This window comes from Pygocentrus nattereri, chromosome 14 (genome assembly GCF_015220715.1).
Source record: "Pygocentrus nattereri isolate fPygNat1 chromosome 14, fPygNat1.pri, whole genome shotgun sequence".
NCBI lineage: Eukaryota > Metazoa > Chordata > Actinopteri > Characiformes > Serrasalmidae > Pygocentrus > Pygocentrus nattereri.
Genome location: NC_051224.1, coordinates 31,377,791 through 31,500,000, shown reverse-complemented (window position 1 = coordinate 31,500,000; position 122,210 = coordinate 31,377,791). Strand labels below are relative to the sequence as shown.

Below are 122,210 nucleotides of genomic sequence, written 5' to 3'. Positions count from 1 at the left end.
GATCAAAGGTCAGTGGCATTCAACGTTTTTCACGCTCCCTGCCATTTATGCTCAGAGATTTCTCTGGTTTCTCTTGATCTTTTGATGACATTCTGGACCAAAGAGGGTGAAATACCTTAAACGCTAGTTGAAGAGCACTCAATTGTTGATGCTTTTCTTGTGCAATATACGGGAATTCTTGCTCATAAAGGACTATTTCTTTCCTGGATTCACTTTTAAAGCCTTCATCTGAATAGCTGATAGTTTAATAGCTACTGCTGTTAAATTGTTCAAGCTTTACAGACCATCAGCAAAAATTCCATCCGATCAAATGAGAAAGTCTGGGGCGAAACCCAGTCTTTTATCAAAAAAAACACATTTAAAGTGCTTTCCCCATTTTGCATGTGAGAAAGCGTAAACTATGAGGATAAACATAACAGATTTTTGTGGGTCACATAATCTCACTGCGCAAGCATCCATGACCGAATCACTCATTAACATGACCTTGAGTGCCTTATTACTTTTCATTGAAATCTGAACAGCATAGGGTCATCACTTAGTAATACACACAGTAACAGTTACTTTAGAGAAAAGAGAAAAGTCACAGAGAAGCACACATTATTTCCGCAGTAAAGCAAATATGTTTATTAAGCATTTTAATATGTCAGAAAAACAAAACAAAAAAAATTTGTCTTAATATAATACAAGAAACAAACCAAAACATTAAAAATGTGAGGTTTAAATGTACATGGTAAGCTATTTACAATCAAACCTCTCTCAAATTTCTCTCAATGAATCCCAAGGCGTAGGTATTACAGAGACAGACAGACGACATGCAGAGTGGTGACAAAAAAAAAAAAAAAAAGCAACATGGCAGGTCAACAGATGGCTTGACTTTTCTGAATACTGTCCAGAATTCATTTTCAAAGGCTCTCTCTCTCTCTCTCTCTCTCTCTCTCTCTCTCTCTCTCTCACTCTCTCATTCTCTGTTCAAAAGAGAGCTCTTGTTAAGACATCCTGAGCTTTCACTAGTCTTTGTAAGGCCTGTTTTTTTTTTTGTACTGAAAGGCCTTTCTTTTTATTTCACTCTTCTTTTCACTGCCAGCAGCACAAAATGGATCACTACACACAATCAGCTTGTACAGATTCACTCCTTTGCCTACTCGGGAACAGATGTCTAAAATCCCTCGACAGCATCCACGACCCCTCCTCCACCGTTTTCTGCTACACTGCAAAAGACGATATCCTCCAAATGTAGGCAATAAATCTTTCTCATTATGAGATTGTTAAAGTAATATTATGATTACGATGATCTTATCCAGTGAGACTTTCTAACTGCATGGTCAGATCATTTTAATACAAGTACACAAGGTGCAATTACTATTTATTCAACTCTAACATAATGGAAAAATGAGAAAATGTGTGCAAACGTTATGGCACAGCTTACATTTTATGTTTACAATTAAAATGTATAGAAAAGTGGACGTGTTAACTTATTTTCACTTGGAAAATCAGCAAAATATGTCATTTAATCAGGGGCTATTTAACATTTTGCAAATACCAGTGTATGGAATCACTGTTCACTCAGTAATATGTTGACGATGCAGTTATAAAATGATTGTAACACTACTTGTTTACTTTACAGTTGTCTGTAAAGATGTGTCCAGAATTCCAGAATGATAAATGAGTTGTAATAGATTCCATAATAACAAAGAAAGCTATATAATGTTGAAATTGAGGCTATAATAAAGTAAACATTCAGAATGATACACATTTGGAGGGGGGGGGGATGATATCTTTGCAATGCAGATGTGACTATATGTTATGCACATTACATATTACAGTGTTATTTATAATTAAAACTTTTAAAACATTTAATTGCTTTCTGGTGTCAAACTTATAATTTTGAAATGTACGCACTGTATAAATAAGTCCTGGATATTGTAGAAGTGAAACAAATAATTCCAAACATTTGAACTGGAGTGTGTGTATATCTATCTATCTATCTATCTATCTATCTATCTATCTATCTATCTATCTATCTGTCTGTCTGTCTGTCTGTCTGTCTGTCTGTCTGTTCATCTATCGATTTATCTATCTATCTATCTAGATAGATAGATAATTGCCTACATTTAAGATGCTTTCCTTTTTTGCAGTGTGCAATTGTTTTTACTGAGCCCTCACCAACCATTTCAACTTTGGCTTGACAATTATACATTTTATACTTATGCCCTGAAACCTAATTATTACTTGCATCTGATGTCTACAGATAGACATTAGAGATAGACATTATATAGGGTTACACTTGTGAAGACTTTGCCATGACAGCTCTTTCATTGCTGATATATCTTAATATACTATAATATAAGGATACTGTAAAAAAGTATATCTTGCCAAGTGAAAGCTTCTTAAATGTATGCAGTATCAATTTTTCATTGTGAGACTGTATAGATCTTATAAAACGGTTCCAACGTATTTCTAAACATTTGACTTATTTTATGCGAAACTTTGTGAAGTTATTTTTGATGTCATCAAGAAATAATACTTAAAAAAAAATAAAAATAAATAAATAATACCTGCCAGTGCAGTAAGATAATTGCTTTCACTTGCAAGATATGTTTTTTTGCAGAGTAGAGCCGCAAGCCTTCGTGCACTGAAACATAGGGTGGGTTTTCACCGCACAAAAAGGTTCATCCTAGACTGAAAATAGAGCTCAGTTCAAGATTAAGCTTAATATGCATCTTGAGAAACTCACCCACAGTCAATTTACAAATGTTTTTTTTTTTCGAAATGCACTTAAATCATTGAGAACTTTTTTTGCATATAGCACCAATCTCTGTTAATGATACACCATCACGTGTTTAAATATGTATGTAAATAATTAAACACAACAATAAATGGATTTAAAAAAAAAATTGAGTCCCACAGGGACTAAATAAAAAAGTGAGGTGGGGTCAAAGAAGCCCCTTCCCTCAGGGCACCAATAATACTACAATACACACGATATGAAGTTAAAATAAGACTGTCATACGATGTAGGCAACGGAGGTGAAAAATAACCAGAATGGCAGGCAAAAATCTGCACACAGCACCATGATACAGCATAAAATACAACTGAAAGTGGCTTTTTTTCCAAAATAAATATGGTTGATTACACTGAAAAGGAGTAACTTGTGGCTGCTATTGACGTTACACGGTTACTGATGCTGCTGAATATGCTTTCTACTTTGAAGGCTGACAGAAGTTGGGATCTTTCAGTGAATGTTCACGAGACTCAGAAGAGAGATGTAGTGGATTGTTGCTTTTTTTTTCCCCCGGATATTATTGTTTTTTTTTTTCTTCTCCAGAAAAGAGAGCAACATACTTGACTGTTACACTGCTGTCCTATTTGCACATTTTATACAGGCAGCGAATTAACACATGGACGCTGAAACAATCATAAACACGAAATGTACATTTTGAATAATTACTTTGATTTTAAAAAATAAAACCTAAAACAAGCACCAAAAATAAGAAAAAAAGAAAGTGAACACAAGTGATTTGGATTTGTTTTCTCTTATTCAAAATAAAAAGTGCATACACTGCATATTAAATATCAATACATTAAATTAAAATGACGGTGTGCATGAATATGAGTAGGCTGTAACATCGGTAGGCACATAGATATTCAGTTCATATTAGCCTTTCTGCTGCAGTCGACATTCTTCCCTTGGGTTTTCACTTTTTTCCCCTCCCTCGTTCTTTTTATTTCCTCTGAGGAGTTCCACTTAGGGCGGTGGAGCAATGACTTCTGGGAGCGTATGTATAATGTTCAGAATGTATGTGCTGATCTACGAGCAGTTCCTCTCTGGAGGTCTAACTGTATTTATGTTATATTTAACTGTATTCAACTGTGTTGGGACACGAAAAGCTAGATCCTAGATCAAGCACTACTGGTCTGAGAAAATTCATACATACAAGCCCAGATCTTTTTGCGGATGAAAATAGTTGCTTTGGCACATTCTCCATAACGTCAGGATGATGGATTCAGTTCAAGATGCCTGCAACACCAACAAAATGTTTTGGGTCAGGATTTGGTTGGAAATGTTTTCCCGACATACATACCTTTTCACAGAAAATACATGAATAATTCTATTACAGTCACTTTAATGACAGCATTACTGACTATGGCAATAGAACATTTAGGAAACGAAAGACCAATTACCCTCTAAATGTAACATTTACTGTGGCTCAGAGCCATGTGATGTCATAACTCCAAATCTGAAGAGCAAAATTACAGCTTTATGTAAAGAACTACACATATTTCAAACTTGCACTATAATCTCAATCACAGAGTGGACACCAGTCACAAATCTACATTTAGCTGCGGAATAAGCCCCATGCCAACTTGTATGTAAGTAGTCATAAATTAAACAGGGTTTAAGTTAAGCACAGTCAGCCACTTACCAGTTATAATGGCGTCTCTTTTTTGTAGTTAAACCCAGGGTCTGATCCTTCAATCTGCAGTTTCAGAGCTTGTTTAAGGCTTAATTCTGTCTCCCCTATTGGATAACTGTCAAGAACTTCCTGATGTCCCCTGTTGGTCACAGTTCTGGGGACTGAGACTCTCCCTAAAAAGACTTGATTTCCCTGCAGGTGGTAGTTGGGGTTGGTCATGATCCCATTTCTCTTCTTCTCTGCACAACTCTGCTGTTGGATGTAAAACGCCTCCTGTGACTGGCCAGAATCGAGAGGGTTTGAGCCTCCCAACACTATCTTACAGTGTGGATCCTTTACTGCAATGTTTGACACTGGCTTGTTGAGAGCAATCCTTTTATCAAACTGAGTCATCTCATACTCCAAAACCTGACTCTGTGGAGGAGCATTACTGTTCTTTGATTTCTTCTTGTCTCCAACCCCTTCCTTTTTTGAACTATTGTTTGTCCCATTCCCACTCTTTCCTCCTTTAGAAGACTTTAGCCCTGGTTTCACCTGACTCCAGTCAAATTCACTGGTAGGAGATCCAGGCTGCGGGCCAATGGATTTGGTTGTCGAAGAAGGAGAGACTATAGATTGCCTGCTGCGACTGCGAGGCAGAGAGTGTTGCTGGATCTGTTCTGTAAAGCTAAGCCCATGGAAACTGTCTATGGGTACTGTCTGGGCTGTTGAGGTGGATGAAGTTGTCCTCAGTGAAGAGTTCTTTGAGCTTTTGAGGGAGTTGTTGGAGAGCGAGGACTTCTGTCTGTCCACTGTGGAATCTGGCGACTCTGAAGGAGAGCTGAAAGCGTGAACAGGTCCGTTTGATAAACCTCGACCTGTTGACTGAATATCTCCTGCTCCCGTGCTGCCGGAACTGCTGGATTTGATAGTGAGTGACTGCATCTTTCCTGTGACTGACAGTGGAGTTTTCTGCTCCATGGTGTGTATAGGTGAAGGATTGCACCCATTGAGACTTGTGGCACCATATTTCTCTAAGAGTTTGATAATCATTGAGTGTCCTCCTTTTGCTGCAACTCTCATGGCTGTACGGCCAAACTGGTCTGCATGATTAGGATCTGCACCGTGTTCTAGTAGAATCCTGACGACATCAATGTGCCCTTCCTGAGCAGCAATGCCAAGTGCAGTGGCACCTTGATTACATGTGTGGTCAACATGAGTGCCATTGTCAATCAAGAACTGGACGACTTTCGAGTGGCCTTGCCACGCGGCAGACTGAAGTGCAGATCGCTTTTCATTGTCACAAGAGTTTACATCTGCATGGTAGCTGATCAGCAACCTCACCATTTCCACGTGGCCCTGCCAACATGAAACATGGAGCGCTGTTCTGCCTTCTGTATCACTTGCCTCTACATTCGCTCCATTCTCTAAGAAATACTCTGCCATGGCTAGCTGATTTTCAAGTGCCAGTATGTACAAAGTTGGGCGGCCATCTGCATCCTTGTAGTCTATGTCAGCACCATGGCTCAGCAACAGTTCAACAATATCTCTGTGTCCTTCCAGGGCTGCCACCCTTAGAGAATTTCTCCCATCATACCCTCTCTGATCAATGCAAGATTTGTTCTCAAGAAGGATGTGTACGCAATCATAATGACCCTCTTGAGCAGCTAGGATCAAGGGTATTCGTCCATCGTTGTCCACCTCTGAGCATCGAGCACCTTGCTCAAGGAGGGCATCACACACCTGCCTGTGTCCCTCAAACGCAGCCATGTGTAAGGGTGTCCAGCCCGCATCATCTCTGTGGTTCTCATCCAGGCCCCTGTCCAGCAGAGTTCTGACCACTTCCACATTCCCTTGAGCGGATGCAATGCTAAGCACTGTCCTTCCTTCACTATCAATACTGTCCACAGCAGCACCCCAGAAAAGTAACGTATTGACCACAGAAGCATGTCCCATGGATGCTGCAGCAAGCAGGGGAGTTCGCCCATTATTGTCCGTGTGGTCAACATCTGCTCCTCCTTCTAGAAGCAAGTCCACCACATCCACGTGTCCTTCATAGGCAGCAACCAGAAGAGGGGTCATGCAATCTTTATCACAGTGGTCCACTTCAGCTCCACGGTCAATAAGGAGGCTCACCACTGAAGCATGACCTTTGCTAGCAGGCACACAAAGAGCTGCAACGGACAGTGCAGTCCTTCCATCGACATCCTCATGGTTTACCTCAGCGCCATGGTCCAGCAGGTGCTCGACAATTTCTCGGTGCCCCATGTAGGCTGCAGCAATGAGTGCAGTCCTTCCTTCATTGTCTGCCTTGTTGACCTCTGCACCATGCTGGAGGAGGTTAAGGACAATATCCTCATGACCTCCCCATGCAGCTGCCCTAAGGGCAGTTCTACTGTCTGCATCTGCACAGTCAACCTTGGCACCTGCATAGAGGAGAGCTGAGACCACTTCAGAGTGACCGCCCCAAGCTGCAGACCTTAAGGCAGTCCATCCATCATGATCTGTGTGGTTGATGTTAGCATCGCAGCCGATCAGGCAGTTGACGACCTTGGTGTGGCCTTGCCTAGCAGCAAGTGTGAGGGGTGTCTGCCCGTGGTTGTCCTCAAGCTCCATGTTGGCTCCCCTAGAGATGAGCAGATTCACTACATCTAGGTTGCCACTGTATGCAGCATTAGCTAGCAGGGTTCGTCCACTGGAGTCACTTTGGTTGACAGAGGCCCCATTATCCAGCAAAGTGCGAATGGAATCCTCTCGTTCCAGTGCTTGCTGTACAATGCACGAAGCATGATCATCCTCATTGCTGATATGGGCTCCGGCTTTGACCAGCAGTTGCAAGACCTCTTGTTCTTTGGGTATGGATGTGGAAAGGGAGTCTTTTGCAGGTGTGCCATTCCACACCATCCACAAGGCCAAGTTAAAGGGTTCTATTTGGAGGTTGGAGTTAATCAAGTGAAGGGCAAATTCCTGCACCTCCAGAGGTTTGAGCTGTTTGGCTCTACAAGTGTAGCTCATGGCCATCATTCGGTGGCCTTCGGCAGCATTGCACAAATATTTCTGAGTGCAGTGCTTAACGTCCAGAAGCCACTCAGCAAAACTGTAGTGAAAGAGCATCTTAGTACCTCCAAGTCCATCCACAAGTAACTTTGAGAGGATATCCATCTTTTTCTGAAACTCCTCCATGGTCAGGGTCATGTTTTTAGTCCAGACAGCATGGTAAAGCTCCTTCACTGTCAGAGGCCTGCAGGCAGCCAGAATTACATTAAGGATGGGCTGCACTTTGGCAAATTGTTTCCTGACAAACAGTCTTTGGCAGAGCCACAGGTAGAGTCCATTCAGTGTCCCTGGGATGTCACGGATCTCACGGAGCATGATAAAATTCTCAACCACGCCATCGAGGACGCGCTCTAGGTACAAGAAGCATCCACTACTCTTTATGTGGAGTTGGTTCAGCATTTCTGCAGTCTCCTTGGTGAGGTGCTGCCGTAGTGCCTCCTCCTGGTCCAGCCTGTGGAGGATGTATTGCTGAACATCCTTAACAATGTATGCCTTGCGCAGGTCATCCAGACTGATCTTGCGGAAACCTGTCGGGGAAGAGAAATGAATACAATTAGTTTAAATTCATGTAACACACAATGGCACAATCAGTAAATCTATATGAGAAAGGCAATATCAATAAACACAGAAATTTCCCAAACTATGCTATACTTTTGGGAACATATCTGAACATGGCAACATTTGAAAAGGTCACAAGGACATAGTTCCAATAAAGTTGGTGATCCAATAACTTAATATGATTAAGCTGACCTCAATTTTATGGAGATCATCTCTTTTCAACTCAAACATACTCACTCACCCCTTAGATTTAACCTGAGATAAATTGCCTTGTAACAGCTCCCAGATGTGTTCTCTCAAAAGCAGAACAAAGTAGACTAGCAGAGGAAAGACACATGTTGGACTGAAAAAATGTAAAGAGCCTGCACTGAGGAGGTGGACTTTCCAGGGCAGACAACATAGTCATGGTCATGCACAATATACAAAACAATGTTCCAGTTCACCCATAAAGGATGAAAGGACTATTTCTGCAACAGGGACACATGGAATGTCTTTCCGCCTTATATAAAATAAACAGGTAAAAAGCTGTAACAATTCCTGGAGACCAACCAGGAAACATAAACAAGCTTCTCATGCCGGTGATGCACTAAGAATTACTGACAGCACTCTAAAGAGGCAAATAACTATCAGGGTGACCTTTATTAAGAGGTATTTGTGCCAACAAATTATCCATGCTAAGGCAGTTTATTTCCAGATAAGTGCAAATTCCACACTTTTATCTCAGCCATGGCAAAAGGGAGAACCATTCCCCTGTGGATGCACATCTCAGCACGTCTGGAGGCCTGAGGGCAGTAGAGGCATTTATGCATGGATTTTATTTACTGTTCCCATGGACTTACACTAGATTTGGTGGGTGAGGGGTTCCATGCACACTTCCATGTACACTCCTACAGCATTGGTAACATATTTCTGTGCTCTTTTAGGCTGGTGTGAAAGCAATGACTCTTTCTGCTTTGCTTAACTGCCTGCTCAAAATTCCTATCAGGAAGCCAGAATTTGATTCTGCAAACAAGAACCAGTTTTTTGCTAATCAAGGTCCTATATAGAGTGTCACTGATAAAAGCTTTTGTTTGGGCGTTATATAACAGCATATTTTATATGCTGTGCTCTAGGTTATTTACATTCAATGCCCAGGGCGGTCACTGATAATAAAGGTCAAACTGTGTGGAATTCAATCTGCAATGGGAAACATAGGAGGAGCTCTTCCTCTATCTGTCTGCCTGTCCTTTTTGTCCATATCTCTTTCTCTTGTTTTCTTCTGTTCCCTGTCTTTGTATTACCTAATAAGAGCAAGCTAATTTATCACCTACCAAAAATGGGTGCACAAAAAAATAATTGAAAATGACTGCTAAATTATGCATGCTTACTAATGGTCTTGCACAACCTACAACCTCTTATATTACTGAAATTACAGCTATTCTCATAAAAGGTCTTGAAAGTGCTCATAAAGCCAGTACTTTCTGTTGGACAGGCCATCTTAGCTGTGCTCACAGATGCAGAATCCTTGTAGCCTGTGTAGGGTCTGTCCTGCTAGCAGTTGTTTTCACCATTAGAGGGGTATTTTCCATGACTTATCCCATAGGATTGCATTCATTTCCAGCCTGACTGACCTAGCCCTCCACCTCAACCCGACTACACATTACACCATCCGTGAGAGAGTCTGTGTGTGTGTGTGCGTCTCCAGGAAATAGACAGGCCGAAAGAGGAAGAGGCCTTGAAGGGGTAAAGAAGGAGGTGATGGGGGACAGATGACCCAGAACTCTAGTTTTGCAAGCAGGCTTGTTTGTAACCATTCCCTGGATGTTTGTGGAGGTTGCCTGGATGTTTGATTTGGAAACCTGCCATGAGTTAGAGGGTTCACATAACACATAACACAGAGGATTACAAATAAGTGGTCTTCTAGTAAATATTGGAAACATCTGAGACTTTAATTTCTTAAAATGCACTGGAGAATCAAGCATAATGTTGTCCTCCAGTGCTCTTTCTGTAAGCAGCGTTTCCAAACCAGCTCTATCTTTGACTGCATTACAATATGTCAGATTTTACCTTGTGCATTTTGAATGAATCCCCAAGCTTTGAAAACACAGTATACGTATCGTTGAGACTAAAGCTTTGAAACAACACTAGTTAGCGAGTTTCAATCCCTAAATTTCCCAAAGGATGAAACAGAGAAAAATAAAGATTGAAAAAGAAAACGGAAAGGAAAAAAAAGAAACACTGCAACAATGACAAAATACATGGTGCCACTTTATATTAAGTGTCTCTAATAACCGTGTAGTTACTTGTGAACAACAAATGCAACAACAATGTGACTACTAATGATTTAATCATGGTTACAGAGGGATTGCAGAAGTACACCTTATGTAATTACACAAGTGTATCTTAATAGTTGTACCAACCTATTCATTCTCATGTAATCACACAAATGTAATAACACAAATGTAATTACCTTTGTATTCAGACTAGATCAGCATTTGTTTAGATTTTTTTTTCCCAGTAGAAAAAAGAAGTATCTAATGTACGGCATTAAGGCATTACTTACACTGTATCTGCCAGCTTTCCTAACAATTAGCTATTTATGTTGCTAATGCTGTGTATATTCTGTATGTATATGTGACAGTACAGCAGATGCCCCCTTATCTTAAAATGTATCTGTAACATTGACTAAATCATCAGCGGTTACCGTGTTGCTGCATATGTTATTCATGTATAACTGCACAGTTATTAGAGACACTTAATATAAAGTGGGACCAAATACATTCTTCATTGAAAACACCCAGTTAGAACAAGAATGGTGTGAATGGACACCATAAACGGAGGATGGTGACGTACATTTTCCACTTGACTCATCTCCCGTGCCGCACTACTTCATGGAGGAAAGAAAAATAATACTGAATAATATGGAATACATCCATGCTTATCTCAAAAATCATACTTTTTTCTCTCAAAAACAGACAAATAAAAATGATCAACATGACCCATGATTATAAAACATTCCTCTAGCCTGCACAAAACACTGCACATTTAAACCGCATGTTTATGTTGAAAAAACGTAGACTTTTGTACTGAGTGCGACAAAAAAACCACCATAATCTATCCACAGATGAATGATTTAGTTACTCATCCAACATGGAGAAAACATTAGAACACCTGAAGCACAAAGATTACCACACTCTCAATATGACAAAACTCTTTCTATTTATCATTAGGAACACCCCGAAGTTCAAGCCACCAAACATGTTCAGCCAAGTTTTTGACCATTTTAGGACAAGAGATTTCAGATTTTCAGGCTAAAATTTTGACCAATAAATCAATCAATCAATCAAATAGACTTCACAAACCATTTTATGCATAACGAAATTCCAAAATGGTGATTAAATACACTGTTCCTTTCACATGCCACAAAGCCGGCACCTTCTTATCCAAAATTTTAAGTTCACCATCTTTAGCCTCAGCTAAACAGCTTGAGCCGCAGCAGATCAACACTGAAAATATAAGCTATATTTCACAGTTTCTACAAGGTAGAAAGTAGTCTTGTAGTCTTCGTAATCACTGTTCGTGTTGAGAGAAGGTACAATAAGAGGGACAACTTCTCTAATTTAGGTCTGATTTCACTTTAAAACACATCAAAACAACAAAACAACAGGAGCAGAAAGATTAACTGTGAGCACGCAAACATCTGTAACCTCAGTTTTTGAAATGATGAAAAACGACAAAGTACAAATTACAACCTAAAAAAACTGAACTGAATAGACATTGAACTTTTTTGTGACATACTGTAGCCTACATACTATAAGAATCTTAGTAAGTTTTAATTTATTGTCAGCTGTTTTGGTTTCAGTTAACATCCCAGTGTGTCCTGAAACTCATCCCCTCACTCACCCCCATGGAAACCACCCCTATGCTAGAGCATTTAACTTAGGGGAACATCCTCAGTAATGTTCAATCCATCCACTGAACTTCCCCCTAAATATTCTTAGAATGCTGCAAGCTCTTAGCAATGCATGAACTGTTTGAAAAAGCAGGTGGTCCAGGTGTGAGACTTCATTGTAATGTCCATCTCACCAAATCAAAAGCTCCAGTGTACTGCAGCACCTCAAGCTACAGCTGACTAACATGATCTTCACCTGAGAAAAGCCACATTGAGACAGGTGGATCCAACCTGTCAGCAAAACAACCTCTGACTCACCTGCTCACAACTCACTGGCACAAGACGAGGAACAACAATTGCTACTCATCGTACATGTCAGGACATCTTTGTCCATATCCAGACAGACTTTGTTTCTCACAGAGGATAAAAGCAACACCGACATTGACTCACCAGTAAAATACTTCTCAAGATGAGAGGCCTTGCACTGAGAAATGATCAACTGTAGATATTATTTGTCTTGACTCAGGCTTTTGACGGTCACGGACTTGACAAGTCACGCATTCTTCAATAAAGACACGAACACAGTGGGACTGGGCTCTGCTACACTGCAGTCCATTCATTTCAAGTTAAATCCTCCTTTTTTCTGGTGATCCTATGTAACTTGTCTACAAAGCTACAAATGGTTAGGATCTATCTGGTGACGTTCAGTGGAGTATCTAGCACTTAAGCATTAGGGGTAGAATCACGACCATGGATATGGTTAGAATTAGACATAAGGTTAAAGTTAACATTAGAGTGTTAGATTTAGGGTTTAGGACTAGATTCTGGGTTGAGGTTAAGGTTAGTATCAGAATGTTAGATTTGGGGTTTAGGTTTAGATTCTGGGTTGAGGTTAAGGTTAGCCTTAGAATGCCAGATTTAGGGTTTAGATCTACATTCTGGGTTGAGGTTAAGGTTAGTATTATAATGTCAGATTTGGTGTTTAGATTTAGATTCTGGGTTGAGGTTAAGGTTAGCATTAGAATGTTAGATTTGGAGTTTAGGTCTAGATTCTGGGTTGAGGTTAAGGTTAGCATTAGAATGTTAGATTTGGAGTTTAGGTCTAGATTCTGGGTTGAGGTTAAGGTCAGCATTAGACTATTAGATTTAGGGTTTAGGTCTAGATTCTGGGTTGAGGTTAAGGTTAGCATTAGAATGTTAGATTTGGAGTTTAGGTCTAGATTCTGGGTTGAGGTTAAGGTCAGCATTAGACTATCATATTTAGGGTTTAGGTCTAGATTCTGGGTTGAGGTTAAGGTCAGCATTAGACTATCATATTTAGGGTTTAGGTCTAGATTCTGGGTTGAGGTTGAGGTTAGTATTAGAATGTTAGTTTTAGGATTTAGGTTTTGACTTTCAGTTGAAGTTATGCTTAAGGCCAGCATTAGAGTGTTAGGTTTAAGGTTAGGTTTAAGATTTGGTTTAAAGTTAGGGGTTGCATTAGAGTGTTAGGTTTAAAGGAAGTGTTCATTTTAGGTTTTGAGGTTAAGGTTTGTATTAGAATGATAGATTTAGGGTTTAGGTCTAGATTCTGGATTGAGGTTAGGTTTAAGATTCGGGTTAGGACTTGCATTAGAGTGGTAGGTTTAAGGGAAGGATTCATTTTAAGTTTCAAGGTTAAGGTTAGCACTAGTGTGAGTGTTAGGTTTAGATTTTGGGCTGAGGTTTATGCTTGATACAGGCACGTGTTGTGAACTCTCTGGGCCAGTAGGGTTTGCTGGCAGCTGTTGCACTGATTGGAATGAGAGATGTACACTCTTCTGCTCAGCCACACCTGCTGTTGTTTAGGCAAATGGATACTGGGCCATGTGCTACACACAGGGAGTCTTCAGCCATCGCACTGAGCAGCAGATCAGATGACAAACTATAGACAGAAGGAGTGTGTGTGTCTGTTTGAGGAGTAAACTATGGCTGAGTGTCTCTTTGCATTCATGTAGAGTGGTGGTGAGATTCTCTTACTACACATTTACATTTACAGCATTTGGCTGACGCTCTTATCCAGAGCGACTTACAATTTGATCATTTTTACACAGGAAGGTGAAGGCAGTGTTAGGAGTCTTGCCCAAGGACTCTTATTGGTATAGTGTAGGGTGTTTACCCAGGTGGGGATTGAACCCCAGTCTACAGCGTAGAAGGCAGAGGTGTTACCCACTACACCATCCAACCACTGATTGTTGTACTTCCTCTAAGGATTATTTGCCAGTGCAGCAAGAAAATTCTGGCCCAAAAATAGGATTTAATGTTATTTGTCATGTTAGGAAGTATTCTGCAGCAAAGCATTGCATCCTTTTGTTCATTTTCATCTATCAATGCTCTCTCACTACAATATTCTGCATGCGTTACATCTGTATAAATGCCCTTCATGCATTGAGAATCCTCCCTTGAAATAAAGACCTCTGACTGCTAGCGTAGCCACTGATCTAGAAGTTAAACACAAATATTAAATTTACTGTAACATTAGCTACGTGGCTTCCTTCTGCATTTACAGTGGAAGATCTGGAAGGGTCCCTAAGAGACCTTTTAAGATTTAACTTGTCAAAATACCATTTATTTTGTAGTGTAGGGTGGGTATGTGTGTGGTATGCATGTGAGGGAACCCCACGGCTGTCAGTGGCACATTGCACACAAGCATCTGCGTCTCAAATGGAGCATGTTCTTCTCACTCTCAGGTCATCAGATCCAAAATGAAAACAGAAACACTATCTGCTGCAGTCTCAACTTCACCTCTGTTTCTCTTTTCTCTCCTCCCTTTCCTACATAATAAGACTGCCTGCCTAATAACTGCAATAATCCTGGTCTGTTAAACCCTTGGGCTTCAAGTTTATTGTCTCCATTTATTTATCTCTAAATCTTCTTCACTAATTACCATACATAAATTAATTAACTACTATGAAAATATAGTGTAAGCTATGTAGTTATGAGGGTGACTAATCGGAAGGTGAACATTTAATCTTATGGACCCTTCCATTAGTAGTGCGTATTAAATTAAATGAAAGCCAGCACCTGTCAAACACAGTGTTGCTAATATACTACAAAGAACTCTGCCTACTTTGAGCAGTTGACCAGTCACAGTCAGTTGGAGGTCTCAGAAGAATGACATGGTGGTTAGGACCAATCAGAGCTTGAGGGAGGTCCTAGAACCTAAGGTTAAGGGGAGGTCTTAGAACAAATAACACAGTGATTAGAACCAATCACAGTTAAGGGGAGGTCTCAAAACAAATGGCAGTGATTGTGAAATGCTGAAATGAAATGTTTATACAGAATATTATATATGTGCAATTACGTTCATGATCTTTTATCACCAATTGTTTTTTTTATTTTATTTCTACATATAGTTTGCACTGAATAACACTGAGGGAAACGTTTCTTCCTGAAATATCTCCTAATATATCTAATAAAAGACCTCCTCTTCTACCCCACATGTGGTATGAACTGAAAGTCTTTAATCTTCACTTTCAACAAAATGTCTAAGCTTGTTTCAAAGAGTGAAAAGTAATTAAAATAAATTGCATGTAAAATTACACCAAGCTTCTGTTACTGGCAGTAATAATTTCTACTTCTGTGGTTGAAGGGTTAAGCAAAGCCTGTTTCAATATCAGACAGAACATATGGAGAAACAAGTCCAGTCCTGGAGAACTCACACCGGTGGAGTCATTTGTAAAGCCGTCAGGTCAATATGCTCTCGTGCTGTTTCTGGCACCTCAGCAGTCCCAATCCTCAGTTCTGAATTAGTAATTCTGGAATAACTGTTATACACTTGAGAATGTAATGGGATACTCCTGACAGTACCTACAAGAGGAACAAAAGAAAACTGCAAAACCACATGTGCTGGATAGAAACATGAATTTATTTTGCTGCTGATGGCTTATATATAGCAAAACTGAACTGTCATTGATGTTTGTTTTTTAGTCTGAGTCAGATTTTATGAACACTGTCAATGCCCCTGGTCCATAGAGTCTATACATGAAAACTGCATTAATCATGATTGTGATGTCATAATAATGAATACTTTCATATCGCTGCCCAATTGTGTTGACCATTTTACACTGAAGTGATACAGAGTGTTGTTCCTGCAGACAACAGTTAGTGAAGTTGAAGATCAATGATTAAACATTGTGCTGTTTCTCGCTATCGGGAAGCAGATGAATCATTGCAGCTTTCCAACGACAGATATTTTAAAGGAGCTTATTATGTTGGTTTTTTGACCTTTTGAAAGGTCATAGTGTTTGAGCTAGGAGCACAAAATTTTGAAGGATTGTAGTGACTATATGTGACTAATGCTTTTGGGGCTGACTGCATGCACAGTTTCCATACAGTCTTCATTCAAACATAATTTCTTTTCCACAGGAAACGCACGGTGGTATACTGAGATAATGCTTTATATCACAGAGGACATTTCTCACTCAGCCCCTCATAGACATCATATACAGACTCCTTTGCATCCACCAAAGATACCATAGCAATGGCCTAGCAACACCTTATCAACCATCTGGGACACCAAAGCAACGGCACAGCTACATTTGAGTAACCACCTGAGATGCCTTGTAGTGGCCTAGCAACAACATAGCAACCACCTGGAATACCACAGCAACACCTTAGCAACCAACCTTGATACCATAGCAATGGCCTAGCAACACATTTTCAACCACTTGGGGTACCAAAGCAATTGCCCATCAACACCTTAGCAACCACCTGAGATTACAGAGCAACATCATAGCTATATTTTAGTAATCACCTGGGATTTCATAGCAATGGCCTTGTATTATCTTAGCAACCATCTAGGATAACAACACCCTAGTAACCACCTGGGACACCACAGTATTGCCCTAGCAGCACCTTAACAACCATCTGGCATTTCATAGCAACAATTTTGTTAAGCCAACTTTCACAAACTTTCCCTTTCTAGTTCTTTCTAATATCCCTGATGGTTTTTGCCTAACAGTTTGTTCAACATTCAGCCAGACTGCTTTTCCAAATGATGCAGAATCGCCCAGTCACAACAGAAGCGCCCAATCATAACAGAGATCATTTACATATCAGTCTGTAAGCCAGCCTGGTTTAATTTTACAGGATAAAGGGAGGTCATGGAAAAATTAATTATGGCCTTTTTGGTACATAAACCCACATAAACAATGTGATCCTATTTCAGTGAGATCCTATTTTTTATAATGAGCTTTTATTTTGGTGACTAAAATAACAAACCATTACCATTCAGCCAGCCAGCATATGCCATGCAGTCCATTTATAATTAAGAGTTAAGCCTTCAGCAAAAAGAGAGAGGCTCACTAAAAATAAACATATTTCCACACCGCCTAATTAAAAACTCAAGGCTAGATGTGCTTTGATATTATGGGCCTGGCTCTAAGGCAACTCTCAATGAAACTTCATCCACGGAAAAACAAGAGCAACAAAAAAAAAAAAACAAAAACAAATGTAGAGGTTTCCTGAATGGACTTGGTGAGCTAACTGGTCCTGCTGTTGCCACGGCTGCTACCGCGTCTGATGCTCGCCGAGTCAGATGTTTGGCTGCAGCTGGACAGTGAAGACAGAAGCATTTTTAATCATTTTACACAAAGAAGCCATTGCAGTCAACAGCAGGCAATCATGTTTGGACATGTCTTCCACTGATAGACATGGGGAGAGAGTGAGAGAGAGAGAGACTTCCTTTGTCCTTTTAGAGTATTAAGTTGTTTCATCTTTTTCCCCCCGTTGCTGATGCAAGCACTGTGAAACTGGACAGATTTTTCCAGATAACCACAACCTCTGTCAGAAAATTCTGTTTGCCTTCACGACGGAGCAATTTTTCAAACCACATCTCTTTTGCTGTCACTTACGCGCACACATACACATACGTCTATTAAAGGAATATTCTTTTTCACCCGATTGCTGCATCTGTAGCATTTGGGCCGATTACCACGGACAATGGTTTCTCTGCACTCAGAAATAAAACAGAAAACCTGTTAGCTCGAAACTCACTTATAGCAGAAGCATCTGTGCACTGGCTACAACTGTGTGTTTTAAGTCAATGTTATAGTCTGTCGTAATCGACTGAATGCTACAGCTTAAGTTAAGAAATGCTGGAGTATTCTTTTAGCTGATCTCACTCTTTATCTCCTGGGATGGAGTAATGCAGAGGGATCCCACTCTGCTTATTTATTACTACTGTCTAGCCAGTTTAATCCAGACTTTTCCAGCCAAGAAGAGAACACACAAGGGACGACCATTTACGTGGCAGAGGGACCATTTAGGAAAAGCATCTTGCGAAAAGAAATCTAATGATGTCTGTCACAATAATAAGGCCTCTCTTTCTTCAGAGCCAAAAATGTCCACACATTTCGCCGCATCTCCAATGTAGTCAATCAGTCAAGATGTGTTTCACTTCTTTAGTTTAGCACTGGAGCTATAAGGCTAATGAAGCTCACAAGTAACAGAAATGTATACTCCATCAGCAGGGTACAGTTTACAGGCCTTGCCAGACATTTGCCTCAACTTCAACTTCAGGATGCTTTTAGGTATATGACTGTTTTAGGCATCCAGACCTTCCAATTCAGCACTGCTGCCACAGGTGTTCCAGGTGCACAAGAACAGCTTCATAATCTCCATAGAAAAGCAGTGCTAATAGAATGTGAAAACTATAGAAGCCTATGCCCAATGTCAAGCGTCGGCGAAGGGGGTATAAAGCCCTCCAGCATTGGGCTGCGGAGCAGTGGAACTGCATTCTCTGAAGTGGTGGAGCTCGATCCAGTACTGCTGAGATGAGTTGGAATGGTGTTTGTGACTGTAGCTGGATACAATCAAATCCTCACAGCAAGATTCGAACATCCAGTGTAAAGACTTCCCTGAAAATCTCGGAAGGTACTTGCAGGAAAGAAGGGAAAACTTCCCTAATTTAGAAGATACACTGGAGGAATAGATGGCTACAAACCTTTGGGCATAAAGTATAACAGCAAGTCTTCTTCACAACTTAATGTTGCCCGCGGCAAGTACTTGATGATTTATGCAGTTATAACATTATATACAACATTGCTTGTTAGCTGCATTAGCATCAATGTAAAACCAGAGAAGCAAACATCAGACATTTGATGACTGGCTACATATGGAGTAAGGGGAACATTCTGTACAGTAGAAGATTCAGATTATACAGTAGTTGCCCGTGTGTGTTGGTTCCGTGTTTATTGATAAAAAATTGATTGACATTTTGGCAGAGGTGTCAAATCCAGGTTCAGAAAGTAAAAATCCTTCCCAGGATTTTGTTCCAACAGGCTGGACAGCTCTGCTGGTGGTGTGATCTAACTAGAGAAGCCAGCCTGTTGGAACAAAATCCTGGGAAGGACTTTTACTTTCTGGACCTGAATTTGACACCTCTGCATTTTGGTACCTGGGGTGTTTATGTAAGAAGTACTTACCATATTGTGCTGGGCATGTCCCATGTGCATGGGTATGCCATTATGTTTTAACAGGGTTTTAGGGTGTTTTCACACTTGGGGTGGACTCGCTGAGTCATGGTTTCTTTTGCATATGTGAACACACCAAACAAACTCAGGCCTCTTTTAACGGCCCCTTTAAAGGGGGTTCATTTTGTGGTTCGATTCATTTGTGCATTTGAAAACAAAACGGCCCCAGTTTGCTTTAGCTTTGCTTTACGGTGAAGACCTCGAGGCTCATCGTGCACACAGCCACAGTCTTTAGCACTTCAGCAGGTAAAACAGACCAAGGACCATTTATAAGGTTCTACTCAGGATGAAGTCTGTCCGTGATCTGTGACTGACAGCAGCGCTGACATATTAAAGCGATAAAATGCAAGAGCCCGTGTGATTTTACTGTGTTAAAGGCTCAAGCTGCTTTTACACTGAATGCTGAACCATATTGTCAACCCCAGTGCTATGGCAGTAAACTATTACAGTATTGTATTATGCTGTTTGTAGTTGTAAGCTGTTACTTATGTTAGCTCACCAACAGGTGCAGAAGCCTAAAGGCAAATGTAACCTCCCTGACACACACCTGTAGCGCAAAAGGTACCAGAGCACCTTTTGTATGTCTTTACCAGGCCATTAGTTACCATGTCTGTAGATCTCATTTTCTTTCATAAGCACACACCCCCACACAGCCTACGTCGTTTCAGGTTACTGCTTTCACAGAAACGTGGGTTATTTGGTGAAGCATGCAATGGCGAAAATACTCAATCAAGCCAAACAGAACATGAGACCGCAGCACATGCTAAACTACATAAACCTGATGATCTTTGGGGAGCCATGCGAGACACACACTTTTGCTTAATCGCTTGTTCTTCAGGTGGTTTAGCGTAGAGCGAGAGCCCCTCCTAAAAGCGCCCTCTTTATGTATGTGCAGAGTGGATTCCAGACGCTTTTCTAAGCTGCTGAAAAACCTGCACCTCTTAGTGCAGGTCTAGTAGTGCTGCTAGCTGGCTGACATTCCGGCTCAGTTTAAGATATATCTTTCTTTCTCTCGGCTGTGACACACTTCACTGACCCCGGGTTAACCTCTCCTGGCTGCGGCCTCCTGTTTCACCCTCCATGCTTGAGGGAGGGTGGGGGTGGTCCAGCAATGTCTGTGTTCCACAGCCAAGTGAAAGAAATCTACCCTCTGGTACTTCTTAGGCAACCGCACATTGACACCAACCAGATCCTAGAGCTGAGTTTAGAAGCCTGTTTCAAACAGGGGTACTGAAAAGTCTACTCAAGACTTAGTAAGAGACTGTTTACACCTGGTTATTTCATGGGACGTGTATTTTATTTTAACCACATGCATTTACACTTGGTAACCAACTTCATTTCCAGACTGAAATCTGCTGTATGGTGTGTAATATGCAAATCAGTTCAATTACAATAAGCTTGTTCTGTATTTTTCCTCTTCTGTTCGCAATCATAATTTTGTGTAGCTAAACAGATTTAGTGATATTTAGCTGTTCAAGTTTAGAATAATTAGCTTCCCAAAGTAGTCATTGCAGTCATAGACTATGTGCTTTAAACCATAATGTATTATAGCAAGATTAACTATATTTGAAGGCTACTGGGTTCAATATAATACATATAACTCATGTTACTGATATTTATAACTGGAATGAAGGAGCAGTCCAGTTGCGATCTCTTCTCCATAAGCAGAGCAGCACAGGGAGTATTGGGAGCAGTTTGGTTTGTCGAATGTGGCTTGAAGAGATGGATGCATTTGCTCTTGTACAATCCATCCATCCATCCATTTTCTAAGCCGCTTCTCCGTCAGGGTCACGGGGGGGTGCTGGAGCCTATCCCAGCAGTCTTCGGGCGGAAGGCAGGATACACCCTGGATGGGTCGCCAGTCCATCGCAGGGCAGACAGACAGACACAGACAGTCACTCACACCTAGGGGCAATTTTAGCACGTCCAATTGGCCTGACTGCATGTCTTTGGACTGTGGGAGGAAACCGGAGAACCCGGAGGAAACCCACGCAGACACGGGGAGAACATGCAAACTCCACACAGAGAGGACCCCGGTCACCCGGCCAGGGAATCGAACCCAGGCCCTCCTCGCTGTGAGGCGACAGCGCTACCCACCACGCCACCGTGCCGCCCTCTTGTACAATATCTGTCTAAAATTTGTTTCAGACCTCAAGTCTGAGTGGTTAGGTTTAGTTTTGGGTGCATTTTTATGTGGATAATCTTTATCCAGATATAACTCTGATACTCAAGACACTTGAAATGACCAGGTGTAAACCTTATGTATACATTTCTAAGTCACTTTTTCACCCACCTTGCTGGTGTCCATTTAGAGACTGTTGTACAAACTGTGCTACTCCTCCTCTAGCCCATCATCAATGGTCAGTTTCTGACCAAAGAGTCTACCATGACACCACCACTGCTATGTTGGGCATGCCCATGCCACCGCTGCCATGTTGAGAATGGTCCACCATTCAAATAACTGCTCAATCTAAATCTTTGGTTTTCTCTGAAATTGTAGACATACAGACTTAACATTAAGACTTAAGTCTTAATTCTAATTCTAATTTCAATCCCATTCATGTAGGCCCTAAGAAGAATATTTCGGACTTTCTGGAAGCTGCCATAAAGCTGCTCGCTTCTGCAGACTTTGCTTATGGAGTTAGCCAAAATTCATAGTGAAATGCATATGATGGCATAACATTAAAACATTATGACACTGAAATAATACATAGGGTAATTCAGTGACAGAGAAGTGGTAATAAAATCCCAACTTCCATTTTTGATGCCTCAAAAGTAGCCCCACTTTGTCTTGGTGCAGCTTTACTCTACATCTAGCAGCTTCATGGGAAGCCACCTAGGATGCTTTTCCAACAAGGCTGAAGAATATATATATATATATATATATATATATATATATATATATATATATATATATATATATATATATATATATATATATATCTGCTTAAACACTTGGCTGCTACAGAACACTACTTTTGTTTGTTTGTTTTTTTTTTCTATTTTTTCCCCAGTTAAGTCATGGCCAGTTCCACCCACTACTTTCCTTATCACACAATTTAACTAAGCCAGAAGGGAGGTGTACACTAGGGAAGGATGAGTCACATGAAGTACCACTGCATCTTCTACAAATTGCCGCTAACATAACATCAATGGACAGCTCACGTTTCTATGTCAACAGATATCCACATCCACCCATGCAAAGAAAGTGAGGATGATTTTACTTTTAGCTAAGATTACGAAAAATGCTATGAAAAAGTGCATTAAAACATTCATACTGGCAGCGTAGATCTTTCATGTTTTGTGATGGTACAAAAATTGTTGCTCTTGTAACAAAACGTTCTATACCCAACGTGGTAACATTTTCAGTTTTTGACAATTTGAAAGTGCTTGTTGCCATTTACATTGTGTGTTAATTTCAGAATGAATGGACAAAAAGAAATGGTCCAGAATGACTTGGAAAAAAGTCTGGTTTCATTGACTTACATTAAAAGTAAAGTAAGTTTTTACCTTCTCCTGTAAAGTTACCATTTTGGAGATATGAAATTTTGTTAAGTCAATGTAATGTTAAGGGTTACATGAAGATCAATGGGCATCTTCAGCTGAGGTTGCGAGAGTGTGTGTGGGGGCATGCATCTGTGGAATGTGTCTGCAGGTTTAAGAGTCACCTGTAAATACGTATTCGGGACTCGAGGTGAGAGTTTGAGGTGGTTTAAAATAGCACCTTCTCTTTAACACATTCACATGGGCAATCATCACGGCAGTGAAATCTCGCGCCCTACCAATCGACTTTTATTCCATGCCAGCCGTTAACTGAAGCATATTTGAGAACCTGCTATTAGGACCAGCACTGGCATGCCTTCGTGAGGAAAAGTGTTAAAATGATCTCTCAGTCTGGACAGTAAAACACCTCTGGCTTAGATTGTGCATATCAAATAGCCCAAACTATTTACAGAGGAGACCACAGGCCTGCAGTTAAACTTTACTGTTGTAATTAATGAACCTGTCAATCATATGTTTTTTTTGTTTTTTGTTTTTTTTTAATAATGTTTGGCCTTGTGGTGCTCATCAAATCAGCAGCCTTTTCTTGTGTGTGTATTTGGGCCTTCAAGATGGCTCTTAGTACTGTTTTAAGCTATGTGATGTACTTTTATCCCTGTTTACAGATGATAATGTGTCACAAAGTGCCAGAAACTACATAAAAGAGTCTATTTGAGATTACTTAAAGCCAACCTGAAATCAAAATGAACCTTAGTTCATGTTTCTGGTCAAACTAAACATGATTGGTCCTACCATACCATTTAAAGAGAACAGCCAAGATCATATTTTTCTTCAAAATGTCTGCATAACTCATACCCACTCTGATATCCTTACAGTTGTGGTGGTAGGAAACATTTACAATGTAAATATAACCATTTTATTCATAACCGGTAGATGTCCAAGAGACTTCTTCTGTATATAATGTTGGTAACAGTGAAACAGGTAAATCTGTAAAAAGGTTTTCTTTTGTTTTTTTTTCTGATAATAAGTATTAGACTAAAGCCTTGTCTCAGAACTTTCATAAAACAATGCCAAGCCAATGTATTTGTAGAAATTTAATTTAGTTTAGAAGTTTAATGATATAACTTTTCAGACGTTTGGTTCCTATCACCATCACTGTGAACAATTTTGACTTACTAAGTTTCTCTATAATAGTGCATTTCACATCAAATCACTCTGAATAACTTGGTTTACCATGGAACTATTAAACTATGCAAGAACGTCAACAGCATTTCTCCTTTTAAAGACATAATTCTTGTTTTCACACTATAATAACAACAAAATAACTTTGTTTGCCTGCTTTGGGACAGTCTTTTAAGTTTTAATTAGGTCACTGTGCACAAATGGGCAGGAAAAATAATATTAACCAGTAATTTCACGACTTTCCCACAATCCCCACCTATCGCTGAGCAGAATGCTGAACTAACTCAGAGACCCTCCCTGATACTGTGCTCCACTCATAAATACATCATTTTACTACCGGAAAATGTGTTATGATTCGGAATTAACATTGACTTGTCACGGTTTGAAGCAAATGTGTAATGACTTGGGCAGTTTGCACTATGCCGAATACTTGTTAGCTACATTAGCTTCATAGTTACAGTGCAAATCTGTAAGGAAAAAGGAAAAAAATGGGGAAATTGTGTTTATTAGATTTTTCAAATTCATTAATTCCTTTAAGCTCTTATAAGAGCCAGTTGACCCAGAAACTGTCCGTATGTATTAGTTTCCTTTTTGGTATTATTTTGCCAACTGGGCTGTGAGTCAATATAAAGTCTCTGTGCAAAGTTTCCAAGTTTCCAGTGAACGAGTGTATATTACAGACAGATGGGCTAGTTACGAGGGCCTAATGGAGCTCAGATCCTTCAAAGCTAAAATACTGTCTTTGAGTTTTGTTTGTCAACAGTTTGCCAATAAAAAGTGTTTGTAAAACCATCTGCTCATGCTTTTATGGAGTCCACCCTGTAACAGAGAATTCTTCACTTGCTGCATAGTCATCCAACATAGCCTTACATTCGCCCACACCATACATTATTTCTTCTGTTATTTAGTGAAAACGCGTCAATAAAATTCCCTAAAATGTTAAGATCTTTCCTATTATTTTAGCATTTTAGCCTTTTTTTTCTGCATGCAACCTTCTAAACAAGGCTATTCCCAGCTGTTCTGCAAGTGGACAGATACTAACTAGCACAAATTAGGATTATAGCTATGGCAAGGACAGACTCAAAACAACAGCATACTTCTTTAACTCCTTACTGCATGACGTTGCCAGAAAGCAACAATTATTTTTCTTTCTTTCTTTTTTGCCTGACTTTCTAAGTAACATACTGTTATCTGATCACATTCCATCTTGTTGAATTCTGTAGGAGATTACAAATTATTTTCCATAAATTAAACCTGTTTAGACTTTGAGTTTTATACAAAATGATAAAACATAATTGTTGCCATATGGCAACAGCATGCGACAATGAAACTGCAATCTTGCATTGCGTGTATACAAACAGAGCGAATGAATACATCGCCATTGGATACAATGGACTTTTCACTTTTACCTTACAAATTGATTGCTTTATCAGTCAAATTAATATATAAGTCATAATTTGGCTGTTATGCATGTTTTTCTTATGCCTGAATGAGGTCCTTTGGCAGTATACTGGTGTACTCCCACTGTATGCACTGCAGTTTGAAGTACCATTGTTGCAGACTGTTGCCATAAGGCAACTAAAATCCCCTAAAATGTTTTTTTTTTTTTTTTGTATAATTTCTTATAAAACAAAACATTTATTTTCATGTGAATTTCATAATTCATTGAAGGTTGAATGTTTCTGAAGTGTGGTTTGTTTTGGAACAAAATTACACGTCAAATGGTTAAATGCTTGTATTTGTTTATTTTTTGTTGTGTGTTTGTCTTTTTTTGTGTGCATAGGCAACTATCACAGCTAGCATCTAACATTTAAGCTAGCATACCCGATCTGTCCACCCTGCTTGTGCTCACTGTGTTGTTTTAATCACCCTGTCTGGCTCTGGGGAGCTGTTTTTCCTAAGCTCTGGCAACACTACACTTGAAGTGCTCATTTTAGCTTTGCAAAGTGAATGAAACACATTAAACTGCTCGAGCATTTGGAGGACTTTGAGGATTTGTTTTGATTTTCTCTCTCAAAACAGTAATTTAGCTGTTGTGCATTGTGTGTCGTGTGCCGTCGTCCAATTAACCAACTCACCGCCTATGAAAATTATTCTATTAAAGACAACAACAAATGGCAGATATAAAAACTGTCTGACTTACAGCTATGCTGACTTTATTTTGAGTCTCTATCAAACAGCTCATATTTTTAAGCCACACTATTTATATTTATTTCATCATTTGTTTTTGATGTTTGATAAACAAAACTTTGACACCTTCATTATACACAGTCAATAGTGGAAATGAGTACTGAGACTATGTGTGCGTGTGTTTGTACACTCCTGTAATTTACGTGGTCCTAAAGAGACTCATTCTCAATAACAGTACTCAGGTATTAGTTTTGTATACAGGCACACGTAGCCCTGCCACTCACACAGATGTAGGTATTTTTAAGATGTTTGTCATCACAGATTCAAGGTTATAGCACAAAAGAGCATAACAGGATATGAGGGCCCTATTGGCAATGTCACATATCACTATCTCAGAATAAACACACACAGTAGAGGTCTGCTAATTGATGAAGCCCAAGAATTTTAGGTTTCAGGCCGGTGGTTGTCAGAATTTTATGTTTCAGGCTGATGCTCGACAGAATTTTATGTTTCAGGCTGATGCTCGACAGAATTTTATGTTTCAGGCTGATGCTCGACAAAATTTCAGGTTTCAGGTCAGTGCTCAACAGAATTTCAGGTTTCAGGTCAGTGCTCAACAGAATTTCAGGTTTCAGGTCAGTGCTCGACAGAATTTCAGGTTTCAGGTCAGTGCTCGACAGAATTTCAGGTTTCAGGTCAGTGCTCAACAGAATTTCAGGTTTCAGGTCAGTGCTCAACAGAATTTCAGGCTTCAGGTCAGTGCTCGACAGAATTTTATGTTTCAGGCTGGTGCTCGACAGAATTTTAAGTTTCAGGTCGGTGCTTGACAGAATTTCAGGCTTCAGGCCAGTGCTCGACAGAATTTCAGGCTTCAGGCCGGTGCTCGACAGAATTTCAGGCTTCAGGTCAGTGCTCGACAGAATTTTATGTTTCAGGCTGGTGCTCGACAGAATTTTAAGTTTCAGGTCGGTGCTTGACAGAATTTCAGGCTTCAGGCCAGTGCTCGACAGAATTTCAGGCTTCAGGCCAGTGCTCGACAGAATTTCAGGCTTCAGGCCGGTGCTCGACAGAATTTCAGGTTGCAGGCCAGTGTCTGACAGAATATAGGCTTACAGCCAGAGGCTGAAAAAAAAGAAAAACATCAGCCTAGGCTTGGTTTTATTTGAAAGAATATGCCTATGTGAACTTCATGCACCCTCAGACCTTCTCTCTCTCTTACTCTCTCTTTAGCATAGGGGGGTGTAATCGATAAAAGTGGATCCTTTTCTCTGCTAAGAATGATCAGCAATTCCATAAAAAATGAACATTATAAGTACCTTACAGGTATCCAGTTTACCCAGGAATGACATTTCTTGTTGATCAACGTGCTTAGTAATGAAGTAAAGTACTGTAAAATTGTGTGAAATCCACCTCTGTTACTGCATGTATCAAACTTAGCAGCACCAGTCGGGCTGGGTTGGGTTTCAGTCACTTGTACAGGTTAGAGCTGGGTTTTAATTTCATACCCGTGCAGACGAACAGAAAGTGATGACTCTATGAAGCTCGGTGATCTCTCTCTGTGTGTGTGTGTGTGTGTGTGTGTGTGTGTGTGTGTGTGTGTGTGTGTGTGTGTTTTATGAGTGTGAGAAGAGTGAAGTTAATACAAAGCTGCTATTTGCATTTCTGCTCAGTGGAAGTAAATCAGACTTTTTACAAGCAAATAACAGGAGAAAGAACCATTCATGAACGAGAGAGAGAGAGAGAGAGAGAGAGAGAGAGAGAGAGAGAGAGAGAGAGAGACAGAGAGAGACAGCGAGAGAGAGAAGAAATCAGAAGAAAAGAAATGAGGACAAGAAAACAGGAAGATTCATGAAAGAAACAAAGACAGAGAGAGAGAGAGAGGCGGGCACCGATTGAGAGACACAGCAAGAGAGAAATAAAGGAAGAATAGAATGGGAAACTACCATTTTAAAACAGAGAAAAAGAAAGAGAGAGACAGAAAAGGAGAAGGGGTAAAGAGAGAGAGGCAAAACAGAATACAGAAAAACATTAATAAGATTAAGTGACCCTTATTATTCCCACAACGGGGAATTTAAACCTTCAAATTTCACCTGCGCATTTGACCCATCCATGAAGTGAAACACCACATACACTCTAGTGAGCACACACACACTAGGGGGCAGTGGACACACTTGCCCGGAGTGGTGGGCAGCCCAACGTGCAGCGCCCAGGGAGCAGTTGGGGGTTAGGTGTCTTGCTCAAGGACACCTCAGTCATGTGCTGTCAGCACTGGGGAGCGAACCGGCGACCTTCCAGTCATGAGGTGGGTTCCCTAACCTCCAGCCCATGACTGCCCCAAATAAAGAAAGAAAAAGAAAGAAAAGAAAAAAAACCAGACAAAAGAAAGAGAAGAAGAGTGTGATGAGAACAAGAAGACAAACAAGAAAGGAGAGGCGAGAAAAAGGAGAGAAGAAAAAAATAAGAAAAAGAAGAAAACAATTTATGAAAAAGAGGGGGGAGGAGAAAAAGAGGACAGAACCATGTGAGAGAGGGAGCAAGAGGGAGGAGAAAAGACAAAGAAGGGGTAGTGACAGAGAGAAGAAAAGAAGAGAAGGAGGACAACCAGACGTAGCATGAGAGAGAGAGACACAGAGAGAGAGCGACAGAGACAGAGAAAGAGACAGAGAGAGAGAAAGAGAGAGACAGAGAGAGAGAGAGAGAGAGAGAGAGAGAGAGAGAGAGAGAGAGAGAGAGAGAGAGAGAGAGAGAAAGAGAGAGAGAGCGAGAGAGAGAGAGAGAGAGAGAGATGTCAGGGGAATTAGTTATTAGTCTATCGATGACTGAGATAACAGTGAAGAGGAGTAACAGCGTTCAGACACTAAATGGATGGATGGATGAAATGGATGACATTCAGAAACAACAGAATCTTTTCTAACATTAAAATGTGGATCAGTGTGGAGTGGATAAAATATTCGAATGTGCTTCGCTGGCGGCGGTTAGCTTTTTACGAGAACACTCCAGCCAGCGCCCGAAATACTTCATACATAATTGTAGTGTCTCATCTCACATAACTCTCTAAGTGCCCTCTGTGTGTGTGTGTGTGTGTGTGCGTTGCATAACAGTTTGTGTGTCAGCTATGTGTATAGCCCTATTTAACACATTTTAAGGCAGACGGGTCTGCTTGTGTATTTTATAACTATTCGGTCAGAACTGAAAACTGCAGAATCTGCATTCTGAGATCATTTCTGTACTGACAATGTGGATAATATCTTTTCAAACATGCTCACCAGAAGCTGCAGACTCTGACAATAAACAGTAGAAAGAGAGAGAGAGAGAGAGAGAGAGAGAGAGAGAGAGAGAGAGAGAGAGAGAGAGAGATGATGCTTCTTTTCAGGAGACTTGCTTTCAGAAATCTGTATGGATGTTTTTCCACACCTCCAAAGTTCAGTCTTGGAAGTTAGTTGCATTTTCTCCTTCTCTTGATGCAAATAATCACACACACACACATGCACGCACACACGCACACACACACACACACACACACACACACACACACACACACACTGCTGTTGGAACACAAAACTTCCTATCTCCATTTTTGTTGTTTTTCAGTTTTTGACATAATTTGAAAATACTTGTTACTCTTTACATTGTGTGTAAATTTCATGAAGAATGGTCCATGAGAAATGGCTCAAACTGACTTGGAAAAAAGGTTTTGTTGAGACAGCAGTGACTGGTATATATATATATATATATATATATATATATATATACACTGCTCAAAAAAATAAAGGGAACACTTAAACAACACAATATAACTCCAAGTGAATCAAACTTCTGTGAAATCAAACTGTCCACTTAGGAAGCAACACTGATTGACAATCAATTTCACATGCTGTGTGCAAATGGAACAGACAACAGGTGGAGATTATTGGCAATTAGCAAGACACACTCAATAAAGGAGTGGTTCTGCAGGTGGGGACCACAGACCACTTCTCAGTACCTTTCTGCTTTCTGGCTGATGTTTTGGTCACTTTTGAATGGTGGTGGTGCTTTCACACTCGTGGTAGCATGAGATGGACTCTACAACCCACACAAGTGGCTCAGGTAGTGCAGCTCATCCAGGATGGCACATCAATGTGAGCTGTGGCAAGAAGGTTTGCTGTGTCTGTCAGCGTAGTGTCAAGAGGCTGGAGGCACTACCAGGGGACAGGCCAGTGCACCAGGAGACGTGGAGGAGGCCCTAGGAGGGCAACAACCTAGCAGCAGGACCGCTACCTCTGCCTTTGTGCAAGGAGGAACAGGAGGAGCACTGCCAGAGCCCTGCAAAATGACCTCCAGCAGGCCACAAATGTGCATGTGTCTGCACAAACGGTTAGAAACCGACTTCGTGAGGATGGTATGAGGGCCCGATGTCCACAGATGGGGGTTGTGCTCACAGCCCAACACCGTGCAGGACGCTTGGCATTTGCCAGAGAACACCAGGATTGGCAAATTCACCACTGGCGCCCTGTGCTCTTCACAGATGAAAGCAGGTTCACACTGAGCACATGTGACAGACATGACAGAGTCTGGAGACGCCGTGGAGAGCGATCTGCTGCCTGCAACATCCTTCAGCATGACCGGTTTGGCAGTGGGTCAGTAATGGTGTGGGGTGGCATTTCTTTGGAGGGCCGCACAGCCCTCCATGTGCTCGCCAGAGGTAGCCTGACTGCCATTAGGTACCGAGATGAGATCCTCAGACCCCTTGTGAGACCATATGCTGGTGTGGTTGGCCCTGGGTTCCTCCTAATGCAGGACAATGCTAGATCTCATGTGGCTGGAGTGTGTCAGCAGTTCCTGCAAGATGAAGGCATTGAAGCTATGGACTGGCCCACCCGTTCCCCAGACCCGAATCCGATTGAGCACATCTGGGACATCATGTCTCGCTCCATCCACCAACGCCACGTTGCACCACAGACTGTCCAGGAGTTGGCGGATGCTTTATTCCAGGTCTGGGAGGAGATCCCTCAGGAGACCATCCGCCACTTCATCAGGAGCATGCCCAGGCGTTTTAAGGAGGTCATACAGGCACATGGAGGCCACACATAATAATGAGCCTCATTTTGACTTGTTTTAAGGACATTACATCAAAGTTGGATCAGCCTGTCGCGTGTTTTTCCACTTTAATTTTGTGTGTGACTCCAAATCCAGGCCTCCATTGGTTAATAAATTTGATTTCCATTGATGATTTTTGTGCGATTTTGTTTTCAGCACATTCAACTTTGTACAGAACAAAGTATTCAATGAGAATATTTCATTCATTCAGATCTAGGATGTGTTATTTGAGTGTTCCCTTTATTTTTTTGAGCAGTGTATATATATATATATATATATATATATATACACACACACACATATACATAGCCTGCAGGCTCTGATCTGTGTACCAGGCCACTGGCCCCTCTACACACACACGCATATGCCTAAGGGGTCTGCTCTCTCTTTCTCTTTATTTTCTGACTCTCCCTCTTTACTTTCTCTGTAACTCTCTCTCTGTCTCTCTGTCTCAGACTCTCTGACTTTTTATGTCTCTCTCTCTCTCTCTCTCTCTCTCTCTCTCTCTCTCTCTCTCTCTCTCTCCGTCTTTATTACTCTCGCTTACTTTCTCAGTGACTTTCTTTTCCTCTCTCTCTGATTCTTTCTTTACATGCCTCTCTCTGATCTTCTCTGACTCTCTCTCTCTCTCTCTCTCTCTCTCTCTCTCTCTCTCTCTCTCTGACTCTCTCTTTATGACTCTCACTCTCTCTCTATCTCGTTCTCTGTTATTACTGTAGGCTTGGTCAAACTGAAACAGAGAACAGAATCGCTGTCTAAGTGTTTCCACCTCAGCTCTTCTGTATCACACTTACCCGAGAGAGAGAAAGAGAGAGTGAAAGATCTGTCTCGTTCCTGAATGGTCCCAGAGGTCTCTCGGCTTCCCTGAGCAGCACATTCCTCATCAATACAGAAATAGACGGAAAAACATGAAAGAGAGAGAGAGAGAGAGAGAGAGAGAGAGAGAGAGAGAGAGACATGGGGAGGGGAACGGAGGGAGAGATATCCAAATATATCCCACAGCTGAAACCCAGTAACTACGCCAGAAATTCCCCTGATGTTGATATTAGCCAAGGCTAGCATAGCCGGCCCTGTGGTAACAGATTTTTGCCGTTACAATGTCCAGTATTTCTGTGTACAGTGTAAAAGAAACCTGCACTTCGTTTTCAGCAGTTGGAGTGGATATCTGGATTCAGAAATTGGTCAGCTCATGACTTAAACACTTGCAAAGTTCAGGAGGTAAATTACAGTGAAAAACAGTTACTTCATAAAAATGAAAAAGTTTTTTTTGGCAACTGAAGTTCTAATGTGCTTCAGACATGTAGTCAATTCAAATCAACATACACTAAATGGCCAAAAGTATGTAGACAACCCTCCTTATTATTAAGTTCAGGTGTTTCAGCTACACTCATTGCTATCAAGCGTATAACAAGAAGCACATAGGCATGCAATGTCCACAGACAAATACTGGCAGCAAACCAAAGAGCTCAGTGACTTTAAAAGTGGCGCTATCACTTCTGCCACCAGTCAGTTCCGCCCTGCTAGGTCTGCCCCAGTCAACTGTAAGGGCTGTTAATGTGAAATGAGAGCATCTAGGAGTAACAGCAGCTCAACCAAGAAATGGGAGACCACGTAAACTCACAGAGTGGGATGCTGAGCACTGAAGTGTATAGTGCATAAAATCATGTATCCTTTATTGCATCGCTCACTACAGAATTCAAGACTGCCTCTGGAACCAACATAAGCATAAGAACTGTTCAACAGAAGCTTCATGAAATGGTTGTCCATGACAAGCAGCTGCACACAAACCTAAATGTACAATACCGAGTGTTGGCTGAAGTGGCGTAAAGCACGTACGTCACCACTGGACTCTGGAGCAATGCAAACATGTTCTCTGGAGTGATGACTCAATATCTAGCAGTCTGATGGATGAATCTGGGTTTGGCAGAAGCCAGTAGAATACTACCTTATGGAATGTATTGTGCCAACAGTAAAGTTTAAACCCTGTTTTTCAGGGTTTGGGCTAAGCCCATTAGTTTCAGTGAAGGGTAATGTTAATGGTATAACATGCAAAGACATTTTATACAATTATATGCTTTCAATGCAGCAACCATTTGGGAAAGAACCTTTCCTGTTCCAGTATGACTGTGCTCTGGACGTTGTCTGGTGTATGGTAACACTTTGCAAGAACCCTGCTGCATAACACTGAAATAACCATGCCATAAACATGTAATAGCAGACAGCACATCAGGAGAGATTCTGTACTATAACAGTGTAATGTTTTCATTACTGGTAACTGTCAGGATAGATATCACAAGATTTGATGCCATAATGGCTAACTAGAGTACTAAGTTAAAATTAGCATGTGACATAAGCTATCATGACCTGGTTATGACATGTTTAGGTCAACGTTGTGTTGCAAGATTCAAATAAAGCTGCTATATTATAAGGTCCTAGAAATCATTAGAGCTTTACTGTAGGCAATGTGGGTTCCCTATTGCATTCTTTATGTATCACATAAATGCAACAGCACTCAGACATAGCCACTTATTGTGTTAACCTTAAAGGGTTAAAGCAAACTTTTATAACTGATATTTGGAACATATAGTGGTACAACAATGTACCATTCTCAAGGCTAAGATTATCAGCTATCGGGCCTCTGCTGAGTTTCCTGTTGACCTTTTAGGAAGAGGCATATTTGTTGACTGTAATCTCTCAATAAACCAACAACATTTTGATGTCTACTGCATAGTAAGAATGTCCCATGTGCACATATACACCTACACGACCCCATATTTGAAGGCCAGGTATGATAGCCAAGCCAGCAACTGACAAATTCAAGCACATGGTCAAGTGGCCTGATTCCCACATGAAGCGGGTCTCTGGACCTGATGCAAAGTTCATGGCCAAGAGAGAGAAAATGACCAAGTACACAATGCAGTGTTTTTTCTTTTTTTTTTTTTTGCAGTGAGTATTTTTAGGTTGAGCTTGACCTCGATTCCTCCTCCCTCTTGCTCTAGCACTCTGCAACCAGAAGCTTTCCCACATAACATATAATTACTGGGTCTATCGAATCAGTGTTTCTAAGTATAGTTCAGAGCCGAGTCGCTGTTAATATAAAGGCAGACAGGAACAGATAAAAACCCGAAAACTAGAACTGTAACTGTACGGTTACGTTCTGCTCTGAATTCAGCTCTATGACAGCATGTGATTTCTGGACTTCCCCATTTAGAGGCACCACACACACACTGTGACACAATAACTCGTTTTTTCCTCATCCAATATCTGATACAGCATTTTCTGCTGATACTGGCCTTGTACTGATACCTCGCATTGCATCAATCAATCAATCAATCAATGCTTTATTTACACTTGGAGCACATTGAGAGTGACACTCATTTACAATGTTGTTGACCATTAGGGTCATCTCTATACAACACTGTAAAAGAGCAGTTCATTAACCATCTAAAGTTGAGCATGCAGCTCACAACATGTTCATGACACACTTAGTAGTCATAGTTATTGCCACTGAAAACAAAAGCATGTCATTTTAAATCAATAATTTCTCATTCATAGCTCATAAGAATCTGAGAAACAGTTTCTAAACTTTCAGTCCATATTGAAAGGCCAATGTGTATGAAATTTGGTAAACATTTTCTTTTGAGAGCTTATATCTATTGTAAATCGAGGCCATCCTAAAAACCTTGCCCTCCTGCGTTCTATTGGCTCTATACGGTATGCTGTGCTTGGATCCCTATGATTGCCACTTGCAATGTAATGTTCTACATCAAATTCGGATGAAAAACTAAAAGAAAGCTGTCTTCTTTGCTACAAATCATAACAGACATTTTTCATCCAGTATTCAAAAATGTACTGAAAAAAGAAATCCACATATGCAAGAAATAACTTAATTGCTCATAGAATATGGCGCTTTGTTCGCTTTTTGGTAGCATTCTCTTAGTTCTGATTGGCCAATAAAAATTCAATTCAATTTCAAGCTTGACTAAATAATGACTGTGATCTACAGCTGTGCTGTATATTCACAGAAGAGGAGAAAACTCTCCCTCAGTATTCTCTGTTGGCAACAGACCGCCCGCACCCATGACCTTCCTAAAATTAAAATTCATAAAATCTACAAGACTCAAACGGATGGCATGTTGATCTTTCAAAGGGCAACACGTTTGCTTGTACAAGAAAAAAGCAATATAATATTAGAGAAGTGCATTCTGAGTGATTCCTACATTTAAGTATCCATAAGAGAACAGATATTCAGCAAATTGCGGGGAAGAAAAAAACTTCTTGCCTGATACAAGCAAGGCAAACTGATGCACTGGTGCTAGCAGGCTAAACAATTAATAAACAACAATGTAGTAGATCACAGAGGTGCACATTTGAAAAAAAAAGGTCTGATTATTTAAAAAATGACACTATGACTGAGTAAAAGAGGCTGCCTTAAATGAGCTAATGCTAGAGGTAACTGGTGCAGTGGCAGATGGTGACCATCCACTTAGTTTGTTGAGGTAACTATTTAGCCTAGCATGCTTACATTACCATCCATCCATTTTCTAAGCTGCTTCTCCGTCAGGGTCACGGGGGATGCTAGAGCCTATCCCAGCAGTTTTTGGGCGGAAGGCAGGATACACCCTGGACAGGTCGCCAGTCCATCGTAGGGGAGACAGATAGACACAGACAGTCACTCACACCTAGCATGTCCAATTGGCCTGACTGCATGTCTTTGGACTGTGGGAGGAAACCGGAGAACCCGGAGGAAACCCACGCAGACATGGGGAGAACATGCAAACTCCACACAGAGAGGACCCTGGCCGCCCGGCCGGGGAATCGAACCCAGGCCATCCTCGCTGTGAAGCTACAGCGTTACCCACCACGCCACCGTGCCGCCCCTGCTTGCATTACAAATTTATTTTATAACATAGTATATCTGGAGTGGAGCAAACCTGTCGCACAATACAGGCCATCAAAAACCACTGTTTCACTCTATTCTTTCCTTCCTAGGTTTCTATGATGCAATACCAAACTTGTGATTTCAGCATTGCAATACTGACACCAATGGTTAACCCTGTATGTGGACTAGTTCTAATGTTTACGCATGCCCTTTTCAAACATGACCTATTCAAATTTTAGACCAAATGTAACCCTCGCAAGTCTCACACAATGCCACAGTGGTGTCTGTAAGCAGATGAGGTTGTGTGTGCAGTCATATTTTTTGTCCTTTTTTATACTGAAAGAGAAAAAGGTTAGAAGTGTACAGAATGTATTTTAAGTAAATGTAATTAATTATGTAAATAACTCATTGACAGGTGGATGATGCTGTAAATATACTGTCTCACAAAATATGACCGATATTACAATATTCTGCACTGACAAAATGCCCTACAGTGTGGTCAGTGTATAATGGGTACTTTTTTTTTAACACGTCTCACACTGTGCTACCCTAAATCCAATTAAACATAATCTTGTAACAGGGCTAGCTGAAAGTAATCGAAATCGACATTCAGAACCTCTAACTTCTGCTAATCCTTTCCTCGCTATGTGTGTTCATGTACTGTCCCCTAAAAAACGTACTACTGCACGTCATCACATGTCTCCGCCATGTCAAGTCTGTGACATGGATAAGGCTATCTTCCCATAGCAGATAAAAGTAGACCAAATCTGATTTTCTCACCAAATTGTTTTTTTTTGGTTTGGATGTTCACATTACCTTTTAAATGTGATCTGTATGCGACATCAGTCTGAACAGATCAGCTCCTAAATAGACCAACATGCGCAAAACATTGCTTCACGTGGCTCATCCAGAGCTAAACAATCATGACTATGAACGCATGCCAGTCGCTCCTGGAGCTTTCAGCTTCGTCTTTGCCAGCGAGACAGGAGCTACCATGAAGCTTCACTGCCTGGCAGCTGGGCTCATCACCTAGAATGTGTTCAAGTTTGCCTTAAAGAGGGCACAGTCATTTCCCTGGTTTCAATTTTGCTTTCAGGCTTTTAACTGTTCTTTGACGCTGCAGCCTCGCTCTCCTATACAGCTGCATTCAGCCATTTCTTTTGTAATCTCTTCAAGCACAGAGGTGTGTTGGCTAAGTGCCCTCTAATTTTTGTACAGATATATCACTCCAAATGTTTATTAGGTCTCAGCAGCGTTAAATTATGACAAATGTCAAGCTGGACCGACGTAAAAGTCGTGTAAATTCTGATCTGGCTGTTGAGATCATTTACATTAAAAAAACATTTACATACATTTATAATGTAACATGCAAAACAACTACTGGAATCATCTACTCTCTGACTAGGCCTTTCCTGTGTGTGAACCCTAGGACTACAAACCATGCTTTAATTCTTCAAAACTTATTGAACATTGATGCATTTGTGCAAAATACTATGACTGTTTGGACTATTAAACCTCAAATGCAAATGCTGTCTTGGCACCACACATCCATCATGAGAAAAACAGCCAGAGTCATCAGTCAGGCTTTGGGTCTTGTGCTACTTTTGTGCCGTTTACTGTGGTGAGTGGATGTACCCGAACAGCCCACTAAAACTTAACCACACACATACACACACAATGGCTCTCTTTCACAGACACACACACACACACTGGCTCCAACAGCAGCAAGTAGCACTACTAATGCTACATGCATGACTGCTAGATGTTCAGCCTTAGGTATCTTTAAATAAATCAAATTTAAAATGAAAAAAAAAGTTCAAGCTCAGTTCCATATCCACTTTAGGTTGAACAGGCTCACTCTGCGACTCGCTATCAAAGGCATTCAGTCAAAGTTAGCAAAACATTCGCAGCGTTGTAAGAACTGTAATTCTAGAACTGTAATGCTGGACTACATGTTGATATTAACTGCTTGACTTCATGTTATGTTGTGGTCCAGAAACAGTAAAAAGATATTCCTCTGACGAACTAAGATGTTGGCACTTCATCCACAGAGGAGGAAAGACGAGTCCTCATCAGCATCCGGTGTCTTATCGGTTAAATCTGTTAGCTCTTTAGCATATCTGATTAGCATAACATTATCATAGCCTCTGCTCACCCAACATGAACACCTACTGATGGCCCTCAGCTGTTTTTGAATAATAAAACAATATGATTAAATGCATTACTTTTGCATGTAAGTGCAACACCAGTGCTGACAAATTAAAAATGTAAGCCTACAGTTCGGCCTATTATTCTGGTCACTACCTTTCACGGGTATTCAGATATAAAAATTAGTCAAAATGCACATCCTTAGATCAAACACACCTACACTGAGGGTAGGACTGCTAGACACTCAACCCAACATGCAGTGTATCAGACCAGCAAACTCGTGAAATATTTTGCCAGAAGTGGACTCTAAACACTGTTACACACAAAATGAGAATTTTTTTGGGAATTCTTTTAAGACAAAAATGAAAAAAAAAAATAGCCAGAATGTCTTCAAGTGGCCACGCTCTTCACAAAACTGGCAAAGGATGACACTAGGTTGGCTAATTTCTATTCTGGAAAAATGGAAGTAATCTGGAGAGCTTCATCGCTTCATTCCACAGCTGAAACTCTGAAACTGAGTGCTTTCACATACAATCTGGAAGTTTGAAGTGCAATTTGTTTTGCCTTTGGAGGTTGTAATCCTTTTGCAACCTCATGTGATAACATAGTAATGGCTTAGCAACACTTTAACAACCACCTGGGATAACACAACAACAGGCGTGCAACTTATCAGAATGTGGGATAACACAGCATCGGAGTTCTACTTGCTGGGACACAGCCAATCCATCATCTTGGTTGTTGCCATGTCAACGCAAGGATTGCTCAGAGTTCATGTCACATTCTGTCTGCTACATATTATAAATATTAATTAACTGACTGTCATGTTGAATAATTCGCGCAAACATGTGACACCCTCAGCAGCTTTTAAACCAAAAACAAACCTGCAACCCAACACTTTCTCATAGTGTGATGCTAACAGAGAGCCCAACACCACTTCATCACTTTACATCAACACCAGACATTCGTCCCAACAGCTTAGTCAGCGTTTCCTACCAGCACCAAAAATCCAACACTGGCACATTTGTACCATGAGGACACATCAAGGAACCCACATGAAGCCCCCTCATGCTGCAGGATGGGTTTTTATACAACTGCAGAGAACCTAGACTCTTATGTAAGCAGGAAGCTGAGAGGTGTATGTTATTGTGTAGGTGTTTGGAGTGATACTTGAGGTGAAATTCCCACACATTTGCTGACAGGAGAGAGAGAAAGAGAGAGAGACAGAAGGAGTGGGGGCTGATGTCTGTTACAAAGCAAGTAGATATGCAGAATGTTGTAAGCTATGTATTATAATGCTTTCAACAAACAAGCTAGCTGTACCAATTTTCTGCATACTGAAAATAATGGTTTGTTAAATGCACATGATTAAAAAGACACATTTGAATTAGGAATCAGTGGCATTCAGTAATTTCTAGGGCTGCAGCTATTGAGTATTTTCATTTTTTAATACTCTTAATAATAATCACTTAATAATAATAATAATAATAATAATAATAATAATAATAATAACACCTTAGCAACCACCTGACAATTCACAGCAATGGCTTTGTCAAGTCAACTTAAAGCTCATTCACTAAATTTCCCCTTTGAGTTTTTACTATTATTATTACTATAAATAGTGCTCACTTATTAATATTGTTCTGTACTATTGCATATATTGTGTTTATTTATCTAGGATTTTAAGCTGCTCAAAACTACCACAGCCTGCACTAAAATTGCATCGTCTGATACTGAGTACCAACTGATACTAACTCTGTCTAACCTAACTCACCTATTAGTCCTGACATTTATACAATTACACTTTAAAAATATTTTATTTTGTTAAAATCACAAATAAAACATTTACTTGTTGGATTGTATTTATTTGATACTGAAGAAAACTTATTAAAACAGAGCTGGATGTTTCACTCAAGTCATTAGTCTCATACATGCGTCTTCACTCTTGCTGCATCTCTGAGCGTCTGATCAGTAAATATTACCGTCATGATAACTGTGACTGCAAAGGGTTAACAAGTTAATGAATTAAATTAGGTGCATTAGAGCAGGACAGGTGTCTCCTCGACCCAAATGCACTGAGCTAGAAGAAAGTGCCTGGCCTGTATCTGAAACATGCTCCACAGCTGTCGTGTTTGTTTTTTTTCAGGTGACATTTTCAACTGGAAATGCTTTTAGCAGCTGGCAATCTTGAAGCTGCGCTCCATCACTCGCACAACATGCGAATTGATGATACTGTACTATATAGTCAAGACACAAAAGCACCACTTTCAGTTTAAACGTACCTAAAAGGAGGAATCTGTTTGTCTGGCGTTGATATATTGTGGTTCACCCCTTAAACTACTACGATAGAATAGATATCGTAGATATCTGCTAGCTGGTGTCGGAATACTGTGAAATGCTCTGACATGGATGTGGTAGGACGGATGGCACTAAGACGGTGTGATCCATCACAGACCTACTCAGCCAGCTAATGTTTGCTGTTTGTTGACACTGTTGAGAAACTAAACAGTTTAGCGCTGTCGTTGGCCACTTGTTTAGCATTTGTAACGGGATAGCCTAGAATTCGTCGCCAGACAGCTAAAAATAATCTTTTCTTTCTTAAATTATGGCTATTACAAAAACTGCGGCTGTGCTTTTCCAGCTGGTAAAAACAGCTCACCAGACAGTTTTTTTTGTTCAACTGTTTGGTGAGTGTTTGTCACGTTCTGACCATAAAGGACAGTTTAAAACAGCAATTAATCAACCATGAGCAAAAATCAGCCTTCAAACTTGAAAGAAATAATGATTTGACATTTATCGTGATATGTATCAATTATCGTGATAACATTTTTGGCCATATCGCCCGGCTCTAACTGTACTTAAATAAAAAAAAATTAGTATGGGCTGAACCGTGTGAATAGAAGTGGCTTATTTTGTCCAGCTCTGATACTTTGGTGACCACTGCTTTCGACGACAGAAGCATGGGCCTTCTGACTGGCCTGTGGCTACATAGTCCCTAACACAGCAATGTGCAATGCACCATGTGTTGTGACACTTTTCTCCCACAAGCATCATTAAACATTTTGAAGGCATGTGCCACAGTAGCCCTTCTGTCAGTTCAGACAAGACGGGTAGCCTTTATTGCCTTCAGGCATTGATGAGCCCCAACACCCTTGACGGTTCAAGATCTGTCTCGTCAGAACACTGTCGGTAAGTTTTCACCACTGAACAGGACCATCCTAGAAGCCAGGCCGCTTTTCAGATGCTCTGACCCATGTCAGAGTTGCTCAGTGTTCATGCCTGTCCTTTCTTCCCACAACGGACTGTCGCTTTCTGTCTAATACATCCCACACTTTGACGTGAGATAATGTACATTATTCATTTCATCTGTGATGAATAATGTTTTGGCTCATCAACCCTAAATACTATTACACAACAGAAATGCTAAAACTGATCGCCCTTTGATTCTAAGGCCTTGTTATGACTGCTAAAGGATGTGGATTAATTATTTCTACAAGCATCCAGCAGGAGGAGATCTTGCTGGTTTTAGTCGTCAATAAAACAGCAAAGATGAAATAGTTTCACTTTTTTATTATTCCCAAAACTGCCTGCAACTAATATTTTGTACTGTTTTTTTTTTTTTTATGAAATCCTGTGGTTAAAACATACTGTGACCAAATGCTAGAAGACTATGTTGCTCCTTTGGCACAAACCAGCCTTTGTCACAGCCTGATCATATCCACACTCCACACTGTACGTGGGATCTGAATCTTCAAATCTGAAAACAAATGATCGAAAACAATTTTAAAAAATTGTTTGCCCAAAATTGAGCAAAATACCACATACAAATCTTGTGACCACTGATCATATGATGTGCAGCAAAAGATGAGCTACTGTCTCTGACCTTGCATCTACAAATTGGGCCAACAACGTAAGAGTGTCTAACAGAGCACTGCCGTATCTGATGCACTCACATGTTAACACACCACAATCACATGTCACTGCATTGCCGAGAATGACCATCCACCCAAACAATAGTTTCCCTTGTTCATTATTCCCAAAACAAAATAATCCTGTAGTTAAAGCCTACAGTGACCATATGCTGCAAGACTATGCTGCTCCTTTGGCACAAACCAGCTCACCTCTGTCACATACTGATCACACCCACACTGTATGTGGAATCTGAATCTTTACATTTGAAAATAGACTATCCAAAAATATTTGAAAATGCCCAAACTTGAGCAAACGCCACACAAAAACTGGACGTCAGCCTGCCAGTTGCATCCTAATGTCTGTACCTCATCCGAGGTATGTGAGTTTGCGATTACACAGAATGGAAGATGAATGTAGAACACAAGTTACAAAAGTATGTAAACAAAAAACAGGCAGTGAAGAAAAAGACAGGAAGACAGTAGAAAGACAGAAAAAGAGACTGAATATAATTTTCCGAAGGGCGCATGAAACAGCATGGCTTTTGAAAGGCTCCAAGCAGAAATGTTATTGTCACTGGCAAGCTCACAGGCAATAGAGCAAATCGGCCTGGATGGAGCTAATATCAAAAAGAGCTTTGTTCCGTTTTACTCACAGACTGAAAACATTCAGCCAAATCAAATACAAGTGCTTATTCATCCTTGGATAACAGAGAAAAAGAGAAAGAGGGTCAGAAAGAGACGGGAGAGAGATGCTTCTTCATCTCTGAAAGTCACATCTGGTATTTATTTATTTATTTACAGTTAAATTGAGAAAATGTCCTCCAGTGAGTGTGGGGCATGAAATTAGAATCATCATATTCTTTCACTTAAATCACTCTTTTTAAAGCTTGTACAATTTCCTGTCTTACCCCGAATGTGGCCGCTGATGTGGTCGTGGCCTGTTAGAGTGTGTTGAGCTGGTGTGAGTAGATCAGATACAGCGGTTCTGCTGGAGCTTTTAAACACCTCAGTGTCGCTGCTGGACTGAGAATGGTCCACCAACCAAAAACAACCAGCCAACAGTGTCTTGAGGGCAGCATCCTGTGACCACTGAAAACAAGATGAGCTACAGTCTCTAACTTTACATCTACAAGGTAAGTGGACAGTAAGTGGACAATATGTTTAAAAACTCCAACAGCACTGCTGTTGACGTACTTGACGCAAGTGTACCAGCACAGCACACACGAACACCATCACCATGTCAGTGTCACTGCAGTGCTGAGAATGATTGACCCAAATACTACCTGCTCTGTGGTGGTCCTGACCATTAAAGAACAGGGTGAAAGCGGGCTAACAAAGCACAGAGAAACAGATGGACTACAGTCTGTAACAATAGAACGTCAAAGTGCATCAATTTCGTAAAAGGTGCTGATAAAATGAACAATGAGCGCAGAGACAGATCAACTTGGACACCGCCGGCTCTCTGTGTGTGAAATATTATAACCTGGTGTTGAGCTGCTAGAGAGCAATGAGGGGGTGAAACGGAAAAGGTCACAACCCCCTGCTGCAAAATCAATTCACACCTCAGCAAGGCTGCCATGTAGAAATAAAATGGACAGCATAAGTGATGCTTTCTTGATTTCAAAAAGTGTGTACAACAAATCATACACATTTCCACTGAAATACATGCCATCAATGTTACTGAACAACAAAAATCCCTCATAGTACGAAAGAGAGACATTCAACTCAGGCGGAAATGCATGAAAAATGGTTAAGATTCACGTTTTCGAATCAATCAGACAGAAAGTCGCACAGTCAGTCAATCAGACAGACAGACCAATGACCTCGTTATCATATGGTTGTGCATGGACTCACCCGTAAAGAGCTTGGTGATGTTCTTGTTCTGTCTGCGTCCAGAGCAGATGAGCAGGAGCCAGGGTGGTAGGAGCTCATGGTGGGCGGCCAGCAGCTCTCCGATGCTCCGGGGGCTGGACGAGCTGGACCTGGATTCTCCATCCCCAGCCTTCACCCCCTCATCCACAGAGTCCACCAGCAGAAACAAGGCCTGAGCGGGGGGCTTACAGCTAAGCAGCGGCAACAGCACACACCTTGGAGAGAAGGACAATGGCACTATTACTAATAATACTACTACAATTATCATTATGGCAGTTATTACTATGGATATTGCTTATTTGTATGACTTGCAACTCTACCTAACCACTTCGACTCCTAATGGTCACTTCAGTTCAACACTGTCATTTCTACCCGATGATGTATTTATTTACTGGTTGTTATAGTGAATAATAAATGTTGAGTGAGAACCATAGTCTGATTGAGGGATAAAAGTTTGAGGGATAAAAGCAGTTATGGTTATATGCAAACACTGATCTATGGATGGATGGATGGATGGATGGATGGATAGATAGATAGATAAAATCCTTTTCCTAAATTTTTGCATAATTCAAGTACTGAGCCATTCTGAATTGTACGATGTTCATTACGTTGAAATGCACGACTCATATTTCTTCACAGCAGGGATAGGAGCAAGAGGTCAGAATGCATGACCATTTCATTTACTATGCGAAATAACCGGTGATGCTACAGATGTCTTCTGAGTTTTTATATGTAATGATGACATAGGTAAAATAGTGGTAAATCTGATGAAAGGCAACACCCTACATGTATCTCTCCACCATGAATGTCTTTTAAGTAGTAGGTTTTGGGCCAAAATCTGATCTCAGAACTATTATAAAACTATGTCTCAGGCATGATGGAGTGTATTTGTAATCATTTCATTTAAGGGAGCTTTTAGAGGATTTAAACTCAGATGTCTGGTTCCTATCACCATCACTAACAACAATACTGACTCAGTAAGTTTCTCTACAATGGAGCATTTTACATCAAAGTTGCTGAAATTACTTGCTCATATCTTAGCCAGTTACTCATAAGGACATTTTGGAGCTCCCCTTTAAATGCGCCTCTCTCTGCCTCTCTCTCTCAGCTAGATCAATAGGAAAGAGCAGAGAGAAAACCGCTGACTCAGGAACATGCAGGAAGGAAAAAGCATATCTCTCTCTCTCTCTCTCTCCTGCTGTAATAACAGAATTATAGAATTACATACCTGATCCCTGTAAAAATCTTGGTCATAAGCCAGAGGTCAGCAACATGCGACACTTTTAATGCCCTGTTGTGGCTCCACAGCAGAATTAGATTTTTAGGTAAAAATAAATTAATCCTCCTTAAAAGTAAAATAAAGCTCAGTTGATCGGGCTAACACAGTTTTAACAATAAATGGCCTTAACGGCTGGAGTTAATACAGCCTAAAACTGCTAACTCACCAACCTTTAACCCTGTAGACTGCTGATCACCATAGCAATGCAGACAACACCTAGATCACCAAGCTAAGAGCTAATGAAAAGATAAAGAGAAAGATTTAAGATGAACATCAATAATTTGGAGATGGACTTGTTTACATTTGTAAGCACTTTTATGTTTAATCTGCAACAAGAATCTGTCAAACACAAAGTTGCAAAGCTGAAATCACCTTCTCGTTCTCCAGCTTCTTGTTCAAATTTTCCTGTTCCACCTTAAATGGTTACATTCTGTTACATCCTGGAACGGGAAAATCTGAACTGGAAGCCGGCAAATGAGAAGCTGACTTCAGCCACGTACAAAATTGAACCCTGACAGACATTTCACAAGAAACTATTCTACTTTTGTGGAAAAGTTTCCTGCCAGAGATGCGAGAAAAGTTGCTATAGCTGAAATAAAGCTTAAAGCATAATGGACTTAATACCGATATAGGATCGTATCGGTTCTGTCTCTGTGCAATAAAAAGATCTCCTATTCATGATGTGTTCTTAAACCACAGAATTGTTCTCACCTTTGTGCTCTTGAGTGACTGTAGATTCTGTTCTTACCCAAGTCCCAAAGAACAAATCCCAAATGAGAAATCAATGGTGAATGTCAGAATCTTCGTGAAAACTGCGTAAGTGGGTTTTAAGAAAAAAATTGTTCTTAAGAACTATTAGTGAATGAGGCCCAATATGTAACACTAAATCATAAAATGCCTTGATATGGCTTAACTTTGGCTACCATACATAGCCAGTCATGCATCTAGCTAACACTGAATAATCCACATGAGCTGGTTTATAATTTCGCAAAAAATAAAACACTGCAAATGTATACATTAGCTGATTTGAATTTGGACTGCAGTAATCATTTTAAACTCTTGCTCTCACTTGTATTACCTATGGCCCCTTTAAATAAACCGATTTCTTGGTAGTTTTGTCTGGGACTCGAAGCAACGGCAGAGCAGTCAATTTATATGAGGCAGAGGAATATGAGTAGCTGATGAGTAGTAATATATATTGCTAACTTTGATTGGTACTTTGCCAGATCTGATGTCACCTACACCATATGTAGTCCTGCCCAACTGTCGAACAGAATGAAACAGAACGAAACAGCAGAAAAAGTAATCTATAGAGAATCACTGAACAGAAAACACCAAGAGCCTTTTTTCTCTGCCAGTTCATTTAAAGACATCAGAAAAATAACATGAAAATGAGCAGACAGGGCCTTTAAGACATTTGTGTGAATATGGCCCTCATTCTGGATCAGGTCTTTTCACTATAAGCCTGATTGAGTCTGGATTCAGTCCGTTGCTAATGGCTAATCCACGGCAAGCTGGGTTCCTCATTACCTCCAGCAGAGCTGCCCCTGTTAATGCTCACTAAAAACACTAAGCTGCCACCTCAGGGGGGTGAGTGCCATGGCTGAAACACATCCAGCCCGAGAGAGAGAGAGAGCGAGAGAGAGAGAGAGAGAGAAATTAAGCAAAATGTGACAGTTAGTAAAGATGTTCAGAGCAGTAGGCAGAGCTGGGCATTGTGCCCATGTCTTACAGATTTACAGATTTACTGAGATACACTTGCTCACTGCGCTAACACTGTGTGTGTGTGGGGAGGAGTGTGTGTGGTCACCGTGTGGGCATCTAGCCTGAGGTCCCCCAGCATGCACTAGTGCAGCTGAACCCTGGCGACTGGCCAGCCAGCAGCCAATCAGAAGAGCTGAACAGCAGGTGAGGGAAACACGCTCAGTTGTTTACTGTGTAGCGGCCCCAGAAGCCAAAAGAAAGAGTATGTGTGCTGGGCCTGGCACAGGTTTACACAACTGCCCGATCACAGTTATTCTGTGTTCCTAAGCTTGAGCCAATTAGCAATATACCCTGTAAGTGTACGTTTAAATGACAGGAATCGTCCATGGCTTTAAGATGGACAACAGTAATCATAATCTGTCTCGTAATCTAAGCTCATGAATTAGCTCTGATATGTTTAGTGGCTTCAGACCAGGAGTAGTAGTGCATAGCGTGAGGCAGAATCAAACTTGCTAAACAGATTAAAAAAATTGAAAGAAACAAAGCTTTTTTCACTATATCTCAATTTTCTTACCATTCATATAATGTGCAGAGTCTTAAATTTTGAGACTTTTATTTTTTGTAGTACCTAAAATGTCAGTGCATCGATAATCATGATAGTTCAAGACATTTTCACCTTCATCTTCTGAGGTTTATGTGAAATATGTTAAAAATATATAATAAAAAACTATGATTCATTTGTTTTATTCAATATGCAGCACTTCAACAGCATTATGTGTGTTTTTGGGACTGATGGCTTGTATGGTTTTTGCGTAGCGTTGCGTAGCTTTTTCTCCATAGGGAATGAATGACAGAATGTTGAGAAACTTTAAATCTAAATGCCACAAATAATGTGACAAAACATTTCTCTCACAGTGTTCTCACAGACTTCACATACATACTACCACATACTAATGGCCTAGTAGCACCACTGCAATAATCTAGGACAACGCAGCAATGACCAAACAACAGCAACCACCTGGGCTGAGCAACACCTTAGCAACCACCGGGAATGGCATATCAAAGCCTTAGTAACACTTTAGTAACCATCATGGCATAGCCTAGCAGCACCTTTGCAACCACTTGGTGATAACACAGAAATGGCCTAGTATCACCTTAGCAACCACCGGCTATACCGGACTTACAACACCTTAGCAACCCATGACCAATGGCTAAACAACACAGCAACCACCTGGGACTCTACAGCGATGGCCGAGCAAGACTTAAGAAACCATCTGGAATGCCATATCAAAGCCTTAGTAACACTTTAGCAACCACCTGGGACACTATGGCATAGCCTAGCAGTGCCTTAGCAACCACTTGATGATAACATAGAAATGGCCTAGTATCACCTTAGCAACTACCTGCTACACCACAGTAACAGACTTACAACACCTCAGCAACCCCTGCCCAACCCCTAGCCAAACACAGCAACCAACTGGGATGCCTCAGCAATGGCTCAGCAAGACCTTAGCAAACACCTGGGATGCCATATTAAAGCCCTAGTAACACTTTAGCAACCACCTGGTATTCCACAGCCAAGGCGTGGCAATACCTAAGCATTTTCCACAGCACTGGCCTAATAACACCTTGGCAAATACTTGGAGTTCTGTAGCAACACCTTAAAAACCACCTAAGATACCATAGCACTGACCTACCAACACCTTAAAAACCACCTAAGATACCATATCACTGACCTACCAACACCTTAGCAACCACCTGGACTTTCATAGCAAAAGCTTACTGAGACTGACCACCACCACCACCCCTAGACTGAATTGTCTCTTAAAGAAAAGTAATTGAATGGAATCATTGAGATTGACACCCTTAGTGTGTGTGTGTGTGAGTGTGTGTGTGTGTGTGTGTGTGTGTGTGTGTGTGTGTATGTGTCAAAATGTCTCAATAGAAAAGTCAATCATACTGTGTGAGCGTTTCTTAACCCAGAGGTGAGCTGGAGTTTTGCCAGCACTGCAGAGACAAACAATCAGATTACTTCAGACAGACCGCAACCCAGGACACATGCACACACACACACACACACCCGCCTAAACACACACATGATGAAAAGAAGGAGACAGTTCTCTCAGGCAGTGGATAATGTCACTGGCTATCTCACTGCAACAAAGACAGAAAACATCAACGTCCTCAAATACTCACTGCAAGACAACTAACAGCAGCATCACCGTCTGAAGAGTCCTCAGAGGACAAACTCAGCCACATCCACTTTCTGTTATTAAGAATATAGGTTCTTCTTTCTCTCTTAATCCATGCATATTCCTAAGGAACTCGGGGGGGGGGGGGGGGTTGTCTCCTCCCTCACCCAATGTATTCTGTTTCTCTGTAGTTTCTATTATTCCTGTCTTCCTGTCCTGTCTCCCCCCCTTGTCATATTGTATGTGCTCGGACGGGTTGATCGCTATTTCGCTGGTTACTCTGGTGACTATGTGACAATAAAGGCTTTTCATCATCATCATCATCATTCGTGACTGGCAAACTAGGTCTCACTAGATTTAAACTAACTAAAATAATCCTGGTTAGATTTTTCTATATATAATGAGGTTCACAGCATTTGGCTTCTGGTTCTCCTCATGTGTCATATATATATAGTTGAGAAGTGTTCACAATACAGTGTTCGTGAAAAAAATGTGTTGTTATGGCGATATAACACCTTGTATTTTCACAAACTGTGTTTGTGAAATGACTTTTGACAGCTGTAGGAGACGCTCAAGCCATTTGAACATATCTACTTCTTACTTTGCCACAAACAGAAAACGGACACTTTTAAGATCACATTTGACCGACAGCTGATTTGATCAGACTCTGAAGATGAGACTACGCTAACATCCCAAACTGTCATCACCACTGAGCAGCTTTTCAGTCAGCAGCTGTGTCAGAAGAACACCTAAACAACCTGGAATGAACCGAATACCATTCGTCAAACAAAATAGCCTGTAAAGAGCTTTACAGACAGGCTGGAACAATACAACATCAATACTGATCTAGCAAGAATTGACAAAACTGAGCTAAACTTGATATTGCGGCAGTTTTATGGGTCAGTCTGATTTGGTTAGACTCTGAAACTCTGGTCAGACTACATGTTTGGCGAATGGTATTCAGTTCATTTCTGGCTGATTCCAGGTTGTTTAGTTGTTTTTCTGTCACAGCTGACAGAAAAGCTTGCTACGTGGTTAAAAACATTTCGGAATTTAGTGTAAGGAGCTGGAGAATGAACTGCCGACTGTTCACCAAGTGTGCAGAGTTAATTACTCTGAAGTAGCATCAAGCTGCTTGTTAAGAAACGATAATTTGGCGGAAGGAATTGCTAACATTAAAACATATTAAATGCCACGTTCACATAGACAATCCTATCAGAGCAGCATAAATAGGTTGTTTTGCTAGTTCAGTTCATACAGGGATCATAACAACACGCACATTCCGAGACTTATTAACTGAAAGATTTCAAAAGACGGCTACCCAAACTTTTGCAGCCAAAGTTTTGGAGGGTCGAGATGATAAGCATAATTCAAAGCATGGGCAAAGTTTTGGCATTCTTGTGTAGCCAAGGTCTGACACTGTTCCTGTTCCGGAGTCCAAACTTTCGGAAGACCTTGAGGACAGGAATGCAAAACACTTTCTCCTCCAGTATTTGTCCTTTGCCTAGAAAGATTACAGTTTGCTAAGTAATACTGAGTCCATACTGTTTAGATTTTTTTTCTTATATTTACCATTTATGTATTTAAATAATATTTGCGTCGTCACTGTGATAAAAACATCTAAGAACTAATATGACAGTGGATCAAATTTCCTCACAAATGTGATACCAGAGCGATTCAGTTCAACTGAAGCAGTAAAAGCCTTGTAAGCCTAATAACTACTTTCCTGCACTGGGCTTGAACTTTGCTCTCCTAGAAGAAGAGCAGGTAACTTGGTAACTGACTAACTGAACATGAAACATTCAACTCATACAGCTCCAAAACTACTCAATCCTGAACTATTAACCTAAGAAATGCATTAAATATCATGACTATTCTTATTTCAGTGTTTTGTGTAGTGGTAACACTACTGTTCCAACAAACCTGCATCACCATAAGAGCTTTTAAAGAATTCAGTATATATTTCTTCAGTTTTATGGGGTCATGTTAAAAAAATAATAGAATAAAATACACATATTTATTTATTCTTGTTGCCTTAATAGAAAAAGTTGGGAATCCTGACTATTTCTCAGACGTTTAGTGCATAAAAACGTGCACAAAGTTCTGATGCAAGTGGCTTCTGTACTTCATTTCCTTTTTATTTTGCACACTGCTAAACAGTGTTTTTAGAAAGTTGTAGTTTGCTATCTGCCTAAATGTGAAGTTAGTCAGGTTTGTTAATATTTACTGATGTCTAGTTTATGAGAAATGAGGAAGAAAACCTCAGCAATTTCTTTCAGATGTGTGGATACTAAGGCAGGCTGCAGTAATGCTCTGTTTGACAGCCTCGAACAGTACAACGTCTCCATATCTTCCACTTTAACAACTAGTGATAAATAATACTAGAGATCAATAAATGCTAATCTCCACAACACTTTGGCCTGGAAGGTCCCCCAGTTTGACAAGCCTGCCTTAATTTTGGGTTGTCTGCACTCACACTTGCCATCAAAGTCATGTTAAACAGGAAGTGGCCCTTTTGATCTAAAAAATGGGGAAAAAGGTACAAGCATAAGCATCACACAAACGTTTTGCTTTGCCAACCATTCACACAAGCAGGAACGATTTTTGCCACTTCTCTCCAGAATGAGGAGCCAAGTAAATTTTTAAAATTATTTTCAAATTTGAAACAATGCAGGACAAAACAGCAGGAAAGCAAATTAAATGCTTCACTTCATCACTTACGACACCTCCATGCCCCCTGCCCCTATCTTTTGGGGTGATACTGTATACTGTGGTAATAACTGGAGATGGTTTAAAGCTGAAACAAGTGGGTACTGCACACCAGTGCTCTGTACACAGGGTTGAGTAGTAATGGAATACATGTAGTGGCTTTAGGTAAGCAGGACATGAAAGCTACAGTAAAAATGACAAAACAGGATGAAAATCAGCATGTTTACATTAAAAGCACATCTAATCAAAAGACGTTTTAGAAAGTGGTTTATTTTAATTGGAAGGGATGCATCAATACCAACACTGGTATTTGGAATTAAGCCAATATTGTGCTCATTTTACAAATACTCATACTCATAAAACTTCACCGAGACTGACATACTGAAACCACACAGCATTTGTCTGCTTTTAGAAAACATTCAACTACAGCTCAATCAGCCAAACAAGAGCCTTCAGACATAAAACTGAGCTCCACAACTGAGCTCCTCGAATGTGATTCCTGCTACAGAGACTGTTGTTCAAAACAATGGATCGGAGTTCAGAACGACAGCCACGTTTACATGCAGCCTGATCATGCATTAATAATCCAACTAATAGCTCAAACGGAACGGAATACATCCATGTATACACCTCTATCGGAGTAGACTAGTCCAGCCGAGGCCATTCGGAATCTAATTTCTGTCTGAATGAACGAGGTGGGTAATCCTGTAAACAATCCTTCAAATAGATGAATAATATCCGTCTGTATCCGATTACTTTCCCAATCGGAAAGTTCAAGTATGTTCTGTGCATGTCCTTTGAGCTTTAAAAGACGGCGGCGGGACAGGTGTCCGGCTCACGTGTCTCAGAACATGACGACTTCCTCTCGGCCTTCTTTAATAAGTAGATGGGAGGTAATTTAAACTATTGAAAAACAAAAGCACACCAGCTGAAAACTCACTGCTGCTCATCTGACTCTGACTGGATTCACGTGATGCTGGTTGTCATGGTAACGGCTACATTTTGGATGGCATTACTTGTAGTGAGCATGTAAACTGAGATTTTCCATCAGATTGTTGAGTAGCATATAAACACCTCCGTCTTAATCGGAATGTAACTGAAATAGTCTTGAAATGTTCTTCCTGTAATTAAATGACTGTAAAAAGACAAGTACTCCAAAGGTACCGATTACAGTACTTTACGATAGTAATCCCCTGGATTAGGTTACACATTTTATAAAAAGGAATCAGTAAACTGTACAGGAATACTTCTTAAAGTAATCCTCCCATCCTCCCTGGTTGTACTGCTGCACTATTATCTGTACTATCTATTATTATTCTTTATCTGTATCTCTTGACCAATTTAAAAACCTATTTTCACAAAGTTAAACTGAAGTGTTCACAAAACAAGCGCACACGTACTCCATTCATGCCCAGCACCCACCAAAACTCGACGCTGGAGGGCCACACACACACGCAATATTCATAATACGAATGGGTTTAATTTGAAAGGGATGTGGCCAGCGGCAGAACAGACGCAAAGCGCCAGCAGACCACACACTGCTCTGATCACAGCTATTGTACTGATTGAAGCTCCGCTCAGCTTTCAACGGCCTGCGCTTCCAACGTCATGGCCAGCGTCCCCTACTGCGTCCGGCCGGTCTCCCACACGCTCCGGGGGGATTGCACAAAGCACGATGTCTCAGCCTGTACATGTGTGTGTGACTTCCTGACCAAGTGCACAACTCCAACTTCACACAGAGGTCAAGCCCACACCATATGACCACTGTGGCTTCACTACTGGCCTGAGCTAACAGAGCTAACTGAACAGACCTCGCTTTCTCTTTGCGTTTTCTTTCTCTCTTCTCTCTTTCCTTCTGTCCTTCTCTTGTACACGTCTTATTGCCCAGCTCGTTTATCTCCTAAATAAGCAACAGGCCACTCTTGGAGTTGGTCTCCAACCTGCCCCCCCCCTCTCAGCTACGTGGACTGCGCTGAGTCATCTCCCACCCAGGCAGCCTGCCGAGAGAGAGAGAGAGAGAGAGAGAGAGAGAGAGAGAGAGAGAGAGATTTGCTCCTTCCATCCTTTCATCCTTCATTAGCCCTTACACAGCATGTGTCCTTCTCTCTCTCCCTCTCTCATCTCCCCTTCACCCCTTCCCTCTCTCTCCCTTTCTTTCTTCCCCTTTTCTCTGTCTTCCTCCTCCCTTTCCTCTCTTCTCTCTCTCCCTCTCTCGTTTCTCTCCCCTTCCCCCTTCCTTTTCTCTCCCTCTTTCTTTCTTCTCCCTTTCCTCACTTCTCTCCCTGCCTCTCTCTCTGTTCTCTATCCTTTCGTTCTCTCCCACTCCTCTTTCTGCCTGTTTCTTTTTCCCCTCATTTTTCTCTTTTTCCTTTCATCCTCTCCTTCTCTACCTTCCCATCTTCCCCTTCTTCTTTTCTCTCTCACCATCTGTCTTCTCCCCTCCTTTTCTTTTTCTTTCACCCCTTCCCTCTTTTCCCCCTTTCTCTTGCTCTCTTCTTCCTCTTCTCCATGACCCTTTCTCTCCTTCTTTCTGCTCTCTTTCTCACTTCCTCTCTCTCTTCTTCTCTCTTTTGCTCTCTTCTCTCTCATTTTCTTTCTCCTCCATCCCTCCATCTTCTCCTTTTCTTGCTTTTTCTCTCTCCTCCACACTTTCCCTCTCTTTTCCATCTTTCCCTCTACCTCTACTTCCTCTCTTCTCCTTCTCACTTTCTTTCTCTTCATTTTCTCTTCTTTTTTACCTTTTTCTCTGCTTTCCTTCTCCCCGTCTCTCTCTCACACTCTCTATCTTCCTTTTTTCTCTTCCTCACTCCTCTTCTCCTTCATCCCTTCCCTCTTCTCCTTTTTCTCTTTCATTTTCCCCCTTCTTCTCCTTTCTGTCTCTCTCTTGCCTCTCTCCTCCACGCTTTAATCTCTCACTTCTTTCTTTCTCTCTCCTCTTTTCCTTCCCCTCACCCTCTTTTCCTTCTTTCTTTTTCTTTCTCCTCCCTAACCTCCCTGTCTCTTCCCCCGTTTTTTTCTCCCTCCTCCACTTCCCCCCCTTTCTCCACCCCCCTTTTTCTCTAATTCTCTTCCCCTGCCTTTCTTTGGCTCTCTCTTTTCTCTCCTCCTCCTCCTCTCCCTCCCTCTCTCTTTCTCTCTCTCTCTGTTTCCAGCAGGGCAGCATCAGCTCTCTTCAGGCTCTCTCGTTTTCCATTACCAATACTCTAAATGACAGACTACAGGCTAATGCTGAGGCTGCTCTAAAGCTCACTGTCTCGCTGCTGCTTTAACGCAAAGCATCTTCCATTAGAGGAAACTCTGAGGCTTTAAAGGCTACAGATTAAACTTGATCTCACTTAAGCAAGTGTCAGTGAGATATGCTAATGACTAGGGGGTGGGCGATATGGCTCTAAAATAATATCATGATATACAATCATGATACCAATATTTTTGGCGATATGACAAAACACCGAATAACGTTTTCTAGCTATTGCAAGAAAATAAATGTTAATGTTTTATTTAGTATAAATATGTTTCAAATATTCAGTAGACAAAAAAAGCTGATTCTGATTGAGATATTAGTCGGATTATTAACAGATTATTCGGATGCATTTAAACGTGGCTATCGGCTGTTGCGCACTCTTTGTGGTATTAGCCACGTTTAATAGAGTATGGAATAGAATACGTCCATGTAAACACCTCAATCAGAACATTCTAGTCCAATTGATGCCATTCAGAATGCAATTTCTATCCAATTGAACGAGGTGAGTAATCCTCTAAATAATCCGTTAAATAGAAGAATAATATCCGTGTAAACGACTGAATCCGATTACACTCCAATCGGAATGTGTAAGTACATTCTGAGCATGCGCCTCATAATGGCCGGGAGCAGAAACTGGTTTGCAGAGGAGACGAAGTTTATACTCTGAGCTTTAAAAAACGCGGCGGGACGGACGTCACCTTATGTGTCTCAGAACACGACGTCTTCCTCTCGACATCACTTTAAGCCATTAAAAACACAAGTGCACCAACTGGAAACTCATCTCATGCCGACTGGACCTCACGTGATGTTCGCTGTCATGGTAACGTTTACTCTCAGCGCTGCTCCACGCATGTGCGTCATTTTGCATCGGATTACTTGCAGCGAGCTGTAAACAAAGATTTTCATCAGATTGTTGAATAGAGTGAGAATAAACACCTCAGTCTGTATCTATAATCCGACTGTATTCAATCGGATTGGCAAAAATCTTTGTGTGTAAGCACAGCCACAGAGTGCCTGAGTTGGTGAAACAGATTGAGTTGTGTTTCCCCCTTTTGTTGTTACAGGCTTCTTGCATATCTTGCATATTACTGTGATCTGCTGTACATCTGAGATTTTATAACCAAACCACGTCCACACTAGTGAAGTCGCTCCCCTTTTTGGGAGAAACTCCACCACAGAGCTGCTTTGCGTCATACTTCTTTCTGTTCCAAAATGACTCACGCAACGAATGTACGCCATGCACATTACGTCATTATGTCAACAAATCAGAATATTGTTGTTTATCACAATATGGATTTTTTTTTATTGTTTAGAAAGTTATACCGGTATTATCACGAATGATACGATATGGTACACCCCTACTAATGACTGTCTGTATTAATTCACAGTAAATACACCTCCACACGTGAACTTTCACGTTACACAGTTTTTACCTTAGCCCAAATGCAGTCCATCAGACTGCCTGTGTGGTTTCTGAAGGTGTTAAGCACAGTACTGCACAAACAGTCAGAGACCATCCTTCATTTCTTTAATATCCATTCAAAAGAGCCATTAAAAAAAAAAAAAGAAAAAAAAAAGAAGAAGTCTTGTCGGGAGACTTGTTTTCAGCTAGCTTTCAAATCTGCTAGGATATTTTTCCACACCTCCAAAGTTCAGTCTCATAAACAGGTTGCATTTACTTCTTACGACCCAGGTAATCCCAAATGCACTCAGTGATGCTGCGGTCTGGACACTGAGGCATGGCCAGCCCATAGTTCTGAGAACTACAGCAGCTTCTTTCTTTGCTCTTCAGATTTTCTTCTTTTCGGCTAATTTCCCTTTTCTTCTACACTTCCTTTCAGACCCATAGTGTTGAGTTGTCTTCTCACAGTGGAAGGATGGACAGAAATGTCTGTTTGTCAGATCTGAAGAAAGAGTGCTGCTTGATTTTCTCTAAAAGATGAAAATACTGTTTATCTGACGGTTACAGTTTTGGTGGTTTACCAGGTCATGGTTGTTAGGAGTCCCAGTTTCTGTATATCTTTAATATTTTTTTGCTCCAGTTTTTTCCCCATTTATTTTCCTTTGATTTTCCTCGTCCTTATACACATGGATTATCTTGTATCTAATCGCACAATGATCTCCTAAAAAATATGAAGGAAGGTTTCTGATTTTTGCAGAGTACCGCATACAGCAGAACACAGCACAGGCAAAATGCAGGCTTCAAAATGGCTAAAAACTGTTGGTATAGTGTAGGGGGCAACACCTCTGTCTTCTATGCAGTAGACTAGGGTTCAATCCCCTGCATGGGCAATCACACTGCACTACACCAATAAGTCCTTGGGCAAGACTCCTAATACTACCAAAGATTCTTTAATTTCTACTGAATTGTTACCTTTCAACTTGTAAAATTAGATTGAGGGTATAAAAAAGTCCTCATGTACTCTTTCTGGAAGAACTGTTACGTGACATATTTTTGTCTATGTTTGTAGATAAAAATATGTCATACAGTCCCAACAGAGAAGAAAGTCTATTTGAGATTTTTGATGTATATAAGCTTCCATTACTTGTTGGCCTTGTCCTCATTCCAAAACTACAGAAACAGCCTTGGTACACTCAGCATTTTCTGCTGAAAAGCTATAAAAACGTAGGCCTGCATTTAGCACAGTGGTAATCGGTGAGGTACAAGCGCGTCTTGGCAGATGGACTAGAACTGGAGTGAGTGGGAAACTGGGTACATTTGTGTTTTGGGCAAACTGTCGCTTTAACCCAGCCAACATTACCCTATGTTATTTTTTTAGCAGCCCTCTTGCTGACCCCAATGCCGGAGCCACACGGCTAAACAAAAACACATCCTGTCCTCTCAGCAAAACAGCCCCTCAGTCTCTCTAGACCTCTAACATGACCTGCCTAATTCCCCCTCTCAGCATGTCTGTGCATAACGGTTTGATTCGGTAAAGTGATGGCTCGCTCTCCACAGCAGTCTAAACAGACAGAGACAGCCTCCAAATTAACGAACAAAAGCCTGTCGTGTTTTTAGAAACTCTATGGAGTAAAATACGACATGACTCGCTTTAAATATGCACTTATTTGCTCTTTCCCTTCAGAGCTGACAGACTGTATTAAGTGCAGGAAAAGCAAGAAAAACCCCAAGCCTTTTTAGGAACGAGACAAAACACAGCAGTGTAGACAAAACGCCCCAGTAATGTGGTTCAACAGTAAAAACTGAAGCTCAACAAACTGACACTCAGCTGCAGTGTGCAGCTGCAAGAGGAATTCCACTGATTTTACAGCATTTTTCCATGATCCATTCGTTAAGATGTAAACAACACCATAATTCAGTTGTTAAGATTAAGTCATTCCAAGTAGGGTGAGGTAAAATACTCTGTTCAAGAGGAACCTACTGTGAGAACTACTCACAGTGGAGGTGATAGGAACCAAATCCAAAAAAATCCAAAGCACTTAAAAGGTAATTCCACTGATTTCTGTATAATTCAATTGCTGATATATAAACAAAGCCATTCTGAGTGATTTGATGAGGCACTGCTCATTGCAGAGAAACTCACCAACTGAGATTTCTTTACAATGCTCTTTTTCTAGTGGAAAATCTGAAAAAATAAGTTTTCCTTGGAGGCTATTCTGCCTCACAATGCCCTGCATGTACGTCGCCTCCATAAATGGATTTAAAAGGGTGATTAAAAAAAATCCGATTTCACAATAATTTACTTCACTTGTAAATCATTACAGAACAACGCAGTAAATTCTAAATGGTGTAAGTGAGCATAAAGTTTATTATGACCTCCTCCAGCTGTACGGACAACATCAGTGCCATAGTTAAATTTATCCTATACTTGATTGAGCAGGTCGGGTGTCTCTTTCAATGCGAGCCATCTTCCAGTGACAGTCAGAAACTCTATGACCCCCTCTTTCAATTGGTATGTGATTGGTTCCTATGTTCCTCATGGTTGGGTTGTAAAAACATGGCGCTTTGAAATCGGATTAATCTTTTTGAATCACACTGTATTTTAGGCCAAAAAATTCTTACCTCAAAAAAAAAAAAGCAGTGGCTCAGACACTGTAGGATATTCATAACTCTTTTGTGTACAACTTTCTTTGATGTAGCTTTTAAAAGAAACAAATGCTTTAGACGTCTGTTTACTTTCACCACTGTTGTGAACAATTCCGACTTTTTCCGGCAAGTTTCACTAGAAGTTTGTTTACACCTGAACCATTTAATTGTGCAGACATTTTGAAAAGTAAGACCTGCCTCAGTAAGTGCTGCCTCACATAAACATATTACATGAAGTGGTTAATTTTTTGGTTTTTGCATATATTCTTAAATTAGCCTTTAAAGGCCGTTGTATATGACATGATACCCATATGTTGTGCCTCAAAATGTTCCGAATAATCTCAGCTCTCTCTGTTATGACACCCCCTTTTGACCCGACACACTGTGTAAAGAGACAATTCGACCTGAAATCTGAAAAAATTGTATGAAAAAGAATGTATGATTAAAATAGTAGATAAATGGTTTTCTCATTGCTACTTTTCAAAACTTATTACACACCATTTCATGTCTGTGTCCGAGGAGACTGAACAAAAAAAGTGCTTTCGACGTGATGGCTTATTGATTTCCGGAGTGTCCATTAGTTAGTTTCAGGCAAAATATTGACGGACACATGAATCCACCAATTACGGGCAGAAGCAGATGATGGACACACAAATCCACCAGTTGCACACAGTGAGAGGCAGATAGTGTGGGTGTCTCAGTTTGTCTTCATTGGCTCATAACTCCAGACGTGAGTCAAGTATAATGTCACGATAAGATGGAACTGAAAGAGCGACTCTACAGATTCAGGAACTATCTGAACTGTATTTCCGCTCTGTATAAACACAAAGATATTAACAGAATCACAGAGAAACATTAATTCGATGACTCCAGAGGGTTAAGAATATGCTGCATGAAGCAGGACAAAGTATTTTTGAGATATGATTTTGGTCAAAAACGTAGTTATTTTAAATTCATTCATGCCAGAGAGGTACATGCAAGGTTGGTAAGGCAAAATACTCCCCAAAGGTAACAATACTTTTTCAGATTTGCCACTATTTTATTATTACCAACATTTATAAAACATCACAAGACATGTAGGTTCACTGGTCGTTTCATACAGTAAATAGAATGGCTATATTTGTGTGGTAGAGATCATGACCCCTGATTCCTATCGCCATTGTAAAGAAAGCAGAGTTGGTATGTTTCTCCGCAATGAACCGTTTCACATCAAACCACTCTGAATAACTTTGTTATCAGATCATCTCAACAACTGATTTGTGCAGAAATGTCTGAAAAGTCTACACAATGCTATACAATGTCAGAAACCACTTAAGCAAGTCTTGAGAGTACTTAAGAGCTTCACGATAGTGTGTGATGATTTAGGCAGTGACAATTGATGTATATAAGTTTCCATTACTTGTTAGTTACATTAGCCTCATAGCTCCAGTGCACAACTACGGAAGCAAAGTTTGGCCACCAAACATGTCTTGGCTGTTCAATCGACATATGGGGTAGGAGGAAAACTGTGGTTTGCACGGTCTGCCTCGATTTTCAGGAGACTGTATCACCTCAGGAGTATTTCACAAAGCGAGTCTTTTTAGTCCAATACAGTCCAATGACAATGTCCCTTAGCTCTCCTATTGGACAGGCCTGAGTTTTGGCTTATGTTCTCTGGCTAATAGAGACATCTTGCTTTGTGAAATAGCCCCTGGACGGTCAGAGACAGAACATTGTACCACTAAGAGAGTACGCCATTGATTTGACAGTTGAAAAAGATTTGACTGTATTTGAAATACACGTCTGTTGTCTAAACTCATGTTATGATTGGATTGAACCCAGCAGGCATTTCGCAAATATATCACACAACCATTGAGTCAACCAATCATGACTGCTAGCCTAGCAACTGTTCTATGGGCTAATAAATATAAGCAATAGTGCAACTCCTGCCTCAGTCATAAAACTTTATTATAAAGAATCTTTATTCGGCATAAAATGAAGGTTAAAAGTAAGTGTTTACCCTTTTAGCTAAAGAAAAGAGGCCATTCTGATGTCAGGGAGTACCCTTGTTAAGTTAAGCTTTTACGTTGTTGTCTTTCTCATCTGATAAGGCATTCCGGGCCCTCTTTATATTATGTGTCTCTAATAACTGTGTAGTTAGATATGAATAACATATGCAAAAAAAAAACAGCCAATGTTACAGATGCATTACAGAAGTACAGCCTGTGTAATTACACATGTGTATCAGCTTCATGTTATGTAGAACATATTTCCTTTTACTGACTTCTGATCTGTAACGTATCAAGAAGATGCGCTCATGTAATTACATGAGGCAAAACTGAAGTTGATACACGTGTGTAATTACCTAAGGAGAAGTTCGCAAGCCACCTGTAACAGATAATAACTCACCAGTAGTTACGCTGCTGTTGCATGTTGTTTACATGCAACCACACAGTTATTAGAGACGCTTAATATAAAGTGGGACTGGCATTTCTGTAATTTCAATATTCAGCTCTCTCCATTGCAATAATGACTCGAAGGCAATTACAACAGTTATTCGTCTACAATAAGATATTCGGCTTCATAGCAGTAGTGTTAGCAATCTGGCTCCTTTCTGTGTTTTTAGGATGTGAGGGAACATAACAGCGCCAGCAATGGGTTAATTTCCATTTGGCCCATAAATGAATACTAGTTTCAACTAATTTTCAAATTAATTATTTTTGTCCATACAAAACTAAACTGACCACCAGGGCTTCCTCCGCACCAACACCAACCCGCTCTCCTGTTCATTTGTGCCAACTGCAACACCCTCAATTACATCACCGTGCCATCCAGATGTACCAGCATTGAGATAGGATTGGACTGTTTCAGCTCACTCCCACTTTTCATAAAGACTCGGTCTGCCTCTACCAGTGCAGTTTCTAAAGCTTTACCATCCAGACATCAAACGGAGATCCTCTTGGCTTCTATTTGGTGTTTAGCTTATTAAACTGTAAACACTGTTTGACCAGAGGAGGATGGGTCTCCCCTTGTGAGTCTTGGTTCCTCCCAAGGTTTCTTCCTCCAGTCTGAGGGAGTTTTTCCTTGCCACCGTCGCCTCTGGCTTGTTCACTGGGGGCTATATGTTGTAACTGTATGTTTTCAAGCTTCTGTAAAGCTGCTTTGTGACAACATCGTTGTAAAAAGCACCATACAAATAAACTTGAATTGAGAATTCAAATGTTAATTATACCAAATAACTAATACATCCTGCTCTGAATAGAGGATCGATTGCAAGATGAGGAAATACAATACACAAAAAACATTCCTTATAGTGTGTTTATGTTAATCAGGGTTCCAGTTAACATGCCCAGTTTGACTGGCCTCTAGGCAAGACAACGTTATAAAACTATATCAGCAAAGAACTGAAGTGATTCAGATGTCAGAGCATTGAACTGTCCACTACAACTTCATTGAATGTCCATGGTGCAACACTAGGAATAAATTAGTGCTGCTTACTTCCTAAAACAGCATCTTTGGATCAGTACGGCGTCTAGGAAGTCTAGGAAGAAAAGGAGGTTGGCGTTATGCATTAGGGCAAAGTATCTAGTTTAAAGGCACTAAAAGGTTAACTGCCTACTGGGCCCCAGGGGAAACTCTTAACCTACCCTGGTCGCAAATAGCTGACCATGCATGCAGAGCCAAGAATGCCCAAAATGTAAACGATGCAGTCACCCTCCTCTCCAAAGTGCACTTCCTGTGAACTAGACACTCTTCATGTGTCTTAATGTATACTCCAAGTTCTCAAACTCAAATCCTGGCAAACCACAGCACTGCACACTTTAATGCTTTTCCACTGTTCTAACACACCTGATCCCACCTGGAGAGAGGGGGGGGGGGGTTCAGGTCAGGTGTTTCAGAACAGGGGATAAATATGAACTCTTATAACTCTGCAGTAATAACTGTCAATTTGCTATAATGGTTAACTGTAATTATATTCTTATATAGTTAACAGACACAGCACTATATTAAATGATACAGGTACTGAATTTACATTCTGTATCTGCACAAGTTTTCAATTACTTTCTTCCCCCAGTTGCTTCTGAGTCAAACAATGACAGAAACATGGCAAAAACGTAAAGGTTAGCTTTTAACTTGCTAGCATATCCCTGATGTTGGAACAAAACCTTGCACCTCTATTTTTGTTGCTTTTCAGTTTTTGACATAATTTGAAAATGTCTGTTGTCCTTTACATTATGTGTAAAATTCATGGTGAATGAACCAAAAGAAACGGCCCAAAACTACTTGGAAAAAACTCTGGTTCCATTGACTTACATTAAAAGCAAAGTATGTTTTTCCCTTCTCCTATAAAGTTACCATTTTGGAGATACAAGGTTTTGTTCCGACAGCAGCGATATGGATGTGTATCTGGATGTATGGGTGTATGTACAAATGAATGGATAGATGGGACCTTTCTGAATTTAGGAAGCTGCAAAAACAGAACTCAGAGCATAACACATATTATCTGACATAAAAAAGAAAGGCAGGAGTGCAAAAAGATGCTCCCTAAACTAGCACGAGGTAGTTGACCAATACAGAGCAGCAGTAGTTATACAATTATCAGTGCACAGCAGGCAGCATAATTTATATAGGATCATTTCTGTCTGCATTTTTTTTTCAATTTTAAATGATAATGTAATAAATCATTATTCAATTGCAATTCATAATGAAATATCACCTCTGCTTACAAACACAGATGAGGTACAGATGTACCTCATGTACCACAGAATTATTTCATTATTTCACTGAACTGTATGTAGGAAATAATGGCTATGAAATGATTTTGTTTTCACTGGTGAGAAGGTTAAACGATGGTAGTGTCTGAAAAATTGTATGCAAAAAATTCTAAGACATGGACAAACCTGACCCTAAAAAAGTTGATATGGGGTTATAGGGGTCAAGTTAAAAGCAGAAATATGACAGAATTATTGATGCACTGTTAAACAATTAAGATCACAATTTCTCAATTTCTCAAACATCTGAGTTCCATATGGGTGATTTTAGCTAAACTTAATATAAAATCAATATCAATATCAATATAAAAATCTGCTAATGCTTCTTTAAGGGTTCATTAGTGAAGAAAATGGTTCCATATAGAACCATGAACCCTCAAAGAATCTGTTGCATAATTAAATGATTCTTTGCATTGTGAAAGGGTTCTTCATACTGATGGAGAATGTGCTGTATATGATTCTGTATTGAAAAGGACTCTATATAGCACCAAAAAGGGTTCTTCTATCAGCTTGGCCTCATAACAACAGGAAAACCCTTTCTGATGCAGGTTCTAGATAGAACCATACATGCATACTGTTGCCTTGCAGCAAGAAGGGCCTGGGTTTGATTCCCCGGCCGGGCGACCAGGGTCCTTTCTGTGGGGAATATGCATGTTCTCCCCTGTGTCTGCGTGGGCTTACTCCAGTTTCCTCCAACAGTCCAAAGACATGCAGTCAGGCTAACTGGACATGCCATTTGTGTGAATGTGTGTGTGAATCTATATATCTGTCTGTCTGCTCTGCGATGGACTGGTGACCTGTCCAGGGTGTATCCTGCCTTCCACCCAATAACTGCTGGGATAGGATCCAGCGACCCAGAAGGATAAGCAGATTAGAAGATTGCATACAACTGCATTCATTTACAGCCAAACTATGTTTATAGTCAACATTTAAAAGATGCACTCAATCAATATGACCAACTTTGATTCAAAAACTTTTGAAGGAATAAGTTAAGGGCTCATTTCTATTGATTTACTCCTGGCAATTTCAAGCATAAAACAGAACTATGACACAATATTATATTAATGTTTTGTTTTTTCCACTATCAATTATATTATATTCACTGAAATAAGTGTATTGAGCAAAACATCTAAACCACACCACATTTATATTTGTAAGCAGAGATGCTTTTATGATGGAGTGTAATTATGACTGTAAATTACAACGTTGTCATGTTTGTTGTTGACATACAAAACAGAGATAAAAGCCAGAAAAAAAAAATCAAAACAAAGATAAAAGATGAAAGAGCAGAGTCCAATCTGTCCATACAGAATGTAAAATGATAGTAAATGTAATTCATTATGTAACTGCAATTAATCATTGACATGTTAAGGGGTTAAACTGTTAAAGAATACATGTACATGTCAGCGACTGTGGTAAATAATCACAGTTTTAGTGTTGATCAAACAATCAAATAACTGTGATTATCATTTTAGCCACTACTGTGCAGCTCTATTTGGATGTAGTCTTTGGCTTGTAAATTCTTGTTGGACTATGCTGGGCCTTCTTCCCAGAGACCAGCAAACTATTCCCCATGTTGTTCCATGGTTCACAGCAGGATAAAATAACTCGTACATCACCAGACCTGCCATTATAAAATTCGATGAATTCCACAACAAATCACGACTCCAGCCCGACTGGAGTTCTAGAATTCGGAGCGTGCTTGGGTTGACTCTACTGTAGCCGCCTGCAGTCTTAGTTAATGTATCCCAGATTCCATGTCTGTTTTGATAGACGTGCTGTCTGCTTGTCTGTCCTTGAGCCAAAGACAGCTCCATTCCTGATAACCCAACTGCCACCTGGTACGGTTCATACCAAAGTAAGCAAGAGCCTTCAAAACTCAGGCCTTCCTGCTATGGTTTAACCATTTGATGTTGCAGTCATCACTCGCGATAAACCACTAGGGCTGCTCGATCATGACAAAAATCTGAATCACGATTATTTTGGTCGAAACTGAGATCATGATTATCTGACATGATTAAGCAGTGACTTGGATTGGATTACCCTGAACTTCAATAGCAATTCAACTGAAAAACAAATGAAAAAATAACGGAAACGTGCTGAATTTATAACACAGGACAAAACGATAACATCACTGTGAAACTGAATGTGGCACGACAATCGTTTTATCTCGATTATGTTGTTCAAAATCACTGGAAGCCAAAAGCACCCAGCCCTACAAACCACTGTCATTTTACATTATTAACATCTTTACATTTACACTATTTCTCACTCATAACTCACTGGATCAAGTAGAGAACTTCTGTGGAAAGTGCTGATTCTAAACCTTCATCCATACCACATTTGTAAGCACAGGAGGAGATATTTTAGCATGACTTAAATATAGTGAGAAGTTACTGTCGTGTGCCTTGTTCTGAAACATTTTACAGTACTTTTTTGCCATGTTTGCATCCAAACAAACAAAATAAGCCAGCAATGCAGACCTGAACCTGTTCATCCCACCTTTAAATCAACTGTAACTACAGTTAATTATGTAAATATGTCTTTCATTTTGTAATCATATAATTACATCTAATTAATATATCCAAAATCAGCTTCAATCACTACAGGCTTCTAAGGGTTAACCTAATCTAAACCAGGCCCTCTGAAACATCTGCTGCTTTCTGAGGAAATGCCGACTGCTAAATGTTCACAGCACATTTTCCCATAACTACAGAGTAAATTGGGTTAAGAACTTTGAGTTGGCTCTACCAAGCCAGCTAAATAAGCCTGAAATGAGAGTTAGCTTCACAGCTGTAAGCTGGGGGGTCTCAGTTCCCAGTACATTTACACCCCAAGACTCTTTTAAACCAAAGCATGTTTCTTCTTGTCAATATGCTCAACAGTGTTTGCCTTAAAGAGGCAGCTTAGTGAAAAATCTAAAGGATTTAATTTCTACCTTACCCCAAATGTGGTCAACCAAAACATGCTTGAAGTTTGGCACAGTTTTGCAATGGAGCCATAAGGCTAATGTTGCTAAAAGGTAAGCTTGGCAAACCACACACCTAAATCTTCACACATCTGCCTCAAGCTAGGCTTATGCTGGCAACAGTGTCATCTTATTGGGGTGACCATGTGGAAAATAACTGTGGTAAACGGTAAAACTGGACGGGGTCCTTTAAGGAATCTTTCAAACGTAACGGGCCCTTTACATCAGCATGGAGGGTTCCACTGCCTCGTACAAGAGCTGAAGCTCTACAAATTCCAAAGGTATTGTCTTATATCAGTGGAGATATTTGAGGCTCGGCTTTTGCTTGTTGCTCCTCTCATTTAAAAAGAACTACAGAGAGCCCACTGACCCTCTTCTCTTCTATGTCATCAATTACAAGACAACATAAGCATAAAAGCATTCATTAGCAAAAAACGCAAATAGTAGTTCATTGTGGGCATGAACAGACTAGGATGTACCTCAGGCTGATTGGTCAGCCTGATTTTAATGCACCTGTACAGCAGAGGAAACTGTACAGGTTCCTTTTAAAAAATGTACTCAGCAATGCAAGCAATCTGTCAGTTTCAGACAGAACATGTGAGAAAACACAGTGATACCGAGCCTTGAGTCTTGAACATTATAAAATATATTACATTCGTAGTATATTATCGTGATATACTATCATTAATTTGGTCACAAAACTTCTAGCCAATTAGCTTCGCCTTACAACTCAAACGCTTGTTGAAACGGTCCTTTTGGCCTGACAAACGAGAGCTGAGACATGATTTTACTCAGGTGTCTTCCCAAGACTGAAGTCATTTTTCTGTCTGGAACCTGATGCTGTGTGTTCCACAGAGTCAATGTTTTGCAGGCATGCTATCTGCCTGCAGCACTGAGCATGATCAACGAGCACAGCAGTGCTATTAATGGAGGATATCATATCAACCAAAGGTTTCGGTATGTTTATATGTGGGAACAGTGCTGTTTTGCAAGGATGTGCATTAAATAAAACTATAAAGGAACATTTTTTTAAAATGGCAGGAAATTCGTTTTTACTGTCAACTGGGGATGTTACTGCAGAAACTTGATGTTACTGCAGGAACTTGAAATTATTAGACAATATTTCCCTACATAAAACTTAATACAGACTTTTTGGTTCTTCTTTCCATACTCTTTCCACTTTTACAGCAAATAAAAAAGCCCAAAATCTAGCTAGCTGGACATCATAGACCTTTTCCACAGAATATGTATTGTGAGAAAGTGCCATACAGTGATGGAATCAATGACCCCATTGACCATTTTTAACAGATTTCTTTCAATGACGATTTAACCTACTAACCCCCCTACCTCCAAACACACACGTGTGTGTGCTAAGTGACACCAGATGCTCAGACAGAGGGGCGTGTGTATGTTCTGAACTACATTCCAGGCCAGGGTAGTCCGGCTGACCCAGTGCTCCAAAACAAGTCATGCGAGCTGGATATGTGTATGTACGTGTGTGCGTGTGTGTGTGTGTGTGTGTGTGTGTGTGTGTGTGTGTTGTCCCTGGAGAGGGGGACTGCCCCTGCTTAAACAAACGGCTCAGTCCACAAATAACCCACCGGCCCAGACCAGGTCAGCTTACATTAGCAGAGTCATTTGTATTAGACGCCTTGGAGTTGATCCAATCTAGGAATTCTTATAGCCATACAAATCCCAATAAACGGGATTATATGGGCAACAGAATAGTCGTCTGATATTAACTGTGTAGGGAGCTGAACCATTTAGTTTACTTCAATTTTTATTTCTTCTTTAATTGCTAACAATGATGGTTTGTTATCTAGAGTTCTGCATTGGAGCTGAGCTTGTTAGACTAATGCACAGTACTGTGAATAGATGGAAACCAACCTTCATTAATTTCATGTCATGACCTTTAAGTTCAAGTTGTTAATTTTTTAGTGACCTTTTTTAGAAAACCTTTTTAACAGGAAGATTACACAGAAGCCTCAACAACTAAATATCTAACTTTTCACCCTTTGTGTCCACTATTTTGCCTTTATTACAGTGTGTATTCTTTTCAGTGGACTTGGTTTTAGTGTTCCAAAGACATCTGCTGGGATATCTCCGATGTTCAGTCTTAGAAGTTCTTCGATCTAACAATCCAAGTAGTCTCAAACGCATTCAACGAGGTCTGTGCTCTGGAGTGACCACTACACTGTTATGAGAACGCCTGGCTTGCTTCGCACATTTCCCTATCTCAGTAACAGCCTTTTGACAGCTACACATCCTTTCACGACCTTTAGGGTTACGCTGTCTTCTCACAGTTTAAAGATGGACTGAAACATCTGTGGATTTTTTTCAGATCTGACACCAACATGGAGCTTGGTTTTCTTGCATCTTTCAAAGATGAATGCCAAAGTGACAAATGCTTTTTAAACAACCTTTTAACTTTTCACTTTGTTTCCCTTGACATTCCTCAGGCAAGTGGATTATGATATATTTAAACTCCTCAGAAGCATCTCCTCAAATATTAATAAGCTATGACTGTTTCGACTGCTTAATGATCACACACTTGCACCCAAAGTCCAAAAGTCTCTAAAGCGGTGTTAGCACTAGGTCTGTCACAACTATTGCGCAATCGCCTAACTGCAATTTTATTTGAGATGATCACAGTTATTTGAGCTGAAAGCAATTCACAGTGGTTAGATTTCACAATCATATTATGCTGCAACAAGAAGAACTGGATGCACTGCATTGGCAAATAAATGCAAATAAAAGAGGCAGTAAATCTATTCATTGTTACAGAGCTCTAACATGTTTGGAGGGCAGCACAAGTAATGCATGTTTATTCATTAGCTCTGTACATTTTTAGCACGTATGCATTTATTCTCGAGACGAGTTTACAAGACAGTAGTGCGTCCTGCTATGATGTATGGTTTGGAGACTGTGGCTCTGTCTAAAAGACAGGAGGCTGAGCTGGAGGTGGCGGAGATGAAGATGCTGAGATTTTCGTTGGGAGTGACGAGGGTGGACAAGATTAGAAATGAGCAGATCAGAGGGACAGTGAAGGTGGAGCAGTTTGGAGATAAAGCCAGAGAGGCCAGGTTGAGATGGTTTGGACATGTGTTGAGGAGGAATAGTGGATATATTGGTCAAAGAATGTTGGAGATGGAGCTGCTGGGCAGAAGGAGAAGAGGTAGACCTCAGAGAAGGTTTATGGATGTAGTGAAGGTGGACATGGAGATGGTTGGTGTGAAAGTAGAGGAGGCAATGGATAGGGCAAGATGGAGGCAGATGATCCGCTGTGGCGACCCCTAAAGGGAGCAGCCGAAAGAAGAAGAAGATGCATTTATTCTTGAGAACAACTGTAGCTTTGACTGACTCTTCATGACTCTGTGTAACTGTAAAATTAAGATTAAGTGACCCTTATTAGTCCCACAATGGGGAAATTTCACCTCTGCTACTTAACACATGCATGCAGTGAAACACCACATACACTCTAGTGAGCACACACACACTAGGGGGCAGTGAGCACACTTGCCCGGAGCGGTGGGCAGCCCTATGCACAGTGCCTGGGGAGCAGTTGGGGGTTAGGTGCTTTGCTCAGTGGCACGTCAGTCACATATTGTCAGCTCAGGGGTTTGAGCCGGCGACCTTCTGGTCGCAAGGCTGGTTCCCCAACCTCCAGCCCACGACTGCCCCCAAATAACATTTGACTAAGCAAAAACGATTAAAAAGATAGTTAGACGGCTAATTAGTTCATTGGCCCACTTTAGGTTTGTTCTATATTAGTGACCCAAAAAAGACAATTAAATCAGTAATCGCAATTATTTACATGACCATTAATCACCAGCTTAAATTTCACGATAGCAACAGCTCTAATCAGAAATCATACTGAAATCTAAATTTTGTCCATAGAGCAGCCGAAACAACGTAAGCAAGTCTATTTGAGGTCACTTAACAGCTGTACATTGTTTGAGGCAAGCATGTGATGTTTAGGTTTGTGCAGTGCTAATCGTTATTCTTACGCTTCCAGTACATTGGCCTCACAGCTCCAGTGCCAAACTAAACAGGCAAACTTTAGACACCAAACATGTCTTGGCTGATTGACTACAATAAGGGAAACTGAGCAAATTAGATTTTTTTTTTGTAACTGCTTTAATTGATGATGTAGCACCATTCAGAGTTTAGCTTGCTAATCTGAATATATATATATATATATATATTTTTTTTTTTGCTCTGTAAAACCTTGATTATTATCATGAGACTTGGCACAATTAGCCCCTTCTACTACAGATATATTACTTAGCAACTACTATGACCTTTTCTGTAACTACTACTAATATATAGCCAGTTTTGCAGATCAAGTTTAAGCCTAAGCCTATTCTAAAAAGAATTTCCAGTGGTGAGTCGCTACTGGCTCTGCAATTTAGTCCAGGACTACGCCTAAACCATGTGCAGAAAATTTGCTGCTGAAGTTTAACTAAACATCCTAAGTGGTTAACAACTACCATTCTAAATAACCAAAAGAAACTGGGTTAATCAAGTTTTCATTGGACTAAAAAATCTAAAATGAAATGGCACAGTCCGCTCAGTACATGAAAGTATACTGACATTAATTAGTATCACATGAACTGGCGACTATAGTATCCAGTTAGTGTTGACCATGCCAGCACATCTGGCTAAACTCCTACCCCCACCTATTCTAAGGCCCAATCCCATTTCACCTCTCACCCCTACCACTTTGCCCTTAGCCCTCTGTTTTGCACAGTCACATTAGGGTTAGTTAGGATGTCCTAATTTTTGTTGAGATAGAGGGGTAGGGTGAAGTGTGAGGGCTACATGGCCCTCCAAACATTTTTCAGAGGCACACTCCAAACGGAAAAACCAGCAAGATGGCTATGCGAGCGACCAAAGAAACCCACAAATGTAAGCAGTTTCTCCGTTAACAAGTTACAATAACCACTGTATTTATCTTAGTTTAATGTCTTTTCAATGTAGTATGGTCGTTTTCTTCATAACACGCATTAAAAAACTGCTAATAGAATGCTTTAGAATTCTGTAGCTAGCTAGCTAACTTCCCTGTTCCACCTTAAATAGCCCTGATGCCTGAAGCGCCAGAATGTACCTGCTGCACCATTTACGGTGGAACGGGAAAATTCGAACAAGAAGCTGGTGAATAGCTGACTTCAGCTTCGTGTCACCAAAGAATTAGTGGTGGGTGATAATAAATAATTATCCTAAACCGCCTCTTGAAAGCATATGATGCCCTAAATGTAACTAAAGCCCAGCAATGAGGTTGCTGAACTTTTCCCTTCTCTTCTATCACTGAAGATGGACCGGGTCGCCTACAGAGCAGCGTTAGTAGCCTGTTAATGAAGCAGTGTTTTGTTTTTTTTTTGTTTTTTTTTTATTTGAGAGTTTTCTCATTTCGTAAGGCAAGATTTCAACCATTAACCCTTGTAGCTCAGTTCGGTTAGAGTGCACTCGAAAACAGGGGTAGGGTAAAAAGAAGAAATAGGATTGGGCCTAAGTCTGGGTTTTTTGTCCTTGCTACATCACCCACTAGTGTAGTTGGCCACAGAGCATGGCAAGCCGTTACAGCTGACTCAACTGTATAGGAAGTTATGCTTTTGAAGACATGAATACAAACATGAAAGATTCTTAAAATAACTGGCCTTATGCGGCCTGAGACTCACCACAGAGCACTAACAGCATGGTGCCACAACACACACACCACAAAGGGGGTGCTTAAATAGGAGAACTGTAGAGAGCAATGCATCAGCTAGAGTGTAAAAAATTTATGAGTGGATGTATTACTTGGAGTGCAGGGTTTGTGTGGGCCTTCTTTGTATAACACACATTTTACAAGCATATTCACAGTCACAGGTCCTAGTTACGAAACACAGGAGTATTACATTCACAACGCAAACCTTTCTGCCCAGTCCAGATTTTGTCTTTGACAGTTCATTTTTGCATTTAAGTAGTCTATCATTAGTGCGACAACTTGCCCTGAACTGACCTGCACGTGCACATTTCGTCTTATTAAGTTAGCCACACTGGATGATGACCACAGTGACATGTGCGAGTGCATGTGACCAAATCTCTGCATAATTGAGACATAAACATTCAGAGTGTTTTGATGTGAAATGGAGCATTATTGGATTGCACATGAGAGTAATGTCCACAAAATGACCAGCACCTACGCATGCCTTCAGAGTATTTGTAGATAACATTTAGAATGGTAAAATAGTGGTAAACCCCAGGTAAACCCCAAAAAAGAAGTTTTTTTTGAAGGCTTTTTTGCCTTTCAACACCTTACATATACCTCTCCATCATGAACGTGTATAAAAAATACAATTTTCGGCCTAAACTTCATCCCAAAACAACCGTAAAACAACTTCTCAGGCAACAGACAGGGCAATCATTTAGTGTAATGGTGATGTAACTTTAAATGCTTTGCAACATTAAATGCTTCGTCCGGTTCCTATCATGACTAATGTGAACAAGGCTGATAAGGCTGTCATTTCCTCTGTATGACGACTGCAGAAATCTAGGGCTGCTTAAGGCATCCTTTATTAACTGTAATGGCTTATTGACACTTTTTTGCAACACTGTTTTTTGCAACCAATCATAGCTCGAGATGAGCGCTTCTGTGGGTGTTTTGATGAATGCAGTTATTCACGCAATCCAACAAACCAATAATGTTGCCAAGAATCAAGCAACCCCAACTTAAACCATGTCACATTATTGATTCACTTTAATATTGCAAGGCATAATGCAATCCCAACGTGTGCCAATATAATCACAACACTAGTATTCTGTCCTGATCACACAGTCTTAATGAATTCTGATGACTCACTACTGCCATGTTTTGGATACGCTTCCTATCTAAAATCACACATGAAAAATCACAGATACCAATACTAACGTCGATGACATAGGGTCAGTTGTCCTGGCAGGGATTAAGCCCAGGGCTGGACTACATAATATCCTAAATGGAAATTCTCAAATGAAAGGAAAATGTAACCTGGGACTAGGCTTAATCCCTGATGGGAAACCAATTCATTTAATTCTGCTAACTAATAATATTGGTAGAGAGATATAAGAAGACAAAACCACAAAAATCCTCAAATCTATCCATCAAAACAAACAATATTACAGTTCTGTGTTAATAAATAAATAAAAAACAAGGCACCCCATGTTAAATCAGTGCTTTGTGGATGTTGATAAATCAATTTTACCAACATATTATTCCACCCACACAGCTTGTCACATTTGGCAAAAATGTAATTAAATCCTATAACCCAGCCACAGACATAACCACATCTTACATACCTTTTAAAAGCTTCGCTGGGGTTCCTCTCGCACTCTCCAGGCTGCAGGGCACTTTGGACAACAGGGTCACGGATCTTCTCCTCATACTGCGGGACGAGCCCACCTCCACGGATCTGTGCCACCAGCCCCCGCACAAACCCGCTCAAGCACACTGTATCTGCGTCCTCAGCCCGGCAGAAGTGGAAAGCCAAGCAGAGCTGGTGGAGGCCCCGGTGGGCGCCTTGCGGAGCGCTGGGCCAAATGAGCTCCGTGCACAGTGCTGTTTTACCACTGCCTGGGCCTCCAACCAGCAGGACCCCCCAGGAACCTGACTTCCCTGTCCCAGATGAGGGTCCACCCCCAGTGTTTGGGGGTCCACTGGAGCCTCCCAGGGTGCCGGATGTACCAGCCACAAGGTTGTTGGTCTTCTCCTGAAGGCAATGCTGGATCTTGTGGAAAACCCATTCCCGGCAATAGAAGCGCTTGCCCTGCAGTAAACTGGTCTGGGCCATTGTGAAAAGGATTGTGGATGGGCGTGGCTATTTGAATGCACAGTTATATGAATTCATCTTAGTGTTTGCTGAAGTAATCAGGTGTTTGGGTAAGGCATGTGTAGTTCGGAATTAGAAAATGAAAGTAATTACAAGATCTTGCAGTCTTTAAACACGTTTTTCACTGTGTAGAACCGCAACGAATACTGGGAAGCAAGCAGTTGGGTCTTGAATGAGGTCGAAAGCAAAACTGTATAAGGAAATGTCAAACAAGAAGGTGACAGAACTGCACTGTTAAAGTTGTGAGACTCTGAAGTGTCCTTCTCTAGGTCAGCTGATGCAGATACTCAAACAGTAGAAGTGGTTAAAATATCCATCTCTAGAACATATCCGGATGCACAGGGGTGCAGGTCACTGGGCTCCAGGCTGCCGGAGCCTGGTGGGTTAACACTGTTCAGGCCGGCTTCGGACAACTTGATCCATCATGCCACAAGGGCTTCGGAGTGAGTCTACATCTGGGACTCAACTGCCAAGTGACTCCAAGCTTAGTATCCAGTTATTAAAGGTAAGGCTTATTCCACAGTAACTACTAAGTAAGTAATTGAACTGCAGTGGACCTGCTGACAGATCTCAGAGTTTAAAGATGACAGCAGTGGGAGTTCGTTTTCCAACTTTTCCCATTTATTTCCTTGACGTCAGGCTCCAACGCAGCGTTTTAAATATCCCGGTCATACTCAGGCAGCCTTCTTGACAGGAAAGGCTGCATTTAAAAGCATCCACCGTTAAATGTAGTCCCTGGGGTTTAATGGCTCAAGGCTTGAAGCGAATTACTGCCGCCGCTCACGTTGACGTGCTGCAGCTGCAGGGCAGAGCAGGCAAAGCATTTTCCATTACATGAACTGATGAGCGGCTGCCGAGGTCGACTTCAGTCCCCCACAACAATCAGCAAGGCACCTCTTTGCCAGACCGCCACCTTCTCTCTGAAAAAAAACAAAGGCTCAGGGTCAAAACGAGACCACTCACTTACACTGAGGCATTCACAAAGCAACAAGAACATCAAAACCTCTTCGGGTCCTGAGGCTTCTTCAGGAAGGTGGGCAATATCACAACATTTTATGGCTAATATGATTAATTATATCACAGACTGTCAAACATTGAATATAAACATTATATGGGCACTACAGGTTCTATTGTATTTGTTCCAACTTCTTAAATCTCCGAAAAACGAAATATTGTGACACATATTGTGTATCGTGAAAATGTCTTGAAGTATCGTGATATAATATTTTTGCCATATCGCCCACCCCTACCTCCAATACACCCATCCCTCCATCTACTCCCCCCACCAAACAGGGTTTTAAACTGCAATCACTTCCCATCCTTGCAGCACTGGGGCAAAAAGGCCACCCTCCCCAATGCAACCACCACCTTTTACCCCCTTTACCCCGCTCCACCTCCTCCTCCACGTACCCCACAACCCCCCTTCAACGCTTCCCCACCTTTAAAGAGTTAGAAACCACAGACTTGTTCAACCAGGACACTTTCCTCTACCCCCATTTCAGCTGGGAAAACCCGGACAGATTCCCATTTCTCCACAGTAACGCTGAGGCACCTTCTTCACAGCCCACATATATGAGGGGAAGAGAGGGTCTTCTAAAAGCATCTCCCTGCTTGCTTTAAGAAGTAAAGGTCCAATTTAACGTCTTATTGTCAAAGGTTACAGTGTGTAAACAACCTGTAGTGAGGACTAAATTGCGATAAAAGCAGAGGAGAAGGTTCAGTTACTGTATTGCCATCGTTAACTTCAGTCAAACGCAGCCAGACACTCGGCGATTTTTTTCTTCTTTCTTCTTACTGCGGTTTTTGCTCAAAACGGACAACGGAAGGGTTTCTCTCACCTCTCGGTTCCTCTCGAGTCGGTGTCTTCGACTTGTAATCCGAAAGAGACGGATTAAAACCCCCCCAGCAGTGACTGAAGTGGCCGTTGTTATTTCCAAAAGCGACCTTATTTTGTCTCTCGCTCGCTCGCTCGCTCTCTCTTTCTTGCGCCGAGGCTCCTCCCACCGCACAGCTCGCTCCGCCCACCCACAGCGCTCGCGCAAGGGGCTCTGGGAATTGTCGTTTTAATTTAATTTTTTTTTTTTAATTTTTATTTATTAATTTATTTATTTTTGCGACGGTTGCCCAAACTTTGCACCAAAACCCTGAAAGCTAAATCTATACTATACGTATGCAACAAGAAGACAGGAAGGTTTTAGATCGAGCTGGCGCTAAATTACTTCAGAAATACAATTTTAAAAGGGAAAATAATGATTGAATAAATGATATAGCATAAAAATATCATCAACTGTTCAAAGAAAAACAAGTATCCCCAAAATGGCAAGCACGCTCTTTACTTTTTTCATGTAAGTTAATGTAAAGAGATTTTATTCGAATTGTTTCTATTGGTCCAGTCGACATGAAGTGTTCACACAATGTAAAGGACAGCTGTTGAGCGCAAATTATGCAGTCAATGTTAACTTCCTAGTGGGCCAAATCTAATGACATAGCCCACCAGCCACACTTTGTGCAGCCTTGATTTAGCATAATCACTTGCAGTTATCATATGTTATCTAACTTCACAGTAAAAAAACAAAAAAACAAAAGTAAGTTAGCAGGCCTTAAATTTCTGACTCTACCAAACTGGAGTTGTGAGCATGTAGTGTTAATTTAGGAGTTTGGTTTTAAGGCAGTCCAACTTTTCAAATGAAAACAAAAATTTGTTTATGATGCTTATGCTGACATGAAATGTACAGTACTGTGCGAAGGTCTTAGGCACCAAAGACACACTTTCAAAATCTATTTATTTGTGTAGTTTGTGTTTATTTGCTGAGAAAAGTGTTAATATTTGAATAAAGAAAATGGATAGAATATTAATTTATAATAATTATATATATATATATATATATATATATATATATATATATATATATATATATATATATATGTGTGTGTGTGTGTGTGTGTGTGTGTGTAATGTTATGGATGTTAGTTTGTTTGTTTAACCACTTTCAAGCCTCTCCTCGAGGAAGCCCAGTATTATTTGTAGTTAAAAAGCAGCTCCTGGTTTGACCAATCAGTGCTTCATTAAATTGTGCTCATGATGTATATGATGATGATATTAACAAGTCTCTGTGGTGCCTGTGAAGGTGTCAGGGAAAAATATGGATCCAAGAAATTCTTGTTCCTTTTTATTGTTTTTATGCTTATTTGAATTATGAATATGACTTTATTCTAATGTATATTGTGATAAACTCACTGCTGAGGTGATTGTTTGAAAATTTGCGTAGATGCCTAAAACTTTCACACAGTACTGTAGGTGAACCAAAAAAGCATATACAAGTGATATTACTGATGGAACTATGAAAAGAGACCCAAAAAAGTATGCCAGAAACAGTAGATTACAAAAAAGTTATACTGGGCTTAATTCATGGATATTCATTCCTCATTTACTTCACAGACAGAGGTCACCAACCCTGCTCCTGACCAGTGTGTTCGTTCATGTTTGTGAGTTTGTGTTCCTGAAATAAAGCCAATGTAATACAAGTGAAAAAAGCAAGTTAAATGAATAACAATTGTAATGAATTCACCCACAATTTCAGTTAATTCATCCATGACCCCCCCTGTTTATTGTTTTTTTTTTTTTTTTCAGAATTCAGTGGGATAAAAAGTGTTCATATTCACGCAACACAAAAATTGTTCATTTCAAAAAGCTAGCATCTCTAAACAAGTTACCGCAGCTAAAAAGGAACTGAGAAAAAAATCTAATTCTAAATCTACTCAAAATCTAATTTTAGTGGTTTAAATCCCAATTGGGTCTGCAGGTAAAATGCAAATAAAATCAGAAAGCAGTGATTTGTAAACCATCTTTTACAGATATCAAATTGGAAACTGCACAAAGAAGAGATATTTAACATTTTTCCTTTTCGAGTTTATTGATTTTTCTAAATATATGCTAATTGCAAATTTGATGCCTGCAGCACATTCCAAAAGAGTTGAGACAGGGCCAATGCAAGATTGAAAAGTTTGTGGATTGATCAAAAAAGAACTTTCCACAGGTGTTTAGGTCACAGGTGATGCTATCATGATTGGGTATAAAAGGAGCTTTGTCAACACACTTAGTCGCCACTTTGTAAAAACATTTTTGACCGAAAAGTTTAAGAACAATGGGCCTCGTTTACCAACTGTGCTTAAGAATAAATGTCTTTTAAAAACCCACTTACGCAGTTTTGAGAAGAGAATCTACATACCCTCAAGAGCACAAACGTGAGGTTTCAGAAGACGTCATGAATCTGGCGCAGAATTTTTCTTAGAACCTTTTTTTAAGAACCAATTTAAGAAAATACTTGATGAATGAAGTCCAGTGTTTCTCAACAGATGATTGCAAGTAGTTTTACCATCTACAGTCTATAACATTATTAGGAGATTCAGAGGATCTGGAGAAATCTCTGTGAATAAAAGGTAAGGTTGAAAACCAATATTGAATGACCTTCAATCTCCTCTATCCCTTCAAAAAACCCTTGTCAGTTTGTTGCAGCGTCTACAAATGCAAGTTAAGACTACACAGGGCAAAGCAGAAGCCAAGTATCAACCACATCCAGAAACGCTGCCAACTTCTCTGGTCTAAAGCTCATTTGAGACTGATGCAAAGTGGAAACATGCTCTGTGGTCTGATGAGCGCACCTTTCAAACCGCTTTTGTAAATAATATACATTGTGTTCTCTGGGATAAAGATGAAAAAGTCCATCCTGATTGTTTGCAATATACAAAAATTAACACATTTAATCAGTTTAAGCATTAAATATCTTGGCATTTTACTGTGTTCAATGGAATAAAATTACAAAATTAGCAAATCACTGTTTTCAGTTTTTATTTACATTTTCCTTCAACTTTTTGAAATTGGTCTTTATTAGCATTTATTACAAGGTGAGCTTAAATGGTATGCTATTATAGTTAAACCTTACAGACATTTTACTTCTACTTCAGGAAAAACTTTCATTATGAGAATTATCAATGCAAATCTGTATTATTGTTTGTTTCTGAAATAGGTAAATAACAACATATTTAATTGGATTAATCATTTTAAAAAATGTAATAAGTTTACAAAATAAAATAATTAAAGAAGGAATTTGAAGAAAATGCTTAAATTCCCACTTGCATCTGCAGGCCCCAATAAGCCCAACAGTCTGTGTTTGTATGAACAACTAAGTATGTATTCATAAGCATTAGACACACTATATTGCCAAAAGTATTCACTTACCCATCCAAATCATTGAATTCAGGTGTTCCAATCACTTCCATGACCACCGGTGTATAAAACCAAACAAACTGCTTCTACAAACATTTGTGAAAGAATGGGTTGCTCTCAGAAGCTCACTTGGCAACCTGCCACCTGTGCAGTCATGAAATTTCCTCTCTACTAAATATTCCACAGTCAACTGTCAGTGGGATTATAACAAAGTGGAAGTGATTGGGAACAAAAGCAACTCAGCCACGAAGTGTTAGGTCATGTAAAATGACAGAGCGGGGTCAACAGATGCTAAGGCACATAGTGCGCAGAGGTTGCCAACTTTCTGCAGAGTCAATTACTTCAGACCTCCAAACTTCATGTGGCCTTCAGTTTAGCTGAAGAACAGCGTAGAGAGCTTCATGGAATGGGTTTCCATGACTGAGCACCTGCATCCAAGCCTTACATCACCAAGCGCAATGCAAAGCATTGAATGCAGTGATGTAAAGCACCGCCACTGGGCTCCAGAGCAGTCGACACGTGTTCGCTAGAGTGACCAATCACGCTTCTCCGTTTGGCAACCCAATGGATGCTGGGTTTGTCAGTTGCCAGGAGAACGGTACTTGTCTGACTGTATTGCGCCAAGTGTAAAGTTTGGTGGAGGGGGGATCATGGTGTGGGGTTGTTTTTCAGGAGTTGGGCTCAGCCTCTTAGTTCCAGTGAAAGGAACTCTTAATGCTTCAGCAGACCAAGAGATTTTGGACAATTTCATGCTCCCAACTTTGTGGGAACAGTTTGGGGACGGCCCTTCCTGTTCCAACATGACTGCGCACCAGTGCACAAAACAAGGTCCATAAAGACATGGATGAGTGAATTTGGTGTGGAAGAACAGAGTCCTGACCTCAACCCAATAGTACACCTCTGGGAGGAATTAGAGTGGAGACTTTAAGCCAGGCCGGCCTTCTCGCCCAACATCAGTGTCTGACCTTATAAATGCGCATCCGAAAGAATGGTCAAAAATTCCCATAAACACACTCCTAACCCTTGTGGAAAACCTTCCCAGAAGAGTCGAAGCTGTTATAGCTGCAAAGGGTGGGCCGACATCATATTAAACCCTATGGATTAAGAATGGGATCTCACTCAAGTTTATATGTGTGTGAAGGCAGACGAGTGAATACTTTTGGAAACATAGTGTATGTACAAAAAAATGAAACTGCTAAAGAAAAAAATATCCAGGCACTACAGTTGAATAACATAAGCATTTGCAAAGCTGATGTTTGCAATTACAGCCTTGAGACATCTATGATAAAAAGCAGGGTTGGGCAAAATCCTTTAAAGTCAAGATTAAGATTAAATGATCCTCATTAGTCCCACAACAGGGAAATTTCACCTCTGCATTTAACCCATCTGTGCAATGAAAAACCACATACACACTAGTGAACACACACACAACGGGGCAGTGAGCACACTTGCCCGGAGCGGTGGGCAGCCCTATCCACGGCGCCCAGGGAGCAATTGAGGGTTAGGTGCCTTGATCAAGGGCACCTCAGTCATATACTGTCGGCTCAGGGGATCAAACCAACAACCTTCAGATGTTGCATCTTGAATTACAAAACTACAAAAATGTGTTGTGTTCCATTTTGTACGAACAGCACAAAGAAATCTAGGTGTAGTTTGGTGTATTTCAATTGAGCAGGATATATTCTAAACATGGGTGGTGGATCATTCTCAGCACTGCAGTAACACTGACGTGGTGGTGATGTGTTAGTGTGTGTTGTGCTGGTACAAACTGATCAGACACAGCAGTGGTGCTGGAGTTTTTAAACTCATGGGCCACTCTATTACCTTTTTGGTCCACCTTGTAGATGTAAAATCAGAGACAGCAGCTCATGTGTGTCAGCATAATTGTGTTGTTGGTTATAGTTGTGGTTGGTTAGTGTAGTGGATAACACCTCTGCCTTGTAGACTGGGGTTCAATCCCCACCTGGGTAAACACCCTACACTATACCAATAAGAGTCCTTGGGCAAGACTCCTAACACCACCTTGGCCTACCTGTGTAAATTGATCAAATTGTAAGTCGCTCTGGATAAGAGCGTCAGCCAAATGACGTAAATGTTGTTCATCCTCTAGACTTTCATCAGTGGTCACAGGACACTGTTGGCTGGATATTTTTGGGTGGTGAACTACGCTCAGTCCAGCAGTGATACTGAGGTGTTTAAAAACTCCAACAGCACTGCTTTGTCTGATCCACTCTTACTAGCGCAACACACACTAAAACACTACCACCACGTCAGTCTTACTCCAATGCTGAGAATGATCCACCATCAAAATAGTAACTGCTCTGTGAAGGTAAAAGGGGGCTAACAAAGTATCAGAGAAACAGATGGACTACAGTCTGTAATTGTAGAACTACAAAGTGCATCTATAGAGTAAGTGGAGCTGATACAGTGGATAATGAGTGTAGAAACAAGGGGGTGGTCATAATGATATACTTGATTGGTGGACTTTCTTGCACCCAATCTCTTCCACAATATCTCCTGAAAAATGAATAACTTAATGGCGAATGGTGTGGCTGACTTTTGCACAGTATTATTCATGGAACTCTGTTTGTCTACAAGGAGTCTCAATATTAATGTACACATTTTTCCACAACCTTTTTATTGCCACTTCAGTTGATCAATAGCAGCCTCTATTTGAAAGCTGATGTGATGATATTGTGAGTGAACCTGCGTTTGCTGGTGTTCTGTGTTTTGATTATTCTATCAGTTGGTTGCTTTGCATTTACTGTTTTTACAGTGTAATGAAACAACCGCAAAGCAATTCTGACATTCCAAGAAAATACTATTCCAATTTTCACAGTGCAACACACGTTTTAAGCAATTCAACTTTAAACTCAGCTTGGAGCTCTTTAAGCCACGCTGGAAATTCACTTGGCTGTTTCCCAGCTAGCTGAACCAATCAAGGGAATTTGAGTAATTACTGCAATTTTCCCTGTCTTTGTGGCCAGAAGAGAGAGGCTGCCACATTTGAGCCCCAAAGACACTCTCAAGGGGGGTTAGTCCTTACTGCGGTAATCAGCTGCCTTTCAGAACATGGAAGCCGCCCACCAGCTCCATTAGGCACCTACACAGTAACATGTCTCATTATACTTATCAAACCTGCGATTTTTTTCCCCCACAGTTATTTCCGGCAGTGAGGGGGAGACCACAGTGTTGTGATTATGTAAAACATCCGCTTGCCAAATTTGGTTCCCGCTCTGTTCACTAAAGCTCTTCACATCTCTGCACCGCAGAATCCTCAGTTTAAATCTGTTTCAGCAAAGCAAGGTACAAATCCATTCTCCAGAATTTCCAAAGTGGTAGGTTTGGGAAAAGATTTTAGAATTCCTTGGGCCAGGATTTTAGTGAGAATGCTTCTCTGGGTTAGAATTCAAATAATATTCATTGAATCCTTTGGGATAAGGATTAAGAATTCTGGCATTCCATGGGTGAGAATTCACATAGAATTTTCAGAATTCGCTAGGTGAGAATATAAATAAGAATTATAGGATTTCCTGGATGAGAATTCAAATATAAATTCTAGAATTCTCTGAATGAAAATTTACATAAAAATTGTAGAATTTCCTGGGTGAGAATAAACAGAAAATTTCATATTTATTTAGGTGGAAATTAAGACATGTAGGATTCTTTGCATGAGAATTCAAATAAGAATTTTAAGATTATTTGGGTAAAATTTCAAATACAAATGTTAGATTTTATGGGGTGTGAATTCAAACAAGAATTCTATATTTGATCAATTCTCAAGTAAAATGAGACGGAAAACTTTTCAAATGAAATGAGAATTCATGGGTTTAGAAATAGCTTAGAATTCATATAGTATTTCTAAAATCATCTGGGTTGAAAATGAAATAATAAGTCCAGAATTCTGTAGGTAAGAATTGAAGTAAAAATTCTCGAAGGCACTAGGTATTTAATAAAACAAGAGTTCTAGAATTCTCTAAGTGTGAATTATTGTTTTTAAAAAACTCTCTAAGTGAGACTTTAAATAAGAGTTGTAGATTCCTTTAAGCTGAGAATTTCTATGAGAATTCCAGAGTTTTGTGAGTGAGAATTCAAGTATGAATTTCTTAAGGTGAATAGGTGGAAAAACTTTCATTCATGGGTGAGTGATGCTTGAAATAAGAATTGATTTTAAAGTTCTTTTTTTATTTTTAAAGTTCTGATTTTAACGATTTTGAAACAGGAAGTATAGAATTCTTTGGTGTGAGAATTTAAGGAAGAATTTTAGAATTCTTTGGTTGACAATTTAAATAAGAATTCTACAATCTGTTGGGTAGGAATTTCAATAAGATTCTTTGGACAGGAATTCAGTTATGAAGTTCTGCACTAAAAAATGAAATGACAGTAAAAATTAATTGATTTTTTCCATTTGTTAATGAAATATGAAATGTCTCAATAAGAATACCTGCTTCCTCTCTTCTCTCTTGATCTCCTCCTCCATCCCCTCCCTGTGTATGTGTGTGTGTATGTGTGTGTGTGTGTGTGTGTGTGTGTGTGTGTGTGTGTGTGTGTGTGTCAGGTATATTAGGAAACAGATGGTGTCTCATTCTTGGGTGTGAATATGTAGGTTAATAGACCACTACTACTGGCACTGTATCCTGGTCTTGCCTACCAGAGTTGGAAAGCAATCAAAGAGAGAAAAAAAAGGATTAGGAAAGTATGTTTAAGCACACATTCCTCAGTGATCAGCAAAATTCAAAACCAAAACTGTATAAATAAATTTGTTGTAATTTTTAAGGTTGTATACAAGAATTATGGATGTCTTGGAACATTGTGTTGAGTATTATGAGACAGTGTGTAATAAAAGAATATGAATGTGATTATAAACATGAGTATAAAATCTGTTAATATAAGACAGTTTGTTAGGCATTAAGGGGCAGTGTGCTAGGTAAGAAAGGACAGTGTGTTAGGTATTATAGGTCAGTTTGTTAGGTATTATATGACAGGTAAAAAAAGGGCAGTGTGTCAGGGTCAGTTAGGTATAATGGCTCAGTTTGTTAGGTATAATTGGTTAGTTTGTTAGGTATAAGGGGTCAGTTTGTTAGGCATAATGGAAAGGTTTGTTAGGTATTATGGGTCAGTTTGTTAGGTATAATTGATTTGTTTGTTAGGTATTATGGGAAAGTAGGTTAGGTATTATGGGTCAGTTTGTTAGGTAAAATAGGTCAGCTTGGTAGGTATAATGGGTTAGTTTGTCATGTATAATGGAAAGGTTTGTTAGGTATTATGTATCAGTTTGTTAGGCATAATCGGTCGGTTTGTTAGGAGCCATGGGTCAGTTTATTAGGTGTTATGGGTCAGTTTGTTAGGTATACTGGATCAGTTTGGTAGGCATTATATGTCAGTTTGTTAGGTATAATGGATCAGTTCGTTAGGTATAATGGATCAGTTTGGTAGGTATAATGGATCAGTTTGTTGGGTATAATGAGTCAGTTTGTTAGGTATAATGGGTCACTTTGTTAGGTAAAATGGATCAGTTCGTTGGGTATAATGGGTCAGTTTGTTAGGTATTATGAGATAGTTTGTTAGGTATAATGGGTCAGTTTGTTAGGTATAATGGGTCAGTTTGTTAGGTATTATGAGTTAGTTTGTTAGGTATAATGGGTCAGTTTGTTAGGTATAATAGGTCAGTTTGTTAGGTATAATGGATCAGTTTGTTAGGTATAATGGGTCAGTTTGTTAGGTATAATGGATCAGTTTGTTAGGTATAATGGGTCAGTTTGTTAGGTGTAATAGGTCAGTTTGTTAGGTATAATGGGTCAGTTTGTTAGGTGTAATAGGTCAGTTTGTTAGGTATAATGGGTCAGTTTGTTAGGTATAATGGATCAGTTTGTTAGGTATAATGGGTCAGTTTGTTAGGTGTAATAGGTCAGTTTGTTAGGTATAATGGGTCAGTTTGTTAGGTGTAATAGGTCAGTTTGTTAGGTATAATGGGACAGTTTGTTAAGGTATAATGGATCAGTTTGTTAGGTATAATGGGTCAGTTTGTTAGGTGTAATAGGTCAGTTTGTTAGGTATAATAGGTCAGTTTAATAACTGATAATGAGAAGTTAATGAGTAGTTACAAATGATTTTAAAAATTAAAGATGCTCTGGAAATGTTTCATTCACTCTAGCTATTGTTTAAAAAATGAGTAATGAGCAACCAGTTAACTAGCAGCTATTGGCTCGGTAAGGATTAATGAGGCGTGATACTAGACATTACTAGACAATGTTACTATGTTAGACAGATACTAGACAATTTTATGCAGAAGATTATGATGTATTATAGACTAACACACCCAGTTGACTGCTGGTAATGAAAGTTAAGCTTCTAGTAGCTATTGGTAGATTTGAGCACACTCTGGCACATTTAAAACACAGATATGAACAGCTATGAACAGCAGAAAACATGTTGGGCCAGATTCATAAAACCTGGCAGTAACAGTGCTGAGCTACTGAAATTTGCAGCAAGGTGAATAAGGCCTATTCATAAAGTCACCCTGGCAGTGATTAGCACAGCGGTGTCTTACACAAGAGCCAATCAAAATTGACAAGTAAATGAGGTCAAGACTCAAGCCAAGTTAAGCTGTGGTTGGCTGCCCAAATTGAACTGACGAAAGAAGTGAAAACAAAGACATATAAAAAAACAGAACTTTTTTTTTTAGAGAAGATGAATTTCATAAAAACTGTTAACTGTTCATTTAAAAAAGGTTTTGGTAACACTTTCTGTGAACATCATGTTTTTGAACATCTATAAACACATTTCAAACATGTTATAATGCATATATAAGGCTATACATTTTTAATTCCTTCCCAACATCAACCACTAAAACATTCACTTTTAACCACTATGTTTGCCTGATTATCATCAGTACAGTACTGCTAATTCCTGCTAGGATTTATTGGATGTGCAGTGTTAAGTGAGTGCCAGGCTAACAGTGATGTACTCATTAAACATTAGAAGCTTGTAAGATGTTTGACTGTGTATGTTGCAGTGTTTCAGTGAATCTTTAAGTAAATACTTTAACTTGCCTCACTCATAATCTTTATTACAGTAGCCTTTATTACAGTATGCCTCACTTTACTGAGAGCTGACGGATAAAATTATAACCTCAGTTTATTTGTCTTCTTAATGACTATTATACACATTCTGTGTAAGTTTATGACTTGATAGGTTTGTAAGTTGTAATGGACAAGTTGGGATTTTCTTTGGTGCAATATAAGAGGTTATGTACACTTCTTATAATGTGTTATTAATGATTCATAATACATAATAAATAAAACTAAAATGTCAGCTAGTAAATATTTTAAAATATTAATCTCAGGAAGTCAATTTACACATGTGAGAACTAAAATTTCAACTAGTAAATTTTCAAATATTAATCACAGGAAGTCAATTTACACATGTGAGAACTAAAATTTCAACTAGTAAATATTGAATATATTAATCTCAGGAATTCAATTTACGCATGTGAAAACTAAAATTTCAAATAGTAAATATTGACCTCGGGAATTCAATTTTGTCACAATTGGCCCCTCCCAGTCCTGTCCATGTGCGTTTGTTTTGGTTTTGTAACTCCGCCCCTGATTGTTTGCACCTGTCCCTCGTTATCCCCGTGTATTTAAGCCCTGTGTTTACCTCTTGTGTTTGCCGGTCTTTGTTCAATGTATCGTTCTGTTTGTTGGCTTTGTTGGAGTCTCTGTGTTGTTTGATGTATCGGTGTTTATTCTGGTTTATGTTATGTCTGCCCCTCAATCTATCCGTGTTGGTTATATGAACCTGGACTGTCTCGACTATGACCCTGGATTTGCCCTTAATAAATCTCACTTATCTCAGCGTATGCCTCCGCCTCATCGCTCCTCGTTACAAATTTGCACATGTTAAAGTTATAATTATTCTGGTAAAGGTTACATTTTTAATAGTTAATATTTTTGTTTTGATAAATAAGAAAATAATTTCTACAATTTACAATTTGAATGGTAAAATCCATTGCAAAAAAAAAACAGTTTTAAAAGTTTCCCATGCTAAACTTGCTTTCCATGCACAGGAGGAGGATAGGCCAAACATGGAAATTGATGTCAGAAAAACAGGCAATTTTAAGTACAGAGCCAATGAAATCTGTCAAGCCAGAATTCTACTACAACAGTAGTTACATAGTTTACTGGTAGAAATTATCATCAAAGGCTGTATTATGGCTACCAGGCTGCCTGAACTGGGGACCTGACCAACATGACATTGCAGATAAGTGGCTGCTGGGCTGGCTGCTTGGTTGGTGCTGCACTGCAGCTGTGGGGCCACCTGGACTGGGGGTGTTGGGCTGTGTGAGCAGCGCTATGCCGCGGCTTTGAGGCCTCCTGATCTGGCTGCCTAAGTGATGGCACATCACAGCTATATGGCTGTCTGGGTCTGCTGCCTGAGTGATGCTGCCTGGACTGGTGGTATTTGGCTGCAGGAAAATGCTACCCCTTCGTGGCTAAGGGCATTTTCAAGGCTTCAAGGCTTCCTAGGCTGGCCTCCTGTGTGACGCACCATAGGTGTGAGAATTTCCCCATGGCTGAAGACTCTTTTCTGGCTAGCTAAGTGACTCTATACTGGGGTCATTGAGCCGGCAGGAACGATCAGCGGCAACAAACCTTGGCGAGGACACCAGGGAGAAAGCCGCAAGTGGCGGAGGGGCGGAGCGCAGAGCCTGAGCTCCCCGGATGGGCGCGAGGCACGAGACTGATGGCGGGAGGAGGAGCACGAGGATGCTGGTGCCAACCATTAAAGGCAAAAGAACATAGAGCGAGCCCCGAACTCCGCCACCCGGGCACCACACCCTGTTACGCAGCGAGGCTGCCACGTTCGTCCCAGGCGGCCGAGCTGCCAGCAGTAAAGGGGAGACGGAGCAGCGAGCTCTCGTTCCCTCTCAGCTCTGGTGCTCACACTGCCCTTAATGAGATCCAGCTGATGCTGATCTGGCTGGCAGCGTGAGCACCTTTAAAAAGGGCTTAGAGGGAACAGAGCGAGAGAGACAAGCATCAGCATCAAGAGCCTGAATAGCTGAAAAGCTGGAGACAGAGACTGAAAAGTCTAGTTTAAGCCACTGAAAAGTGGCCAGCATAGCTTTGGTTTTGGTTGTTTGGTTTGTGTTTACTTCATTGATTTTGGGGAAAAATAAATATGTGGCTGCTGCAGCTCGGAATCCTGCCTCCAGTGCCACCACAGCGGTGCTACAGCGTCCTTGGGTTTGAGAAAGGAGCTATGTAATTCGAAATTATTATTATTATTATGATCATATTCTGTTTTTCTAGTTCTGTTTTATTAAATAACATGAAAAGTCCACAGCACATTAAGATTAGTATGAAAATGCTATTCTTTTAATCCCTGAAAATGTGAAGAACGAAACCGATGTGGATTGATGGCTAAAACAATACGGCTGGCATATTAGTTTAATAGAAGTAAGTTGTAAGATTAATAAGTGAATAATTGAATGGAGTTCAAGAGGTGAACTCTACAGGGCTTTAATCATATCAGGGCTGCATCGATGATGGGTTTATTTAATTAGGGCCCCAGTGCGTGAGCAAACAGAAGCCCCTCGGACTGAAAGGCAAATCAGGTTGTAATCAGGGCAAGCAGGGATGGCAACACCACTCCGTCACCCTGAGGACAACGTCTGAATGAAATATAATTACCAATCACACAGCGGATGCAAACAGAGCCAGTGAGAGTGAGGGGTGGGGGGATAGTAACAGGCAATCAGGCAGAAAGAGTGAATGATTTGTGCCTGAGATGACTGATTGCAGCACAGTAGGGGGCTTTGGGGGGGGTGTAAGTTGGGGTGGATAGTGCAAGATATTGTCTGCTGATTAAAATAGAGGTGATTTATCCGAGATTACAAACAGCGTAAATTAAAAGGTAAAGCTCAGGCCAGCACTTACAGGCACCTATTAGAAACCTTATTCAAATCCAGCACTGCATTATTACCTGACTCTACAATCAGAGGATATTGTTTGCATCCTTTCCACTCTGTTTCTCTCTGTATCTTTCTATCTCTCTCCCTTTCGATTTGTCTTCCGCTCTCATTTCTCTTTCTTTACTGGATTATCTCTTCTCTTCTCTTCTCTTCTCTTCTTTGAATCCCTTGGCTTTTTTTTCCTCATTCTTTCTCTCTTTCTCCCTGTCTTTTTCTTTCTCTTCTCTATCTCTGTCTCATCTCTGTTCCACTCTTTCCTTCTGTTTCTTTTCTTTTATCACTTCCTTTCACTTTCTATCTTTCTATCTTTCTTTGTCTCTTCTCTTCTCCTTCCTTTTCTTCTCTTCTCTTCTCTTCTCTTCTTTGTATCCTTTGGCTTTTTTTCTCATTCTTTCTCTCTTTCTCCCTGTCTTTTTCTTTCTCTTCTCTATCTCTGTCTCATCTCTGTTCCACTCTTTCCTTCTGTTTCTTTTCTTTTATCACTTCCTTTCACTTTCTATCTTTCTATCTTTCTTTGTCTCTTCTCTTCTCCTTCCTTTTCTTCTCTTCTCTTCTCTTCTCTTCTTTGTATCCTTTGGCTTTTTTTCTCATTCTTTCTCTCTTTCTCCCTGTCTTTTTCTTTCTCTTCTCTATCTCTGTCTCATCTCTGTTCCACTCTTTCCTTCTGTTTCTTTTCTTTTATCACTTCCTTTCACTTTTTATCTTTCTATCTTTTTGGTCTCTTCTCTTTTCTTCTCCTTCCTTTTATTTTCTTCTCTTCTCTTCTTTTCTCTTCTTAATTCTTCTCTCTTGTTCTGTTCTGTTCTCTTCCTTTTCTTTTCTTCTCTTTTCTTTTTGTCTCTCCTGTTCTGTTCTGTTTTCATCTCTTCTCTTCTCTTCTGTGCTCAATTCTTCTCTTCTATTTTTTCTTCTATTCTGTTTTCTTCTCTTCTCTTCTCTTCTCTGCTCAATTCTTCTCTTCTATTTTTTCTTCTATTCTGTTTTCTTCTCTTCTCTTCTCTGCTCAATTCTTCTCTTCTATTTTTTCTTCTCTTCTCTTCTCTTCTCTTCTCTTCTCTTCTCTTCTCTTCTCTTCTTTGAATCCTTTGGCTTTTTTTCTCATTCTTTCTCTCTTTCTCCCTGTCTTTTTCTTTCTCTTCTCTATCTCTGTCTCATCTCTGTTCCACTCTTTCCTTCTGTTTCTTTTCTTTTATCACTTCCTTTCACTTTCTATCTTTCTATCTTTTTGGTCTCTTCTCTTTTCTTCTCTTTCCTTTTATTTTCTTCTCTTCTCTTCTTTTCACTTCTTAATTCTTCTCTCTTGTTCTGTTCTGTTCTCTTCCTTTTCTTTTCTTCTCTTCTCTTTTTGTCTGTTCTGTTCTGTTCTGTTCTGTTCTGTTCTCTTCTCTTCTCTTCTCGTCTCTGCTCAATTCTTCTCTTCTATTTTTTCTTCTATTCTGTTTTCCTTTCTTCTCTTCTCTTGTCTTCTCTTCTCAATCCTTCTCCTCTGTTCTCTTCTCTTCTCTTCTGTCTTTTCTCTCTTCACTTCTCTTCTTTCTGCCTCTTTCAGTTTTTCTCCCTATATCTTTTTATTTCTCTCCCTCTCCCTCTGTCTTTCTCTTCTCTATCGCTCTCCTCCCTCTTCCACTATCCCATTCTGTTTCTTCTTTTATCTCTTCATTTCACTTTCTATCTTGTCTTTTTTCTCTTTTCCTCACTCTGTATTTCATTTTAATTTGGCCCTTGTGTTTCACTCGTACAACATTAAAAGTCATTTTTGCCTATTCCATTTCATCAGTAATTCTTGACAGTTACACATCCTTTCAGTCTCATAGCGTTGAGTAGTCTTCTCACAATGGAAGGATGGACAGAAACACCTGTGGATGTTTTCAGATCTGAAGAAAGAGCGGACCTTACTTTTCTCTATGGATGGATGGATGGATGGATGGCTTATTATTAACTTTGTAATTATTAATAGTTATTATTGGTAACTACAGGGACGTCAATGTGAACTAGGTGAAAGAAAGTGAAATGTTCTGGTTGTGTGAGCACATACACTCACCACCCACTTTATTAGGTACACCTTGCTAGAAAAAGGTTGAACTCCCTTTTGCCTTCAGAACTGCCTTAATTCTTTTTGGCAGACTTTCAACAAGGTGTTGGAAACATTTCTCAGAGATTTTGGTTGGTTATTTGAGTTACTGTTGCCTTCCTATCATCTCGAACCAGTCTGCCCATTCTCCTCTGACCTCTCACATCAACAAGGCATTTTCATCCACACAACTGACCGCTCACTGGATATTTCCTCTTTTTCGGACCGTTCTCTGTAAACCCTAGAGATGGTTGTGTGTGAAAATCCCAGTAGATCAGCAGTTTCTGAAATACTCAGACCAGCCCGTCTGGCACCAACAACCACGCCACGTTCAAAGTCACTTAAATCACCTTTCTTCCCTGTTCTGATGCTCGGTCTGCACTTCAGCACGTTGTCTTGAACACCTCTACATGCCTAAATGCATTGAGTTGTAGCCATGTGATTGGCTGACTAGCTATTTGTGTTAACAAGCTATTGAACAGGTGTACCTAATGAAGTGGCTGGTGAGTGTACTTTTGTATGTTTCAAGAAATGATGCTAGATCTGCCTGAGCAGTAGGTACCTGATCTGCCAGAGGACTTGATTAGATTGCTTTATTTTCAATAAGCATGTTGGGAAATAGGTTGAAAAACCTTGTCCAACTCTGACACTATGTGAAAATGTGAAATGTTGGATATATTGCTTATAACTGAGATAATTTCACTTAGTAAGATGCGATGCATAACCTAAGGCAAGGCCATGAAAACAGAAGGCTTATTTTTAGTGAAGACCCTTCAGAGAATCATGAGATCAGACAAAGAAATCCACCCCAGAGACTCCCACATTCAGTGGGGGCTTCAATCTCTCTGCTATCTCATGTCCTAGATTTAAGATGGTGACACGCAACTGTTTGATATTTTAGTCTGTTATTTTAGGTTCAATTATTTAACAAGAGGGTTATAAATATGAAATGAGCTCTGAGACAGAGCCTGTGCCCTGGACTCCTTAAAAATATAGTTCTTCAAAGGTTCTTTAGTGATGACAATGGTCTTATATGAAACCAAGAACACTCAAAGAATCATTTGCATGCTTAAAGGGTTCTTTGCATGGTGAAATGGTTCATAGAGAATGTGCTGCATATGGGTTTATGTAGAAAAGGGTGATGAAGCTTGTAACAATAGAGGAATCCTTTTTGGTGCTGCATGGAAACAATGCTTTTTACTAAAGAACCCTTGGAGGACGTCATTAAAGAATGTGAACATACTGCAGCACACTTAGAAAAATGGGTTCTACAAGGTACCCACTGTATCATGATGGTGGTTCAATAGTGCTTTAGTAAATGCAATGGTTCCATTTAGAACCTGGAGCTCTCCATAGCACCATTTCAGGCTTAAATGGTTTCTTAAATGATTTTAAATAGTTTTAAGAGATTCTTGAGATTGATGGGGAATGTGTTGTATACAGTTCTATGCAGAATCTTTTTGAAAATGGTTCTACATAGCACCAAAAATGGTTCTTCTACTGTTATGATGTCAAGCTTGGAACAATAAAGGAACTTTGTTTGGTGGTATACAGAAACATTTTAAAAAGGTTCTACATAGCGCCACATTTAACATGTTCTCCATCAATCTGAATAACCAGATTGAAGAAAGATTTAAGCATATACAGAACTCTAAATATATCCATTGGCTTGACTAAAGAACCCCTGAAGAATCATCTTTTTAAGTGAGTACTGAAAAAGGTTCTTTGACTTGTAATAATAAAACAATGAAACCCTTTTTGGTGCTATAAAAGAACGTTAAAAAAAAACCAGCTCGTTTTACTTTCATAAAAAATAATTTGACCTTGCAAAGAACCTTTGAGTAGTTCTTTGAGTGTTCATCCTTCTATATAGAACCATTGCCTTTGCTGAGAAATCCTTAAAGACCCATAGTTGCTAAGAGTGTAGAGCAAGCTGAGGTGGAGAGAATATGATATTCATGATGTTAAAATAAAAGCCAGGCTGCTACAGTGAAATAATGACTAACAAAACCAAACGGCAATTTTGAGTTCCCAATAGAACTGCAGTGGAACTTAATACTTACTATATGTAGCATCTAACAGCAGTTTGTTTCATTAGTGTCCAACTGCAGACCTGGAGTAGCGTACTTTTAGACCCTCACTTTCAGACCCTCACTTTCAGACCCGCGCTATCATTTTCATACAAGTGTTCCCCTAGTGGTTCATCTCAGAATTGCAGCCATACAATCCCGCCTTTTCGAGGGAATTTTAACGTGACATTTTTGCTTTTTTTAGCACCAAAATGTGTACAGTACATAATAATGCTGCTTTGAAGCACAAGTGAGGTGACAGTTTTGTACGAAGAGGAACTCCTATAAAGAGAAAACTGAGGTTATGAAATGGGTGTTTGTTAGCTTGCTGGTGTTTCAGTTGTGGTCTATTTTACTGGTGTTTCGAACCCATACACTCTTAAAAAGGATGGATGAAGGTACTTCAAGGGTTCTTTATGAAAGGAAATGACTGTGCTTGGAACTATGCGTTCTACATAGAACCATTTCATGCTTAAATAATTCTTGGTGAAATGGTTCTTCAGATTGATATCTGAGGGTTTCTTAAACATTATGTAGTAACAGAGAGCTGGTTCTCTGGTGATAGGCATCTATATGTCCCTTGTGCTCTCCATGTCACAAAAGGCAAGCCTCTCGACCCTTATGTGACATCATATCCTGAGCTGAGAGGAATCAGCTGTCATCAGAAGCTGAGTCAACAGAACAGAATGAAATTAAACTCAAGCTAAGGATCTAAATGTGCAGAATTAAAAAGGAACTGAAGGACATGTTTTTGCTACTGTTGTTGGTGATGGTAATTGCTGCAAATCATGACCATCTGCCTTGTGTATTGACTGGTTGCACTTTGCATTGATTTCTCACCACTGTTTCACAACATGGTGCCCCAAGCAAGTTTGTCATTTGCATGTGTGGTGCATGCCAGTGTTTTTATAGCACTAATGGACGGCTATCAGTCACTGAGCATGTTTACATTTACGTCTAATAAATATAATAATGGAATAATGTCATCCAAATGAAATGAAGTGACAATGGAAAAACTCAGGGTCAATACGTGAATCAGTTCTAAGTTGGGGCGGCATGTAAAATCTAAATTAAATATAAACACAGAGGTATGTGAACATTCAAATACACACACACCCACACCCACACCCACACACACACACACACACACACATTTTCTAAGCCTATCCCAGCGGTCATTGGGTGGAAGGCAGGATACACCCTGGACAGGTCACCAGTCCATCGCAGGGCAACATTCAAATACTATTTGTTAAATTAAGTTTTCTAGATTTTCTGAAAGAAAATAAGTTAACACATCCTCTATAGAGAACACGCTTAAGTGCATAACTTAGTGGACAATTTCTGTTCTTTGAATTTGGTATTGGAAGAAAAATTAAACAGTGAAATAAATAAATATATATATATATATATATATATATATATATATATATATATATATATATTATGTTATATAAAAAAGAAAGGAAAAAGAGAAAAGAAAGAGAGAGAGAGAGTGGGAGAGAGAGGACAGCAAATAAAACACAAAGAGAGAGATATAGATAAAATAAAAAAAGAGCAAAGCTTTCTCTCTCTTTCTCTCTCTTTCTCTCTCTCTTTCTCTCTCTCTCTCTTTCTCTCTCTCTTTCTCTCTCTCTTTCTCTCTCTCTCTCTCTCTCTGTAGACCTCTTTACACTCTCACTCTCAAACATGAATATTTCAGAGTAGAGAGGTTATTCACAGTCTGCTGGAGATGGATGTCTCTCTCTCTCACACACACACACACACACACACACACACACACACACACACACACACACACACACACACACACACACACACACACATACACACACACCAGAGAGAAAGACAGACAGAGCTTGTACAGAGCAAATCTGCTGTAATAAAGAAAAGCTACGGTAGCTCAAAAAAGTTATAAGTAATACAGAAAAGTTGCTGTAATGAATACAAAAAAGTTGCTGTAAGTAATACAGTAGAGCTGCTGTAAGTGATACAGAAATGCTGCTCTAAATACAGACAGGTTGCTGTAATACAAAAAAAACACTGTAAATGCAGAAAATCTGCAGTAATACAGAAAAGTTTCAGTAATAATGAAAAGTTGCTATAAGTACTACAGAAACGTTGCTATAATAATACAGAACAGTTGCTGTAAGTATACAGAAAAGCTTCTGTAAGTAAATCTGCTGTAAGTAATACAGAAAGGTTGCTGTAAAGAAGTTTGTGTAACGTGGAGCGGTGTTAAGGCGGATGCATGAACGGAGACAAGCGAGATTTATTATGGGCAAATCCAAAATCAGGGTCAGGACAGTCCAGGGTCATAGAGCCAACGTGAACAGATCGGGGTGCAGACATGATAAACAACACAGAACCTCAAACAAGAACCAAACACGAGAATACAATACATACATCCAACAAACAGCACATCACACATCAAACAAACATCAAACAAAGACTAACAAAACAAAAAGCAAAGCATAGGGCTTACATACAGCACAGGGATGACAAGAGACAGGTGATAACAATCCGGAGCAGAGTCACTAAACAAGGGGGCTGGACTAAAAAACCAAAACAAAGAAAACACATGGGTTTAACCAAAACACAACATGAATACATGGACAGGACTGGGAGGGGCCAATCATGACAGTTGGTAAATAAGAAGCTTCATCGGACAATACAAGTGTCTCCATACTGTTCATTGCCAATTTAACAATGCCAAAATGGAAATATGATATGCTTAGTTTCTTATAAGCCTCTTCAGAATTGATTTCAAGCAGCTATTCAGTTCTGTCACTTCAGTGACAGATTCATAGTAGCAAATGTGTGTCCCCCCAATGTCAAACTCACTCCTACGCTCTTGGTTGTGTACACAGTCTTGTTTTGCAGAAAAATATTCTTATTCCCCCCACATTTTTACCATCTATTCACAATAAAACAAACAGAATAAAGTCAGAACATACTTGATGCTGTTGATACAAATCTAAAAGTAATTCATTACATAACTAACTGTATCATTTAGTATATTTTTGAATTAATTACAGAATTACATGTACATAGAATCAGTATCATCATGATATATCATCAAAACAAACAAAACAAACAAAAAAACATTCAGTGACCACCCCCATGCCCTTTAGGCATTGTTATCCTGAAAGAAAAACTTTGTATTGCAGTGACCTTTCCCTTTGCCATCTCACTGTAGGGGTCAAGTATTCAGCAGTAAGTGTCTTAGTAAGGTATTGGACCAACTTATTCAACTCATATCTAGTACATATAGCTTATATTTCTCATTTTGAGATTGTTGTAAGACTATTTTAAGATTATACAAAAGGTCCACGTTCTACATTTGTCTTGTATTTTATTTTTGTCCCTGGAATCCGCTTTTAACATCGGTGGGACTTTATTTAGCAAAAACAGACATTACCCATTTGTACATGGTCATTTTTCAACCTCTGTTTATCTCTTAGAAATAAATACTCTGCTTTTGTTATGGTGCTGTTAAGACTGGTATATGCAAACGAGCTCTTCTCTGATTTGCTGTCTTGGTAAGTGCTTATGGAAGTGTTACCCAATGATTAAGACCATCAAGTTTAAAAGCTTCTGTGAACAGAAACGTTAGTGTAAACACAGTAAAGCTATTGTAAGTAACACAGAAAAGCTACTGTAAATACAGTAAAGCTGCTGTAGGTAATACAGAAACATTGCTGTAAATACAGCAGGTGCCATAAATACAGAAAAAGCTTCTGTACGTAACCCAGAAAGGTTGCTATAAATACAGTAAAGCTACTGTAAATACAGTAAAGCTTCTGTAAGTAATACAGAAAAGCTGCTGCAAGTACAGTAAAGCTGCTGTAAGGTATACAGAAAGGTTTCTGTAAGTAATACAGTAAAGCTGGCATAAGTTATTCAGAAAAGTTGCTGTAAGTAATACAGTAAAGATGCTGTAAGTTATACAGAAAAGTTGCTGTAAGTAATATTGTAAACCTGCTGTAAGTTATACAGAAAAGTTGCTGTAAGTAATACAGTAAAGCTGCTGTAAGTTATACAGAAAAGTTGCTGTAAGTAATACAGTAAAGCTGCTGTAAGTTATACAGAAAAGTTGCTGTAAGTAATACTGTAAACCTGCTGTAAGTTATACAGAAAAGTTGCTGTAAGTAATACAGTAAAGCTGCTGTAAATACAGTAAATCTTCTGTAAGTAATACAGTAAAGCTGGTGTAAGTTATACAGAAAAGTTGCTGTAAGTAATACAGTAAAGCTGCTGTAAATACAGTAAATCTTCTGTAAGTAATACAGTAAAGCTGCTGTAAGTTATACAGAAAAGTTGCTGTAAGTAATACAGTAAACCTGCTGTAAGTTATACAGAAAAGTTGCTGTAAGTAATACTGTAAACCTGCTGTAAGTTATACAGAAAAGTTGCTGTAAGTAATACAGTAAAGCTGCTGTAAATACAGTAAATCTTCTGTAAGTAATACAGTAAAGATGCTGTAAATACAGTAAATCTTCTGTAAGTAATACAGTAAAGATGCTGTTAATACAGTAAGTCTTCTGTAAGTAATACAGTAAAGCTGCTGTAAATACAGTAAGTCTTCTGTAAGTAATACAGTAAAGCTGCTGTAAATACAGTAAATCTTCTGTAAGTAATACAGTAAAGATGCTGTAAATACAGTAAATCTTCTGTAAGTAATACAGTAAAGATGCTGTTAATACAGTAAGTCTTCTGTAAGTAATACAGTAAAGCTGCTGTAAATACAGTAAGTCTTCTGTAAGTAATACAGTAAAGCTGGCATAAGTTATACAGAAAAGTTGCTGTAAGTAATACAGTAAAGCTGCTGTAAATACAGTAAGTCTTCTGTAAGTAATACAGTAAAGATGCTGTAAATACAGTAAATCTTCTGTAAGTAATACAGTAAAGCTGCTGTAAATACAGTAAGTCTTCTGTAAGTAATACAGTAAAGCTGGCATAAGTTATACAGAAAAGTTGCTGTAAGTAATACAGTAAAGCTGCTGTAAATACAGTAAGTCTTCTGTAAGTAATACAGTAAAGATGCTGTAAATACAGTAAATCTTCTATAAGTAATACAGTAAAGCTGCTGTAAATACAGTAAGTCTTCTATAAGTAATACAGTAAAGCTGGCATAAGTTATTCAGAAAAGTTGCTGTAAGTAATACAGTAAAGCTGCTGTAAATACAGTAAATCTTCTGTAAGTAATACAGTAAAGCTGCTGTAAATACAATAAATCTTCTGTAAGCAATACAGTAAAGCTACTGTAAATACAGTAAATCTTCTGTAAGTAATACAGTAAAGCTGCTGTAAATACAATAAATCTTCTGTAAGTAATACAGTAAAGCTGGCATAAATTATTCAGAAAAGTTGCTGTAAGTAATACAGTAAAGCTGCTGTAAAGGTTTTGGCAAATAAGAAGCTTCATCAGAGAACACAAGTAAGTGCTTCTTCATACTGTTCAATGCCAATTTCTCAGGTCAACAAACAGAATATACAGTGCATCCGGAAAGTATTCACAGCGCTTCACTTTTTCCACATTTTGTTATGTTACAGCCTTATTCCAAATTGAATTAAATTAATCTTTTTCCTCTAAATTCTACACAAAATACCCCATTGTGACCATGTGAAAAACGTTTTCTCGAGAGTTTTGAAAATTTATTAAAATTAAAAAACAAAGAAATCATATTTACATAAGTATTCACAGCCTTTGCTTAATACTTTGTAGAACCACCTTTGGCAGCAACTACAGCCTCAAGTCTTTTTGAATATGATGCCACAAGCTTGGCACACCTATCTTTAGGCAGTTTTGCCCATTCTTCTTTGCAGTACCTCTGAAGCTCCATCAGGTTGGATGGGAGACGTCTGTGCACAGCCATTTTCAGATCTCTCCAGAGATGTTCAATCGGATTCAAGTCTGGGCTCTGGCTGGGCCACTCCAGGACATTCACAGAGTGGTCCTGAAGCCACTGCTTTGAGATCTTGGCTGTGTGCTTCGGATCGTTGTCCTGCTGAAAAATGAACCGTCGCCCCAGTCTGAGGTCAAGAGCGCTCTGGAGCAGGTTTTTATCCAGGATGTCTCTGTACATTGCGGCATTCATCTTTCCCTCTATCCTGACTAGTCTGCCAGTTCCTGCTGCTGAGAAACATCCCCATAGCATGATGCTGCCACCACCATGCTTGACTGTAGGGATGGTATTGGCCTCGTGATGAGCAGTGCCTGGTTTCCTCCAAACATGACGCCTGGCATTCACACCAAAGAGTTCAATCTTTGTCTCATCAGACCAGAGAATTTTGTTTCTCATGGTCTGAGAGTCCTTCAGGTGCCTTTTTGCAAATTCCAGACGGGCTGCCTTGTGCCTTTTACTAAGGAGTGGCTTTCGCCTGGCCACTCTGCCATACAGGCCTGATTGGTGGATTGCTGCAGAGATGGTTGTCCTTCTGCAAGGTTCTCCTCTCTCCACGGAGGAACGCTGGAGCTCTGACAGAGTGATCATTGGGTTCTTGGTCACCTCCCTGACCAAGGCCCTTCTCCCCCGATCGCTCAATTTAGACGGCCGGCCAGCTCTAGGAAGAGTCCTGGTGGTTCCGAACTTCTTCCATTTACGAATGATGGAGGCCACTGTGCTCATTGGGACCTTCAACGCAGCAGTAATTTTTCTGTATCCTTCCCCAGATTTGTGCCTCGAGACAATTTTGTCTCGGAGGTCTACAGACAATTCCTTTGACTTCATGCTTGGTGTTTGCGCTCTGACATGCAGTCAACTGTGGGACCTTATATAGACAGGTGTGTGCCTTTCCAAATCATGTCCAATCAACCACAGGTGGACTCCATTTAAGCTGTAGAAACATCTCAAGGATGATCAGTGGAAACAGGATGCACCTGAGCTCAATTTTGAGCTTCATGGCAAAGGCTGTGAATACTTATGTAAATATGATTTCTTTGTTTTTTAATTTTAATACATTTTCAAAACTCTCGAGAAAACGTTTTTCACATGGTCACAATGGGGTATTTTGTGTAGAATTTAGAGGAAAAAGATTAATTTAATTCAATTTGGAATAAGGCTGTAACAAAACAAAATGTGGAAAAAGTGAAGCGCTGTGAATACTTTCCGGATGCACTGTAATATGCTTAGTTTCTCATAAGCCTCTTCTGAATTGCTTTTAAGCAGCTATTCAGCTCTCTGACTTCAGTGGCAGATGTTTTATGTAACAAAAACAGTCATAACCCATTCGTACATGGACATTTTCCAACCTTTGTTTATCTCTTAGTAATAAACAGGCTGTTTTTATTACTGTGCTGTTAAGACTGGTATACACAAATTAGCTCTCCTCTTATTAGCTGTCTTGGTAAGTGCTTACAGAGGTGTTGCCCTATGATTATGAGCACCTGGTTTACATCAGGAGGAGAGAAATATGGTGAAATATATTGGTTATTCATTGGTCACTGCAATGTTATTCAAGGTTTAAACTCAGTGTATGTTTACGATTTGCCTAAAAGAACAAGAACAAGATTAGCCTAACACAGATTTAGTATCCCTGGGTTTAAAATGTAGTAGTGTGAAAAAATTTAATTTTACATTAGATTTACTGTTAAAGTTATACAAGGTTGTAATGTAACTCTGAGTGTACTTGAAGTAGGTTTAATCCTTGTTTCTTTCTAAGTCTCAAGCTTAAACCTTGTCAGTGCAACCCACCCTGAAGCATCTAATCTGGTGAATCAGCTATGTTGCTTGAAAGTTGGCTTACTTTATTGGCTGACTTTAAGCAATTTACTGCACTGGTCTGTGCATGCACTCAATACAAATATCTACTCTTAAACAACTCTTAAAGAGGTGGAGTATCAAAAAAAAGCTTACATTTTTCTCAGTGAAGTGTGAAAATATGAGCACAAACAGATGCTCTTGGCTGCTAGCATAAATGCTAATAGAATTAGCTTCTTAAGTAGCTTAAGTTGTGAAATTTTCTTTAAGCCATTCATTCTAAAAGTAGCAGTCAGTACATCAACATATGTTTATATGTTGTTATACATATAACAACATATATATCTTGTTGTCATGTAAAAATGTTCTAAAATTTCATCTTTACATGGAAGAGCAAAAAAATTGCCACAGAAGTGTTAGCAAAGGCACAGCATCCCTCACTGAAGTTATATTAGTGCTTAATAATACTACCCTACCTCTCCACCTGCTTTTAAAATCTGGAAAATGAGAAAAAAAATGTGAAATTCATTAAACGCTTGGGTACATTTGACCTGCAGCCTCAAACACAACAAGATTTTACACTTATTCCCAATGTTTTGTTGCTTATTTTTGAATTTATTATAAATTGTGCCATAAAATAAGCCGATTCCATCCTGACTGGACAATTTATTCACCCAGAAGTGGTACTAACCACTATGTTAGGAAAAATTTTGGTTTGTTCTACAATGACAGATAATTTTGCTTGTTTTATGAATTAAAACAAGCACCATTTTTCTGCAAATATAGTAGGATAACTTTACTTTCTGGCAAGTTTCATTTCAGAACAGATGACCAGGCTTATTACAAACTAAGGCTTATTTTTCAGTAACTGCACTCTAAAAAATTACTTTGTGTGGTTACACGCAACTGAACTAGTTTTATTTATTCATTTTATTTATGTATTTTAGTTCATTCAAAGTATTTATTTAAGTTGAATTAAACTAGTTAATTTACTTGTTACCACATATAATATTTTTGTAAGTAGATCCATTTTTTATAGTGTAACTAGTTGAGCTTTTGTGGGCTCTGGCCATTCGACATCAACACATACAGTATATGTACTTTGTCTTTTCATGGGGTCTTTACTCATGGGGGCCCTAGGAGGCTGCCTACCTTTGCCTACTGCAAAGGCCACCCCTGATACATTCTATACCAAATATAACTCCTTTAGCTCTGCTCTCCATTGTTAAATGTCACCTGCTGTTAGAGTAGGGACAAAATGAATCACAAATCAGCCGGTATAATATGATGAGTGGAGCACTGTAATAATAGGACATCACTGTAAAACACTTTCACAATTCTATTCTCCAGTAAAATGACATTTAGTTTGACATTCGAGTGGAGAAACTATTCATCTTTTTTATTTCGGAAAAAAAAAGGCAGAACCAGGCTGAGTCATTTTTCTTTCACGGTGCGATTTTGCCAATTTTCAATGATGCTTAAAAGTGAAGTGGAAAAAGCAGTGAGTGCTGTTCGCTTCATTTTTCAGTTTTCCTGCTCAATGATTTTGTTATTTCACCAGACGGCATTTCAAGCACGCTCCTTCCCTATTTTTTTTAAAGCCTCATTTTCTCTTTTTTTCTCTCTCCTGATTTTCATGCTTAACAAGTCTTTTGCTCTCACTTACCTAGAACGTTTTCACAGCTCAATTAGAATTGAAAAATAGTTGTGTTAATTTACAATATATTTACAGATCAGCAATAAATAAATGAGTACCACTTTAGAATACGGCTACCCTTAAAATAATTCATGAATGGTTTAAAAAATGTTCATTAATGCTTGTCAATTTGGTCAAAAACACCTTAAACATCAGCAATAATCAGTTACAACACATGACAAATACACTTTTTGCTCTGTTTTTATGGGCAAGAGTTTTTAAGCTAAAACCACAAAACTTTGCGGGATTGTAAGACCCTACATGGGAATAGTACAACCGATTGGGACCGACTGCACTTATGCTTTTTGTACAGCATTGTTCAAACAGTACTATTATCCCATTGGAGATGAATGGCAGAATGTTGAAAAAATTCAGATTTAAGTGTCACAAATGATGTCACAAAGGACATCTGTTACACTGTCCCTCACAGACATTACATAGAGAACATGTAGTAACACATATACATCAATGCTCTTGGATCAATACCTCATATCTCCAAATAGTAACTTTACAGGAGAAAGAAAAAACATACTTTGCTTTTAATATAACTCAGTGGAACCCAATTTTGTCCAAGTCATTTTGTGCTATTTCTTTTGGTCCATTCATCATGAAATTTACACACAATTCAAAGGCCAGCAGGCACTTTCAAATTAAATTAAAAACAATGCCCAAGCAGGACATTAGCAACCACCTAGGCCAGCATAGCAATAGCCTAGCAACACCTTAGCAACCACCTGGGATAGCAAAACAATGGCCAAGCAATACATTTGCAACCACCTGGGATAGAATAGAAATAACCTAGCAACACCTTAGCAATCACCTGGGACAACAAAGACATTAACAACCACCTGGGATATAAAAGCAACAGCCTAGAAACACTTTTGCAACTACCTGGGATAACATAGCAGTGGCCAAGCAACACCTTAAGAAACCACCAAGCAAGTAATGCCTTAACAGGCTGGAAAACCATAGCAACCTTAAAGCAACACTATAGCAACTATCTGAAATTCAAAAACAACAGTGTTCAGCAGCTGCTTTGACTTCTGAAGCTTTATTAACCAACAATAATAATTATATATAGTATGAATAAGATGGTAATAACAGTGTAGCTGTTTCTCAATATGCATTCATGTATGTTCTTGAATTCTTGATATCTTGCTTGACGTCATCTTCACTGCCCAAATAGCTTTCCAATATTCAAGAACACAAGTTCCAAGAATGGTCAAAGTATCCAGATGTGTTCTTGAATACCAAGGATGCATCGGTTCATGAACGAGAATGACCTGAAAGTGTCAGGGAACCTGGTAGATATCTGTTTTTTGAAATAAGGTGGCAAGAAATACACATGAAAGTGTTCAAATCTCTGCTCATTTGGTTCAAACAGGAACTATCTAAAGCAAATGTGTGGTATGTCCATGTTCTGGGCTACTGTAGAAACATGGCAGCTGAACATGGCAGCCTATGTTGGAAGAGGACTTCCCTATGTAGATATCAAGGGATCATTCGAAGCTAACGAAAACGAATGATTTAAAGTCACTGGTGACTATCCACCACTGAAAACATATTACATTCCATTTCTATTTGATCAGCCTTAATCCTACACACTGCAGCTTTTTTTGAGGGGGAATTTTCCCCAGTTTAGTCGTCTCCAATTACATTCGCTAGTTAAGACTCCCCCAATCACACGATACCACCAGTGCTAGCAGCCACCACCGCATCTCCTCGAACTGCCGCTCATGCAATGTCACTGAACAGCTGAAAGGGGGTGGAGGAAAGTGCTAACTACCAGTTCTGTTATGTCAGCTAACAGGCACCTGCACTGACTGGCTTTGCCTTGAGTAATGGGGGAGAGGATACAACCCACCCAGAGAGTGAGGCCAATTGTTCTTTCTTGGACTCCCAGCTGTGGATGGCTGTAGCATCACCATGGATCGAACTCACATCACCATGGATCTAACTGCAGCATCACCATGGATCAAATTCACATCACCATGGATCACACTCACATCACCATGGATCTAACTGCAGCATCACCATGGATCAAACTCACATCAACATGGATCTAACTGCAGCATCACCATGGATCAAACTCACACCAACATGGATCTAACTGCAGCATCACCATGGATCAAACTCACATCACCATGGATCTAACTGCAGCATCACCATGGATCAAATTCACATCACCATGGATCGAACTCACATCACCATGGATCTAACTGCAGCATCACCATGGATCAAATTCACATCACCATGGATCACACTCATATCACCATGGATCTAACTGCAGCATCACCATGGATCAAATTCACATCACCATGGATCACACTCATATCAACATGGATCTAACTGCAGCATCACCATGGATCAAACTCACATCACCATGGATCTAACTGCAGCATCACCATGGATCAAACTGTAGCATCACCATGGATCAAACTCACATCACCATGGATCTAACTGCAGCATCACCATGGGTCAAACTGTAGCATCACCATGGATCTAACTGTAGCATCACCATGGATCAAACTCACATCATCATGGATCTAACTGCAGCATCACCATGGATCAAACTGTAGCATCACCATGGATCAAACTCACATCACCATGGATCTAACTGCAGCATCACCATGGGTCAAACTGTAGCATCACCATGGATCTAACTGTAGCATCACCATGGATCAAACTCACATCATCATGGATCTAACTGCAGCATCACCATGGATCAAACTCACATCATCATGGATCTAACTGCAGCATCACCATGGATCAAACTGTAGCATCACCATGGATCGAACTCGCGATCTCCTGATGACAGGGCCAATGCGTAGATGGTTGTGCCACTCAGGAGCTACATATGGCACCTTTAAACAAAATTTACTGTTGTTGTCATGGTTGTAGCTGATGCATTTTGGCTTTATTTTGCAAAAAAAGCACAGAAGCAGTCAAATCAGATTCTGTTTTTATTTTGTGCAAAAGTATTTAGGATTCTATGTTTAATATTCCAAATTTATGGGCTAATAAATGGTAGCTCAATGCTGGTAAAGTCAGTGGGACTCAGAGTGGGCTGTTGCACAATAGCAAGTACAAAACACGTCTCAAACTCTTGAATGTGCTTTCTTCATCTTTGTGTTCTTGCAAGGTAGCTTGTCAAGAACATTCTTTCCAAGAAAACCAGTCCATTCTTCACATTCTGAGGGTTAACCACATTACATATCAACATAATGGTAATAAATAACCAATAGCTGATGTAACTTCTGGTATATGACTGGACTTTAAGTTTTTTATATTTCCAGTCACATTTAATTTGTTTTTTCCGCTGATGTGCAAAACAGATAAATCAGTGTGTGTGTGTGTGTGTGTGTGTGTGTGTGTGTGTGTGTGTGTGTGTGTGTGTATGTTATGTGTTCCATCATCCAGATGCAACAGCTCGCCTGTGGTTAACACATATACAATAACAGCAAGCCATGAGGCTGAGACCTGGCATCTAGCACTGAGACTATGTGTGTGTGTGCAGTGGTATAACTAGTGTAGGGGGTTAGAGTTAGTGAGCCATCCTGTTAGAGAGATCGGATTTGAGCAATAAGGCTTGTAATGTGAACGTAGCTTTAGTTAAAGTGAATATTTGAGCTTGGTTCAGTCATTCGGTAATTAAATCTTGATTTGCTGTCACGTAACAAAACCTTGTCATTTTTAAAATTCCATCATAAGAAAACCCCTTAAAATCCCACTCTTATTACATATTAACCTTTATTTTTCAGTAACTACATGGACTTGAACTATTCTTAGGCTATAGAAGTGTGTAATAAAACTTCAGGCCTGCTGGTGGGCCCTGGCCATTTAAAGGGTGAAACGTAGCCAACAGCTCAGTTGTGGTGCTAATAGTCACGGCATTTTCAAACAGGTAATAGCTATACTGTAAAAAGCGTCTCATCAAATCTATTTAAAAAAAAAAAAAAACTTCATGTGGTAACAAGTTAATTACCTAAATTTATTCAACCTAAATAAATACTTTGAATGAATGATTCTTGCAATTAATGTCGTATTTTAAGCTGAATAAAACTAGTTCAACTGCTTGTTACCCCATGAAGTAATTTTTTAAGTAGATCTGACGAGCCACTTTCTACAGCATATGCAAATTTTACTGTCTCTTGTAAAGTTATCATGTTGTAGATACAAGGTTGTTTTTCTTGCTGTGACGACAAGTAATTTTAAAATGACATTTACTTTAAAAATGAACAACTACAAAACTCTTTTGGACCTTTTTAAGTTTGCCAGATTTATAAAATGCACATTCATTGGGATATGTGAATCGGTGACATCATCTGTCAGGCCTTATGTGAGTTGGCAAGGAACAATTGCATCCCATGTTGTTGTCCCACCATCTCTAGAACTTGACGTTATATTACAGGAACATTTACTAAACTAAAACTCTACGTGTCAGTGGTGTAATCTAGACCTGGAGAACTCCAAATCACAAATCAGTGTTGCATTGTTACACCACTATCTCATTTATCTAAATTGCTAATTCAGCATTTTCTCCAGAAACTTCAGCTGTTGCGTCAATATAAGTTCTTCATTAATTGGCACAAACACTATTCATTAGCATGTTGTGAATAAGACTGGAAATCAGCTGGTCTACTAAGGTGCTAGAAACTTGCAGCTATTGCAGGATAAATGCTCTGCTGCTACAACATGGAAAAAATCACACTATGTTCCAGTAACTCCTATTAGCACTGGTTCTGCTGACTCAACCAGACGTGTAGCACTTTAACCCTGTGGCAACAGCAAAGCCATGGGTGTGGTTATGTAGCTACTGGCATGGTTAACATAGCAAACCAAAAAGTGCCAAAACCACAAACCCACTGCGCCAGCAGTGTACCAGCAAAACCCCAGAATTTTCAACCATACACATCATAATTTCTGAACTAGTGCATTCTTACAGAGTGAAAAATTAAAGGAAAAACCAAGATAAACTGCATTGGTAAGGTACTGGGCTACCACAACACACCAGGACAGCTTCACTGCTCCATGGTTTAGATTCTACAAGTCACTCTGCACTGGAGTGGCAGAACACCATTCTTTCAGAAGATATTTCCTCAGTTGGAGCTTTGCTGATGGTGGTTTGTTGCAAAATGTCCCATAGGTATTCAACTGGGCTGAGATCTGGTGACTGGGAAGGCCAAGGCCCACAAAGAGAGGCAGATGACATGTTTCTCAGCCCCTCTTATAGACATTCGGATGTGAGTCACATGCGATCTCACAACAAGATGGAATCATAGGATGTTTCTATGGTTAGTGTTAGTTAATAAGCTTGCTATTAGTCACAAAAGTTGAACGCAGGTCCAGCTTATTTTAAAAAATGACAAAGAGAAACAGCGTGCCATCAGAGATATCTGGGCACTCAGCTGAGGCTGGACAGTCACAGCTGTAGGTCATGTGTGCAAACCAGCCTCAGAGGACAAGAGCAGAGCTATGCTTATTCAAGCTAGGAATTATCCAAACGCTGAACTGTCTCCCACACATAGAGCACAGCATGGGAACTGGCGAAAACCCTAATCACAACTAATGTTATGTAATGCATGAGAGAGAGAGAGAGAGAGAGAGAGAGAGAGAGAGAGAGAGAGGAAATGAGGACCAAAAAGAAAACAGAATCAGAAAAAAATATATTTTTATATGACAATTATACTCAGAAATTATGCAACAATATGACAAACTTTGCCACTGTAAAAGGCCAAATGAGTGAATGTTTGATAAACATACTCTTGTATAATATTTTAATGGGGCCATATGCTACATTTTCATGTTTATTTTATTTTTTTTATGTTAATTTTATGGCTACATTTTATGTTTTCGTTGAGGATTACATATGACACGTGTGGTTTTATGTGTAGTTATAATTCATTTTTATGTTATGGTTTCACAACCACTCTTTATGGCTTTAGGATTGGTTTTACCTTGGGAGGTGCTGTAGTTTGAGTGACTGAAGATGAGATCTAAAAACATCGTATTTCTAAAACAGTAACTTTACAAGAGAAGGAAAAAGCCTACTTTACTTTTAATATAAGTCAATGGAACCAGACTTTTTCCAAGTCATTTTGGGCCATTTCCTTCGGTCCATTCATGATCAAATTCACAGACGATGTACAGGACAACAGAAATTTTCAAATTATGTCAAAAACTTAAAAAAAGTGAAGATAAAGTTCTGACAACAGCACAAAAGATTGTGAGTATATTGTGTGTGACCTGAAGATGAAGTGGCATACAGCTAAATCCCCAAGATACTGACAAAATTACTGAATTATGCATTTTTGGTGCATTAAAAAAAGAAGGAAAATGAAGTATCTAAAGTTCCTCTTACAAGGCAGTGTGTTTGCTTCCTTGTTGGCCAGCATTTTGTGGGTTAAATGAAACCACTTTACTAGTCCAATGCTATGTTTGGATCCAGGCTGTTTTTAGTAATTTGAGGAAATTACACAGCTTTGTTATCCTGTATGAATTTGCCAGTCAAATCATGCACAAATTACATTAACTAGACCTCCCTTTGTTAAAAATTATTCCACTCGAAAATTGAATTAAATATGTTTTTGTCATAAAACCATTAAGACACACAATATGGGTTTGTTTTCTGGACTATAGAGTAAGCATAGTCCTGGACTGTAGTATTGGGGTATACAGTAATCTACAAACCAACCCTAAATGTCTAATAATATCCAGACATCCAATTTAATTCGTGAATTCGGCTACTTTAAGGTGAACCCATTGCTGACAGAAGCATTCAATTGTATAATCACCATAGAAAAGCACTGCCAGTAGAATGGGATGCAATGGAGCAGATGCACATGAGCCCAAGGTCACAACAGCCAATTACAAGCATCAGCAATACTCAAAAAAAGGTATGAAGCTGTCACTGGGGCAGTACCCCTCTTGTCACTGGGGTGAAACCTTCAAGGATACATCTCAGTACATTTAGTCAGGGAATATAATTGTACCATAATCCACTGAAATTATATTTTCAAGTTGTATTGACTCCACACTCCCTGTCTTGTCTCCTGGTTCTTTAGTTTATTGTTCTGTTTCAACACGTTAGGCTATGAAAATGTACACATATGTACTTTTCACCTGAACAAAAACTTCTTAAGTGTACATAATTGGACCTTAAAACCACTGTTGTAGCTTTGAGGATACATCTACAGGGTATGAAGCTCCAAAGCATTTGGATGAGGAACAGAGGAACTGCATTGTCTGGAGTGATGGAGCTCTATCCAATACCTTTGGGATGGATTGGAGGATGTGATCCAGAACTAATCAACCCATATCACTACCTGCTCTCAGAGGTTTTCCATAAGGGCAATTACTTACCTTGGCCTTCATGAGTCCAGATATTGAGCTCTTCAAGAGAGATAGATGAATCTGCATTCAAAGATATGATCTTTAACAGATAATGAGGAATAGCAAGAGCTAGAGTGCACTATTTTAATTTGGATTATTCTGGAAGGTGCAATAATAACAGAGAGCAGTGTACTCTCATCATCAAGAAGGATGCTTAAAATGTAACACTTGCAAGCTTAGTTCAATATAATATAAGGGCCCTAATATATACCCTTGGGGAACTCCAAGTTTGGCCAAAAGTACAGCTTTGAACTTGACCCTGGTTCTTTATGTTCATAAAATAGTGTCCATTCAGCAGCTCGTGTAAAGACCATGGAGGTCTGCCTTTTAAGCTTTGTTCATGTTCTTTAATAAGCCTGGCTTCAAGATTTGCTTGTGATTACAGAATATTTTGTAAGTTTTAAGATAATTGTCTCATGCTATTTCTTACTTTTTGCATGCAAAACACAATAGAACATTTACATACGCATGTAAAGAACACAAACAGTAAAAAAGTAAGAATATAGTCACAGATAAATTGTGAGAAAATGAGAACAACATGGGCTTCTGCCAGCACATTTATTTAACATAATGTGAAGTGAAATACTGATCAGCTGAACTGGACAGTGAATTTTTTTTTTTTTTTTTTTTTTAATTTTGTGAATTTTGTGAATTTTTAACAAGATAATAATGAGTTTCCTTGTGCGGCACTTTGGAGATGATTAATCTTACAAAGTGGTGTCCATAAATTCACAATATATTGTTTAAATATTTGGTATCACTTTAAAATAAGACTACCCTTATATGTTGTTTATAAAAGGTTTAAAATTAGTTTATGAATGGTTATTAATTAGGTCATGAACACCTTAAAAATAATTAGTAAACAGTTATAACACATTATTTAAGGGGGAAACCTGAGCTGTTACATCTGATGAAACGGACAGTTTTAATGCTGACTGATGAAGAAGACAAAGTGAGATAAGCACCCACAAGAACTGCGGTTTAACTACACAATTAAAATGATGATTCTTTAAGGGTTCTTAGTAAAGAAAAGAACCATGAACACTCACAGAACTCTTTGCATGACTAAAGAGTTCTTTGTGAACTTATGGAGAATAGAACCTTTTTGTAAAGGGTTCTATATAACACCAAAAAGGGGTCCTCTATTGTTACGATGTCAGGCTTGTTACCAAAAAAGGTTCTTCTATTGTAACAAGCCTGACATCGTAATAATAGAAGAACCTTTTTTGGTGCTATATAGAACCCTTTTCAAAAAAAGGTTCTATATAGAGCCATATAGAGCCATCTACATTCTCCATTAATCTGAATAACCTTTTCACGATGCAAAGAACCCTTAAGTCATGCGTAGGGTACTTGGAGTTTTATGATTCCAAATAGAAAACTTTTCTTTACTAAAGGAATATTAGGCAAATATCAGATCACTGTTGCCCTTTTAAGTTGGGTGTTATAACTGCTTACTGATGCTTTTTAAGATGTTTATGGCTTAATTAATAACCATTAATAAACTAATTTGATTTATAAATGCTTTATATGGATAGTCGCATTCTAAAGTGGTACCAAATGTTTATATGTAGTTATTTCTAAGCAAATAAAATTGCAATATTCTTGGTAAACTTAATTACTCAGTTAATGGTTTGTTGATTTTCTAAGAGAAAAAAGTGTACATGACACATTTTCTACTGAGAACAAATTTAAATAATTTTAGAGCAAAGTTAAATTGCTGAGTTAAACACATTGGGAAAAAAACATCTTGTGTACAGGCCATATTTTATGTTAAAATCTGTAAATATACAGTATTATTACAGTATTACAAATTGTGTACTTATTTTCATCAGCTAAATGTGCAATGTTTGCCCACATTTTAACACATGACAGCGTATAAGATGAAAAACAGAAATGATGAAATATCTAAAATTCCAGGTAGATTAAAAGGTTATGAAAAGGAAACTGCACTTGAATCAAATGAGATCTGAAAGGGGTGAAGCATATATATATATATATATATATATATATATGTGTGTGTGTGTGTGTGTGTGTGTGTGTGTGTGTGTGTGTGAGAGAGCATGTGAGTGAGTGAGTGAGAGATGTGAAGAAAAAAAGAATAGAATATGTGGAGCTTCAAACTCATTCAGATAAAAGAGTGTGGAGGGGTAGACAGGCCTGGGACTGCTGTCAGAGCACAAACACACACTCTGTCTATGAGGTGCATAAACTGTGTGTGTTCAGATGTGACCTGTGTCACACTTCATCAGAATCAGCTACTGAAGGTAAACACTTTACAAATAGGATGAACAGCTTTTGACAGATGTGTATGAGGACTGTTTTTAAGAGTTTTGGTAAAACTGCACTGAACTGCAGTTCACTTGCCTCACTTGAGTTTTGTCCATACAGCACAGTCTTGTGTTCCCTGACCTAACAAGGTCACACAGAAAACTATCTGACTGCTAATAGTGCCCCCTTGTGGTTGAATTTCAGCCTGCTGAACGTGATTGAGTGAGTAGGTGAGTGAGCTTTGCTTTTAAAAACCGAAGTCAATCAGACTTGCATAAAGGAAAAAAATGTAATAATAAAAATATGTACATTTTGAAATATACTTACAATATATTGCAATTTCTTGCAATAACTATTAACTTTTACCCGTTTGAAAAAGGGGATACCAGCTTAAGTGCTGTGGCTATTAGCACCCTAACTGAGCTGTCGGCTATTTTTAACCCCTTAAAAGGCTAGGATCTGCCAGCAGGCCCAAAGCTTTATTTCACACTTCAAAAGCCTAAGAATAGTTCAACCAGTTTGCACTGGAGCTTAGCCTTAGTATGTAATAAGCCTGGGATTTTAAGGGGTTAAACACCTGTATATGAAAACACAGCATGAATTTCTTTAACATGCTCCTACATTCATGACAAAAACATTTTTTTCTGATAGTGTCGTGGATATGTAACAGGTTGGTAAGTGATAAGGAGATGAAATATACCAGACTGGAGCTTTATTTGCATTAGATGTCTCAGTAAGCAGGCCGGCAGAGTAAATTGATACCATAATGTCAGTTGACATATGACAGGCTTACTTCAGAAGAAACTGTATATTGGCTTCAAGTATCACTCCAAATTGTTTAAAATAATCATCACACTTGTTATAATAAACTTTTGTGATAAATATAATTATTAAAATAGACTTAACCAATCATCTCAATTACAATATGAACATATCGTTGAACGATAGATTCCAAAGAACAACATGCATCTCTAAAATGTTAAATTTAGAGGAGACAGTTGCATTTGACATGATTTTGGAGCATTTCTATTGGTCCATTGATTACAAAACTTTCACACAGTGAAAAGGACAGCTGCTGAGTTCCAATGACGTAGAAAAATAATAATCAATAAAAAAGAGATATGTGTACTACAGGTTTTGGCATTTCACAAAATTGTGGCCTGAAAAGTGAAACTAGCATTTGCATTAGTATGTACATATTCACTGCAAGCGGAAATAATAAACCTGACCACTAGTGTGTTACCAGTATAAAAGGTTACACTCACTGCAGTTTATATAGAGGGAGTTTGTAAAATATATATCAATTGGCTCAGCTGGTGTTTTTAAAAAGTTAATGGGAAGTTTGAAATAAAATTTGAATTAAAATGTTGTATATACTTCATTATTTGTTTTATATAATTATATATATTTTGCTAAAAAATATATTTGGTGAATATCTAACACAGGGCCTCATCACACAGCATACCATAATCAATCTCTCACAGTTTCTTTGGAGTTGAGGTGTGTATGTGTGTGAGATAGAGGAAGGAAAAAGAGAATGAAAAATGTGGTTGAGCTCCAACATCAGTCACTCAGATGAAAGAGCATGTGTAAGGGGGAGGGTCAATGGCCATGGGATTACTGTCACAGCACACACACACTGTGACCTGGGGAATGTGAGCGTGACCTGTGGTACGCAGCAGACATAACCCAAATCAGCTACTGAAACGTAAACACACACTGAGATGCACACATGAACCTCCAATCTGCAGAGCTAACCTCAGGGCCTTCACTGCATTGTATGTACATAATAGACGGAAAGGTTTTACTTAAAAAGACATAAATATCATATTCAGTTAAACATCATGTGTTTGTTTTCATACGTTTTCCTCAAAAATGTCCTGACATGATATGAAAATCTGAGAAAAGTCATAACTTACTTGTAAGGCCAACAATATCCTGAGTTTTTAAAGTGCTTAAAAACTTATATATGCATACATTCTTAGAAAAAAATAATCTTTCAAAGGTTCTTTGGTAAAGACAATGGTTCTAAATAAAGCTATGGACATGCAAAGACCATTCGCAGGCTGACAGGATTCTTTGCATTGTAAAAACTTCTTCAGATTGATTTTTGAAAAAGGTTCTATATGGTACCAAAAATTATTCTGTTATGGATACATTGTTCAGCTTGTAACAATGTAACATTTTCAATAATGTTCTATATATAACTACATACAGCACATTCTCCATCATTCTGAAAGACTATATCGCCATGCAAAGAACCCATCCATCCATCCATCCATCCATCCATCCATCCATCCATCCATCCATCCATCCATCCATCCATCCATCTTCCGCTTCTCCGGATGCAAAGAACCCTTTAACCAAAAACTTTTATTGCACACTTTTATAACCTAAGAATAGCTCAGCCAGTTTGCATTGAAGTCCCAGTAGTTATTCAATAATAAGTCTTGGTACTGAATAAGCCTTGAGAAAACCTTCCTTCTCCATTTTTGATGTTTTTCAGTTTTTGACATAATTTGAAAATAAACGTTGCTCTTGAAAATTCTATGGTGAATCGATTAAAAGAATTGACTTTTGATTCTGGTTCCAAAACAATTATGGTTCCACTGACTTACATTAAAAGTAAAGTAGGTTTGTTCCTTCTCCTGTAAAGTTACCATTTTGGAGATACAAGGTTTTCTTCTGACAACAGCGATATATTAACGGTGGTTGATACAGAAAAAATACAAATCAGTAACAATAGAAATACTTTTTTGATTTTTATAGACAGCAATGATATGTAATGCATATGCAATGTGTTTATACTGTTTATAGGTATTTACATATATTATTCATGTGGGACATGTTATTACATATAGGTACATATATAATACAGATAGAACATATGTAAATGGAACATCTATAAGACATATCAGACATATAAATACTTCTACCATCCTGTTTCCAAAAAAAGCTGGGACACTTTGCAAAACATAATGCATACAAAACTGAGAAACTGAGAAATTGTGGTTTGTTTTGTTTTTTTTGTTTTTTTTTAAATACATGTCTATTTTCATTTTGGTGCCAGCAACACACTTCAAAAAAGTTGGGGCAAGGGAAATAAAAGACTGGTAATATTGTGTAATGCTAAAACCATACTGGTGTGGATGAAGATTTTTTTTTTAAATAAATGAAACAAATTTTTAAAAATATCTGGATACATGTTGATAATGAGAACATAGGGTAATATTAAACCCGGTGAAAGACAGTAAATATTGACCATACTTACCTTGGAGCCAATTTCACACTGAAAACCACATAGGCAGGCTAGCTGAAATCAGTATTATTGTAGTGGTGGTAAATTCTGGTATAAACAAGCAAGAGAAACAGACACAAATCACATTGCATTAATATTTTTTTACCACATCATTTGTGTGATTTGCTGTGGCAGTTTATCACACAAGCTAACCTTAACTAACACTGTTTGGGAGAGTCAGAACAACTAGGTTAACTTTGTTTACTCACTTTAGCATGAATTGGACATTGACATTAGGGGGTAACTTTGTTTGACTCTTTTGCTTATGGTGATATAGATTCATACACTGTGTCATGCATACCTATAGCAGAGTTTAACCAGAGGGGGCACTGCAGAGCCTAAGCAAATGAAAATATGATGTTTTTTGACATTTTGAAACAAAATGCTAAACTTTCAACAATGGCAACTTGTCTGCATCAGACAATAATGAAGAACAGAAGAGGAGAGAGAGAGATAAAGAGGAAACTGATGTCCTGGAGGAAAATAGGACCAGCAGGTACCAAAAGGTGATGGCATCAGATGAATTGATGTCATTAGACTGCCTGGTTTCCTGCTGTTTGCCTTGTTATGTTCTCGCAAAATCTACTTTAGTTTGTATTTCAGCTTCTAGAGGATGAGAAATTAATGCCGTTAATTCTCCTGTCTCAAAAGTTAGGGTTAGTAAATTTGGAGTCTACTTCACACTCTCAGAAAAATAGGTAATAAATTCAAACTGGGCCGGTATCCCTGGTCACTGGGTGGGGGGGTTTCCCCAAGGGTACATCTTCAGTACCTCTAGTTAGGGAACGTAATTGTACCATGTTCGATTGAAAATATCTATTTTTTAAGTTGTATCGACTCCACGTACCCGTTTTGTCTCCAGGCTAATTTATTATATTGATTTATTTTAAAGCATTGGGTTATGAAAGGATGCAAACATATACTTTACTGTAGGAAAAACTCATTTAAGGTAAACAGTTGGGCCTTAAAACCATCGTTGTACCTGTGAAGGTACATTTCACATTGTTAGTACATTGAGGAATGAAAAATGTACCTGTACATGTTGCATCATAGGAACTAATGGGGAATTGAGGTAATCACATGATGAAACCTACTGAAACGAGGCCTGATGAAAGAGCCATCAGGGAACACACTAGATCTTGGATCATCACCCTATGGGTCATGCTCAGCTAATGAGCAAAAAACATGGCTCTGCTGCTTTTCTTAAGTGTTAAATTGAGCCTGAATCTCAAAATTTTCCACCCTGTGAACTCAACATTTGCGCACATGCGTGTGGCACCATCAATATACACTATATTGTTAAAAAGTATTCACTCATCTGCCTTCACACAAATATGAACTTGAGTGACATCCCATTCTTAATACATAGGGTTTGATATGATATTGGCCCACCCTTTGCAGCTATAACAGCTTCAACTTTTCTGGGAAGGCTTTCACAAGGTTTAACAGTGTGCTTATGGGAATTTTTGACCATTCTTCCAGAAGCGCATGTGTGAGGTCAGACACTGATGTTGGGCAAGAAGGCCGGGCTGATAATCTCTGCTCTAATTCATCCCAAAGATGTTCTATCATGTTGCGGTCAGGACTCTGTGCTGGCCAGTAAAGTTATTCCACACCAAACTTGCTCATCTATGTCTTTATGGACCTTGCTTTTTGCACTGGTGCACAGTCATGTTGGAACAGGAAGTGGCCAAACTGTTCGCCCAAAGTTGGGAGCATGAAATTGTCCAAAATCTCTTGTTGCTGAAGCATTGAGAGTTCCTTCCACTGGAACTAAAGGGCCGAGCCCAAATCCTGAAAAACAATCACACACAATAATCCCCCCTCCACCAAACTTTACACTTGGCACAATGCAGTCAGACAAGTACCGTTCTCATGGCAACCGCCAAACCCAGACTTGTCCAACGGATTGCCAGGTGGAGAAGCATGATTGTTCACTCCAGAGAACATGTCTCCATTGCTCTAGAGTCCAGTGGCAGCACTCTGCATTGTGCTTCGTGATGTAAGGCTTGCAGGCAGCTGCTCGGCCATGGAAACCTATTCCATGAAGCTCTCTATGCTGTTCTTGAGCTAATCTGAAGGCCACATGAAGTTTGGAGGTCTGTAGTGATTGACTCTGCAGAAAGTTGGCGACCTCTGCGCACTATGCGCCTCAGCATCCGCTGCCCCTGCTGTGTCATTGCCTACCACATGGCCTACCACTTTGTGGTTGAGTTGCTGTCGTTCCCAATCGCTTCCACTTTGTTATAATACCACTGACAGTTGACTGTGGAATATTTAGTAGTGAGGAAATTTCTAATTGTTGCATAGGTGGCATCCTATCATGGTAACATGCTGGAATTCACTGAGCTCCTGAGAGCAACCCATTCGTTCACAACTGTGTGTACATGCATGCCTAGGTACTTGATTTTATACACCTCTGGCCATGGAAGTGATTGGAACACCTGAATTCAATTATTTGGATGGGAGACTGAATACTTTTGGGAATATAGTGTAGCAAGAGCTTTAACTATTGATATGCGTAAGTCTTCCTCAGGGCAGGATGGCAATGCTTGCACACACACCTTCTAAGCTGCTTCTCCTTCTGGGTCGCGGGGGGTGCTGTAGCTTATCCCAACGGTCATTCGGGTGGAAGGCAGGAAACACCTTGAAAAGGTTACCAGTACATTGCAGGGCAGATATACAGACAGACACATTCACTCACACACACTCACACCTAGGGATGTCCAATTGGCCTGACTGCATGTCTTTGGACTGTGGGAGGAAACCAGAGTACCTGGAGGAAACCCACACAAACACAGGGAGAACATGCAAACTCCACACAAAAAGGACCCTCGTCACCCAGCTGGGGAATTGAACCCAGGCCCTACTTGCTGTGAGGCAACAGCGATACCCATCATGCCACCAAGCTGCCCGGCAATGCTTGCACAATCATAATAATTTCTTTATATAGGTATTCAAATTATGTTAAAGGGAAATGATGGTTTCTTGCTCTGTTTGTTACATGCATAGTGAATCAGACTCAATTCCATAATAAAATGGTAGCAGATCCATACAAGTTGAATATTCCATGTACACAATGTATAACTTGTACACTCTTAAAATTAAAGTTGTCGTAGAAGAGCCACTTTCAGCTCCTCAAAAAACCTTTGGAATTACTTTCTATTATGCACATGTTATGCATGTATGCAATGCATTCTGAATATGTTTACATGTCCTGTTAGTCTAACTTATACTTTCATAATGAGTAGTAGTGTTTGAAAGTGTAATAATAAATGGCTGACACTTGTAATACGTGCATGGAGTATGTAAAATCAAAGTGAGTGAGCTGAAGACTCGAAACCACTAGCATTCAATAGCTTTAAACATTAAATGTTTTATTTAACATGAGTTCATATAATTAATAATAATAAAAATTGACTAAAGTCTTGTTGCCTTCTAGGCATTCAGTGCATGCCTAATGTGTTACTGAAACTAGAAAATAAAAATATGCTGTTTAATAGAAACATCTTTCTTTTTAAACTTTACAGAGCTACCCTTGTTGCTTGGTTTTGAATGGAAATAGAAGGGCTAGGTTTTTGAAACACTACGTCTGAAATTGGCCCATAAGTAATTGTGCGGTATCTGGGTAGATATAGCTAAGCGAGTTCTCCTATTGGTTAGGCTTCAGCAGCTGAAGAGAAGACCTAACATGCATTAAATCAACTACCAGCATAATTCCAAAGCGACAGAGTAATCAACCAATCTGGTTATACTTTCCAATAGGGAGGACTAATTTTGTAAGAAAAAAACATGACACTGGGCCTATATACATCACTGACGGTGAATTTGAGCAGCAGTGGGTTTTTAGAAATGGAAAACAGTGGCAGCTCTATACCAGAGCTCGCTACTGAATCACTGTGAAACTGATACTGTGATGTTAGTATGTTTTGATTGCTTCAAATATGTGTGTTTAATCGAGAAAGGCCAAAAAAATACTTATGTGAATTACTGTTAGCTTAGTGCTAACAAGCTACTAGAATCCCACAGGGAAGCTAGTGGAAGCTTTATATTAGAGTTGGGATTTTTCCCTCATGTTTTGACTGAGTTTTCCTGATTGTAAAAAGAATGTCAAACATTCCTGTTCATCACTGTTAATTATCACATTAACACCTTACTGTTGCATACAAATGACCCGAGAACTGGCTACATTTAAAAGACCTTTGTGCACAATTAGTTCATAGCTAAAGGGGAGCTTCTTTAGTTTTATTAACTACTATTAACTACTATATTTACAGTGTTAGACCATCCACAGTTTATGAAATGTGACTAATGACTAGCATTTCCAACTATGTTTGGCTGTTGCTCATTCAGAAAGTTATTATCTGCTCATATTTTTTGATCAACATGTCTATTAAAGATATTTCAAGTCTCCGTGCAACTGAAAGAATACAATTAATTACAAAATCAAATGAATTGCTCAAGAGAAAGAGTGCCACTAATTTAGATAAGACCTAATTAACACAGGATATCAATATATTTATAACACATTTCTAAGCTTGCTTACAAACTACATGATTTTACATACAAGGGCGATATTCATTCCTTGCTTATAGTTCATTGATAAGAAGCAGTCCTTAAAACCTGTACACACATGCTATTGAATATGAGTTAATGCTATGATGAGAAGGAGATTCTGTTCTGTGGCTTAACATTTGAACCACACTCAAAAAAGAAACAAACTTGGCCATGGCCATGAAAATGTACTAGCATAACTAGAGCTTCTCGCAGCTGACACATATATCTCTGCCAGTGTTGCGCTGCCTTTCCAGCAGTTCCTAATTTAGATGCAAACCCTGTTTCTCTGTTTATCTTTATGGATGAGACTGACTTCGGTCTGACCTTGGTTTTCAGATCCAGAACAGTCTGGCTAAAACCACGTGCAGGAGAGATGCAAAATTATATAACAGATGCTGTGCAGTTGTTGAGGTCCATTAACTTTAGTGAACTCTCCTTACCTGCAAAGGCTGTATTAAAGAGTGCAGTCAGTGTATAAGTTGTTTCGTGAGAGTCTGAGTTGAGTCACAAGTGTCTGGGGTGTGTTGTAGTATCCCATAGTCTTGTTTAGCTGCAAATATTGCATTTGACAAAAATAACCCTCCAATAAAATATGGCAGGTTTGACACAACTTCAAGTAACAAGTGTTTCATGTTGAAATGTTGAAAAACATTCAATCTGAAAGAAAGAATTACGTCAATGTGCTGCTAAAAGGCAAAACTGTTGGCTTGTCTGCAGCTTGTAAAGCATGTTTGCTTGCTAGCTAGCTAACAGAATAGCTAATAAAGCTGAAGTTTTAGTAAGTTTTAAAGGAATGTGATCTGTAGCTTGCAATATTGCTAGCTTGCCATCATGTTTCGAACCTACATGCTAGCCAACCATTTCAAGTTGTTTCCTTTAAACATTGGGCCTTGCTCACCAACCGTTCTTAAAAAGAACTTTCTTCTTAAAACCCACAGTTTTCACGGAGACTCTGACATTCACCAGTGTTTTATTACTTGGGATTGTTCTTAGGTAAAGAATCTGTACACGCTCAAAAGCACAAAGGTGTGAATAATTCTGTGGTTTAACCCTTTGTTGGAATATAAAGGCCAAAAAGAAGAGCAATAATATCAGGATTTTGGGTGATTTTCCAAGCTGTGTTGCTCAGTGATACCGATGTC

At 39.5% G+C, this 122,210-nt stretch overlaps 1 protein-coding gene across 2 annotated transcripts; it reads right to left on the bottom strand.

Annotated features, from left to right (window-relative positions):
* Positions 1-609: 609 nt before the first annotated feature.
* ankrd50 (ankyrin repeat domain 50) lies at positions 610-76,790 on the bottom strand. Of its 2 annotated transcripts, XM_017709725.2 has the most exons (5): positions 76,650-76,790; positions 74,282-75,731; positions 44,055-44,287; positions 4,425-7,978; positions 610-4,018 (listed from the first exon to the last, which is right to left on the bottom strand). In XM_017709725.2, the coding sequence occupies exons 2-4, from the start codon at positions 74,770-74,772 to the stop codon at positions 4,428-4,430; spliced, it is 4,275 nt and encodes a 1,424-aa protein (XP_017565214.1). In that variant the 5' UTR covers positions 74,773-75,731; positions 76,650-76,790; the 3' UTR covers positions 610-4,018; positions 4,425-4,427. The 2 variants fall into 2 exon arrangements, with proteins under 2 accessions (XP_017565214.1, XP_037400728.1); XM_037544831.1 differs by lacking the exons at positions 44,055-44,287; positions 74,282-75,731; positions 76,650-76,790 and adding an exon at positions 14,969-15,078.
* Between the last annotated feature and the right edge of the window lie 45,420 nt (positions 76,791-122,210).

Excerpts from the sequence above, each read along its gene's own strand:
- ankrd50 (XM_017709725.2), bottom strand. The coding sequence starts at position 74,772 with ATGGCCCAGACCAGTTTACTGCAGGGCAAGCGCTTCTATTGCCGGGAA. Across the intron at positions 44,288-74,281 it reads CCCAGCGAAGCTTTTAAAAG|GTGTGTGCTGTTGCCGCTGC; the intron begins GTATGTAAGATG and ends CTTCTCTCCAAG. Across the intron at positions 7,979-44,054 it reads CATCACCAAGCTCTTTACGG|GTTTCCGCAAGATCAGTCTG; the intron begins GTGAGTCCATGC and ends CTTCCCCGACAG.